General features: G+C 47.5%; 3 protein-coding genes across 3 annotated transcripts in view; all 3 read left to right on the forward strand.

The window, feature by feature from the left end:
• Window positions 1-9,179: 9,179 nt before the first annotated feature.
• FBXO42 (F-box protein 42) lies at window positions 9,180-105,786 on the forward strand. The gene is made up of 10 exons (XM_024206409.2): window positions 9,180-9,343; window positions 46,637-46,903; window positions 56,413-56,529; window positions 70,731-70,865; window positions 99,296-99,449; window positions 101,465-101,575; window positions 102,464-102,560; window positions 103,590-103,646; window positions 104,178-104,294; window positions 104,535-105,786. The coding sequence occupies exons 2-10, from the start codon at window positions 46,654-46,656 to the stop codon at window positions 105,648-105,650; spliced, it is 2,154 nt and encodes a 717-aa protein (XP_024062177.1). The 5' UTR covers window positions 9,180-9,343; window positions 46,637-46,653; the 3' UTR covers window positions 105,651-105,786.
• Window positions 105,787-113,247: 7,461 nt separating this feature from the next.
• CPLANE2 (ciliogenesis and planar polarity effector 2) lies at window positions 113,248-123,995 on the forward strand. The gene is made up of 6 exons (XM_024206428.3): window positions 113,248-113,298; window positions 115,666-115,827; window positions 119,041-119,193; window positions 120,904-121,028; window positions 121,471-121,607; window positions 123,557-123,995. The coding sequence occupies exons 2-6, from the start codon at window positions 115,722-115,724 to the stop codon at window positions 123,816-123,818; spliced, it is 783 nt and encodes a 260-aa protein (XP_024062196.2). The 5' UTR covers window positions 113,248-113,298; window positions 115,666-115,721; the 3' UTR covers window positions 123,819-123,995.
• Window positions 123,996-132,108: 8,113 nt separating this feature from the next.
• Window positions 132,109-142,167, forward strand: part of LOC112111132 (anoctamin-7) — a 25,297-nt gene continuing 15,238 nt past the window's right edge. Inside the window, exons 1-9 of the mRNA XM_026659926.2 lie at window positions 132,109-132,240; window positions 134,679-134,778; window positions 135,717-135,901; window positions 136,987-137,094; window positions 137,426-137,562; window positions 139,737-139,794; window positions 140,422-140,532; window positions 141,024-141,189; window positions 141,850-141,940. Of these exons, the coding sequence (XP_026515711.1) occupies window positions 132,109-132,240; window positions 134,679-134,778; window positions 135,717-135,901; window positions 136,987-137,094; window positions 137,426-137,562; window positions 139,737-139,794; window positions 140,422-140,532; window positions 141,024-141,189; window positions 141,850-141,940 (1,088 nt within the window). The remainder of the gene's footprint in view (window positions 132,241-134,678; window positions 134,779-135,716; window positions 135,902-136,986; window positions 137,095-137,425; window positions 137,563-139,736; window positions 139,795-140,421; window positions 140,533-141,023; window positions 141,190-141,849; window positions 141,941-142,167) is intronic.

The raw sequence follows: 142,167 nt of genomic DNA on the forward strand, positions 1-142,167 counted from the left end.
CCCCCCCCCCCCCCCCCCCCCCAAGCCACAGGGAGCCAGCCAATGGACACACTTGTCCCCCTGCTAGCCACAAGCGGCTGGCCCCATGAACACCCCTGTCCCCCCTCACCTCCCCAGCCACAGGCAACCGGCCTATGAACCCACCTGTCCCCCCACTAGCCACAGGGAGCTGGCCCCAGAATACACCTGTCCCCCCACTAGCCACAGGGAGCTGGCCCCAGAATACACCTGTCACCATGTGGGGAGGGGAGATAAATCTGACAAGGACCTGGGGAGTGGGAGGAGAACTGGGACTGGCTGGGCAAAGAGATGGAACAAGGAACCAGTGGGGATGGAGACTTTGCGTGGGGTGGTGGGTGAAAAGAGGGCTGTGAGGGGAGGGAGATAGATTGGACAAAGAGCCAGGCAGGGGGGAAGTGGGACAGGCTGGGCAAGGAGAGTGGAGACAGGGAACCGAAGGTGTGAGCAACTGGAAATGGCTGGGGAAGGAGACTGGGACTGGGAGCCGGGCATAGATGGGGGCTGGGTGTGAGGGAGAGGAGGATGGGGAGTAAGACTAGGACTTTCCAGGCAAGAGGTCTGGGAATAGGATGAAAAGCCTGAGGAGTGGAGACTGGGACTGGGACCAGGCACTAGGGGTGGGGAGGAGACAGGACAGGGACAGGTTGAAGGGGATGGGGCAGAAGAGTCTGTGTCCACTAGAGTGCACTCCTCTCTAGAGCCTAGAATGGAACCCAAGATTCTGGAGTCTCACCCTCCCTCTGCTGTCAGCAACTACCTGAGAGACTCACTGGCAAATTGTTCCATCTCCCTCTAGTGCCGGTCCCCATAGAAGATGACAACCTACTTCTGCTAACAGTTACGCCATTAGCTCAAGTGGCAAAGGAGTGTGCAGTGACCCTGCCTGCTATAGGAAACAAGAAGAACAAAACTGGATGGAGCCCACAGAGACCATTGTAAAGTCTACATGAGCAGATTATCTCCAGACTCCGTTGGTGTTAACCTTAGCCAACAAATTGCTCTTATGTGAATCATGCCTCCAGCAGCTGCTGCTTTCTTGAGAGCACTGCAACATATTGCAAAGACCTTCTTTGTCTCACGCTCTAATATAGGTGTTACCGGCGCTGGGAATGACAGAAACCTTTGGTTTGCCAGTAGTCATACCACCCTATCCTGGGGTACCCGTCGCCTCTCACAATGGAGGTAGGTTTGGGCTCGGCCAATACTTGGATAAGAGGCATCCAAGAAGCACGTTGGTGCTGCAAAATGGGACTGACAATTTAATAGATGGCAGGCACCGGTCCTGTGTGTTAATGGAGAACTAGTGCCCCAGGGTATTCCTAAGAGATGCTGTGGTACTATTGGATGAGATGTAACTCCACAGTCCTGGCTCCTTGTGGCTGTTGAATTTGCCATGGCATTTTGTAAGAGCAGAGGTGGCCAAACTCCAATCTGCCTCCCTAAATTCCCTGGTTTGCACTCTCGGGCAAAACTTCAGCAATGGTAAAGCACAATAGCTTCCTAAGTGCATGCACAGTGGCACTGACGGCTGTGCTGATCTGTGGATAGAAGGGATATAAAAGCATATGAAGTCACTGTTAAGGTTTTGTGTCACAGGGAGCTGGCGGATGTGTTGCTTTTGGGTATCTGTTGGTGATGGACAGGAAAGCCTGATGGAGCGCTGGAGTATGTTATTGATAGCATTGTACTCAATGTGAAAGTGGGCACAAGTCTTTCCTCTTCACTCACTTCCATTCTTTCAAGGTGTTGGGCTAATCCCTTGGGACTGCCCCTTGATGCGGTGGGTGGGCTTGTGTGTTCCAATGACGCTCAGAACTATGCCAGCGGGAGTTTGAATTCCTGGCAGGACTCCCCATGCCAGAGAAGTCAAAGGACAGCGAGCAGACGAAAAGCAGCCCAAGTTGGGTTTCAGTGGTGGGCTAACAACGTATCCTCACAAACCAGGGAAGTTATAGAAACACAACAAGGTCAGTACTTACGTGGAGCCTGGTTCGTGGGCTAAGTGACATTTGATGGCACGGAAAGGATTCTGTTGCAGAAAGTTTTGAGTGGATGGAGCGTGTCCTACTGCAACCTTGACTTCTGCTAATCCCAGCATTTGTTTGCTAGTAGTAACCCTTAGAGAGGCAAGGTGGGGGCTGTCACGTCTTTTATTGGACCAGCTTTAAAAGCTGTGACCTCCCCCACCTTATCTCTCTAATATCCTGGGACTGACTCGGCTACAACTACACTGCATACAATAGGAATCCCTGTTAGTTATCTAATTCCTTTTAGTGTCCACACAAGGACCCTGCCCTGGTCTCTAAAGCCCAGATTTTGAATGGTATTAGGCATATACGAAATCTGGGCCTATACGCCTTGGTCAACAGTTAATTAGCCATATCAAAAAGATCGAACTGGCAGCTGCTCCTCACCTCAAACCCAAAAAATTGTTAACTGAAGATTAAATCAATCCAATCAATCCTGCCTGGGATGGAGCTTACCCCGCCCCATCACCTGCAAGGTAAGGGATACAACTCCAGTTAATGAAGTGCTGCACCTGATTAACTAATGGCCTCCTAGCCAGAAGAGACAGATAGGCCTGAGGGAGCTCAGGTGAAGTGAGTTTGTTCCTCTTCTCTGAGGAAGGTCTGGGAGAGGTAGACTAAGCAAAGCTATAGGGCTAGGACTGGCCACTGGAAAAAAAGGGGTGAGATCTAGGGGAGACTGCAGAAAGGGCAGGACTCTCCTATGGAGGGAAGCTCATAGGGGGCAAAGCAGGCCCATGTGGGAGGGAGCCCTGAGATAAGGTTTGTAAGTGGATAAGAAACAGGGCAGAACAATTATTCAGTTTTGATTGGACTTGTTTCCGGTAGGGGCCTGAACTTGGGTGAAGGTCTGGGACCGGAGGCTGGTGGCCTGCAGGAGGTGCTGGAGCTGAAGATAGAGGCAACATCCTGCCCTGACCCATGGGGGAGAATAACCACACCCCTCTTGCCACAAATTGCTAGCTTCTATCCCCTCCCCAAAAGACTGGATAAAGACGGGCCTTGCAACCTTCCCTGAAGGTTAACATAGTCTAGCTACTTCTTGCCAAGGGAGGGCCGGCTCCAGGCACCAGCCTTCCAAGCAGGTGCTTGGGGCAGCAATCTGCAAGGGGCGGCAGTCCGTGTGTTTTTGCCCCCAAGCAGCACACCGAATTGCCACCGCAGACGGCGGGGGCAGTCCGTGTGCCGTTAGGGCTGCATGTTCAACTGCCCGCGGCGGCAATTCGGCAGCAGCTTCTGTCTTCCGGCTGAAGACAGAAGCTGCCGCCGAATTGCTGCCGCCACGGAAACGCGCATGCCGCCCTAACGGCACACACGGACTGCCCCCACGGTCCGCGGCGGAAATTCGGCGTGCTGCTTGGGGTGGCAAAAACAGTAGAGCCGGCCCTGGCCAAGGGTGAAGGCTCCTCTTGGAAAATGCCCTGCTCTCTTATACCGAGGAGGCTGCACCTTTGCTGATCCCAACTACAGCAGTACATGGGGAGAGATTTCACCCCCTTTAATCTGAAAGAGCCAGATCTCAGGCCAGATGGTGTTCAGAGGGCAATATGTTTCCTATCCACAGTGATAAATAGCCAGTCAGTACAGCCCTCTTCAAACATCAGGTGATAACCAAGCACATGGCACTCTCTCTACAGGAGCATAATTGAAGCAAATGGAGAGACTCCCAAAGCTCTCATTGACTTCAGGATCAGGTTCTTTACTGCTTATCTGCCTTGCAGGGGTGTTGTGAAGCTTAATTACATTTGTACAATACTTTGAGGCCTTTGCTGTGATTTGACTGGAGTTTGGAGGATCCGCTCTCCTTTGAGTTTGAACAACAGCCAAAATTCTGGAGCAAAAATGGGGGGAGGAGAAAGAGGCTTATATCACTTGTTGAGACACCACTTTTTAAGCCACAAGGGCCTGATTCTCTGCCCCTGCTATAGGATAGGCATAATTCTCATTGATTTCAGTGGCAGCCTCTGCTGTTCTTTGCTGGGAGAATACAGATTACATTACCCCAGTGCCACACAGTTATGCAGTATCTTGAAAATGGTGGTGTAACTCCCTGGCGAGTATGTGTTACAGGGATTATATGGTGAAGTTGCCTGTGATGACCCAGGAGGTCCATTTCAGCCTGATGATCTTGGTCCTCCTCTGTGCTGATCCACACACACAATGTGAATTGTCACAGTCCTCAGCTACAGAGCTTTAAATCCAGCTATTGTAGCTCGTGCTTTGAACTCTAGAGGCTGGTCTGCGGTTCAATCCCACCGGGTCAGCCAAGAGGGCAGGTGTCACACTGTAACATTCTACGAACCATTAATCCTTCAGTTTCCTGGACAGATAACCTATAAAAGCCAGGGAATTTATATTTACTTTGCTTCCCTCTGACAATGCTTAGTGGTGGCAAGGTTTCAAATGAGCCCTTTGAACAGTGGTTTAAAATTAACTAATTCAAACAGTGGTAACAAACCCGAACTCTACAAGTGCTTGGGATACGTCACTGGGTTAGGGTGTGGGGAGTGAAGGCGTTTAGGGCCTAGCCTCATCTTGTCAAGGGGCTGAATGTCTTCAGCTCCCGGTGAAGTCGAAGGGGAATTGGTCACTCAGCCCCTCCCAGCACTGGGTTCTCAGTGATGCTCTGAGAAGGCTGGTGTAGTGTTCCGTAGAGCGTAGAGTTCATCTGCTGTAAGTGCAGGGGACAGGACCCAATTTGAAGGCCCTTCTGTGCCTCCTGCTTGTTATTTCATGGGATTAACCTGAACTTCTGGTATGCAGATTAGACATAATGGGCTGAAAAAATCTCTAATGCAACTCCCCTTAAATCAGTCACGTTACACTAGGGATGAACTTGGCCCATTACCTTTCGCAGGAGCTCCCAAAAGTAAATGCCATGCACTTTTCCTAGCTGTATTTGTTACTGTGGACTGTAACTGCAGAGCAACTCATTAGCTTTATTTTCAATGTATTTATTTAGATTTACATCATAAAAAGACTCCTATGCAAGGACTCTAGGGCCCCCAACACTTAAATGTACAACATAATAATGCCCCCAGCAGCATTACAAAGCAAACATTCTTACCGGAACAATACCTCAACTTGGCCATCTACAAAAAGCTCCTTTTTACCTCCATCATTCTGGGAACATCTCCCCAGCTCTCCCCAAAATCCGATGAAAGGCGACTGAATGCAATTACTGCCATGTACCAGCAGATGGCGACTGGCATCCTACAAACTCCACCTAAAAGCCTCCTGAACATGGTTCTGTTCTACAGTTGTCCAACACCCCCTTTCAGCAGCCCCCACCCCAGGCAGCTAAAGCAGTCCCACTCTCTCTGCGTGCGCTCAGAGCTGGTCAGTACAGTCATCTTCTCCTCTGGAAGGCTACGCCAGCAAAACATCCAGCCTGTGGGAGGAAAAGATCTTGCAGTGCAAAACCTCTGCATCTTTTGGGCAGAATCTAATGGAAATATAGTGGGGCTGATGTTGCCATGCGTTGAAGCAAAGCCTTCCGTGAGCCACAGCAGGACTGAGAAAGGCTGTGAATACCTTCCAGCTGTCCATACGCCTATTTGTATATAAAGGTCAGCCTGACTCAGTTGCCTCTAGGACAGAAAGCATGGGCAATGCATTGCATGCAGTTGGGGGGAAGCATTCGTAGAGGTGCTGATCTCCAAGTGCAACATTAGGCTGCTTCTGTGTCTTTCCAGAAGGAACTGAAACGTCCCAAGGCATGTTTTAAAAAAAGAATCCAGAACGGATGTGTGTGTCCTGGGCAATAAAACAGGTGAGAATGTCCGTGGGAGCTGCTCTGTTCGCCTGCATACAGGCTGAGATTTAGGACCTCAGCGGCTTCCACCAGTGTTATCTTGGAGGGGCCCCCGAGCCCCAGCCCTCCTTTTTGCCTTTGCATCCCCCCGGTCCCTTAGGAGGGATGGAGGAGGGGAGCATCCCTATGCAATGCCTATGTCTAGCACATACAGTCAAATGTATTCTAGTGACTGAGGGTAAAATGTTCAAAGGCACCTAAGTGACTTAGGCACTGGGAAAATGGGACCCAGGCGCCCAAGTCACTTAGATGCTTTGAAATGTTTTACTCTAAGACTCGTCCCCATAATATTTTATGTGCTGAAGTCTATGCACATAAATATTTGGGGATAAAGTGTATTTATACCCGCAGGCAAGTCCTGGCCCTCACCTCTGCAGGCGTGTGCCTCAGTAGAGGCAGTGAATGGAAACTTGCTTTGAATGAGGGGGCAGAATGGTGGTGCTGTGCATGGGGAGTAGGGGGAGGCTGGGGCTGAGGGGAGGTTGGGGTGTCACACAGAGGAGGAGGAGGAGGAGTGGGATGGGTGCTCTGCAGGGGGAGCGAGGGGAACAATTGAGACTTGGCAGAGGGGGCAACAAAATAACAATAACAATTAATGGAGATATCCCATCTCCTAGAACTGGAAGGGACCTTGAAAGGTCATTGAGTCCAGCCCCCTGCCTTCACTAGCAGGACCAAGTACTGATTTTGCCCCAGATCCCCAAGTGGCCCCCTCAAGGATTGAACTCATTTAGCAGGCCAATGCTCAAACAACTGAGCTATCCCTCCCCTCCAGCCTGATCCTGTGTGCCGTGGTGGATGATCCAGCCCCCCCGGGTCCCACTTTTACCACTGCCCCTCCCCCACCACCTGCACACAGCTGACAGGGAATGACACCAGGGGTGGAAACACAGATCAGCCCCACTATATTTCCATTGCAGGGCGCTAGCCCCCCAGTCCCATTCTGCCACTTCTGTGCCTCAGTATTGCAGAGCCCAGGGCCACAGGGTTCCTCTGAGCAACCGCCCGTAAGGGCTATGTCGGTGGGTCAAGGACAGGATCAGGTGCTCTGCTGCTGTACGTGTTGTTCAGTCCTTCCGCCACACTAATGGCCGGAACAGTCTCAGTGGAGGGGTATCACTGTCATGTCGAGGGCTTGGGAGCAGAATTCTTTCCCCACTAGGGATCTCGTCGCTGCCCAGCTGTGATACTTGGCCTGGGTGTGGAGGAGTGGTTACATTTTCTGTTATATTTGTATGAATCCTCTGCATGCCTCAGTTCCCCACTGTGCTTTGCATTGCTACCCAGTGGATGTGAAAGGATGAACACAAGTGCTGGAATAGTGCGGGGGGGCATGAGGTGTGTGTGTGTCCCCTATCCTAGCTGTCTGGGTGGAATGACTGGGTCACTACAGAGCTGGTTGAGAACAACGCAGATCAATAGAGGATCCAGAGATAATGAGCCCCCCCCCCCCAATGACTGAACAATCGACACAAGAAACCCTAGGAGGTGGGACATGTGACCTCAGCTGGAGAACAGACGGGCAAAAGTGTCAGGCAGCTGGAGTAAGGGCTGTCCTTTGGAGGCACCCAGCAGTTCACACCTGGGACTAAGGCCAAAGAGCCAGATGGAGCTGATAGCAGCCTTCATTGCACTGGCTTGGCCAGGATGGACTATATTGAACCTTTGCCTCTCTGTGATAACCTAAGGACTGTCAGCTTCTGCAGCCAGGTCACGAATACATTCTTACCTTGTTTTGGAAAGGCTGCCACTGCCAATTCACACTGAGAGCATTGTGCCCTGAAGGGGCCCAGGACAAGCCTCAGCTGGATTCACTGCAGGGAGCCAGAGGGAGAAACAGGGTTTGCTGGGGCCTGAAGGCCCAGTCTTGGTGGCCATGGGCCTGCCCCTGCAGAAACATCTGTGTCCCTGAGATCCGGCACACTAAAGGGGTCATTCGCAAGGTACTGGTTACTGACTGGGGCATAGACCAGACCCTGTGAATCCACAACACTTGGCCTGGGTGCTGGGTTTTGGCCCTTGATAATTCTGTATAATAATTCTAATTTTAAAGAAAAAGAAATTCACACACCAAAAACTTTGTGAACAATAGGTTAAGGATGCTGCATAACGTTGCCCATTACAGATACTACATATCATGAAAGCTGCCATTAATAAAATCTAAGGGTTAAAGTATAGAAATGAGAAACGCTGTATATACCCTTACGGGAAATATATGGGCATTAGGAAAAAATGTATGAAGATCCACCTTCGACATTTCAAGAACAATCTTAACACTCTCCCTCCCTCCCATGTCAGAGCAGACGTGGCAGTGACTGCTGTAATTTAGGTGGCTCGAATGTTTCCAGTCTCACCTATTTTCACTTGCTCAGGATCCTGTCCAGTCTCTGGCCCTTTGGGCGGTTTCCCAGGTGTGGTCTCTGCCTGAAGCGGACTCCTTGTTAGCAACGGTCCCTGGGGCGTTTGTGGATAGAGGCGGCTGGAGCAAACCTCACACCTTTTCTTTGTGGAAAACCCTCTTTTACCTGCTCTGCACCCGGGAGGGTGGGAGGGGGGTGATCTGGGGGGAACGGGCCTGCATGCTTCTTGGGGACAGGGTCTCTATGCAGGATGCGGCTGAGCTGGTCAAGGGCCCGGCTAAACGATGCACCCAGGGTAGGGTGCAAAGGGCTGGGGGACAGGGCCTGCAATGGCACGTTCCCTAGTCTGCAAATGACCTTCCAAACATGGCGCCCAGCATTGGCACTCTCCCTCCATAACTGCCCTTTTCAACATGGCGCCCACCCCTTCCACGCCCCGCTTCGATTGCCCTTCCCAATATGGTGGCCGCATTCGTACTCTTCAGTGACCTTTCCAATATGGCGCCCTTCCTTGCCCTCATGCTCGACCAACATTTGCCTTTCTCAACATGACAGCAACACCCTTTCCTGTGCGAAAACTGCCCTTCCAAATATGGCGCTCAGCCTGCCCTTGTTTCTTTGACCTTCCAATCATGGCGCCTGTCCTTTTTCATTTGTGTCCCTGCTGGGACTGCCCTTTATGGCTACTCGTTTTCTCCCTGCCGCTGCCCTTCCCAATATGGTGCCAGGTTTGGTTAAACCTTCCTACAGGCCTGTTTCCCAGCGGTGTAACCTCCCCAATATGGCCCCCAGACTGGTCCCCTTTTGCGTGACCTTCTCAGTATGGCGCCTTTTCCGTCCCTCTTCTCACGTGACCTTCTGAACCCGAGTTCCGCCGCTCCCGTGTCACGTGACCTGGCCGGCGCGCGCCTGCGCGCTGCGCTCCCCCTCCCGGCTGGACTGGAGCGGTGGCGGCTGCGCTGCTGCCGAGCGGAGTGAAGATGGCGGCGGCCGAGGGCGGCTCGGGCTCCCGGTGCCCGCTGCTCTGAGGGGGGTTGGGCAGCGCGGCTGCGGAGCAGGGGGACGGGCCCCGGCTCCCGCCTTTACCCGGGCCCTGCAGAGAGCGAGGCGGCGGCGGGGAGGTGAGTCCCGCCGGGGGGGGCGGAGCGCCGGCCCGGGACGTGGGGGAGGGGGCCCGGCCGGGGGCGACTGGCGGGGCCCGAGAGCCAGTGCGGGAGGGAGGTGCCCCCGGGGCTGCGGATGGGGGGGGGTAGGGTCCCCACGACGGTGAACCCCCCAACTGTGTGGTGGGGGAGGGGATAGGCTCTCTAGAGCGGGGGACCCCCATGTGTGTCAGGGGGGCTGGGAAGGGAGATAATTCCTAAACTTGGGGTGGGGGGAAGGGAAGGAAGAGAAGCTCTGCTTGGGGGGGCTGGGGTGGGAAGAACCCCTAAGCTCCCGGCCCCCAAACCAGGCTCTGATTTAGGGGAGTGGAAACCTGGAGCAGACGTGTCCTCTCCGCGCCTGGGGGGTGGGGAGGGGTCTGAGGCCTTTATGTGCCTCCTCCTGCCCCCAGGTCGGGGGGGGGTAGAGGGGGCTTGCAGCCTCTCAGCAGGGCTCAGAGCGAGGAGGTGATTGTGGAAGCACCTGCAATGGTCTCTGGTGTTTCCCAAAGAGGAACTAGCTCTGGGGTGTGTTCAGGAAAGACCTGTTCTGCTCTGGTGTGAAGGTGCCTGCTTTTAGGGAGGGAGGTCGGGAAGGGGGGATTAAACAGCAAATCCGGGGACAAGAGTTGGAGACACTGCTCATCCCATTTGTTAGAGAAGAGTTTGAGTTCTCTGTGTCTGACGAAAGCTGTTTATTTTTGCTGTCTTTGATACAATGCTGATGACGGAGTTACACTCCAGATTACACACCGCAGCTCCTGCCAAAACCTGGTCAGTCAAGAGTAGTCTACATATAAGGCATGATTCTTTAAGTTTCTATTTTGATTGCTATGCTGAAGGGGAGGATGGTTCTGCTCCAGCATAGCATAGTGCTTGTGTGAGGAACAATTGCGCTAAGATTCCCATTTGCTTTCTTTTTATTATATTACTCACTAAACACTAACTTCTGAGAGGATGTCGCAACTTCACCATTTTAGGAATAAGGAAAAAGCTTGTTCCTCTTCTCAGTATATTCATTGTCTGGGATATCGTTAGCAAAAGCACATTCTGAGAACAGGGATTTCTTCCAATACATTCTGTTTGTGTGAAGGGCATTAAACCCTGATTGTACTAATGTCTTGGGACAGCCAAAGCTGTCATAAAATTGGGATTTCATTAAAAAACACAAACTTCAGCAATGCAGCACTAAGCATGAATTTCAGGTAACACAGATCCAGACTATCAGGATTGAGAACTTGTGCTCACTTGTAATCTTTTTCATAACAAGGCTGGTGTTATAATGAAGCCGCCAGTAGAAATGGCATTTTATATGTATAAAAATAAAGATGAGTCCAAAGAAAATATTTCGGATCCCTGGAGAACTTGGTGTGAATTCAGAATCTAAACTAGGCTCTGCATTTTGTGCCTTGGGTCTCTGTGGTAATATATATGTTGGATTTAGGAAACTTACATTGTGTTAATGCTAGTGGTGAACTGACACCAAGTTGCGGGGAGGGAAGGAGGGTGTAATGCAACTCCCATCTTTTCATGTACTGTGTATTTATACCTGCCTACTGTATTTTCCACTCCATGCATCTGATGAAGTGGGTTTTAGCCCACAAAAGCTTATGCCCAAATAAATTCCTTGTCTCTAAGGTGCCCCAAGGACTCTTCATTGTTTTTGCTGATACAGACTAACCCGGCAACCCCTCTGAAACCTATAACGTAAACAGCAAGCGATGGTAGCATAGGTATTACTTTACATTATCTACCTTCTCTGGCTTACTTCTGGGAGTCTGGTTCGCTGGTGATATTAGTGAAGAAGGGCTTTTTGTTAGAACGATGAACTGAATAGTATTACTTCAGTGGAATTGTCTCAAAATGCATAGCTCTTACGAGGGTTAGTTACATTGTATTGCTGTAAGCAAGATGGAACCAAGCCTCTCTGCCTGATGTATTTTGCACAGTGGAATTTAAGTTTGAAAACCTAACATATTCCATCTCTGAGAGCAGATGTCTTTTTTTCATGGCCTCCGAGGCTGAGTGTGGAACCTTGGCACCTTGCATTCCTGATTTTGTGATCCGATCTCTGCTGTTGGAGGTGTTGGGAAAAGAATGAAAGGCATAGGAAGCCTGACTGTATTGAAATGTGTGTGTCTGTAGTATATGGTATCCGTTTGTTGTAACTATTTCCTGCTTATAAACTAACCCAATTGTGGGACTTCTGTTGTGAGGCTTGCTTAATGCCTATTGGTGGGCATATCATTTGCATTAAAATGGTTTCAGTTATAGTGAGAATTGTTTACACTGCAGGCCAATAAATGGTGGAACCTTGCAAAAGAAACACTGTTTATTTGGCTAGAGAAAAAACAGATTTGATCTGGGCATGGTCCTTTCTAAAGGAGTGGTTGATTGCACTTGAGATACCAGTACTAACCTAAATTCTAAACCGAAGAGTAGCAGTATTCAGCCTTTAAGAGCCGCCTTGCCAGCTAATGGCACCACAGAGCTGGAAAGAATCAGTGTACGATGCCCCAGTATTGTGTGCATTATGAAGTCACATCTATATGATGACATTGCATTGTCATGACAAACTGAGGCAACATCACAATACAATGATTATAATCAGGGCATGAAAAACTTATCTGACGTGCTAATCAGAAGACTAAACCTGCTAGCTAGATGCCATGGTTCAGGGACAGTACTTTGATGAGAAGTGATATCCTAACCCAGCTTCTGGGGAGGGAAGGATGCTGGGATTCTTTCCAGGGTTTTGTCCCTGGACCTTACTTGGGGAAGGGTAGGGACCTCTTTCTTAATAAGAGATTACATTGTAGCATACAATAGTGATCGTTTTCAGTGCTGTGTGCGCCGTTTCTCTCTCATACGCTCTAACAGCAGCAGGTATAATGGTAAAACAAACTGAGCTTTCTCTCGTCCGCCTTTACTGTCTCTCGATAAATAAACTCTCTTGCCAGCACTCACATTGTCAACTTCAATAATGGATTTTTCCATTCTCAGAATTCAAGAAAGTTGTAAAAGAACCTTTTTAAAGAATGAGGCTCATGCGCAAAGTGGACACACACATTGTAGCTGTGGTTAAAATACAATATCTCAGATCATTCATTGGTAGTAAGGAGCCTGGATTAAATGTTACTTGGAGGATTTTTGGTAATTGGTATTAGAGGATACTACTTCCACTATTTTTGTTTGAATTGGGGCATTTGTTTGTTTTTTGTTGGTGAGGTGCATTTGGCAGTCCTTTCGTTAGAATATTAAAACAGTCTGGCTCTGTATTTAGTTTGAGTTTCTTTCCATATGTTTAATGGAAAGAGTGACACGAACTGTAGTTGGCAGGGGACAAGGTACACATTTCGTGTGGAGAGAGGAGGCTTATTATCAGCTCATGCCCAGAATATGAATGTTTTTTTAAATGTGTGTGTTCAAAACTTCAATAAACTTAAATTGTACTTTAGTCAGCTGAGGTAATTGCCAATTTTTGCTGCTTCCACAGCTTGTGACCTAGGGTTGCTTACCAAGGTTACCAGTCTATATAAACACACCTTTGTGGCAGTGTGAAGTTTTCCCCCCTGTATTTGGTTATTAGAGAAATTTGTCAGAAGATAGGTTTCAAAGTAGCAGCCGTGTTAGTCTGTATCCGCAAAAAGAGCAGGAGTACTTGTGGCACCTTAGAGACTAACATTTATTTCAGCATAAGCTTTCGTGGGCTACAGCTCACTTCTTCAGAAGATATTGATTCATGTCTCTAACAAATTTATAAAAAGAACAGGAGTACTTTTTGCGGATACAGACTAACACGGCTGCTACTCTGAAACCTAACAAATTTATGACATTAATAAACACTGATGAATTTCATAGTCCCATTGGCTTTTAAAAGACACATCTTTCTGATATTGGACATGGGCTTAAGAAAACAAAGTTTGGCATATTGTCTCAAATAGTTGAATTTTAAATTTCCTTTCCAAAATACTTACATATAGCCCAGTGAGACATCTGTATTGTTGTTAAAGTGGCAATACTGGGCTTGGTATCGTGCAAGATGCAGAAAATATTGTCGCTGCCCATAGGCGTTTACAATCTAAAGTGCCATGAATGTCCTAGAGCTTCAGTTCATTCCCATTAGATTGTTTTGTGGTATGTCCTCTTCCCTAGTTTGCTAGAAACCATTGATATATGTGTGTTCCTCTAGCATGGAGATGGACACCACCCAAATGCCTGTAAATACAAATTTGAATTTACCTCCCATCTAATGTGAATTGAAGTATGATTTATACTCCAACAGTCTGTATTGCTTCACATGACTTGGATGCATTTTAAAATGTTTGTCTGGTTTTTGTCCTGTGAAGTTCCTGAGTTCCATAGTGGACTGGGCATTCATTGGTTTTAGGTGGGTTCTTAGTGTTACCTGAATTAATTTTTGCTTGCTTGTGCTATGTTTGTAACTGTACCCCCTCTGGCCGTGATCTTGTCAGATCTAATAAGATCAGTAGTGTTAATCTGGTCATTACTTTGACGAGGGGCTTCTAAGGACAGCCCAGAGTTCTGCAGGAAATCGTGTTGGACTCAGAGAGGAAGGTGTTACTTAGTGAGTCAGTACTGAACCAGTGCCATAGCATGATGTGTGGAGGTACTATGCTGATTGTGTACTGGAAGAGATGTAAAAGCAAGGTTTTGCAGTGAAAGTCATTTTTCACAGTGGTAAGGATATACACCCTGATGTCTTGGCAAAATTCAAATTTGGTAGGTGTACATTCTGCCTAATTAAAATACCCTCTGTGGGTTGAAAAAATATTAATTTTGCTGGCACAGAAGGGATATACTGTCTTAGGCCTGGTCCACACTAACCCCCCACTTCGGACTAAGGTACGCAAATTCAGCTACGTTAATAACGTAGCTGAATTCGAAGTACCTTAGTCCGAACTCACCGCGTCCAGACGCTGCAGGCAGGCTCCCCCGTCGATGCCGCGTACTCCTCTCGCTGAGCTGGAGTCCCGGCGTCGACGGCAAGCACTTCCGGGATCGATCCCAGAAGATCGATCGCTTACATCCGGACCAGGAAGTAAGTATAGACGTACCCTTAGAGGTGGATGCATTTCATTACATATGTTCACCCACCTACTAGTATTCAAAGTGATTTGGGATCCTTCAGGATAAAAGCCACTGCATAAGCATAAAGTTTCTCTATGAAAGGTAGGGACTCTTTATTCAATATGACTGAATGTGAAAAAGCAGCAAATCCATCTTTCTGTGTACTGATCAGAAAAACATGTACTGGATTCAGGTGCCAAATTTTGTAAGTGCTTAAACAGTGATATTTTGTTTGCCGGGGGGCCTGGTACTGCCCATTTCTAAACTTTTATCACACTGGAATTGAGACTAGGCACCATGAAAGAGGTGTTTTATAATGTGTCCAAAGTCCTCAAACTGCTCCTGTTTTAAATCATAACAAATTCTTACACACTTCTAGTGTACAGGGGGAACTATGATAATACAGGTGTTTCATTTGTTTTTATAAATTTTTGTGAATACCCTTGGACTGAAATTTTCAATTCTTTTCTCTGTGAACTCCCAGTCACAAAGAAAGGGGCTGTTTGCATTTGGAAGATGAACCTTCTTTGAAAGGCTTAATTCTTTAGAAATAAGCTATATTTTTAGAAGGCCATTGGTTTACTCCTCTGACTGATGATCTGTGTGATCTGACACAAATTCTAACAAGGCTTTTGCTTGTGAGAGTTATGGTGGTAATCTTTTTTTTTTTTTTAGACAAGTGGATGGAAAATCACTAGTCTTTGTGTCTCTTGGTTGCTTTGTCAGTTAAATTTCTTTTTTTAGAAAAGGAAGGTGTCTGTGTTACATTTGAGTAAATACATTTACAGACAAGTGGCAGTGGCTTTTTTACCCTTTTTACATGTTCCAGTCTATGGAGTCAAGTATATGAGCTAAAATTATGTAGATTAAAGGTAGCAGTTCAAGGGATAAGTGGGAAGTTAAATTTTCTGTCTTGGTGAATTTGTACTGTACCCCTTCCCCACTCTTAGACCCCCCCCAATCTGCTTCACTCTGGGGTAGCTCGATGAGTGTAGTAACAAACTATTATGAATTTGTAACTGTAGACGCCCACTTGAGTGTGATGATTCTGGGCCAAGCATTAGCCTGTTCCAGGAGTACCAGAAAGTGTAACTCCGAGACCTATAAACTGTGTAACAGGTGTGCGGGCTGTCTCCTGTCACTGATGCCTGTTTCAGAGAACATCTTGGACTACAAACTTTTTAGATCAGGTGCTGTTGTGTGCTATTAGACATCGTCCTGTTTCGTCCCAGTAGTTGATGAAATGATCCCACATATATAGGTCATTTTGATTGTAGCCTCCTGATCACCCTGCCTTTCTAACAATGGGGAGCTAGGAGTCAGGAGATCTAGTTTCTAGTTCTCCGTGCACCCTGGTTTGCCTCAGTTGAGCACTCTGTAAAATGGGGATACTTTGTGAACTCTTGAAAGATCTTTGGATGAAAAGTGCTAAATAAATGCAATAGAAGACCAAAAGTTAATTATTGAATTTGCCAATGGCCTGAGTAATTTATTTCTAGTATTCTTAAAAAAAAAAAAAAAAGTTTCTCAGTGTGTTGCCTTTATAGGACATTTTGCTAAAATGTTATAAAAATAATCTAAACAAAAACAATTCTGAAAATAGTTGAGACAGGAGAGAGAGAGAGAGAAGCAATATATACTTGTCCAACTTGTTTGCTACATCTTTCCTCTTTTGACAAATCTAATTAGAGAAAACGAGCTGTTGTAAAACTCAGAATCCGTAAATTACTAATGAGAACTAGTGACCTGAAGAATAGCTCTGAGTGGCTCAGAAGTTTGTCTTTCTCCCACCATCAGAAGTGGATCCAATAAAAGATAGCTCACCTACCCTGTCTCGCTCAACAATCTAACTAGAAATTTAATCTGTGAATTGTCTCTAGTATTGTACTGAAGCTGGATGTTTGTACTTAACTTTAATTTCACATTTTTGTAGATTTGGATTGTGTTGTTCTATTAACGGGCCAGTCATCTCTTGACCTGTCTTAGTCACTGGGCTGCTTGTATTTTTCTCATTGTCCTGTCCTCCTCCCTCTTACGTGTGTAAAGATCTGATATAAACCTTAATGTCAGATCTGTCCATGCATGTGCCTGATCACAGAGGAATCCAGAAAAAATTACCACCTCATAATGCGGAATAGCCATTGTATCTCTATAACTCACCACCCTTAGGGCCAATTTGTTGTACTCTTCATCTTTGTATGATGTTTGGCTGGCTAGTGAGCTAACGGGGGTGGTACTTACCCTTCTATTCCCCATCTACATTACGTCCTTAAGAATCCAAATGAATCACTTCTGACTTGCCTAAAGTATATCAACACTCCAAATGAAACCAGTGTTCCTTCTGAATCCTGTTTACAGAGCTGCTTTTCCTCCTGCATGCATGTGTAGAAATACCATTGCTAGTCATGTAAGAAACATCATTTTTTAGCAGCCTTAAACTTCTAGCACTAGAAGTTTTAGCTCTTCCAACTTCTATCGCTAGTGCAGAGTTTATTGATGGTTAGCATAAGGGATTCCAGACTGCCAGCTACAGAGTTAATGGTAGCTTGGCAGGATTTTGATATGTAAGTAGAAATGTTGCCTTACAAGTCAGTCCAATATTTGTTAAATTGTAGTTTGACTGTTGTAGGGACACATGGTGCAGTCATAATTACATGCATCCAATGTCCCTGCAACAATGTACTTGCCTAGTGCATATAGACCCCAATGAAGAGATGCAAAATATCTTCCCTTCTGAATTGCAGTATACTAAATACGTGTAATTTTTTATTTACAGATTAGCGATCCAAGTATTTATTGCTTCTTTGCGCTCCTTGGTCATATCATGAATGAGAATGCCAGTGACACATGCTGACACATTTGAATTTACATGTTAAACCCCTTTGCTCAACGGGAAGGCAAACATTTGAGTTCTCTGCAGAGTTCTGTACTTACCTTTCTCATATTGGAATCCACCAACCTTTCAGATTTTGCTTATTGTGTTTTTGTTTTTAGTTTAGTCCTAACTGTTCTCAGCTAACTGTCAGAAATATCAAACGAGCGCTCACAAATAGTGGAGTATTCATTTTAATATTTAGAGAGGCAGTGTCGTAGTTTATTAAGCACAGGTTCGGGAGCCAGAAATCTCTGAAATTCTAATCCCAACTCTGTCAGCAACTTGCTGTGAGACTTGGCTTCCTCAGGTTCCTTATCTATAAAATGGAGTTAGTTACCACAGTGAAATGTACAGAGTTAGGCAGTGGAGTACCCACTGTCTGAATGCTGTTGGAATTTATAATAAAAATATTATTTATGAACGAACTTACGTTAACTTTTTTTTGTAATTGAACAGCAGGTTTATACATACAAAATGCTGTCTTTGAATGCAGTGTGGTTTTTTAATAACACACTTTTGGTGTCATAAATTTTTTTCGAATTAGAAACTGAAAATTCTACATGCTAGTGGTTTGTTGCATTAGTTTTGTCAGCTAAAGGAAGTAGTGCTTTTAAAAAAAAGCCTTGTGTGTAGAAAACCCCCGAGGTGGTGATTCCATCCTCCTTTATCCTGGTCAATATGAAATTGAATGTTAGTAGGTGGTTAACATTGTACTAACTGATTTTTGTCGTCCTTTCCTTTGTAGCATGAAAGCTGAATGTGGCTCTCAACCTTTCCAGACCTACTGTACCCCTTTCAGGAGTCTGATTTGTCTTGCGTACTCCCAAGTTTCACCTCACTTAAAAGCCATTGGCTTACAAAATCAGACATAAATATATGTCACAGCACACTATTACTGAAAAATTGCTTACTTTCTCATTTTTACCATATAATTCTACATCCATTGGAATATAAACATTGTACTTATATTGAACAATGTAAGCAAGTCGTATGAAATGTTAGTTTGTACTGACTTCTCTAATGCTTTTTATGTAGACTTGTAAAACTAGGCAAATATCTAAATGAGTTGATGTACTTCTGCATATCCCCAGGGGTATGGATACTCATGATTGAGAACCAGTGACCTAGTTCATATAACGTGATTCATGGGATCTATGTGGTTATGATTAACCAAGTGGATGTCATGAAGCATCTTTTTAGGACAAGCTTGGTTAGTGGGTAAGGCTACCATATGTCCGGATTTCCCCGGACATGTCCGGCTTTTCGGTCTATAAATAGCCGTCCGGGGGGGATTTAAAAAAATCTAAAAATGTCCGGGATTTCCCCCCGGTTGGCTATTTATAGACAGAAAAGCGGCGGCCAAGCACTGCTGGGCACCCAAAGCCCCTTCTCGGCTCCCCCCATCCCCTGCAGCCTTACCACGCTGTCCAGCCCCGTAGCTGTCTTCCCCCTCCTCCACTCCCCTGAACGCTCCGCCCACCTGCTCCTCCCCCTCCCCTGCTTCCCGCGAATCAGATCTTCTTGGGAAGTCTGAAAAGAAGCAGAGGCAAGCGGGAGGCAGCAGCAGGTAAGCTGGGGTGGGGGGGCGCGAGGAGGAGAGCTCCGGGGAGGCGCGGCCCTGGCCCCGGTTCCGGCCGAGCACCCCTGGCCTGGCCCGGCTCGGGCCCCAGCAGCGCCGGCCCCAAGCCCCGCAACCCCGGCCAGAGTGCAGCCTGATTCCTGGGCTCTTTAAAGCCGGCCCTGGTCAGGGGACAGGGAGGGGGGGTTGGATGGGTCGGGAGTTTGGGGGGAGGCTGTCGGGGGGCAGGGGTGTGGAGAGGGGTTGGGACAGTCAGGGACAGGGAGCAGGGGAGGTTAGATAGGTCTGGGGTTCTGGGGGAGCTGTCGGGGGGAGAGGGGTATGGAGAGGGTTCGAGGCAGGCAGGTAGCAGAGGGGGTTGGATGGGTCAGGAGTTCTGGGGGTCCTGTCAGGGGGCGGGGAGCAGTTGGATAGGGCATGGGAGTCCCCGGGGGTCTGTCTGGGGGCGGGGGTGTGAATATGGGGTGGGGGTGTGGATAAGGTTCGGGGCAGTCAGGGGACAGGTAGGGTCGTAGGGGGTTCTCAGGAGGGGGCAATCGGGACAAGAAGCAGGGCAGCTTAGGGGGTGGAGTCCTAGGGGGCAGTTAGTGGCAGGGGTCCCGGGGGGGCAGTCAGGAGACAAGGAGCGGGGGGGGTTGGGGATTTTGAGGGGGGCAATCGGGGTGGGAAGTGGGAGGGAGTGGATGGGGGCGGGGCTAGAGCGGAGCTCCTCCCCCCCGTGTCCTCTTTTTTGCTTGTGGAAATATGGTAACCCTATTAGTGGGTCACAGTTCTTAATGGTATATAGTATAGAATAAACCATTAATCTAAGTGGATATGGATCGTATACAGAGGAGAATATCTTATGCAGGTGCTAAAATGGTATTGTCCATGACAAACTAGCATTACCTAGATTTTTATGCCATAGCTGCTAAGCAGAAAGATCATTGCCATAGCCAACTCTTCAAAGCAGTGCATTCAAACAGCTTTAGAGATTGATTAAATGCTGAACCTTTCCTTTGCTTTTTCAGCAACTGTTCTTTTTGATGGTAAGTGACATGGCATTCCAGATACTCTTCCTACCTTCAAATTAAATGTCTCAAGGCTCCTTGTCACGTGAATTTCTTAATCAACATTGCAAGGTGGGTAATGGGGCATCATGGTTCTTAAGATTAGGATGCAGTATAATTTTGCTTTGTTGTAAATACAGAACTTGCATCTCTACAAACATCCTTCGTTAAGTGTATGCATGCTTATTCAGAGACTAGTAGAACTAGAAACGGAAGATTTGGGCGTGGAGTGAAGCAGCATATACTGCTCTGCCAGTAACCCTAACTTTGGCCTGGAGTTTGTGCTGAAAACTACTTTTATTGAGGATTTGAACTGGTTCTCAGAGGCTAGGCATGAATCTGGTGGATACTTGTCAGAAATCTGAACTTTATCGACGTCTCAGTCATACCAGTAAACTTACTTGAAGCTGCAATTAATTGCTTGACTTTGAGCATTAAAAAAGTGTACAAATATTAATTACTAATTACTTTTCTTCTCTCAAACCTCCATCATCCTTCTAGACAAATCTATATCCGCCTCCATACTCCATTTACTGTCCAAAGTCAGATGACAGTTTGTCTTAATTTCTCTCTCATTTCGTTTTTATTGAATGACTGTGTCCCTAAGGTTACTCTGTGGAACTCAGGCGCTCTCAGCTGTTACTGGAACTCAGCATTAGGCCGGTATTTATCTCTCTGAAATTAAGGTTTTGAGGCACAGGCCTTGATGGCAGGAACTGGGGGCAAATTTCCAATATACAAAAGGAAACCGTTATTTTTTTTTAAAGTATTCCTGTACGTTTTTCATGTATATAATTCCTGACTTAATGTTCCCAACTATAAAAGCTGTTTTTGGTGTTAGGGGTGCAGTACCCAGATGGTCAGTGTTTTCCTTTTGTGTTTGTTTTGTTTCCTTGTGGCCTGTTGAAATTTCATGAAGCAGGTGCAATCTAGCAGGATCTTTCCAGTCCCAGAATGCTGCCAACTGTATGGAATTGTCACTCAGGATGGGCTGCTGCTTTACTGTCAGAACAAGTGTAATTGACACGTGGTTATCTCCCTGACCTTGTGTGACAATGCAGTCGTCTTGCACTCTTTTCACTTGGTGTTTTGCAGCATTAACCCCTTTCTTTCATTGTCATTAATTTAAACACGGATGTCCTGCCGCTGAATTAATGCTGTCATGCAAATAACTAGTCTTTTTTTCAACTTGGAAATTCTTGTATTACTGCTGTGACCGGACGTAATATACCAGTTGTATATTTTCTCAGACAACTCTTCTCCTTTGCTTCTGTCCTCATTTTTTCCTTGCATGTGGCTCTCAAATCTTACCTTCTATAATCTTTTTTTGTCCTGCTCATTACATGCGTCATGATTATTTCAGTGCTTGCTTAACTTGACCCCATTATTGGCAATTCCTATGACTGTTGTTTTCTTGGTTCCCTTTCATCTGTCCCATGTGCATGGTCAACTCTGTTTGGTTAATGCCATCTGATGCTCCTTGTTAGTCTGGTTTTTCACTTTGATCTATCCAAATACATAGTTATTCAGATTTACCACCTGTCCATTTGGACTACACAGGTTCACTTTTACACCACTCAAAAATATTCTTTTGGCAGTTTAAAAAAGGAGAAATTGTGTTTGCCCTCCATTTTCCAGGTCTGCGTCAGTCCTTTTTAAAAAAAATCTGATTTATACAGCAAATAAAGTTTTCAAAATTAGGATTAAATCCAAAAACATTTATCAAAATAAATAAATAATTCCCATGTGGCCAGTTGCCATTTTACCTGTGCTGTGTATTTGGTGGTTGGCTAGCTTAAATATAAACAGTCTTCAGATGACCATTTGAGGATCAGATAGTATTTCCACGTATTAAAAAAATTAGGGAAGATCCTAAATTAACAGTATGGCTCATGTGTTGTGTTGCTCCTGCATGAGATCTCTCAAGTAGCACGTGTGTGTGTTTGATTAGCTCCTTGAAGAAACTATCACCTTTTGCATAAAATCCCCAAATGCGGTCGTTCACCTGATTTGTTAAACCCGAATTCCAAAAAGTAAACCTTGAAAATGAACGTCTTTGCTTATTGAGAATTTTTACTGTCATCTCCCATCCCTTGCTGATGTTCATTGTCAATTAGTCTATGCTCTCCTTGATGCACAATTTGGCTTTGTGCATCTGGGGGTTGGAGTTGCGGGGGAGGGACGCTGAAGAGTAATGTACTGGCTACAGGGGTAGGACAGAAGTCTATCAAACCTAGGGGTCAGTCATGTGAGTACCTGTTTCATAGTTTGTATTGGAAACAGCGGTTCATATTGATCAGGTGGTGGTAGTACAGGAAAAAAATCCTTTATTATAGTGAAAAAAAAAAATATTAATATGCTACAAGTGGCTGTCTACTGCAATGTAGCTGGAAAAAGCAGCCTCGAACATACCTGGGTTGCTTTAAATCAACTCCACAGTTCCTGTTTTTCCTCAGCAAAAACATTTTCAGAGTAATTATCCCTGCAAAAAGTATATTAATTAGTCAAATATAGGGATATTGTATTTTAAGACAACACTGAACCAATTAGTCTAATAAAAATTTGCAAACATAGCCTCTGTTTTATGACTCTTATTAGTACTACACACAAAGCTCTCTCGGTTCTAGAAGTGTAGCATATGTCTCCCTAATGGCATAACTGTAGGCTTGATTTTATGCATCTAAAACCTACACGCAAGTTGATCAGGTTTAGTGGTCTTTGTAGGTTAAAAAATAATTTGACACCACAAAGAGGAACAATCCTGCATAGTAACCTTGAGAGTTGACCTCTAAACAGTGGATTTAATTTTAATTTACTAGTACAACTTCACATGTGCTGCAATCCAATATCCTGAGAAAGGAGTTGAGCTCTATTTATTTAAAATATCTAACTGTGACATGTCTTGTAGCCTTTCTCAAATGTGAACTGGGTTCTTGGTAATGATTCATTTTAGGCACTTTTGGAAAGACACCCACATTCTTGCTGACGTTCCACAATTTGTTCTGTACAAACTCTGTACCACCATCAAAATAAAAGCATTGTACTCTGTCCTCTACTTATATTCGGATTGGAAAAAAGTCTACTTATCTTCTTAAATCTTCCAATACATTCTGAAGCCTGAAAGCCATCTCTTTGCTAACTTGTATCCTTCCCCCCTTTTTCATTTGGCGAGCATGCACTTCCCCTTTTATTTCTGATGGAGCTGAAATCAACCAACTTTTTTTTTTTTTTGCCCTAGGAAAGCACAGCTCTCAAAGTAGTTTTAGTTAACAGCTGATTCAGAGCCAGCAGAGGGAGCAGGGGAGCAAAAACATTTCCTGTGTGCTTTCCACTAGAATAACAGTGTCTGCTCAGTCTCCTCAAGAGCAATGCATTTAAAAAACAAATCCAGATACTTAGGTCTTGTCTGCACATGGAGTTGTTCCTGATTAACTTTCAAAGTGGTTGAAGTTAAACAGGAGCAAGGCACTTATTCCAGAATAAGTGTTCACATATGGCGTTAATCTGCAGCATGTGCCCACAAAAGACTCCAGAGAATTGGTCCACTAGAGTTGAACCATTTCAAAATAGGGTCAAATTTGTATCTAAATTACTTGAATGTCCTTTTTTAAATTCAGATTACACAGTTTGTGCCAATTCCAAGCTTCATTTATATTTGGCTCAGTCAGCCTGGATAGAATATCTTTGAGTGGTTTAATCAGATTTGATAGCTGGAACTGTGGAATACACTCTTGATCTCGGTCAAGATTTTAGTCCTGTAGTTAGGTGGGCCACCCAGTGGGAATCCTGCCCAGCACACAGATTACTGACCCAGCTTTGTAACTATTTGACCTGCAGGCAAATGTATTTAATGCAGAGTGTGATTGATCCAAAGCTTGTTGGGCTAACAATATGCATTGCGAACTTCAGCAATACCTAATTACATGCCATAGAACAATTCCTTTAGTGCTGTTGTTGTCTATTATGACAGCTATTCTAGGAGAGTTTTCTCCACTTGATTTTAAATAGGTTTAAAGAATAAAACTAGCATGCAAGCAACTTCAAGTAGTGATAAGGCTATGAAACAAAACCAAAAAATCCATCAAATTTATTTGTGAAAGATATTTTATAGTGTGCCTAGGTATTAAAGGTCTAAATTAATTTTATGCAGCATGCTGTATATGCAAAAATATGTGGAGAGGGGCTAGGACTGAATGTCCGCTGTGGATGTAAAAGCTTTTGTTTTTTAGCTTTTTGCCTGAGTTTTTGCAGTAATATTTTACCAACTTTTGTTTTAAAGATTCTGGTATCTGACTGTGTTTTCAGTTTGTCACCAGAATTTGGTGATGGAATCAATTTTAATATGTACAGTTGGGTTATGCTCAATATCTTCAATGATTTAGATCAGCGGTTCTCAAACTTCATTGCCCCAAGACCCCCTTCTGACAACAAATTACTACACAATCCCAGGAGGAAGAACCAAAGCCTGAGCCCATTCGAGCCCTGCCGCCCTGGGCGGGGGGCCAAAGCCATAGCCCACTGGCTTCAGCTTTGGGAGGGGCGCCTGTAACCTGAGCCTCATTGCCCAGCGTGAAGCCCTCGGTCTTCAGCATCAGCCCAGGGCGGTGAGGCTCGGGCTTCAACTTCATCCCCAGGTGGCGAGCTTGGGTTTAGGCTTTGGACCCAGGCCCCAGCAAGTCTAACGCCAGCCCTGGCAACCCCATTAACCCCACTTTGGGCTCCCAACCCACAGTATGAGAACCGCTGATTTAGATAATGGCATAGAGAGTACACTTATAAAGTTTGTGGATGATACCAAGCAGGGAGGGGTTGCAAGTGCTTTGGAGGATAGGATTCAAATTCAAAATGATCTGGACAAACTGGAGAAATGGTCTGAAGTAAATAGGATGAAATTCAATAAGGACAAATGCAAAGTACTCCACTTAGGCAGGAACAATCAGTTGCACACATACACAATGGGAAATGACTGCCTAGGAAGGAGTACTGTAGAAAGGGATCTGAGGGTCATGGTGGATCACAAGCTTAATATGAGTCAACAGTGTAACAGTGCTGCAAAACAAAGCAATCCTCATTCAGGAGTGTTGCAGGCAAGACACAAGAAGCGATTCTTCCACTCTACTCCGCGCTGATTAGGCCTCAACTGGAGTATTGTGTCCAGTTCTGGATGCCACTTTTCAGGAAAGATGTGGACAAACTGGAGAAAGTCTGGAGAAGAGCAGCAAAAATGATTAAAGGTCTAGAAAACATGACCTATGAGGGAAGATTGGAAAAAAAATGGGTTTGTTTAGTCTAGAGAAGAGAAGACTGAGTGGGGACATAAGTTTTCAAATACATAAAAGGTTTTTACAAAAAGGCATGAGAAAAATTGCTCCTGTTAACCTCTGAGGATAGGACAAGAAGCAATGGGCTTAATTACAGCAAGGGTGGTTTAGATTGGACATTAGGAAAAACTTCCTAACTATCAGAGTGGTTAAGCACTGGAATAAATTGCCTAGGGAGGTTGTGGAATTTCCATCATTGGAGATTTTTAAAAGCAGGTAAGACAAACACCTGTCAGGGATGGTCTAGAATCTATAATACTTAGGCCTGGTCTACACTGGGGGGGGATTGATCTAAGATAAGCAACTTCAGCTACGAGAATAGCGTAGCTGAAGTTGACGTATCTTAGATAGACTTACCTCCCGTCCTCACGGTGCGGAATCGATGGCTGTGGCTCCCCCGTCAACTCCGCTTCCGCCTCTTGCCCTGGTGGAGTTCGGGAGTCGACGGGGAGCGCGTTTGGGGATCGATTTATCGTGTCTAGACGAGACGCGATAAATCGATCCCCAATAGATCGATCGCTACTCGCTGATCCGGCGGGTAGTGTGGTAGTACCTTAGTCCTGCCTTGAGTGCAGGGGACTGGACTAGATGACCTCTTGAAGTCCCTTCCAGTCCTATGGTTCTTTGATTTATAGCAACACACAGTACAGGACACTGTATAATTGAAATAGGTTTTTACAGGCTTGTATCTGGTGTCCTTTATGTATAGTAATACTGTACTTGTTTTAAAATGTTCAACAGGAAAGAACTACTTATGGAAAACAATTGCTGTTGCATGCATTTGAGTTTTACACCTGTGAAACAGCAGGAATCTACACAAACGTTTATTTCATTCTCAAGGTTGTAGATTCCCTTCTTTGGGTATCCTTTTGAAAAGCAGTTGGGGGAAAAGCTCAACTTCAAACCTCACTCCCAAGGACTCTTGACTGTCCTCTTAGCGCTGGTGGCAATGAGAGAAAGCTTATTTAAAAACGTCTCCCCAAGCCTCAGTCTGACTCAATCCTATGCAGCCATTTTATGTCTCTGCAGACAAGGGATGTTGCACATCATTCTGTTCCCCAAAGCTCATCACCCCAATGCACATTTTTTAGTCTCGGTGTTCCAGTGCTTGAGCGTTGCAGAAAAATGTCAGATTTGCTAGGTACAGTAGTGTAATGCTCAAATCCCTCTTCCTTTTTCCCACTCTGCTGCTGGACTAAGGTGCTGGAACAGAATCCTACCCTTTTCCTGACAAGTGATATCAGGTGTTTCTTAACATGTTACTGACATTTACTTTAATCACAGTTGTAGTGCTACTCTTCCCTTGTGAATTACCTGGATTTTGCAAAAGAATTCTAGACTCTCCCCAAGGGAAGTGGTTTTCCTTTATTGAGCGCCAGCAATTCAAGGATTGATTTAAATTTTTACACACACATTACAGGATCTCTTCCCTACCTCTCCATCTACCCCAAGATCCCTGACACTCTTAAATATCTATTCTCTCCCTGCTATTCTTCCACCTGTCACTTAGTGCTTAAAACAGTCTCTTAGAATTGTGAACTTATTCCTTGAGTTATATGGCGATATACCTATCTCATAGAGCTGGAAGGGACCCTGAAAGGTCATTGAGTCCAGCCCCCTACCTTCACTAGCAGGACCAAGTACTGATTTTGCCCCAGATCCCTAGGTGATCCCCTCAAGGATTGAACTCTCAACCCTGGGTTTAGCAGGCCAATACTCAAACCACTGAGCTATCCCTCTCCCCATCCCTCTGTCATGTGTGTTCAGTGCTCTTCACCTGACTCCAGTGGACTTGACAGTCTGTACAATCTGTTTTTGTAAATAGCTTTTCTAGCATATTTTTTACTGAGGAAATAGGATTTGCCCGTTTTAGCACTAAGACAGACAAGTGAAGCTTGGATACCTCCTGTGGTTTTTGGGGTATTGGTGGTGCTAGTGGCACAGGGATAGAATAGGTGAGGGTTGATTATCTTGCTTTGTTATATTCCTAGGCATTTTTCCTTCAGTTCAGTGCTACAGCATTTTGTTTGCTACATAGTATGAGATTATGGTGTGATCTTCCAGGGGGTTGGTTCAAAGAAAAAATAGTACTTGTAGTGCAGGGCAGAAGCCCTTAATGTGTGACCTGTCCAGTAACTGGTCGTCATCACCTGCATTGTCCCTGCACCACAGCTTGAGCATTCCCACTCTGCTCTGTGATCTTTGGAAGGACATGGCTAAGTACAGAGAAGCCAGCCATTTTTATTTACCTACCCATTGCATTTTTTTCCATTTGGCAAACATTCATTTTCCACTCTTGCCTCTTAATGGAACTGAAATTACTCCCGTCGTTCTTGTTTCCACCAGCATCCTTGGTAGTGCAGCTGTGGGCAGATAGCATTAGCTGTTAGTGCATGAAACAATCTGCAAATCCAACAAAAACCGTCACTTGAGAATTTTCTCTTCTGTTAGAGGTGATTTCTTTAAGGGGAAAAAACAAAACAAAATCAACTCTCAAGAACTTAGAATCTGAAGAACCCCTCCCGTTTGATAAGTGGTTTTAAGGTAGGTTGACAATTGTAAACTACTTGAGTGTCTCATTAAATGCTGACGGAGGTCATGTCTACGCTACTGGGATGGCAGTGGCACAGCTATGGTTCCATAGCTAGGGTGGCATAACCCCATGGTGTAGATGCAGTCTGAAGTGATGGAAGTTTTTCCCTTCACTGTAGGACAGTGGTCTCTCACCTTTTTACGCCCACTTTTTGACTCTAAGGGCAACCCAGGATCTACCCTGCCCCTTCCCTTCCCCAAAGACCTGCCCCGCTCACTCCATCCCCCCTCTCTCTGTCGCTTGCTCTCCCCCACCCTCACTCACTTTCACCGGGCTGGGGCAGGGGGTTGGGGTTCGGGAGGGGGTGCGGGCTCTGGGCTGTGGTTGAGGTGTTCGCAGTGTGGGAAGAGGCTCTGGGCTGAGCCTGGGGCAGGGAGTTTGAGTGCAGGAGGGGGCTCTGGGCTGGGGCAGAGTGTTGGGGTGTGGGAGGCGGTGCAGGATGTGGGCTCTGGGAGGGGGGGTGAGGGCAGGGGCTTGGGGTGCAGGAGGAGGTATGTGGTGCTGGCTCTGGGAGGGGGCTCAGGGTGGAGCAGAGTGTTGGCTCTGGGAAGTGGGTCAGGGCTGGGGCTTGGGGTGCAGGAGGTTTTGGGTGCAGAAAGGGGCATGGGGTCCTGGATCCATCAGAGGGCTCAGGGCTGGGGGTTGGGTGAAGGAGGGGGTGTGGGGTGCTGGCTCCAGGAGGGGGATCAGGGCTGGGGGTTGGGGTGCTAGCTGTGGGAGGGGGCTCAGGGTGGAGTTTGGGAGCCTGCCTTAGCTGCAGCCACACTGCGCTGCAGGAGATCGTGGTAGACTGGGAGATCCTCTAGGATCGATCGCAATCGACCGGTTGGTGACCAGTGCTGTAGGAACACCACCTCCCTGAGTGGTGGCGGCTAGGTTGATGGAAACATTCTTCCGTGGCTCTAGCTGTGTCTATGCTAGGGAGTAGGTTGGCATAGCTACGGGTGGCTCTGCGGCGTGGATTTATTTTACACCCCTGAGTGATATAGCTACGCTGACCTAAATTTTAAATGTAGACCCAGACCTAAAGCCTGGCCTATACTACAGCGTTAGGTTGAGGTAAGGGAGCTTACATCAACTTAACTCTGTAAGTGTCTGATACAATTTTGCTCCCACTGATCTAAGTCGCCCACTACACCAACCTAATAACTCCACAGTGTTCGTGTAGATTGAGCCCCCCAGGGCTGACAGCCCAGAGCCCCACAATGCCCTACGCTGCCAGTTAAATGATGAAGTGCTCCTGGTGAGGACGTGCACTGCCCACTGAAGGAGCGTAGTGTGGACATGAAAAAATGATTCAGTTACTGTGGTGGTGGCTGTATGTCAGCATAACTTAAGTTGACTTAATTTTGTAATGTAGATTTGCCAGTGAATACGTTGGGCCTGCCTTTGCTTTGAGGGAAATGCTAAGCTTTAGGTAAGACGTGTAGGCCTTTTGTCTTAACCCTCTCTCTGAATGCTGCATTCCTGTAGATAGATAAATACCTTGTTTTGAAGAAGCTGTACTGTAGTGGTTCCCAAACTTTTTGCTAAGGTGACCCACCTACTCCATTGTGTCCTTTTTGGGTACCCACCTTGCTCCTCATCCTCTCCCTCTCCCCAGTTTCACTCCTCCCGGCTCCATTGCTTTTGCTCTCTCAGCCCTACCCCCTCAGAGTCCTGCAGCCCCAGCTGGCCCTTCTCTCCCTATGGATGGGTTGTGATTGCTGCAAGACTGCCGACTGTCTGCTTGCTGGCTCTGGCCATTTCCTCTGCATTGCTACAGCTACCCATCTCCTGCTTCCAGTTCCCATTGCGTGGGGAGTGCACTCCAGGCGGCAGCAGCGTGAAGAAAGCAGTAAGGGCCAGTGAGTGGACAGTCAGCAGCCGGTGTGTGGCTTGGAGGCACTTCCTCCCCGCGGCTGCTGCCCAGATCCTGCTCCCTCTGCTTCCTGCCCAGGGGAAGTGAGTGTTTGGGGAGGTGCGGGGAAGCTCTGCTGGACTGAGTCACTGCATATTGCAGGATGCCACCCTAGCGAGGTAAAGGCTTGAGGCCGAAGACCTGGAAGGGCGTGCTCGCCAGAGATTGGCTAGGGATACTGGGTAACTGTGACAGGAATGCTTTAATATTTATGTATAAGCAATGTAACAGTCTATGATGGGTCTTATCAGATTTCAAGACAAGCCTAAGATCAAAACAGTAAATTTTTTTTTTTTTTGCTTTCATCTACTTTCCCCACTGTTTTTGTTACACTGCAGTGAATGGTCACTTCAGCAGATTCCTAAAACAAGCAAGTTCTATTTTAAATGTATCTGGGAAGGGAGGGGAGGAAAAAATGAAATCCTACGAGAAAAGTAGTTCTAAAATGTGTTGCCAGTTGCAATGACACAGCTTTTGGCGACAATCAGATACATTTGATCAGCACTAGCCTGATTTGAATTTTATTACATGAATTTGTTCAGTATCAGGAGGTAGCCGTGTTAGTCTGTATCCACAAAAACAACAAGGAGTCCAGTGGCACCTTAAAGACTAACAGATTTATTTGGGCATAAGCTTTTGTGGGTAAAAAACCCACTTCTTCAGCTGCATGGAGTGAAAATTACAGATGCAGGCATTATATATTATAATATATATTCATGTCATTATATAATGCCTGCATCTGTAATTTTCACTCCATGCAGCTGAAGAAGTGAGGTTTTTTTACCCACGAAAGCTTATGCCCAAATACACCTCTACCCCGATATAACGCGACTCGATATAACACAAATTCGGATATAACGCGGTAAAGCAGTGCTCCGGGGGGGGCGGGACTGTGCACTCTGGCGGATCAAAGCAAGTTCGTTATACCACGGTTTCACCTATAATGCGGTAACTTTGGCTCCCGAGGACAGTGTTCTATCGGGGTAGAGGTGTAAATCTGTTAGTCTTTAAGGTGCCACCGGACTCCTTGTTTTTATGAACTTGTTCATTGATCTATTGTTTAAGTGGTTTGGATTTTCTTTTTGGTGGGGTTTTGGAGCTAGTTGGTAAATGTTTTGAAATGTTCATGCTGCTTTGGAATAAAAACACTTCTCTCAGAAAATGAAATAGGAGAATATACATCCGGTGACAAATTAAAGGAAGCTTTAGAGCAGTCCTATTGATGTGATCATAAGTTAGAGTAAAACTGGGCTCCACTCTGTCTACATGTTGGGGGTAATTGAAGACTTGTCTGTATTTTTGATGTGATGCCATCATATAACTTCAATATAGATGCACTCTTGATCTTGAGTATTAATGCTGCACGAATTAATATTTACAGCTTACCTAAACTGAAGCCTACTTTATAAAGTAAATAGCGGACACTCAAAGTGCTAGATTTTCTGATCAATGATGTCTGGTAGCAAGTCCTCCATTATCCAGGAAGTCCTTTTTTTTTTTTTTCCTGTGTAGCTGAGTGGACTGTTGGGAAACTTAAGTTCAAAAGAAAACAAGAATCGTATTGAATAATTCCATAAGGGGAAGAAGGCAAGAATGCCCTGATCTGTTCTTTATTAACTCAGTGGTAGAAATACTTCCTTACCTAATAGTACTCTCATCTGCAGATGTCAAGTGCTTTATGAAGGTAGGCATCACTATTGCATTTTAGAGGTGAGGAAGTTGATGCACAGATAGGTGATCTGACTTGCCCAAAGTCATCTAGCAATTTAGTGGCAGTGTCACTGGCCTGGGACACTGGTGCTGTTTTCCAGAATCCTTTTTCCCTGAATAACAGGTTCTTATTTCTAGTTTTGTTTCTCTGTAATAAATCTTCTGGAGTGGGATCATAACAATTTTTTTTTCTAAGGTAGGTGGAATGGACTGTAATCCTACAACAATCTTATGGTAGCCACTCCCTGCCCACTGTAAAACACTGCTTCTGAACACAGGTTTTTCTGACAGTAACAAAGCAAGTTGTGTAGAACTATTTGTGTGCAGATTTTTGTGGAGTTGGAGTGTATTACTAATTTTGGGGGGGTTATATGAGAAAAATAACAGTGGAAAGGCTTGGAGGAATATTATTTGTGAAACTAAAATGTTTAGAAAACCATGAACTAGCAAAGTGGAATGAATCCAACTATTTCTAATGTGTCATTACTTTATACAGCAGGCTCTAATGCATCCCTGGCTGGGGTTGTTAGGTTCATTTCTTTGATTTCTGCTTGGAGAGCAAATAGGAATTTCATTGTTTCCATGTTTGAATCCTGTTGAGTGCTGTAATACCAGTGCCCCACCAATTTCAACTTCCTTTCAGTCCACTTCCTGTGATTTTTTTTCCATAAAGAATTTCAAGATTACACAGATGACAATTAGTGTTAAATAGAAATGTTCATGGGGTGCATTCACTGGAACTTGGTGCTTTGTAGCCAAACTAGTTAGAAGCACTTTCTACTGTGCTAGTCAATATCATACAGTGCATCTTTATATACTGTACACCTGGGGTCGGCAACCTTTCAGAAGTGCTGTGCCGAGTCTTCATTTATTCACTCTAATTTAAGGTTTCGCGTGCCAGTAATACATTTTAACGTTTTTAGAAGGTCTCTTTCTATAAGTCTATAATATATAATAAACTATTGTTCTATGTAAAGTAAATAAGGTTTTTAAAATGCTTAAGAAGCTTCATTTAAAATTAAATTAAAATGCAGAGCCCCCCGGACCGGTGGCCAGGACCCGGGCAGTGTGAGTGCCACTGAAAATTGGCTCATGTGCCGCCTTCGGCACACGTGCTATAGGTTGCCTACCCCTGCTGTACGCTGTCTTCATACAGTACGAGGGCGCTCTTTACGTAGTCAAGTGTAAACTAAATTGTGAAGATTTTAGTATTAGAACGGATTAACTGGTTCATTTGGGGAAAAGGGGTGCAGGAAATGAGAACGGAACCAGTGGAGCTGCTGACACTTGAACAAGGCTAACCCAGATGCTGATCACTCAGGCTAACCCTGCAGTGCTGACATGCTCTAAATGTCTGGACAACTAGCTTTTAGTTTCTCCACCCTGCTATTGGCAACTATTTTTCTGGCCTGTGCCAAAGACTGAACTTGCTGACTGCGCTTGCTCCCTGTTTGGAAAGTTTTGCTAGGATTATACTTCCTGAGTTTTTAGCCTATATAGAGAGGGCATCAGAATACTTGTTTAGGGGAAATGGAGTGCCTCGCTGCAGCCTGATAGACATTATAGGCAGACATGAGACAGATAATGGAGTGGGGGAGAACATTATTGTTGTACAGAGGACTAGAGTAGCTGGTTGTAGGTGGACAGGAAGTCAGACTGGGCACCAGATGTGTTTCATATAACAGCTGAAAAGGAGAGAAAAGGATAGTGAGATACATACCGAAAGTGGACTAAGGGCTTGTCTACACCATGCAGCTTTTAGTGACAAGGCTGTATCTAGCGGTGTAAGTTTTGTCGGCAGGCGAGCGCTCCTGCCAACAAAGGCACGTTCACACTGCCACTTGCATCAGCAAAACTTTTGTCTTTCGCGGGGGGGCTTTTTTAAGTACAGTGTAGACAAGCCCTAAATAGTGAAATATATTATGTCACTTTTGGTTCATGAATTTTAAAATTATATACATATGAAAATGGTGACAACGTTGGACTAATTACTGAAAACCTGGTAATCTGAAATGGATACTCTCTTTGTAACCATGCCCAATGTAAAGAAAGATTCTTTGAATAGAACCTGGCTGAAAATGTGTATGGCAGAGATTTTAAGAACTAATTGCAATGTGGGTGGGATCCTTAAATAGAGAAGCAGATTTGTGCAGAATGTTATAAATGTGACACCAAGAGCTCTGTGCCCTCTGGATAGGATGATGATGCAAGAAACTGAGAGCAGGATAAACTACATACCTTTCTCAGTGGTGCAGTGTACCTAACTAGAGTCCTGTCCACACTAGCAATTGAGTGTCAGAAGTGCTCAGACCTTGCTACGGTTCCTGATAGGGTTTGCTTCAAACAGTGTTAGTGCTGCTGCAGTTGGATGTTGGTCACAAAACGGCAGTTTGGATAACTTAAACTAGTGTGGAAGGGTTTTAAATGGACCAGTCATCTGATCTGTTACGACAAATATTGTGATAAAACATGGACTGGTATTAGCTAATGGTCTATGGGCTCCAGTGCCTTCCTCACTTCTACTAGGAGTAGTTTGTGTGAACACACAGCACTTTGACTCTGTTTCTGAAGCACCCTTCATGGTATCTAGGCACTGTATATAAATAGACAACAGGGATCCCTCCAGACAGGACAGGCATTTCTCTGTCCTGCTCTCCCACTGGATCATTGATTGCTTTTTTTAGAACACAATGGTGGATGTTTTATATCTTTGTATTTTTGGATAATGCTTTATGAAAGAGGTAAATTATGCAGCTTGATGGGAAGATGGCAAGGACTCTTCCTGATCCCCTTGGGCAGGTTATTCCATAGTCTTGGTCCAGCTATTTAGTTTCTTCCCCTTGAGTTTAGACTTGGGTTCTGTTAGCCATAGTGCACTAGGTAACTGTTGCAGTGGGTCCTAGAAGGAGAAGTGAACCTTCATTTAGCATGGTCCTCTCTCAGCAACTAAAAATGTTTTACCATACGTCTACTAGCCAGAAATAGACACGAAGGACAAAGGTAGATATCTGAGAAACATGAATACCCATGAGTACTCCATTACTGTTAATTTCTAGGTTTGCATTTGTTAAATTTTGGAGGCAGGTGTAAATGTTTTTATCTGTTCCTGTCTAAGTAGCATACAGTTTGCTGATAGTAGCAGCAGTTATGTCAAATCATTCTGGTTCCAGGCATTCTTTGTCATAACATTGGCTGTATTAGGGAGTAAAGACGCTAGAAGATTTTGAGAGCGTCAGATGATGTGATAACTGTATCTCTTAGCAATCTGTAAATTTGATTATATATTTTTAACTTTATTTCAAAGATTTTGACAGCCCATCTAATTTAGACTAGCTCTCCTAGAATTTTACTTAGGTTCTTTCCTGAATTTCTGATAGACAAAACCAACAAAAGTAGAGCAGTTCTGTTTAAAATTTACAATCCGTGCATGTTCCTAAAAGTTATACAGAACTTTTCTTATCTACTTCTAGTCATGGGACAAGTTCCATGGTTCCTTTATTGGTTCTGTTTCTATGCAAGTTTATTGGTAAAAATAAGCTGCTATTTCATGCTTAACAATGAAAATTACTCTTCTTTGATCACCTGGCAACACTCATCATGCACGTGTAGGAGAATGTGTTGTATGAAATTACTGAACTTTGAAAGATGACATGCATGTATACAAATGATGTAAGCGAGACACACACATTGGTCACCTGCAATGATTGTATTAGTTAATTGCAGAATGGACCAGCTATCCCATTTTTCACTTCATTGATTCCAGGAGCGAATTCTGTGGGGGTTGAATTCTTCCATGCTTTGTTTCAGCAACGGATGTTTTTTTTTAAATATTGATCTACGTGGGTACAGTCATTCTGAACTAAATAGGTGAAAAATACACTATTTCTGATTCCCATCCCCAGTCGTTTTTCTCTCTCACTCACGAAATGGCTGTACTTTCCCTCTTTTTGTGAAATCGAGGAACATCAGTATTCGTCCAAAATAGTCAGTCGTCATTATTGCAAGTCACTAACTCTAAATGACATTAATATTTTATATAGATAAGACAACCGACATCAAAATAGCTGTAACTTCATTTTTAATGTAATCTAAATATATATCAAAAGAACATAAAGGTTGCAAACAGGGCTTTGGAGCTGTGCTCCAGCTCCAGGCAAAAACCTGCAGCTCCACTGCTCCAGAGCTGCTCCGTGCTCCAGCTCCGGGCTCCGCTCCAAAGCCCTGGTTGCAAAGTTGAGCACTCAGGTCAGGTAACGCCCAAATTAAAGTTGCCCAGGCAGTCTTCATTTAGTCCTCTTGTGCCATGTACATTATGATTGATTTCCACTTATGCTGATGTATTTATATCTTTAAGTTAAAACACCTTCCATACTCCTGTAATTCTCAGTCTGGCCTTGTTCTAGCTAGCAGGATTAATGTGTTCCCCAGTTTCCAGCTGTAGGAAAGTTATCATCTAACTTTTAAAGAAACAACAACCCTTTTTATTAAGTTACAATAACTTAATTACAATAAAATGTTATCATACATCGTACATTACTTATTCAGGATCCGGTGACTGTTCAAAGAACTTGGCTAAGGATTCCAGCTTACTGGTGGGGGAGCCCTCCTCTTCTGAATACATGAAAAAGGATGACCAAATTTCAAGATACCTATCCTCTTTTTGGCACTCTTCTTGTGTACGTACTTGGTGTGAAAGCTTTTCCATTACAAGGACAGTCCATATTTTATAATACCACCATTCCATAGGAGGAGGAATCACATTTTTCCAATAAGGTGCAATACAAAGTCTAGTTGTTAAAGATAAAAATAAACCTTGTCACATTGTTTAAAATGCAGATCCTTTACTGGAGCATTAAGTAAGCAGATTGGGGAATGCTGGCAACCCAGCATTTTGTCAGATGATGTATCTCTTTAATAATTTCCTCCAAAAACTGTTTAATTCCTGGATGTAATCACCACATGTACAAGTATGTTCCTATATCCCCGAAAACCCTCCAACGGATAGCCTCCATAGTACCAAAAATATGATGGCTCTTAACTGGAGTCCAATGCCATGTACACAGTAATTTATACATTTTCCTTGAGCTACCCAAATTGAGGATGTATATCCCCTTTCCCATATAGAGACCCACTTTTCCATATAATTTGTCCAAATCCCTCTCCGATCTTTTCATCTGCTTTTCTTATCAACCTATTTTTCAATCAGAATTGTATGTATTTTAGAAATTTTGTTCCAACTTGTTCCTGGGTCAACTCCTCAAATGTGGTTAAAGGTCTAGATAGAGCTGCCTTGTAGCCAGATTTCACAATAAAATGTTTGATTTTAGCAATACTGAAAATACAAGATTTTTATATAGTTTATATTATTACATCTCTTGATATGATTTCAAATCAGGGCCCACGAGCAGCTGTCCAAATTGCGTAATCTCAGTTCTTACCTGCAACAAATAAGCACTTTAAATACCAGGAATTTATTTTTAGGCAAGATCAATGAAAGGCCCTTGGTTGACAAGAATTTAAAAAAAACTGTCCAAAGCCATCAACGTGGCGTAAATGAGTGGGTGATTTTTTTTTTAATTTTTAATCTAAATTTCTTTTTAACCTAATAATTACAAATAGCCATATTTGGGCTCCTGTCCTGTTTGAGTTTTACCCAGTGTTTGGGTGGTCTGTCGTTAACCCCGCTGATCACGTTTTAATCGTGATGCATAATCAATCAAATTAGGGAAAGCTTACTTTTTATGTTATACAGAACTTTCAAACTCACCCTGTGTCTTTTATGTTTCCGTACGAATGTTGATAGCACATCCTGCCATGTTTTTAATGTCCTGTCAGGGGTGCACTGAAACAAAAATAATAACTTTGAGAGGACACTCAACCGTAACCAAGGCTATTCTGCCTAATCAAGAAATATCACATTCAATTTCTCCAAGCCTTTTATTATTTATTCCACAGGGGAGGGTAATTTGCCTTAAAACTTTTGTTTCTCCACAGTGTGTATTTCTAAATACTTTAAAGATTCCTTTTCCCATTTAAATCCATGGAGCTGACAACAGTTTGTTTTGACCTTTTTGGAAATATTAATTCCTAAAATTTCAGATTTATCATCATTTTGAAACCTGATACCTGCCCAAATTTCAAAGTCAATTGTTCTGTAATTTTTAATTGAGTCTTCTAGATCCTGAAAATATAAGACAACATCATCAGCAAACAGAGCTATTTTGTGTTCTAATCCAGCAGGCAGTTTGATACCCTTTACCAAGGGGCTGTTTTTCACATTTATTGCGAATGGCTCTATTGCCAAAACAAACAGGGGCAACCCTGTCCCGTACTGCCAGACAAATTAAAAGGAGGGGATTAATGACCATTCACCATAGCAGAAACTCAAGGATGAGTATATAGGGCTGATATGTCCCTATACAACTTATTTCCAAATCAAACCGTACCAAAATCTGCCTGAGGTATTCCCATTCTAGTCACTCAAAGGCTTTCTCAGCGTCCAAAGGAAGCAGCACTCAGGAAGATTACTAGAATTAACATTACAGATGAAATTCAGAGTTCATCTGATATTGCCAGATAAATGCCTGCCTCAAATTGGTCAGGGTGAACACATTTGGACAAGATGATTTGCAATCTGCTTGTTAAGTTCTTGGCATAAATTTTAACATCCACGTTAATCAGAAATAGGTCTGTATGTTGCACAATTGGTAAGATCTCTTCCTTCAGGAGTGACCACGCTTTTTGCCTCTTTCTAGGAATCTGGAATCTTGTTTCCTTGCAATATACCAATGAACAATTCAGTTATAACAGGGACCAGCACTTGCTTTAGAGCTCTGTAATACTCCCCAGAAAACCCATCGGGACCTGGCACTTTATTGGATTTTAAATTCTCAATTACAACTACAACTTCAACTTCCTTTGCAGTAATTTACCTATCAAGACCTTCCTGTGAGAGCTAAAGTAGTTTCACACTTCTCAAATATCTATACGTTTAGGGTTTGGATGTTCTGAAGTGTACAAAGATTGGAAAAAGTTTCAGAGATCTGTTTAATGCCTTTTTATTTCTAACCAGGATGGATGGCTGATTATTTGTTAATTTTCTGGCTAAAAACATATCTTTATTGTCCTTTTCATAATTTGTTTAATATATCTGTTTGCTCAGTCTTGCGTATTTGTAACAGGTGAATCTTCCCTCTCATCATATTTATTTTCTATACACTCCTTTAGTACCTGTAGATTCATGTCTACCTTCCAAAAACAGAAAGTTCTTTAACCAAACTCTTTAAGAGCTCTCATCCTTTTGAGATATAATGCTTCAATTATAAGGTTCCTCCTCATTACTGCTTTTCCAGCACCCCAGAGAACATTTTTATTGATCTCTTCCATATAATTTCTGAAAATCTTCCTCCAACTTTTGAATTCTGAGGGAGTCGTATAACAAAGCTATTTCAACCACCAGGCCCTTTTGTTTTTTCACTCCGTCTCAGACCATATCTACACTACAAAATTAAGTCGACCGAACTTTCATCAGCATACAGCCACCGCAGTAATTACATCGCTTATGTGTCTCTACACTTCACATCTTGTGTCAGCGGTGCACGTACTCGCCAGGAGCGCTTGTATTGATTGTACTGTCAGTGTGGGGACATTGTGGGACAGCTCCTGAAAGCCAGTAACCCTCAACATAAGCAACAGTGTCTACACTGACACACTGTAGACCTAACTACATCAACCTTGGCTTTATCCTGCTCGTGAAGATGGAGTTATACCAAGTCAGCCTAGCAGGGCAGTTATGTCAGTGGGAACAAAATTTTAGTGTAGACACATCCACAATTAGGTCAATGTAAGCTGCCTTGCATTGATTTAACTGTGTGGCGTAGAGCAGGCCTCAGTCTTTTAATCTGATGTATGCAGGGACTTGTCAGACCAAGTAATAACTTCCAGATCAGCTTTTTTGACCAAATTAGCCAAGGTCCTAGAAACAAAAATCACATCCATCCTGGAATAAGATCCGTGAGCAGAAGAATAATGTGTAGACCCTGACATCTGGATTCATTTCCCACCGGATGCCCATCAGATCCTCATTGATGCAACAAATTTGCTCTTGCCCCTCCTGATCACCTGCTGTGTCCATTATTTGAGCCAGAGTGGGATTAAGCATCTCATTAAAATCCTCCCCTAGAATAATATCTCTTTCCCTAAAACTTCTTAAGACCCTAAAAAAGAAAAAGAGAAGCTGCCCCTGATTGCGAGCATATACACATTGGCTAACGTGATACGTTTACCTTTCAAGGAGCCCTTAATTAAAATATATCTGCCCTCTGTCTCTAAGTTCTGCAGAAACAACAAAAGGGAAGTGTTTAGCAGAGAGTATTGCCACCTCTCCTCTGTTAGATTGCCCTGGAGAGAAAGACAGTGTCTGTGTCCAAGAAGTGTCTTCAAGTGTTTCCTGTAGATACTGGGGAAATCCTTTTTCAGTGAGCAGAATACCCTTTTCCTTTTTGTTGGATTGTTCACCCCTTTAACAGTAACAGTCATGACATTAATAAACTCACCCATGAATTCAACTCTGATCTCGCCCATTATATTACCATTGGTTAAAAGCAATGAACCCCTTAGCCAGGCCTCCATTACGTTCGTGCCTCTTTAAACATGACATTTTAGATAGTTCCCATCATACAGTAATTTTAAAACTCCAACATATATTGCTTTCCCTTTTTTACACATCTATGTTGCTGTACCTGATCCTGAGTCTGATTTATTTTAAATTTTTTAATTGAGCCCTGACATTTTTATTAATCTTTCTATTAAAACATAACAATATTTAATGCCTGTTTGTTCTCTTATCCTGTTTCCCTCCCTATCTATGCATTTCCCATTGTCGTCTGGTCCCCTCTGATTGTGGGAGTCTGGGTTATACTTCCTCTATGGGCATTTTAATTCCCTGCTGGAGGGGGGTTTCGCTTGAGAACCAATCTGTATCCAATCTTATCAAACATCTTTATAATATTGGGTGTTATGATATTATTTATACCATCTTTGAGTTCACCCTTCTCCAATTAACATAAATGTTGGAATGTTTGTGATCATTCTAACTTCAAACTTTCTTCAGTAGGGGGATCTGGGTCTCCTGCTATTTTGTTATTAACTTTGTTAATTTGATGTTGTGATTTATATTATAAACTAAATTTTATACCTATTAAGTATATTTTACCCACAGAGTTAAATATCCTGTCAGTTAAAGTTTTAATCTTTAAGCTCATTGTTTAGAAAAGGTACTTTACCGGTTGATTTTACCTGGCTCTTCCAGCCAGTGATCTCTCCCCTTCCATATTACATTCTGTATTAATCAGATATTAGATCAAGAGTCTTTATTTGAGAAGAATGACTATGTTCTGGCAACTGGAAAATGGTTCCCTAGCCCTCAACAGAACAAATACACCTCTACCTCGATATAACGCTTTCCTCAGGAGCCAAAAAATCTTACCGCGTTATAGGTGAAACCGCGTTATATCGAACGTGCTTTGATCCACCGGAGTGCGCAGCCCCGCCCCGCAGAGCGCAGCTTTACCGCGTTATAGCCGAATTTGTGTTATATCGGGTCGCATTATATCGGGGTAGAGGTGTAGTTGTTCAAAGTTTCTCTTCTCATTGGGTCCCTTTGTTAATGCTATTCTAGGTTGTTAGCTTCCTGAGCAAGTCAAGACCACTTGACTTTGGAGTTTCTCCTTCATTGAGGGAGAAGGCTTGGAGAGGCTTGTTAGCAGGCAGCTACCAAGTGTATGCGCCCAAGTCCATCTCACGTTGTAAATTGGACTCCTTCATGCTCTAGTCACATTACTGTCAGACTACTCCCTCGAGTGGCTACATAAAGATAATAGTCTCCTAACTTACTGCTTGCTATGTTAACGTATGATGGAAAGATCAGATCTGGGGAGAAAACAAACCGCTAGTTGTTCCCCTTCAGATTCTCTTCCCATTCCCAGGCTGCGTCGTCCCATCCCAGTCTTTCTTGAATCTGTGCAAGAGGGTAGCAGTGTTCTGAATGGGTTATACTTCCTGACTAAAACCCATGATTTGTTAGTCTCTAAGGTGCCACAAGTACTCCTGTTCTTTTAGTGTTCTGAATGACTGTCTAATTCCTGGCTCTAGGAGCCATCAGATGTGCCTTGATAATCCAGCAAAGTTGTCTTAAGCTGATCAATTTGTTGGAAACGCTGAAAAAGATTGATGCACTTTGTATCACCTGCAAATCAACATTTATAATTTAGCACATTGTTTAAAATATATCTATACATAAAAGGAAATTTGTTGCTTAAATTAAAAAAAAAAAAAAACCCTCCCCTGGGAGCATGGAGAGAGATTGCTCTTCATTACGGTATCATTGGCATGAACATTAAAAGCTGGTTTGAACTAGCAATGAGCATGTAATTATGGAGCAGCTGCAGCACAACCCATCCCACTGATGCCTTAGCCTGGCAGCTGTGTGTGTGTGTAAACTCAAATTACCACAACTCTTCCACTAAAACGGGATTAGTCATTCTCCTGGGAAATGGGGTTTGATGTTTTTAAAATGACTAGGATGGTCTTAATGAAGACAGAAACCTGTGTACCACATTGGTTGGCAGAATTGCCTGCAGCGATTGGTTTAAGACAGCAAGCACTTCCTAGTCTAGCACTATTGTTATTGTATTATCCTATTACTTTTAGTCATATCTAAATAGCTGGAGATACTGACAAAGGCCTGAAGGGCCATAAACCCCTACTTTGCCTGCTGTTTTCTTCTCCGTACCTGCTGTGGATAGACAGCTGGACACAGGTGGTATTCAAATAACCTTTTACTTATTTCTTATTTGTTTAAACTATAGCGACTTACTTGTAAGCCATCTAAGTAAATTATCAAGTAAGTACTTTTCTATCTAAAACTCTGCAGTTAATGTAACAAGTAGATTAAGTGATGACTTGCCTCCTATTCTACGAACTGGATCTCTATTTTTGTCAAATATGAGACTCCATTGTTCTAGCATACGCAAGAGAATTGTTCATGTGGCTATCGGTGTAGTAAAAGCTAACACAGTTAGAGCTATATTCAAATTAATGTTAATTCTACTGCAGGATAAGCTAATAAAATGTTTCAGAAATCTGTATCAGGAGCAAACTCCTCCTACTTCTAAACATATTTTAAAGCCAATCTTTATTTACACAACTGACCTCTAAATGAAGCTTTTGATTTGTATTTGTGATGGGAGTTAGGAACTGTACAAATTAATGATGGACAATAATGGAAATGATGACCGGCTGAAAGACCTTCACTAATAGAAAGTTTTTTCTTTTAATTTCTGGCACTATTTGGGCAAATTGAGGATGGTATCTTCTGTCATGAAAATCAAATGGTTTATAAGGACACCATGTTCTTTATCTGATTATATAGATAAAGGGGACTATTTCATTAAAAAGGCCTTGCCAGCTAGTTTTGGCTCCAAATTTAGGTTCTGTTTCATGTTTTTATTTAAAAAAAGCTTTCACACTTTATAAATATAAATAAGTTATTTATTTGGGTTTCAAACTAGGAAACATTTAAACCCAAACATTAGAGCACAGGGATAAGAAAAGTGACTTGACTATTACTGTTTTTATTGTTCAAACTGAGTGAAGTGAAGAAAATGCGTAGGTGACAGCAATTCGTGCTTTCAGCTTCACTAATCTGTGGTGGCACAGGTAACCATTTGTCATTAACAATTACTTTTAAGCAGCCATGACCTCTGAATACTTTAGACTGGCTGTGTTTCATTGACATGCACAGCTTATTAAACCCTTCCCTTGGCCATAAACACAAGCAATGGAGGTTGAGGCAATTGCTTGAGGCCTCACTAAGGGTACGTCTACACTTACCGGAGGGTCCGACGGCAGGCAATTGATGTTCTGGGATCGATTTATCGCGTCTGGTTTAGACGCGATAAATCGATCCCGGATCGATCCCGGAAGTGCTCGCCGTCGACGCCGGTACTCCAGCTCGGCGAGAGGAGTACGCGGCATCGACGGGGGAGCCTTCCTGCCGCGTCTGGACCCGCGGTAAGTTCGGACTAAGGTACTTCGAATTCAGCTACGTTATTAACGTAGCTGAATTTGCGTACCTTAGTCCGAAGTGGGGGGGGTAGTGTGGACCAGGCCTTAGCTCCATGATCCAGTCTCCTCCTTTGCTTTCAGCAGCAGGCAACTCCCAGTTCAAGTTTTAATTTCCCCTTTCTTTCCTTCTAGACCCCTGTCCCAAAGGGGGGGGGGCCTAGAGGAGAAGACCCTACCATTGTTGGGGCCCTGTGGTGAGTTCCTTGCTTGGGGGATTGCAAACCCATTCTTGATTACATTAACAGATGATATGGGATTGAATTTCTTCATTGTGGTAATCTCTAGATCTATACCTGGAGAGAACCATTAAAATGAACATGGGACATCTTGTCAGCCTTAAAACCTTAACTTTTAGTAGCAGTAAATTTCTTTAAAGGCTTTTTAACATTAATGAGCCTCTCCAGTCTGAAATCACCAATTTTCTGTTTTTCCCCCTTATCAATAAAACTTAAGCTTGGGGTCACAGCCCCAGATAAGATGGAACATTGTCGCTACAAGTGGTATATTGGCTGAGATCCACATTAGAAATTGATCCCACGATCATGGTAATAGACTTTGTAATATTGTGCATAAATTAAATACACTTAAAATTACCCATAAGAAGAAACTCTGAAACAGTTTTTCACCCTGGTTTTATTAAAACTCCCCTTCCCCCTAAACAATCATTCTGTTTCTGGTGACCACTGGTGGTGATGGCCTCCAGCGTAAGGCTGGTTCCACTGATTACTTTGTGCATCTTGCTCACTTAAAGTAGGCCGCTTGTGTCGTTGTCATGCATTATCACTGCCACGCGTGATGCTGACCACATGCCTAGGCAGTAGCTCCTTTAGCTTGTTTCTGTCATGTTGTGAGTTGTTTGGGAGGGCTAATCGTAACACAGCAATCCATATCCATGCTACAGCTAAACTAAGGGCAGGTCTTCACTACCCGCTGGATCGGTGGGTAGGGATCGATCTATCGAGGATCGATTTATCCGCGTCTAGACGAGACACGATAAATCGATCCCCGAACGCGCTCCCCGTCGACTCTGGAACTCCAGCTCACGAGAGGCGGAAGTGGAGTCAATGGGGGAGTGGCAGCAGTCGACTCGCCGCCATCCTCACGGCCAGGTAAGTCGACCTAAGATCACCCCCCCCCCCCAAGTGTAGACCAGGGCTAAGTTAAGAGAGCTTTTGTTGTAGGGTTTAAACATGATTCTTTAACACTGTTGTGAAATCCTGTAGACACGTGTGTAGTGGTTCCAGACTGTTTACCAGCTTTAGGCAGCGTTCTCTCTATTGCTGTCACAGCATGGACAAGGCTACAGGCCTCTGAGCACAAACGAAAGAGCAGGCAGTGGAGCAGAGGGGGCTGCCAAAGGGGAGTGTTGGACAAAACCCCCTCCTATTCTTCCACCTCTCTCACATTCCCTGAAAAGTTATCACAGCCTGGAAGGAAAGTTGCCTGACTGGCAAAACACTGGGTTAGCAAAGAGGAGCAGTGAAAGGAATGAGAGTCAAAGGCTATCCTTTCTCTTGTTGCTTTTGAAGCTCCGAGGATCCCTGTCCACCTTGCCTTCCTGCCCGTGCTCTCCCTCTCCAACGTTCTGTGTGGCTGCCAGCCCTCCAGCCAAGAAAAACTGGATAGCTCCCTCCCTTGGGAGCCCAGCAGTGAAGAACATTAGTTACCTAGAGCAGTGGTTTTTAAACTTCTTTTCTGGGGACCCAGTTGAAGAAAATTGTTGATGCCCGTGAGCCAGTGGAGCTGGGGATGAGGGGTTTGGGGTGTGGGAGGGGTTCAGGGCTGGGGTAGGGGGTTGGGGTGCGGAAGGGGGTCAGGGCTCTGGGCTGGGGCCAGGGATGAGGGGTTTGGAGTGCAGGAAGGGGTTCCGGGTTTGGGGAGGGCTCAGGGCTCGGGCAGGTGACTGGGGTAGCGGGTTGGGGTGCGGACTTACCGCCAGCGGCTCCCGGTCAGCACCGCAGCCGGGGTGCAGAGGCAGCATTCCCGCCTGTCCTGGCCCCGTGAACCACACCGTGTCCCAGAAGCGGCCAGCAGCAGGTCCAGCTCCTAGGCGGAGGCGCGCAAGTGGCTCCGCGCGGCTCTCGCCTGCAGGTACTACCCCTGCCTCAGCTCCCATTGGCTGGGAACTGGCCAATGGGAGTGTTGAGCCAGTGCTCAGGATGGGGGCAGCACGCGGAGCCCCGTGGCCCCCTTGCCTAGAAGCCGGACCCACTGCTGGCTGTTTCCGGGGCACAGCGCGGTGTTGGAACAGGTAGGCACTAGCCTGCCTTAGCTGGGCGGCACCACTGACGGGACTTTTAACGTGCCGGTCGGCGATGCTGACCAGAGCAACCCAGTGCCTTACATGCCACGACCCAGTACTGGGTCATGACCCGAACTTTGAAAAATACTCACCTAGAGGAGTTACTGTAGAGCAGTGATACTCGGACCTCACTGATTTGGGAGCCAGATTAGCAATCATTACCCCAAAGAGCCACAGTCGTGTGAATTCATTGTTTCATTTACCAGTAATATATATTCCTATGACGGGAAATATTTTGTGAGTGCGCACGCATATATAAGAGCACTGCTCTTTGAGTAGTTTCTCAGGCTGTTGAGCGAGAGGAGAGTTGCATTAGGGTTTTTTTAAGTACTATTTTCAGGTTTGCCATTTTAGCTGTAATGGGGATCTCTGGGATAAAGAACAAGTCTCTAAAAGCGCACGCCAGTAAAGGAAGGAGGTGGCTTACTCACTTTCCAAACATAGACAAACTTTTTGCTTCGATGATGGCAGTACTTAAGCATTCGTTTTGTACGGCGAAGAGACGTTTGCACATTTGACCCTAAATATACATGACCTTTGCCCAGAGCCAGACTTTGGGCATCACAGTTCAGAGGACTGAAATATCAAAATATTTTGCCTTGCAGTTTATTGAAGCAGAACTTGGTGTAGATCTGATGTCTAAATCCATGATTGAGGCTTTTCTAAGCACACTATTTCTATATAATGTTAATGTGATTTCCCCCCCTCCCCCCCTTCTTCTTGAAGCTGTGGAGTGGAATGCCATGGCCAGTTCCTCGGACAGTGAAGATGACAGTTTCATGGCTGTGGACCCAGAAGAAGCAGTGGTGGAAGGACCAATGGAGCAAGACGATGAGCCACATGCTGAGCTGGAGGTTGAGGAGACCAGGCATAACCGATCGATGTTGGAGCTGCCAGAAGAGGTTTTAGAATACATCCTGTCCTTCCTCTCACCATACCAGGAGCACAAAACCGCTGCCCTTGTCTGCAAACTGTGGTATCGCCTCATCAAAGGTACAAACGGCAGCAGTGAGGTCTTTTTATCCTTTCATTTGAGGAAAGATCTATTAGTTTTCCTGTCCAATCTTTTTGCAGTGTTTTTAAAATTCAGCTGTCACTGTTGCTTGCCCTTCCCTCCACACGTTAATCTGGATGCTCCAGAGTCTTGTTGTGCTTACTGAATTAATGCCAGAAGAATAACTAAAGCTGTTTGCTTCATTCTGTGCAGATAGGACTAGCAGCAAAGCACCTCATAGTGAAGTCTCTTATCTACTATAAACACGTGGGGTATTGTGTTTGCTTATTGGTCCCACACCAACCTGGCAGACTCGATGTACTGTGCTTGTCAAAAATGTCAAGATAAAACTAGCCAGGTGACTACTTCCGTAGTACCCCCAGGTATTGGTGTATGCGTTGTTGCCCGCCTTGCATTCACATCCCTCATCTCCATTCACTGTAGCACGGTATTCATTCCAGGGCTCACTGTCTAATGTGGCTGCACATATTGCTGCATAACTGTGGTCCGGAATCTAAGCCTTCATGTGAAAACATAATTAAGTCACTGGCTTTTGTGGTTTAGAAGATAAACTTCATAATATGAACTACATGTAAACTGATGTAGTAATATCTGCCGGTGTCTGCAGATACCCTAGGGCTAATGTTCCAGGCTATGAGCTACTCCTGTTTACCTCAATGTAATACTAATTTTGAAGCATAATACGGATGTTTTAAATATCAGCCAGGGCCGCCCAGAGGATTCAGGGGGCCTGGGGTCTTCGGCGGCGGGTCCCGGAACGAGTGAAGGACCTGCCGCTGAATTGCTGCCGAAAACTCTCATGGGGGGCCCTGAAAACTCTCGTGGGGGCCCCTGCGGGGCCTGGGGCAAATTGCCCCACTTGCGCCCCCCCCCCCCCCCCCGGGCGGCCCTGATATCAGCATTCTTTCAGTGTTGCTCATTGTAGCAGAAGCATCCAGCAAAAGTGCTTTATCGTTCTTGGATGTACAGGCAGATATTGGATAAGGTATAGTGGGAAAGCTAGATACTCTGAGTTTGCTGGGATGATGATAATGAGGAATCCAAATGCAGAGGATGGATGGTCTAAGGATTAGGTTGCTAACCTGGGTTCAGTCCCCTGCTCTGCCACATGCTTCCTGTGTGACCTTATGCAAGGCATTTAGTCTCTCTGGGCCTTAGCTCCCGCTCTGTAAAATGTGAATAACAGCACTGACCTGGTTGACAAGGGTGTTGGGAGGAGAAATACTCTAAAGATAGAGGCATTCAGATGCTGTAGCAATAGGTGCCCTATAAAGTACAGTGAATTAGGTAGACCCTCTCCCAAATTTAAATTCATCTCTGTCTGCCCAAAACGAAGGAGAGAGGATGCTTCCCCTCCCCAGCAGCTGATGTCTCAACCAATGTCTTGTTTCTAAGAAACAAAATGCTTCCATGTCCCCGACCACTACCTGTATTTCCTGTCACAAGATGCTCAGATAGTAGAATGATGAGGACTGGCCAGGAGTGGATAAAAATCAATTAGTTTAAAAAAAAATGATTTTTTTAATTTAAATACAGGTTTATTATTAAAAACAAACCTATTTAAAATTAAATTTGAAATTTACAACCTAAATTAAGGCTTAATCTTACTATAATCTGATTTAAAAGTAATTTAAATAAAAAAGTAGTACATATTTGCTGTGCAAGTTTTAAAGACAGACTACTGAACTGGTGGAAGTCACTGACTAAGCACCTGTAACCAGAGTTTGTCAAAGTGCTAAAACCGCTTTTGACAACAGTAGCCTCTTTTGCTGGTGCAGAGAGAATATTTTCTTCATTTAGTTTATTCAGCCAGTTCAGTTCAATGAGCAGTTGTTTCAAAGTAAAACTAATTGGGAGCTGTAAAAGCAGGAAAACTACATGTGAGGTTGAGATCCGTTAGTTCTAAAATCCCAAAGGATATGGTGACCAGAAACAATCAGTTCAGTTCACTAACTACAGATAATACTGCCTTTGTTTAATAAATTAGTTTTAAATTCAAAACGTGTTCTGATAAACTTTTTTCTTATGTATCCAGCACATTTGAGGTAGTTTTTTTTTTACTTTTAAAAAACAAAACAAAACCCTAAATGCTGTTTTTGTGCATTTTTAATTCTCAAATTTTCATCCAAACGGAGCCTGACACAAGAAAAAATATTCATCTAGTAAATAAGAAATGTAGCATTCACTTCAATTTCTAATATAATAAGATAAGACTCTGAATAAGTGTAGGTTAAGCTACAAATTACTTTAATAAATCATATAGATATAGCGTATCTGTCTGGTTAGTGAAAAGAAGCACCAAATTTAGTGCAAAGACTGTAATTGAAAAATCAGTGTGTTTTAATAGTTATCAGCTAGTGAGACTCGGCCTTTCTTTAGGAAAATAACTAAAAAGTACAAATGCAAAACAAGATGAAAATCAATTATTTAGATCAAGGTTTCCTGCTTGATATTTAAATTGCCTTGATTTGCCCCAGGGTGGACTGGATAAATGCACAGAATCCTACAGGGCAGTATAGTAGCATAGTAAGTTGAGGGCAGTGCAAAATACATGGGAATTAATATCAAACAGTAAATACTGTACTGATGGAATTGGATTTGATTAGGGCTGAGAGCTGTCAGGGGAGAAAGGCCTGAATTATAAAAGGCAAACTTGCCTTATAAGACACAGGGTATTTTTATTTTCATTGCATTTTTTCCCCTGGTCACACCTGTGGGATGTGTCTTAGGCCTGCAGTTGCCGTCGGTGTCCCGTTCGTTAAATGACCTGTGCTGCATTCTCTGAGCAGGGAGTTCTGCACCTTCTCCCACATTATCTGCCAGTTTGAAAATGTCACCTGCTTGGTCTCCTGGAGGTGAGGGCCACTGAAATGCAGAGGTTTTCTCTCTCTGCCTGGAAGCTGTTGTCACCACCTGGTATTTCTGTAAAATACCTAACTTGCAGGTAAAGCACAAATCCCCATCTCTCTGTTTAAAAGATTTGGAGTGGATGGGGAGGACACATTGCTGCGATTCTCCCTCAGCTTACTTCTACCCCCTTAAAAAACCACCACAACAAAAATAACTGTGCTGATTCATCCCGATACTCATTAGCTTGTTTTATTGCTGTCCCAAACCCTTCATCTGTGTCTTTTTTTTTTTTAGGCTGTGTCTACACTGCCACTTTCAGCGCTAAAACTTGTGTCGTTCAGGAGTGTGAAAAAAAACACCCCCCCCCCGAGCGACAAAAGTTTTAGCGCTGAAAAGTGCCAGTATAGACAGCGCTTTATTGCTGGCGTTTAAAGCTACCACCGCTCGTTCGGGGTGGTTATTTTTTATCGCTGTGAGAGCTCTCCCCCGGCGATAAAGCGTGCCTACACTGCCCATGTCATAGTGCTGCTGCGGCCGCGCTGTAACATGAGCAGTGTAGACATGCCCTTAGATTAAGCCCTCTGGGGCAGGGGTTTTCTCTGTCTCTGGAGCTCTGTGTGCTGGCCGTTGTAGTATGCAGGTTGGAGCTTAACAGCAATGTGCAAAACTTACTGCTGGTTCTTTGCTGGCAGGAAAAGTGAAGTAGATAGGTGTACCTGAGTTTCTAGTCTTGGCTCTGTGGGGAGCCTGGAAGTCACCTTGTGCGATCTTCTTTTGTAAAATGGGGTTGGTACTTACCTACCTCATGGGAAGGTCGAGAATGGATGTTTGCTGAGTTCTTTGAACATGTAAAGCTCTGTATCGCTTCTGAGTATTCTGTCCCCTGCTCTGAGTTTGACAGGTCATAGTTCAGATGGAGCCCTTCTGGAAGTGAGCAATGCAAAATTCTTTCAGCACATCAAGTTATGGGAGGTAACAAACCCTTCTCCAGCACTCCTAAAGCAGCACAGCGTTCAGCCCCTCATCTGAAACTCTCACCCTCTGCTGCTATGTGATGTGCAGTCACCTGCTTGTTTGTTCTTGCAGTTACCATGGCTTAAAGGTATAAAGGAGAAGCTTGGAATGAAGTAGAAGTTAGTGATTCACCCGGAAAAAGAATGTGGGAGAGGCGTACTGTGTACAACAGGGATGAGTGTCTTTAGGCATCATGGATTTGAGTGACTAGTTAGTCTTTAATACTGGGAGTGTGGTGGGGGGAGTTGTTGTTTAGCAGGCATGTCAATTTAGCAGCTACTATAGACTATAGCAGAAGCAGTTGCTCACCTGTACCCTACAGTGCAGAGAGGGTCACTTGAGGTAAATGCTTTATTTGTTTTCTAATGCTTAATTTTTCCTTTTTGTCAGGATATCTCTGCTTTGAAATCATATAATTCAGGTTACATTTCCGATGTGGCCTCCTGGGGACCAACTGTCCAGGGATCTAGGGCTTTAGTTTGACATTTTCCTGCCACAAATCCCCGAGTATGATACTTAGGGGTTTTTTGTTTTGTTTTTTTGTTTTTCACCAGCACAGGGCTTTCAGTAAGAATTTTGGGGAAAATCTCTTGTCAAGTTCTAGAATCTCCACTGTCCTAGATTTCAAGGCCAGAAGGGACCATTGTCTAGTCTGACCTCCAGAGAGCTTTCCCCAAAAAATTTCTAGAGCAGATCTTTTAGAAGAATATTCAGTCTTGATTTAAAAATTCTGTGATGGAGAATCCACTACAACCCTTGGTAGATTGTTCCAGTGGTTAAAAAATTACACCTTATTTCCAATCTGAATTTGTCTAACTTCAGCTTCCAGCCATTGGATCGTGTTATACATTTCTCTGCTAGATTGAAGAGCCCATTATCAAATATTTGTTCCCCATTTAGGGGATTATAGATGGTAAGTCAGTTACCCCTTAACCTTCTCTTTAAGATTGAGCTCCTTGAGTCTATCTATCTATCACAGAGGGCATGTTTTTTCCTATCCTTTAATCAATCTTGTGGCTCTTCTCTGAATTCTCCAATTTTTCAACATCTTTCTGGACACCAGAACAGGACTCAGTATTCCAGCATAGGTTGCACAAGTGTCAAATACAGAGGTAAAATAACCTCTCTGCTCCTACTCAAAGTTCCCCTGTTTATGCATCCAAGGATCTCATTAGGCCTTTTGGCCACAGTATTGCACTGGGACCTGATGTTGAGCTGATTATTTACCATGTCCATCAAATCTTTTTCAGACTCACTGCTTCCCAGGATAGAGTCCCCCATCCTGTAAATATGGCCTATGTTCTTTGTTCCTAGATGTATACCTTTAGCTGTGTTAATACTTGCATGGCTTGCTTATGATCCAGGTCACATTGTATCAGTGACCTGTCCTCTTCATTATTTACCATTTCCGCCAATTCTTGTGTCATCCTCAAACTGTATCAGCAATTTTGTTTTCTTCCAGGTCATTGAGAAAAATATTAAATAGTGTAGGGCCAAGAACTGATCCCCGTGGGACCCCCATTAGCAACCATACCCACTTATTTCCCTGTTTACGTTTACATTTTGAGACCTATCAGTTAGCCAGTTTTTAATCAATTTAATATGTGCCATGTTAATTTTATATTCTAGGTTTTTAATCAAAATGTCATGTGGTACCAAGTCAAATGCCTTATAGAAATCTAAGTATATTACATCAATGCTACCTTTATCAACCAAACTTGTAATCAAGTTAGTTTGAGCTCTGTTTTCCATATACTTGAAAGAAATCCTTCTTATTGTCTTTAATTCTCCTGGCTATAGATTTCTCCTAGTGTTTCTTTACTTCCGGTATCAATTTTCTACAATTCCTGTGCTATGGGCAGTATGGAAAAACTGTTCAATAAGTTGAAGAATCCTCCTATTTTGTCTGGAGATGTGGACCAAGGACAGCTCTCAGGGGCAAGGTTCTAATATCAGGCATATCCTATATCTCTAAATTGCTGCTGCCTAAATGCAGGAGATAGAGGGTTGTGACAAAGTGAAAATTTTCTGAAATATCTTTTAATCCTATGTGTGCCTCAGTTTCCACTATATTTTGCATGGCTACCTAGTAGGGGGAGAAAGGACTAAGGGCTTGTCTTCACATACAGCGCTATAGTGGCGTAGCTGCACCCGTGCAGCTGACGAGAGCTTCTTCCATCGGCATAATCTTCCATAGAATACCAGGGTTGGAAGGGACCTCAGGAGATCATCCAGTCCAACCCTGCTCAAAGCAGGACCAATCCCCAGACAGATTTTTGCCCCAGATCCCTAAATGGCCCCCTCAAGGATTGAACTCACAACCCTGGGTTTAGCAGGCCAATGCTCAAACCACTGAGCTATCCCCCAAGAGGCGGTAGCTGTGTTGATGGGAGAAGCTGTCCCTTCGACATAGTGCTGTCTACACGGGTGGGATGGGGTGAGGTTAGGTCGGTATAACTACATCTCTCGGGGGTGGATTTTTCACATCCCTGAGTGATGTTGTTATACCAGTATAGATCTGTAGTGTAAACCTGGCCTACACTTGCTCTCAGGGCAGGCTAAGAGATGGTGTCTGTCTGTCTGTCTGTCGCCCCTAGCTGTCGTAGCCTGAATGGGTCTTTACAAAGGACTGGCTGAGGCCGGTCCCCTATCAGTGGAAAACCCAGTCATCAGGACATTGACATCTAGCAACCAATGACCCAGCGGGAGATGGGCTGAACCAAGGCCCCAAACTGAGACCAAAGAGAGGTGGGGGATAAAGTGTTGGCTTTTGGAGGAAGCCCGTGGGGCTCTCACCTGGAAACTGAGCCCTGGTCTACACTACAAACTTGCGTCGGTATAACTACTTTAAAATCTACACCCCTGAGTGACGCAGTTATACTGACCTAACTCCCGGTGTAGACAGCGCTATGGCAACGGGAAGGTGGAGTACCTATGCTGACGGTAGAAGCTCTCCCGTAGGCGTAGGTTGTGTCTTCGCTAAGCGCTACAGTGTCGCAGCTGTGTCGTTGCAGTGCTGTAAGTGTAGACAAGCCCTGGCTAAGGAGGTCAGACTGAGAGAGACAGAGCCTGAACATGGGGTTTGCTGCAGCTTGGCTGGGCCTCTGGGCTAACCAAGATGGACTGTGCTTTAACCGTTATTTCTGTAGCCTAAGGACTTTCAGATCGTGTGCCAGGTGACTAATAAATGGTTACCTTGTTTAGAAAAGACTGGCTGTGTCACTGTAAATACTCCCTGGGCATGTCTACACTGCAATTAAAAACCTGAGTCTGGCGTGAGCCAGCTTACTTGGGCTCGTGGGGCTCAGGCTGTGGGTTTGTTTAACTGTGGTGTAGACTTCCAGGCTTGGGCTCTAGGACCCTGCAAAGTGGGAGGGGCCTCAAATCTCTGACTGCACGCCCTGCGAACCCGTCAGCGGATGTCTAATTGCAGTGTAGACATACCCCCTGAGAGCATTGTGCCCTGAAAGGTCACAGTACAAGCCTCCAGCCGGAGTCTGGCTTGGCTGGATTTGCCGCACGGAGCCATGAAGAGAGATTGGGAATGCTGGTGCCGCCAGCCCAACCTTGGAGGCCACAGGCCTGCCCCTGTTGAACAGTGTAGGTCCTTGGGGCCTGGCAAATTGAAGGGGTCACTCCCAGGAGACAGTCTGGGGCATAGACCAGTCTCCATGACAGCAGTGCATAACTGAAGCTAGAATCCAGCTCTCAGTGAGCTATTCCCTTGGTAGGCAAATCTGGTATTTGTTTGCTAATGTTAAGATTCTCGAAGAGCTAAATCCTCTCCTCTTGTATCTGGCTTAAGTATTGTGGCTTGGTACAGGAGGTTTTGTGAATGCTGGCAGGAGCGGATGTTTCCAGGCCTTGGACTGTCTGCCAGGCTGCTCTGTGACAGCTACTGCAGCCCTGAGGCTTTAGCAGACACTTCTCCTTCCACTGGGGGCAATGTCTGGTGGATCCCCAGAGCCCCATCCCAAATCCCTCAGCATAAATCTGCACCCCACATACAGAACCAGCAGCTCTGGTTCTGGTCCTGCTCTGCATGGGGGCCTTTGTGGCCACAAGCGAAGAGGCTAAATTTCCCCTTTAGTAATGTGAGAAATGAACCGATTTTAATTAAGGTATGTTCTAATAGGAATGTTTAATTGTAAATTGATTTTAAAATCATGTTGCCGATAGCAGCCAACATGTTCGGAGAACTTCATTATAATGTATTGTGACTCCTCAAAGGTTCATTTCAACAAACAGGCAGATGCTCATCTGGCAAAGAAGCAGTTGTGCACAGACAATATGCGCGGTGATTAGGACACAACAGACTTGCGTGGCAGCATAGAACACCGGCATTGTTTATCTTAAAACACCTACACCTCTACCCCGATATAACATGAATTTGGCTATAACACAGTAAAGCAGTGCTCCGGGGGGGCGGGGCTGCGCACTCCGGCAGATCAAAGCAAGTTCGATATAACGCGGTTTCGCCTATAACGCGGTAAGATTTTTTTTGGCTCCTGAGGACAGCGTTATATTGAGGTAGAGGTGTATTTTCTAATGCCCCAAAGTGTACTAAGCCCCTATTCACCACCAATGCAAAAAGATATTTATAGACACCAGACATCTCTGACATCCATCTCTCACCTGGTCTCTCCAGCATCTGGCTCCTGCTGGCAGATGAAGTGGTGTTGCATTGTGCTTTGAGGGAGGTTCATTGGGCCTGCCACTGTTACACTTTGCTTCTTTGTCAATACATTTGTCTCTCACCAGCCTGTATATTCCCCCATGTTTCGCCTCTGCAGAGACCCTCCTTAACTGTAGTCCAGGCGGTTTAGCACACTGCCTATAATCCCCCAAACCTCCAAATTCTCACTGTCTTCAGCTGTTGAGCCCTCTAAACTATTTCTGACTCTAATTTAAGCACTTGCCTCTGAATCAGACTCCTCTAGAACATGGTAATCTTAAAGTGCTGGTAATTTACCCTAACTAGCTGCAGGTTTTGGACAGGAGAGGCTAACTGATACAGACAATGTGTACGTGATTAGATTGCACAAAAGGTTTGTTCTGTCATCAACCTGTTGAAGTCTTAAAAACAGAAAAATTGTGCAGATCATTTATAACCAGTTACCACCTTTGGGCCCACTCACTGGCTTTGAATTGTCTGTCCTCTCCGCTCTTGAATCCTCTGGGGGCCTGCACTGGAGCAGTTATAGTCCTTTTGTCAGAATGCAAGGACTTACCTTCTGATCCCTAACCACCTCTTACACCTTCCATGCTGCTCCTCCATTACCAGCCTTATGACCTCCATTAATTAAACTGCAATTATTAACCTTTTTATCATTTTCTTCCCCGACCTGGAATTGCAAAAAGAAGTCAAGTATGCATGGCTTCTAGGAGAAATGGATACACTGTCATTTATTCCTGTTGCTCCCTTAGCATTTGCCATACTGAGTTGGACTATTTGTTCATCAAGACAAGTGACTTAACCCATGCCTAATATAGGAGTATTATGGGTTTTGTTTTCCTCTGGGAATTGTGCAATGCTGATCACGGAGGAACAACTCCTTCCTAGTCTTGTGACAATAAGTTTGTGCCAGAAGCAGACTAAAGTATTGTTTTCTCCCTTTTCTAGGTGTGGCACATCAGTGTTATCATGGCTTTATCAAGGCGGTCCAAGAAGGAAATATTCAATGGGAGAGTCGCACGTATCCCTATCCTGGAACCCCAATCACACAGCGCTTCTCACACAGTAAGTACACATTTAGAAAGGAAATATGAACTCTGCTAATCCAGTAATTCAGTGTGTTCCACCCCTAGCAGCTACTGTCATGTTTGCAGAGAATTTATAATAGAAGGTGTTTGTACTTTGACCCAAGATGTAGCAGTAGTGCGCATCCCTATAATTGGGTAAAAGGTAAATGTATGTGTAATATGCTGTTCTGACAACATAAACAGTATACAAGTAAATGAATAAAATAAAATTTTAATTAATTAATTTATTTTTATTTTATTTTTATTTATTTTATTTACAAGTATAGATACATGATAAACCATTTGTTGTTAACACTCTGATGCTAAGTTAAGAGGAAAAGTGACTGAGTGACTTAGGAGCACAACTCCTATTGAAAGTCAGTGGGATGTGTGCTCCTAAGGCATTTGGGCACTTTTAAAAACCCCACCCTTAGACTTAACTAATTTTCTTCTTAAATATTCAGTCCCTCTTAGCTTTCTGCAGTCAAAATGACCGAAGCTTCACTCTAATGACTTCGGTGCAGTGACATGGGTAGAGCTAATGAATTGGAGCCTATACATGGCAGCTAGATTGGCATCTGCGGGTTGCTGCAGTAGATAATGTTTACATATTTCTGCATTATTTGGAGGAGGCTAGGCTATATTTTACTTCATATAAAGCATGCAGGATTGCAGATTAGAGGTACTGAAGCAATCACATTTTTGATATTGATATGACTTGTTCATAGAAGCCAATGACTCAACTGATGCTGCTTAGTTTAGGAGTGAATCTTTGCTTTCTACCTCTACATTTCTCTAACAAAATTGAAAAATGTTCACATGCGGGGACGTAAATCAAATGACAACTCATTTGTATTCCCGTAGCTCCTAGAGGTTCTAGTCATATTGTGCTAGGCAATTACAAACAAATAACAAAAATTCAGTCCCTATCCGTCTACATCTCTGGTTCTGGCCCCTCTGGGAGATGGCTCTCGGGAACAGGATTTCATTTTAAAAAGGTAAATATAAAGTGAGTGGTAGGATTCTGAGCGTCGTCAGTCACAACATTTTCATATTCCCAAGTAATAATGTATTAAGTGAGTGATGCACAGAATATGGAATTTGTATGGACCCACGCACACCCCCACACCCCTCAGGTTTAAGTACCAGTGCTAGTAAACCACCTGAAGATGACTTGCACGCTGTTCTATTTACTAACTGCCTTTAGTAGAAAGGCTAAGAGGGCAGCCAGGGAATTCGATACAGATTTCCAGGTTTGGGTGAAACTCGTCAAACCCAGTAAAACCCCCTGCCAGAGCAAAAATTTGAGAATATTTTACTAAAAATAAGCTGTGAAAATCCCCACAAGTTCCTCTTTTTCGGTGCTGAAAATTGTAGAGGTGTCTGTTCTGGTATATTTGGGGTGTAGACACACACTGTGGCATCCTTCATCTAGGAAGTAAATGGATAGCGAGTTTGCTTCATGAAAAGGGGTCTCAGCCAGGCTTGGTTGAAAACACTGGAGAGAACTTTGGGGGAGAGAAGCTTTGTTAGTCAGGAGGATAACTTGGTAGTTAAGTTTAGGCTTTAGAATGCGGGTTGTGACATTTTATACATAACCAATAGTTCCCATCTCTCTCTCTCCCTGCTTTTTATTTGAATCTCTATTCTTTCTTAAATTCCTTTGTTATGTAACTGAACTCAAGTGCTGTGCATAATACAGGAATGATGGTCTAAGGTAGAACTGGTAAACTGGTACACTGTTCCTTTGGGAGCAGAGGATCTGGGATTTCTGTGGGGATCCAGTGATCAGGGGCTGGATACTCCAGGGGGACACTTTGTAGGGACATGGGGACTGGGGCGCATCTGTTGTCAACCTGCCAGGCAAAGACGGCTGGTGTAGCCCAGAGGAGAATGTGTGGGTGGCCGACATGCTGGTTGTGCCTAGCTGATTAGGCAAGAGTCCCTCATGTAGGAGGCAGGTGGTAATAAAGTGACTCTCAGCCCTGGGTGCCCCAAGAAGTGTCTCAGTAGTATCTGTTTAAACTCACATCCCACACACCAATCTAACCTTCAGTGAGTTCAGAGGGTTTTTTAAATGATGTTTTGTATTCAGAAAAACTGTTTCAAATTAAGTTGTTTGGTTCTGTCCTTGGTCAGATTTTTGGACAGTGTCTGTGTGGTGAAGAGACCTCTGATTCTTGACTTCCAGGTAATCAATTGTTCCATATTTTTGAAGATTCCTACATTAAAGCCTGGAGGGAAAAAATGCATGGATTTTTTTTTTTATTAAAGATTGTGTAGGTCTGACTTTTGCCAGGTGTATTACAAAACTCAAGCAATCTTTAGTCATACTGCTTTTGTCTTGATCAGAATAAATAAGAACCTATTATACAAATGTAGTACAATCTAAAAATATACAATTACAATAGAGCAGTGACTCATCTAGTAAAACACAAGTGGCTGATGCGGTCTCATAGCTACATCAAAAGGTCATGGCAAACAGCAAAGGAATGTAATACGTTATGCCAGAAAAATTGATCCCTCAATGGAATACTTGGTTCTGCAGTGACTTATAAATGCCGAATCTTTTTTCTCAGTAGTAAAGCATGTTACCAGAATACTGGCTAATAAAGTTATATTAATCGGGAAAATTCTGAATAGCTGTCGGCAGTCCAGATGGTATGTTCATCCCTGGGTATGTTCACACCTGTACAAGGGCACGGGGAGAGAAAAACTCAGAAAAACATACCTATAGTGGTGCTTGCTTCAAGAGCGGTCAGATTGGCTTTCACCCATATGGCGACTTACTATAATAGGAACAAGACCAGCTATGTCTTTTTCTTTGTACGTAACATTATTAAATATGCTTCTGCCTGTTGGCTTTCAGTTGTGGTGAAAGCTTGGACTGAAGATAGCAGGCAAATACAGTTTTAATATATAAAGTAAAAGCATGGGAATTTTTTCACTGCAGACATTGGGGCTGGGGGGGCCAAAGCAGAGGTATGCAGGATTTAGTTTCTTACGGTCTGGAGCAATAGTCTAAACTGGCACTGACATATCATCAGTTTAAATCTATTCCTGCTTTTGATGTAAGTAATCTAAACAGTTATTGTAGGTCCAGTGGAACATACGGTTTAATTTGCAGTCTTACCACCCGTTGCTGTGGTGCTGTCAGCTCTCTTAAGCTAAGCAAGGTCAGGCATGGATAAGAGAGCTCTAAGAACCCCCCAGGTGTTGGAGGGAATGGTGCTGGTTATTTAGTGGATAGCATTATTTCCTCTGAGTCAATACTGAATCACTGCTGTAGTGTGTTAGGAGTTCAGTATACTATTGGGAAGGCAGCCTTTCACGAGAGATGGAAACTGATTTTGATAACTTAGGGTCATGGAAAAACCCAGAGATGGTTTCATAAGAGTAGGGGTTTAGGCCTGGTGACTTCACTAAATTCTGACTCTAGTAACTGTGTTTTGCTTCCCTAAATTTGTGGTGGTGGTGGTATTCATTTCCTGTCCTAAACGGCAATGCCATGTCTGTGTACTGTTAAATAGCTGCTGTATTGCACCTCAGCAATTGCAGCACTGCAAGGGTGAGTGAAGGGATCTGTATAGATAACATATACCAGTTTGTTGTTGTGCTTTGGGACCCTTCACTAAGGAAACCATTGTATATAAAGGTCCTTACACGCCAATAGTCAGGTCCACTAAGGAGACTTCACAAAGAATTTGCAATAATATTTTCATTGGGAAGGTGGTGGGGAAATGCAAGTTGGATATAAATAGAGCCCATTTCTTTTCCTTCCTCTTAAGGTGAGACAGATAAACTTTCTTTGCTTCTGACCTTTAAGGTAACTGCTGTACGCATACTCAGAGTTTTGATGCTCTTTGTTGTATTTAGTAAAGTTAATGAGTTGACCACTTTCCTTGCTCTGAAGGGATTTCTGTATTGAATCCAGCCTTCTCAGTTATAGTCCGCTGATCTTATGCTGGCTGTCTCAGACTACTGTATAAGAAGCTGTGATATAGCATAGAAGTAATAGACAAAATTTAGAGAACACAAATGTGTTTAAAATAAGATAACTTTGAAATCAGTGCTGTTGATCGTCTCTCTAGGTATTCAAATATAATGGAGTGTTTTACAGTGTTTGATTTATTTATGGTGATAGTGGTGATGGATTTTAGGAGCACAAATCCTCTTGACTTTCAGTGGGACTTATGCTCCTAAATCTTAGTTGCTTTTGAAAAATCTACCCTTAGTTCTCAAATTCTCATGCCATCTGCCCAGCAAAAAGCTCTAAGCACAACTACTTCTAATGGACCTCATCTTCAATCCTACTTGGTGGATTGATGCTGGCCCTTTAAATATGTACAACTGGAATTTTCAGTTGTACTGTCATTTTTGCATAAATTGAGCTGCCTTCCTTTTCCAGAAGCTTTAAATGGTTTGCTAAAGAGAGTCAGGAAAGCGCAGTTTAAATTATTTTGGTCTATGATTAAAATACATACTGTGCGGACGTCATGGTGCCTGTCTGGCTAGCTTGTTTTTAAAACCAAATAGAGGAGAAGAATGCTGCCACCTCCCTTCAAAAAATAATAAATTGGCTGCACTATGATGCTGCTTGAAAGCAGCAGTTGCCAAGAGTTTGGATTGGGGTGGAGGAAAGCGTTTCAATAACTCTTAACCTGCCACTATTAGCAAATGATTGGTTTGCAGTTTGGTGGGGAATCCATCAGGCAGCCTCTAATGCTTTTGTATTTTCCCATTATCTCTTTGTATGTGAACAAGGTGAAGTTAAACTTGTACGTGCATCTAATTGATTTAAATTCCACAAGCTATGGGAGGCTAGAAATTGATCTAGTGGGCTAGTACCCTGGCCTTTCACCTGTAGAGACTGGGGTTTGAATATACATTGAGCCACTATTGTGAAAATGAAATGTGGTGGTAGCCTAGTCCTTATCAGACATGTGCCTGCATCACAAAACCACTGCAAAACTTGGCAGTCTCTGCTTAGGGAGAGGCCCAGGACTGTAGAGCAAGCAGTGCTGCCGCTCAGCATCAAGGTGAACTGCCAGAGCTTGGGAAATGGTTACAGACACACTATAATGCAAGGATGTTGCATCATATCATCCACCCTAAAATCTGTTCCAATACTAGTTCTGTTATTGGTAATTTAGGTTTGCGTGGGTGTGGTAGATGTTAAGCCCTTCTGTTATGTAGCAATGGTATTCTGAGTAGGAGAAATAGGAAAATATTTGATTATACTCACTGCCTTTGAACACGCTGTAAGCATGTATATGCATATAGGTATGTGTGTGCCAAATGATCATGCTCTGTGTAAGATGTTGACTTGGACCATTGTCCTTCCGTGCTCTGTATCTGCAAATCCCCAGTTCCTGCTGTGTGGTCAGCTCATACACTGGACTTTTCTGTGAAAGCCAAGGGCATTCGAGCTATTGGCCTTTCTGGGGGCTTTGAATAGAGGAAGCAGGTGATCTGCATGACAAGTCACAGGTCAGACAATGAGGCATTTCTGAAAGGAGGAGATGGGTTTCATTGCTTCCCCTGCTGAGAGAAGTTGTCAGTGGTTGAATGTACTGTTTTATTACATCTAATTCATTCAGACCTCGTGGCTCTCTTTGGTGGGATGAATATGACTGGTGTGCCTATGGGTGGGCTGTGTTAAAAAAGGGTCATTGACACTACAAATATATCACTGAGTTAAAGAATTATGGCAGGGGCATTTGATCAGTAAAATCCAGGGACATCCTTACCCTTTTACTAGTACTGAATAAACTGACTTTGAGTTCAGAATAAACCCTGTGAACAGTGACCTTTGGTAACAGCGACCTACCCTAAAGTATTTCCCCTGGGCCACCAGAGTTTGAGCACCACTCCACTTGCTCCCTTTAGTCCACATTTTCCTTTATTTTCTGTCACTGATATTTTGACTCCAGTTACTTCCATAACTTGTGATTTAGAGGATGGGAAGGGCTGGTGCAGTTTCCAAATACACTGTGTCCTCCTTCAGTTTTACGTCAAAGGAGAGCAAATATCAGGGTTCATCAAAGCTGCAAAGACGGAGCTCTAATATTGTAAAAGGTGCAGCTCCAGTGAACTCTGACAACCTCAAATTTTCTTTTCTTTTCAGCCTTCTTTCCTTCCTGGTGAGATTACCACCCTCCTATCTGCTATTGCTCATATAGCTTTGCTTCACTTGTCTTGCAGGTTATTTATGATGGTGCTTGGTCTTGAACTTCCACATCTGTTGCTGAGGTTTTGTTTGCATAATTAGAGCTACTCCTCCACTTCTGTGTTAGATCATTAGCCACAGGCTGGTCTACACCATAGGCTCATTGGCTGAACGTTGACATTCTCATTTGTTCTTCTCCTGGTCTATCCCCGTCCCTGACAAGGACAGTGATCAGTGCTCTCTGCAAACCCCAGCTGATGCCCTTTAGTTTTCCCAAGGCTTAGAACACTTCACTCTTGCTGTACATACATCTCTTTTTGTGGGGGTGCGTGATTTACAACTTGCTCTTTTCTGCTAGGTTTTATTTTCCCTTAGAGATTCCTTGAACTAAAATAAAGATACATTCCTGTAAGCTCCACCTCAGGGGGACAGTTCTGTTTTATGTTTATACATTTAATATTAGTATTAGCATTGCTATCACTTTGTTCAGTGCAGTTCTGCAGAACTTTGGATTTTCTTAATGGTTGGAAGTATCAGTACTAATATGTATTCAATCAGTGAATCCTGATTGAAACTTAAGTGCCAGTTCTCAATGCCCTCTGTTTTGGAGAGGGATGGTTTTGCTTTTTGAAATGGTGTGTCCAAAATGTAATCAAGCTTTGGAACAGCAGACGGGCATGCCAAGCCTTTACTGACATTACAGGCCATCTTCGTGGGCTGATGTTTCAGCGGAGAACAGAGCTAAAGAGAGGATACTTTATTAATCCTAGATTCCAAGGCCACAATGGACCATTGTGATCATCTAGTCCGACCACCTATATAACACAGGCCATAGAACTTCCCCAAATGAACTCCTAGAGCAGATCTTTTAGAAAAACATCCAATCTTGAGTTTAAAATTGTCAATGATGGAGAATCCACCATGACCCTTGGTAAGTTGTTTCCATAGGTAATTACCCTCATTGTTAAAAATTTACACCTTATTTCCTGTCTGAATTATCTAGCTTCAACTTCTGGCCATGGGATCGTGTTATGCCTTTCTCTGCTAGATTGAAGAGCCCGTTATTAAATATTTGTTCCCCATGTAGATACTTATAGACTGTAATCAAGTCATCCCTTAACCTTCTCATTGTTAAGCTAAACCGATGGCGCTCCTTAAGTCTATCACTATAAGGCATGTTTCAGGAGTGCTGGAACCATTTATATAGTTCAGGTGCTCAGAGCCATTGAACCAAACTGTAAACTCAGTATGTGATGGAAACCATTTGAAGGCAGGGGTGTGGCATGTTTACTAATCCTTTAATCGTTCTCGTGGCTCTTCTCTGAACCCTCTCCAATTTATTGCAGAACTCCAAGTACTTGTACAATATTAAAAATACACAATCAAATGCAGTACCCTGTCTAGCCAGGCCCTCAATCACAATATAGATTAAATATCAGGAAATAAACTTCTCCCCCACCTCCAGCCATGCCATGTGCCTCTTGCCAAAGCTCCGAGAAAATAGATGAACTTTGCAGCATACCTTGCAGGTTAAAATTTTGGAGCTATTTCAGATCAAGGCTGGATTGAATTCCTGGGTGGAGGACCATTCATGGAGGACATCCCTCCCTTTCAGACCAGGGGACTGACAGCTTGATTGCGGTTGTCAGAATTGTTCATCGTGAGATGCAGTCTCTCTCCATAGATCACAAACCACTTATAGCTTTATAGTCAAAACCAACTCCTTACATTTCACCCAGAAACTAATAAGCAGCCAATGCGGATCATGGAGTGCTGGTATAACGTGCTCTCTGCTTGAAACGTAATGTAAGCAGGCAGCTGAATTCTGTACTTTGTACGTTTCTGAATAGTCTTTTGGTGTAGCCCCATGTAGAGTGTATTACAGTAGACTCCTCTTTAGGGGACAAAGGCATGGGTAACTAGCAACGTTGCATCCCAGAGAAGAGAGAAACCTCCCCAAGCACAGACTGGAAACAGTCTTGCAGTTGACCTGATCATCTGGAATAGTTGTCGTGAATTTAAAATCTCTGTCCCCGCTCTTTCCTTTCGCCAGTTTGCAAGCTCAAGTGACAAACAGCAGATGCTCAGCCTCAGTCAAGGAGGCTTATGAAAGCTCAGCTAATGCTTCCAGTTGCTTTCCCCAGCCTGCCTCTCCCTGACCTTTGTCTTGTCTGGGTGATGCTGTGCCAGCTAGCTGTCTGTCATTCATGTCCCAGTCGCTGACACTGGCTTAGATGAGAGACATGCCACACTGAACGATGAAGTAACTGTTACAGGACTCATGAACATACGAGGGAAAGCGCTCATTATAGTAAGAGAACAAGGAAACCCAAGACTTTGAGGGGAAATACTCAAATAAGGAAGTTCATCTTGTATCACGTTGGCCTCTTTCGCTAGTCAGGATAGTTTAGTAGTCTGAACTTCAGAGAGCGTATATCCAGAATTCCTGTAGCCCCATGTTCAAACCCTGGAAGGAACAAGTCGCTGTCATTCTTTTAGGGCAGATAGGACCTATTTATAGTTTCTGTTCGGTATGTTCTTGTTTACTCTTGTGGAAGCTGCTCTGATCCCATAGTGTTGGTACCATGGGATAAAAACCTAGATGGGTAAATGTAGGCATTATAGATCCATGTCTTAGTGTAAGAATCTGGGTTTTCTTCAGTCTTAGCCAAAATTTCCCCTTTTTACCCTCTTGTCACTTTTATGTAGCTTGCTGTGCATCAGCTGCTGCTAGCTCCACCCAAAAGTGAGCTGCCTTCTGGCAGCTTGCGAAGTGTTCTGTGCTGCTTCAGGACAAAAAGTTCTTTGTAGATGTAAAATATTATGTTACTTAAAATCTTCCTCTATCTGCGTATACTTGGGCTATGTGCTGTACACCGTAGTCCTGTTAATTTGGAGGATTCTGTGCACCATAGGCGCCGACTCCGTGGGTGCTCCAGGGCTGGAGCACCCATGGGGAAAAATTAGTGGGTACTCTGCACCCGCCGGCAGCCAAGCTCCCATCCCCGCCTCCCCTCCCCATGTCACCTTGCTTCCGCCTCCTCCCCTGAGCGCTCCACGTCCCCGCTCCTCCATCTACCTCTCAGCGCTTGCCACCGCCAAACAGCAAGCTCCGAGATGGAGGAGGGAGAAGCGGGAACGTGGCACATTCAGGGGAGGAGGCGGGGTCAGGGCGGGGATTTAGGGAAGGATTTGGAATTAGGGGCAGGGAGGGGGCGGAGTTGGGGCAGGGACTTCGGGGAAGGGGTTGGAATGGAGGTGGGGCGGGGGGCAGAGAGGGGTCAAGTACCCAACCAGCACGAATAGAAGTCGGTGCCTATGAAGGGCACGTCTACGCTTGCAAACTTACAGCGCCGGCAGTTACAGCGCCCCTCAGAGAGCACTGAAGGGAAACCACTGTTTGTTCACACTGTCAGCTGCCTGTGCAATAGCGTATTCACATTTGCAGTGGTATTCAGAGCGGTGCACTCTGGGCAGCTATGCCACAGAGCGCCTCATTTTCTTTTGCCGCTAAGACTTGTGGGAAGGCGGAGGGGGTCGCGGGGCATCCTGGGTCCAGTCCCAGTGCCCCGTGATGCATTGCTTCGCATCCCAGCAATCCCTGTGCTTCTGTCTGCATTTGGAGCCATCTTTCAGCGGTTTGTGTACTGCACACGCTGCCTCTTTTGGGCTGCAGAAATGGATCCCGAACTGCTGACCAGAATGCTGCTCACTCTGACCAACACGTCACGAGTGGCAGTGGAGTTATTCCTTAAACTACAAAGGCGAGGCGTGCAACATTGATTTCTCCACACGTAGTAGCTCTGACACGAGATTGCTTGTGGCATTCACGGAGGTGCTGACCACAGTGGAACGCTGCTTTTGGGCTCGGGAAACAAGCACTGAGTGGTGGGATTGCATCAAGATGCATGTCTGGGATGACAAGCAGCGGCTGCAGAACTTTCGCATGAGGAAAACCACATTCATGGGACTGTGTGATGAGCTTGCCCCAGCCCTGCGGCACAGACACAAGAATGAGAGCTGCCCTGTCACTGGAGAAGCGCGTGGCGATTGCACTGTGGAAGCTGGCTACTCCAGACTGCTACCGATCGGTTGTTAACCAGTTTGGAGTGGGAAAGTCGACCGTTGAAGTCATGTTGATGGAAGTGTGCAGGGCCATAATCACATCCTGCTCCGAAAGACCGTGACTCTGGACAACGTGCGTGACATTGTGGATGGCTTTGCACAAATGGGCTGTCAAACACAATTCTTTTATTAAAAGGCAACAACCGGAGGGGAGAGTCAAACGAAAAAATTCAGCAGGGAGGGAGCATGGGGGAAGGAAAAGTCTCAAGAGGAGGAGGAGTCCCGGAATGGCTACCGATTTGTGTATGTCCAGGAATCCTACCCAACCTTCTCCTTTGGAGTACAATGCAGTGGGTGCTGTACTTCAGCAGGGCCAAACTGCAGAGGGACGGATGTTGAGTGCAGTGGGTAGTGGGAGTCCACGCTGCTGGACTGCGAGGAGGGAGGAGTGGAATGCTGTGGGTAGAGAGTGGAGCTAGGAGGTTGGCGGTGTGTGTGGGGTGCATGGGAAAGAGTTTTGCGACAATGGCTGCAGGGGAGGGTGGGCGCGGAGCTGCTCGGTTTGAAGAGCTAGTATTGCCTGGAGCGTGTCCACATGGCGCTTCGTAATTGTTAGGAGCCGCTCTGTGGCTTCTTTCTGGCGTGCCACGTTCTCCTTTCGGTCCTCCATCTTGCTATCCTGTCACTCTTTCAATTCCTGTTTCTCGGCGGCCAAGTGCATCATAACCTCACACAGAAAGTCCTCCTTAGTTCTTCTTGGACGCTTTCTAATTTTGCGCAGCCGTTTTGCTGCCGATAAGGGAGGCTGGCCTCCCAAGGTCATCTCTGTGAAGTTTAAATGCAACATTTTACAGAAGCAGTATTGTTTGCAACACAGACAACACTGATTCAGTGTTTTAAAACACAGCCAGTACTCACGCCTGTCACTAACTGGCTGACCCCAGGCAAGCACACATGAGCCACAGGACCCCCAAAATGGTGAGTAGCCGCAGGGGCAGGGTAAATCACTCTTCCCAGACCCTGCTGTACACTTGGCATGTGGCTCTTGGGGACAGCCAGCACTGTAGGGTGGGCCTGATAATCATTCCTGTCCCCACACTTTCCACAGGAGGTGATATGGAAGCTATCTCGCTGCTGAGGGTGAGCAGGGAATCAAGGGAGGGTCTTCTCCAAGCCTGCGGCTAGCCTGTATGCAGCAATGGTCCCGTCTCTCTCCTCCCCCCACACACCTGGAAAGATGCGCTGAGACCACTGCACGCCTCACCGAGCAAACAGGAAGGGGACTTTCAAATTTGCAAAGGAATGTATGGGGTTGGGATGACGGTTGGTCACCTGAGGGCAGGGCAGTAGAGTTCAAACCGATGACCAGAGGCGAGAACAGGCATTGGGGGACACCTCCTGGAGGCCAATCGCAGCGCTGTAATTGCCACGGTGTCTACATTGGCACCTCAGCACTGTAGCCCCAGCGCAGTTGGGGTGGGTTTGTTTATAGCGCTGCAACTGCGCACTAAGTGGCTTGGCAGCTTGCACACCTCAGGAGTTATAGCGCTCAAAGCTGCTTTAGTGCGCAGAAACTTGCCAGTGTAGACGGGGCCTAAGTCTATTGAGAGACCTGGGGAGAATGTTAATATAAAATATGATGCATTTTAGCAGTTCTGGCTAGGTAGCAGTTCTGCAGAAAAGGACCTAGGGGTCACAGTGAATGAGAAGCTGGATATGAGCTGACAGTGTGCTCTTGTTGCCAAGAAGGCTAACGGCATTTTGGGCTGTATAAGTAGGGGCATTGCCAGCAGATCGAGGAACATGATCGTTCCCCTTTATTCGACATTGGTGAGGCCTCATCTGGAGTACTGTGTCCAGGTTTGGGCCCCACACTACAAGGAGGATGTGGAAAAATTGGAAAGAGTCCAGCGGAGGGCAACAAAAATGATTAGGGGTCTGGAGCACATGACTTATGAGGAGAGGCTGAGGGAACTGGGATTGTTTAGTCTCCAGAAGAGAAGAATGAGGGGGGATTTGATAGCTGCTTTCAACTATCTGAAGGGGGATTCCAAAGAGGATGGAGCTTGGCTGTTCTCAGTGGTGGCAGATGACAGAAGAAGGAGCAATGGTCTCAAGTTGCAGTGGGGGAGGTCTAGGTTGGATATTAGGAAACACTATTTCACTAGGAGAGTGGTGAAGCACTGGAATGGGTTCCCTAGGGAGGTGGTGGAATCTCCTTCCTTGGAGGTTTTTAAGGCCAGGCTTGACAAAGCCCTGGCTGGGATGATTTAGTTGGGAATTGGTCCTGCTTTGAGCAGGGGGTTGGACTAGATGACCTCCTGAGGTCCCTTCCAACCCTGATATTCTATGATTCTATGATTAAGGGGATGTTTTTGTTTGACAAGATAATTAAGGAACAGTGCTCTCCATCTTGGAAAATAAGGGCATAGCTACCTGGCTTTGGTACCTAGGACAGCTGGGTTATGTAGTAAAAAATTCACACAGGAAAGTGATGAAAGACAAAAACACCCTCTCATCTGTGGGTGAACACTTTTCACAAAACGATCACTTTATCTGACCTATCAGTCCTTATTCTCAAAGGAACTCGAGCCTGGGAGCTTAAATTCATAACTTTGCCAGACACTAAAAATCACGGACTGAATACAGAGATACTGGATTTATGGCTTATTACAGGGGTGGCCAAACTGCAGTTTTACAGTTAAAGTGCGGCTTGCGGACTCCCCCCGGACTCTCTCTCCCCCCCCCAATTCTCCACCTATCAGACTGGGGGAAGCTAGGGGGTTCTGCCCTGCAGCCGGAGGGTGGGGCTACAGGTTTCTGCCAGAGACAATGGGTGCCTGCTGAGAGTGGGGTGGGGGTGGGGCACAATTTAAAGGTCCCCCCCCCAACAGCTTGAGTCTCGCCTCCCCAGGCACGCCCCTCCCACCCTCAGTGGCCCCTCCCTGCAGCTCCCAGATGTTAGCTCCAGGTGAAGAGGCAGTGGCAAACAGCTGGAAACTGCAAGGAGGGGCTACTGTTTTAGCTCTGCAAGGAGAGGCAGCAGCAAAAGCAGCAGCGCTCCCTGCAGCTCCCAGCTGTTTGCTGCTGTCTCTCCCCACTGCTGCAACTCCCAGCTTGCTGGCTCCAGCATCTGCTGTGCAGGGACGGGGCCCGGCAGCACCCCGTGACTGAGCAGGGCCAGCAAACCCTGGCAAAAATCTGGGCAGGGGCACATGACCCCATATGCCCCTCCCCCACATCACCTCTGGCTTCTGCTCGGCGTGGAGGGGTTCTTGGGACTTCAGCCACGTGGGGCACGCCTGCTGGGATTCAGGGCTTCAGCTGGAGAGAGGCTGAAGCCCCAAGCCCTGGCAGGCGCACCCTGGCTCTCGAACTTCTGAAGATTGTCATATGCAGCTCGGAGGGTCAGTAAGTTTGGCCACCCTGGCTTACTACAACAATCTGTAGCCCGCTAGCAACCCCCCCGCCTACCCTTCTTTTCCCCCCTATAACTGGAGGGGGGTTGAAATGTGTGTTAACTACTTATGCTAAACAATCTTTTGCCGACAAAATACTTCCAGCCCCGTGAGTGGCGTTAGCTTTGTCGGCAGGAGAGTGCTCCTGCAGACAAAGCTGCATTCACTTGCTTCTGCAAAACTTTTGTCTTTCGTGGGGTGGGGGTAAAGTACCCGTGAAAGACAGAAGTTTTGTCGACAGTGTTGCAGTGTGGACCAGCCCCAACTGAGCTTTGAGGTGAGAGGTTTTTTAAACTTTCAGGAACAGGTCCACTTGACTGGATAATCATTTTACAAAGTTGCTGTCGGTTTACTTTGGTCCGTGATACTTCTAGACTACTCAGTGTTTATTTAAAGGACTGTAACAAGTATTTTCTCTACTGTGAGAAAATTCCCTAATTTTATCAAAAATGTGGGGGAGATAATTTTAACGGATTGTGTTTGTTTTTTTTGTCTCCTCCTTTTTAGGTGCATGTTACTATGATGCTAATCAGTCAATGTATGTGTTTGGTGGCTGCACCCAGAGCAGTTGCAATGCTGCATTCAATGACCTCTGGAGACTTGACCTCAATAGCAAAGAGTGGATCCGGCCTCTGGCATCAGGTGAGAGATGACAGATGGTAAAGACCTTTGGTTGCTCTTATTCTTATTCTTTACAGTAAACTACCCGAAGTTGGCCCTAAGTGTCTTCCCTATAGAGCCACACAGCTTGATACTTAGCGTGCCCATTCCTATCCTCATTAGCTTCTCTAGCTGAATGCTTTTTAGGTTGTATCTGTTGGTAAATGCAGAGTATTTTGGTGTCCTTCCATCCAGAGAACTGTACTGTGGCGCAAGTTGAATGCCTTTTCTGTGGTCTAGCAAACTGTTAAATGCTACTTTGTGCTATTTATAATTAGTGACACTTAGGTGAAGTTGAGAGCCTGGGTTGATAGAAGTCATTGTCCCAGTGCTGAGAGCTTTGAATAACTTTGGCGGTTGCCAGTTCAGGTATTTGGAGGAGTGGATAAAACATGTCTCAGCTGGTTACCCACGGCAACCAGGAGCGTGGGAAACAGGTACACTCATGCAATCCCCATCGTGTGAGCTAGAGCAGAAAAGGGCTAAAAGTTATTTCCCACAGTGGTTTTAAACATTAAAAATCTGTTTAAACATGTTTTTTTTCCATATAACTCCAATTTAATGCAAAAGTGTAACAACTGTAGAAGTAGAGGCAGCTCTTTGAAATGTGAGGTGCCCTGCTATATAACAAGGGAAGCCAATGGGAGAACAGTGTTATCACTACTTATTTGTGTTATCTTAGTGCCTAGGACTGCCCTAGTCATGGATCAGAACTCCATTGTGCTAGGCTCTGTACAGACAGAAGAAAGATGGCCCCTACCTTTAGTATCTTTCATGCTCACTCTGGAGAGTTAGGTGCAGATGACATTAACTGTGTTTTTAATCAGAAAATCCAATGCCTTGTATCTAAGGGTTAAAAATAAGCAGGTAGTGAGTGCTTAGACTTGAACTCAAAGTGACCAATATAAGTTTCACTGACAAAAGTGCCACGTGGACAGCTCTCCTGCCGACATAGCTACCACTGTTCATTGGGGGTGGTTTCATTATGCCGACAGAAGAGCAACTACACAGGAGATCTTACAGCGGCACAATTCTCACAATTAAAAAGGGGGAGCTGATGAAGATGACAAGATTGTTTTTGAGGCTCAAATTGCTGATTTAAGAAGTTATTGTATTTGAAGATCTGTCTGATAACTAATCCTTGCAGGTGCTCAGATGGTGATGGGCAACATAATCAAAACTCATAGTTTTTAAAATCTTCTTACAATGCAATAACTTAATATGTGTATGATCAGACTGACTTATTTTCTTCTTCCTCTCCTGTTGTTGCAATGCTGTCCCATCCCGAATGTATTTAATCTGGTGAGGGGTGGGGAAGACGATGTAACTGGCAGTGGTTCTTCATTGAGGCTGAATGTAGTATATGGCCTGCAGTTTGTTTTTATTTAAAAAATGTTCTTATTGTGTTTAATGAATCCAGATACTAGCACCCAGATCTGCATCTAGATCCCTCTGTCCATAATGTGTACAGAAAAATTCCCACTGTCTTAACAAATAGCACTTTTAAAGAGCAAGTCCTGTGGGAATATGTCAGAGTTAAGTCCCATGGGAAGATCCCCTGAGGAAATATTCCTGCATGCTGTCATCAGCACATGTGCCCAGATCAGATCGCAACTGAAACTTCAGACAAGGAGTCTAGCGGAACAGAGCACTTTTCTCCATCTGTCTTCAGATGAGATGACTCACCCATGCTAGTGCTTCTGGTGGTTGTTGCACATAGCAATTGCTTTTTGATGTCCTTGCCACAGCGTTCTCACTGCCTGGTGGGAAAAAGACTAGGAAATTAGAGGGGCAAAAGCAGAAAAACCGAGTAAGGACATTAAATTCAAACAAGTCCTTGAACAAGTAAAAGGAAGCGACATTTAAGGCACATGTGGAATTCACTGCATCTTGAGGCAGAGGTAAAGGAAGCAGGTGGGCTTTAAAAGGAGAGCTAATTTTATTAACACTTCATTCTGCACAGGGAAATTAAATCTCATGCTTCAGTGTAAACTATCTGCCTATAGGGGATAGGGAGGAATCCCAACTCCCTGCCTTTCAGCTCCAGTATTACACATTTAACTCTCGACACATTATGGGGTGAGATTTAATCTAGAGGCAGGGCCTCTGCAGGAGGCCAGATACTAGATTTGGCAAAGGCTTTGATCTGATATGGCAAATTCGTGTGCTTGTTTAGAATGAATGTCTCTTGGGTAGTGAGAAACTGCTTATGTCTTGAAGAAATTTTGGTACTGTACAATTGATGGCTAAGTGGACAATAAGAACAGGAGTACTTGTGGCACCTTAGAGACTAACAAATTTATTGACAGTGAGTGACACAGTCTCTCAGCATAGTCTGTGTGATATGTAGATTGTAATGGATTTTTTACCTTTAGTCCTTTTGGTATGATGTCCATCTGCTTGCAATGGACAATGGAATTGCTTCCAGAGGTAGTTCAAAGTACACCTTTCATTATCATATATTAAGATCCAGCTGATCCTTAAGGAAGACGCATGACAGATATTTAGTTTAGTGTCTATGGAATCTGTTTTTCCATTTGGAGGAAGAACAAGGAGCTATTTTAATCCCATTCTATAGGCTCAGGAATCAGTTCTTTGATACTTCCCATATTCCATCTTATCTCTGCCTCTTGGACGGCTGGTTTGTTGAGAGAGCGAGGAAGACCTTTAAGCAAGCTGAAGTGTGTTGACTGAGGGCCAGGCTGAATGCTTTGGCAGCTGCCCAATCTAAGGATTTTAAAATGAGCTGAGAAAGGTCTTAATGCCGGTCACATCCCTACTGCCAGAATTCCATAAATGGATCACACTGGCTGCAGGTGAAGGGCTTACTTCGTTTCAGTTCAGACCTGTTGTCTTCGTTTTGTTTTTGTCCTTTGGGGGAATTAAACTAAATGACAACACGGTTGGGTACAGCATCTCCCAACTGAGATTGTGCTTCAGCGAGCAGTAAATATTTAGCTTTCAAAGAAAAAATTGGCCAATGCTTGCTTTCTCTCAAAGACATAGGGAGGAGTGAAATAATGCCTTCTGGTTTAAAGGAAACCCCCTCGCCCCCATTGTTGAGATTTCAAAATACTCTGTTTATATCTGTAACCAAGGCAGTGGCTTTCTTTTTAAATGAACAATGTAGTTAACATTAATAGAGCTAAAAATATTAATACCCTGTACCAGGTTTTGAAACAGAGCAAAGGGGAGCCTCTCTAACCTTTACTCCCTTGCACTCTTCTGGCCACATCCTTATTCCAGCAATCTGCAGTTTCCACTTCTCCATGCAAATCTGTGTTGGGCAGATGGGAGTGTGTATAGAGGTGATTGATAGCCAGGGTCATTGGGAGGCTTGCATGCAAGCTCACCACCAACTGGAGGGGAGAGAGCCAGGGCCATAGAGGGAGACAAATGCATGCGGTAGCATGCAACAGCTGCAGTGGAAGGGAGTTCAGAAAGGACACCTGGAGGTTTGGTTTAAGGAGGAAAATAGGTCAGTCAGGCTGGGAGGATTTACCAGGATTCAGGGCTGAGGTCAGGCTGGGCTGGGCTCCCTAGTTGAGGCTGTAGGCATTAATGTTGTATGTGGGATCTCTGGAATATATAGAATGTGCCTGGCCAGTGTGAAATGCACTAAATAGGATTCTTTCCTTCCGGGTGCCTAGAAACCACGACAGAACGCAGGTGCTGGGAGCATGAATCGGCTGTTAGTACATTGGGTTGAAGAAGGCTGCAGGCCTTGTGAAATGCTCTGGTGGGCTGTAGGTTGGGCACCCCTGGTTTACATTAATCAGTCCACCCGAGTGTAGTAATAGATCATTGTTGGATAAATAGGCATAAGAGTGTATCCCCAAAGAGTCGTCATTCTGGTTAATCTTTGCCAAAGGAACTCCTCGATCATCTACATTTTTCTCTGGTCTCTTTTCCCATTCAGTTCATAGGTTTATATTCCGCTGGAGCCCTGCACTTGGTTCCTGTGTGCTTAGGCCTTGTGTCAAACCTGAAAATACGCTTTCTGACTGAGTAGAGGAAGCCCTACGGCACAGTCCACAGTAGATTGTCAGGAGGCCCCTGTTCACTAGTGGGGGGGGGGGGGGTTGAGGGAGGACAGAGGGATCAGATGTTAGAACCCAGGTGTTTATCTTAGCATCACAACCATGACAACATACCAACTGGTTCCCCAAAGTGATGAAATCCCAGGAATAACCATGACACAACAGTAGTTGAAGGCCAAATGCTGTTCAAGTAGATGAGGCTCTTCAGAGCCTGCCTGCATTCCCCATTGGTTCTGCCTCATCAGATCATTCTTAGCTAAGCAGCCACCACCTCCTTCCTTGGTGCTGTCTTCCCAACAGCTACCTGGGGAGGGTACAGTTCCCAAACTCCTCCCTTTCCTCAGCTTGCTATGCCATGAAAAGTGCCCACCAGGCAATGGCCTTCCCTTCCCCCTCTGATATCAGAAGGGTTCAGTAGACTCATGGCTTACATCTTCCTGTTTGCTGTGAACATGCATACTAAGACCCTTCCAGTCAGAGCAGAGGGTAAAACTTTCCAGAACCTGCTTCCTGGTGCTTTCCTGTCCCTATACCAGGCCATCCCAGCCTCCTATCACTGGGGAAGTGGGAGCCTTCTCTTCCTTGGCTCACAGATTCACTCTTGGGGCCCTAACAAAACATAAACAAGGGAAAACTAATTCTAGGTTTTTAAAAGCACTGACCCCTTCCTTATTCTCCAGAGACAGCTTGTCTTGTCACAGGATCCTTTTTATAGGTCCAACTCCTTTGGGAAAGAACGTTCCTACCCTGGTTGTAATTCTTTAGCCAAAAATGTGATGAGCAGAAAGTTTTCACTTTAAAAGCTTTATCTAGAATATTCTGGGTGGTATATATTTTTCTTAAGTAACACAGTGCTTATATCGGATGATTGCTCCAGCAGCTGGCTTTGTTAACCTTATTTCTTATGTCTGTGACTCTCTCCTTCCCTTGATTACTCTGGGGGGAATTTTGTTTCACTGCGCGTGCACAGAATTCATGGCCCCCGCAGATTTCTTTGCTTCCCCGCAGAAAAATAACTTCTGATGGGGAAGCAAAGGGAAACTGCAAGAGGGGTCATGTGCCTCTCCCCAGCAGTGCAGGCAGGTCAGTTTGGGCGCCTGGAGCAGCTGGTAGAGAGACAAATCACCGGTGGGACGGGAGGCTGGGCATTCATGTGTGTGAGAGAAAGAGACACTCTGTCTCTCTCGCTCGCTGTTGCGGCACACTCTGTGTGGAGGGGCAGGGTTTTGCGGTGTTTCTGGGGAGGCAGGCATGGGGCAGGCTCTGTCCCCTGGGGCAGAACAGAATGTAGTCGCTTGCCTGCTTAGTGAATTGTTCCCATCGTTCTTAGGCTACATCTACACTACAGGGGGGAGTCGATTTAAGATACGCAAATTCAGCTACGTGAATAGCGTAGCTGAATTCGACGTATCACAGCCGACTTACCCCGTTGTGAGGACGGCGGCAAAATCGACTTCTGCGGCTTTTTGTCGGCGGCGCTTACTACCACCTCCCCTGGTGGAGTTAGAGCTCCGATTCGGGGATCGATTGTCGGGACGCGATAAATCGATCCCCGAGAGGTCGATTTCTACCCGCCGATTCAGGCGGGTAGTATAGACCAGACCTTAGTGAATTTCCCCCAGGAGTATAAAACAGGTGTAAAAATGATAAGGCTCCTTTACATTGCCAGAGTGGTGTAAAGGACAGTGTGGCCGTATAAATGCATATGGTGCTTTAGTGATTAGAACTGGTCTAAATTTTTGGACTGAAAACATTTCCTATCAGAATGTGCTCCATGACCTGTTTGCTACTGACCTTCCTGGAGATGGTCAGTAGCCAATATAAATTGAGTTTGAGTTCCCAGCCCTCACTCGCTCTTCAGTTGGCTATGATCTAACACTGAGCATATGGCTGCATATATTTTTTGACTAATAACCAGAAGTAAAGGGTCAATACCAGCTACATTACCGAGGGGGTTGGGGATTTCCTTTGATGCTTCCCCACCCCCATTCTTCATCCATTATATTGTCGTTTAAATAAATTACCAAAATAATTGAAACCAGCGTGATTATATTGCATTATTTTAACAAATAAAATATGCAGAATTTTAAAATATTGTGCGCAGAATTTTTAATTTTTGGCACAGAATTCCCCCAGGAGTCCTTGACGCATGTTTTCCATCCCCAGCCTCTACACAGTGTCTGCTCCTGTGTGTGTGTGTCGGGGGGTGGTGATAAGAGCATAGATGTTGTCACAATGAATGCTGAATGCGCTTATTTAGGTGAATGTTCTACTGATCAGTAGGATGCTGAGCATTCTCACCCAATGGCAAGCGCGGGGTTCACCAAACCTTAGTCACTTGAGTTTTAGGATCACAATTCCCCTCTTTAACTGAAGTGGGAAGATGCACTTGATGTTGATTCAGTAAAGCTAAAAGACTGTGAATGAGCTAGGATAGATGCTCTTGTCATCTGTCCAACATTCTGCTATTAGATGCAGCCTTTCTGGTGTTGGAAGGCTGCATTGGCTGCGGCATGATAGAGCAAGAAAGTTGGCCTTCGGTCATTTTTGTACTGTCATTGGCCTTTGAATTCTGTAGTGTAACCTTGACAAAGCAGCCCAAAAGACTCAGGCCGAGCAAAAGTTCTGCTTTTGTAGCGCTCATGAAACAGTGAGAGATGTTGCTAAGAGATGGTAGTGAGTTTTTGTAGCAGCAGCACCTGATTAAATCTGGCAAGATTCGAACATGAGCTTCCTTGTTCAGGGTTCTGTCACAGATGGTTGTCCCTTCTGTAGCTGGGGATGAGGCATAATCCAATTGAAAGAAATGGTCTATTCCGGAAACCTTTGGGTGCTAACACAAATCAGTGATGGACCTGAACTGCAGTGCACTAGAGACTGCAGGCATTAAAAGCGGAAACCTGGAATCTATTAACTTTTATCACATTATGGATATAAAGTAATGGACAACAAAATCTTCCTCAAATCGTGATATACATGAGCACCACTTATGTGACTGCTATGGGCCCACTCTTGGCTTCAGAAGGGCTCTGAGGTAGCTGTAACGTTATAGCATGGCCTGTGTGTTGGGCAATTGCAATGATGATGGTAGTTGGCTGGTTTGATTTCAGATCCTAACACGTGATGATGATAGGGTGGAAGGGGCAGTCAAATAATTATAAGTCCTTGTTTTCAGATCACTTTAAAGTACAGCTTCAGCACGCTTTCTGAGCCCTATGGGAGAGGAACTCTGTGTGTACGTACAGTATCCAGCACATGTTGGCATTAATGCAACATATATAATAGTAACATGTGTTTGGTATTCAGGAAATGATTCCATTCCTGTTGGTCTAGTGCTCTCTCCAGTTGAATAATTGCTCTATCATTGGTGTTTCTGTGGCTAGAAAATATTCCGAAACGCACTTATTTTTCAGGTGATTATTGCATTCATCGAGGCCAAGTGACTTTGCCTGCCTATAAAGTGCAGTTATAAACTGCTCATATATAAGCCTGAAGTTTAATAATTGTTAGAGCCCTGTGTGGATACAAAACATGGTTCACGGCTATCCATGAATGCGCATGTCCATGGATATAAAGTGGATACCTGCCGATTTGTGGGGCTCTAATCATTGTTGGTGTTTACGTGGCTCCCGCTACCTCAGACTGGTCATGTTGTCATGTCAAGGACTTAGAGAAGCAATTTTTGACACTTGTTTGTTTCTTGGAATAGCTAGTTCTAGTGTATGTAAGAGGCTGCTTTAGCCTCATAAGTAGCAGAGGAGTTGATACAAGAAGCTATTTGAGCCACTAGGTAAGAGCAATCGTATAATTAAGTTCAACAGTCTAGCAGGAGGGATTATTTTGTGTGTATATATAGTGTCACTGTGTGTGTGTGTGTGTGTGTGTGTGTATACACACTAGCACAGTGACACTAAACTTTAGAAAGTGAGATTTAGAAGTGGGGAAGTTGGTTGAAAATGGTAGATAATGTAATAGCGACAACTGCAAGGGTAAATCAAATTATTTCTTCCAGTTACACATTTTTGGTTCTAAATTAACTATAATCACACAGGAAAAAAGCAGGGGAGATCATTGTGGACAGCTCAACGAAAATATCTGCTTGATAGTCCGCAGCATTTAAAAAAAGCCAGCAATGCTAGAATGCATAAAGAATGGAATAGAAAATACTGAAACTGTCATTAAATTTTTAGTATACCCTGTGCTGGACTACCGTGTTCAGTTCTGGTCACCCTATCTCAAAAAAATATACCAGAGGCACATGGGATCCAGAGAAGGGCAATGAAAGTAATGGGAGGAATGGAAAAGTTTCCATATGAGAAGAGACTAAAAACATCAGGATAGTTTAATTTAGTCAGGGTAGGGTAGGGGATGTGATAGAAGTATGTAAAATAATGCTGCTTAGGCACATGCAATTGACTTTTGCTGTATCTACTTTCTCCCGATATAGAACAAGGGGGCATTCCCAAAGACAACAGATTAAAGGAGATACTGTTTTACACAATGTATAAGGCTAAATCTACAGAGTTTTCCTGACATAGCTATGTTGGTTAGAAGTATTGGGGAAAAAAAATCACATCTCTGACCAACATAGCTATGGCTCTCTGTGTGGGCATAACTTATACTGGCAGGAGTTCTTTTGCTAATAAGGCTCACGTCATTTATGGAAGTGGTTTAACTATACAGGCAGAAGAATTCCTTTTGCCAATATAGCAAAGCCTCTGTAGTGTAGACTAGCCCTAAACTTGTGGGACTTGTTGCCACAAGACAGTCCAAGAATTTAGTAAGATACAAAAAGAGAAAATGTGTATGGATGTTGGAAATATTTACAGTTGCATTAGGATTAACCCCTGCTCCTCCCATGTTTGAGTATAAACCAGCCACTATCTGCCTGAGGTTAGTGTATTTAAAAAAAGTGGTTCCATAATGATCTCTTGTAAATTGCACTGAAGCGTTTGGTACTGGCCCCTGTGGAGGCGACACTAAACTAGACAGACACTTGTCTGACCTTGTATTGCAATTCCTAAGTTCCTATTATGAAAGACTTTTATGCATTAAAATAGGGAACACTGTAATATGTGCCCCTGCACTGAACAGAATAGGTCCTGGTCTGGGCACACCAGTAATCAGTTGTCTAAAGCAGTGGTTCTCAACCAGGGGTCCGGGGCCTTGAGGGCCTCCAAGCCAGGGCCAGCATTAGACTCGCTGAGGCCCAGGGTAGAAAGCTGAAGCCGCACCGCATGGGGCTGAAGCCCAGGTCCCTGAGCCCTGAGCAATGCAGCTTTCTGGGGGTCCCTGTTGCATGGGGTCCCAGGCAATTGCCGTGATTGCTCCCCCGAACGCCGCCCTGGCTTTTATATGCAGAAAACCAGTGACTGTGGCACAGGTGGGCCGTGGAGTTTTTATAGCGTGTTGGGGGGGCCTCAGAAAGAGGTTGAGAATCTCTGGTCTAAAGTACTCTAAAGCCATGCCATAGCAGGAGGCATGCAAGGAGCACAAGGAAGTAAGCCCCGATATCTGGTATGGAGCACACAGAAGAAGCTGACTGTGCCGGTCAACACCTAGGAAGGATCACTGAGTAGTCATTTTAGTTTTGCCCTCGGCTGCTATCTTTAGCCATCAAACAGTTCAGTATAGAATGTTTTAAAATGAAACGCAGCTGGAATTTTCGGTGCTGAGTAGTATTTATTCTGGATGTAAACGTTTTACTGTAGAAAACCAGGATTAAAGTCAGACCTGAATTACAGTGCAGCGTTTTAAAAAAAACAACTTAGCAAGAGAGAGGAGAAGACTGCTCTTAGATTTGAGTTGGTAACACTTCCCTCCTCAGACATAAAGACACTGAACATACTCTGGAAAAGGGCACTAGGACTGCAGGATCTGTTGGTATTTTTGCCCAACCTGTTTGTTCGGAGTTAGTTTTTCTGCTCTTTTCCCTCCATTTATTAGTTGTGTAGAACATGAATCATGCATTCACTATTGAGGCACTTGTAGAGCAACATTACATAACTTCCCTTTCCAGCGACTGTTTCAGCATTTGGCCCTGTGGTTACTAGATCTCATTTGAACCCATATCTGTTCTTAGTAGGCTGATATACTACCAACTGTGTCACTATGGCTGAATTAATACACGTATCTGATTATTGTATGCCCGAGGTAAATCCAGTCTCTTAGTATAATTCTTTCTTATGTCTAGGTCTGGCTTTTTCTTCCCATAGTAGTTCAGTGATTCTCAACCCCTGGTGGTACACAGAAGTCTTCCAGGGGGTACATCAGCTCTAGATATTTGCCTAGTTTTACAACAGGCTACATAAAAAGTACTAGGGAAGACCGTACAAATTAAAATTTCATACAATGACTTGTTTATAATGCTTTATAGACGATACACTGAAATGCAAGTACAACATTTATATTCCAATTGATTTATTTTAGAATTATATGGTAAAAATGAGAACAATTTTTCAGTAATAGTGTGCTGTGACACTTTTATATTTTTATGCCTGATTTTGTAAGCAAGTCGTATTTAAATGAGCTGTAATTTGGGGGTACGTAAGACAAATCAGACTCCTGAAAAGGGATACAGTAGTCTGGAAAGGTTGAGAGAGACTGCTATAGTTGATCTTTCATGCTGCCTGCCTTCTGACACGTCACCACATTATAGCCTTTAATACATAGTATTTCTGACATGAGTTTTGCCCTTGAAATTAAATGTTTTGGGCACGTCTCATTGTCTACCACTTTCAACAAACTCAAACGGATTGTAAAAAGATTCTTCAGTGGCACTGCAGTGGTCCTCTTCTGTGCCATAGTGGGCTGTGCAGGAAAAAAGACCTTTAAAAATGATAGGCTGCATTGGGAAAACCATGGGAATGGGTATGAGCGAAAGCATCTCTGAAGAGGGTTTCTGGTGACTAGAGAAATATGGTTATAATTTTACATTTATTATAGCATTTCATCCTGGGAGGATCCCAAAGCAATGTTATAAATAACAGCATCACTGAAATTCCACCACATCTCTGGTACAGGGCAGCAACTGACTGCCCAGCAGTAGTGGGGAGTAAAAATTTGGGCCAAGGACATGAGATCTTTGCTGTCCAAATAGAACAGACAGAAGCTTGGTCATAGCCTCCAAATGTAGCAAACTGCAAGATACTTGGGCGTTTTTGAAAATTGTACCCCGAGTCCCATTTTTAGAAGGCACTTAAGAGCCTAAATCTCATTGAAAGTCACTGGGACATAGGAGCCTAAGTCACTTGTATATTTGACTTGAATTCCTAAGCCACTTTGCTTTTGAAAATGTAACCCTTAATTGATGTGCTTCAGGAGAATAAAGGCCTGGATTGACCCTGCAAGACTCAGGTCTGTGGTTCCATGAAGTTCAGGTATTCTGAACCAGATGCACATAGACCCCCTTGGCTAGTCCATCCTTGGCAGGTTGGCAGTTAGTTTGCTCTCTCCATTTGTGCAGTTGTGGAAAATGTCTTTAATGGAATTTTTTTGATTAAATTATGGAAAATTTCAAGGCTGAGGGATGGGAAATCGGCACTTGCAAGTTTGCTAGAACTGCTACTTCTCATGTTCCAAATGAATTCATCCATGCAGTGCCTGTGTGTGCAGGAGCAGAGGGAGAGCCCCTGGGAGGTTAATCAATCACTATATTTGTGTTTAGAAGGGGTGAGCCATATTGGAGATTAGACACTTAATCTAAGGGCAGGTCTACACTACAGCGAGGATCATTGCTCTGAGATCGATCCACCAGCAGTCAATTTAGCGGGTCTAGTAAAGACCCATCAAATCGACTGCAGATTGCTCTCCAGTCGACCCCTGTACTCTACCCCCGGATGAGAAGAGTAAGGTAAATCGACGGGAGATTTTCTCCCGTCAACCCCCCACGGTGTAGACCCCGTGGTAACTTGACCTAAGGTATGTCGACTCCAGCTATGGTATTCACGTAACTGGAGTTGCATAGCATAGGTCTACTTACCATGGTAGTGTAGACCTAGCCAAAGTGTTTTGTTTCACAACACAGATCTGTCCTCTCTTGACTTGCAAATCCTTCTCCATTTCCCTACTATGGCCTTCTCTTTGTTTGCAGTTAGCCTGTGAAAGATTTAGTTTTTCTCTGACTCATGAATGAAAAGAGAGCAATTAGCGCTACTTTTCAACCCAGATGAAAGAGCTAACTACTTCGTCTGAGGATGAATTCTCCATCGTGCCTATCCAGACAAGGTCCTGGGAATACCTATATTCTGATAGAGTACCATTCCCTTTTGGAAGGCAATGAATATGGCATTCCATAAGGCCATGTTGGGAAGTGAACTGCTTCCTCTGAGGCCAACAGAGGTCATATGTGCTGCAGTCCCTAATATTATTGTGTGAGTGGTCATGGTAATAAAGGGATGAACGATGGAAAAATTGTGCCAAAGTAGGGAATGTGTTCCCTGCCCCCACAGGTTTACAGTTTGCAGGCATAAGCCCAGCATGAGTTCTATAACCATCTGTTTAGGGATCTAGAGACCTGTGCTGTCGAACTGTCAGGCCAATTATGACTATATCTTCACTGCAAAAACAGGTGTGTGCTTACACTGAGGCAAGCCAGGCACAGGTAGTTTTTTACCTTAATGTAGCTTGTCAATGTCAACCTCATGTCCCCAGTATGGGGGATAGTTTTTTATCTCAGTGGAGCTAGTCAAGGTATCCCCCATGCTGAGGACATGGGGGTGACACTGACAAGCTACATTAAGGTAAAAAACTATCTGTGCCTTGTCTCCGCTGGGATTTGACATAGAGCTCTCTATCTCGATGTGAAAACCCGCTGCTTTTGTAATGAAGACATAATCTTAACTCTGTTAATTTTTAATCTGATATAATTGTTTCTTCCTGACAGCAGCTTTATTTAATGCCCTGAAATGACTTTCCCGTATGAAAAGGATTGTGGCTCTTGAAGTTGCTTCCTCTCTTTGGGGGAACCTTAAAAACACTGACGTCTTTCAGAGAGAAATTGACTTCTCTGCTTCTGTCACAGTGCCAGCTTCTCTCCCCACCCACCCACCCCCCAATCCTCCCACTCTGCTCATGCCTGGCTGCAGTGTGCCCTTTGGCCCAGCCTGCATTGTTTGAATTCTCCTTATCAGTGCCTCTGAGCAGGTTTCCAGAGCACTCCAAATCATTTCAGTTACAGGAATAACGGAACTGACATTTGTAGGCCCTGTGTGAGCTTGTCATAGAGTACATGAAGTCACTCTATGGTTTTCATTTTGTTCTCTCCTTGACCCTTATGACTTCAGAGTGGGGAGAGTGTTTAGAATGCTGTCAGCCTTAAAAAAGAAAATGCACCTCTGGTCCTCACTTCTTTCTTCTGCTCCATCCATTGAGCTGAAGTGCACATGGTACTTCATGCCTGAAGTGCAAGATGAAGGAAGAAATCCCTTCTCTGAATAGGTTAGTCTTTGCAAATAAGAACAGGACAGAACAATTAATGGCTAACCGTCTTTATAGCTGGAGTGCCATTGCTGCATGCAGAGGGCTCCCTCCTCCAGCTCTTTAGCTGAGAGTTGAGCTCCCTCATTACTGGTGAAGCTGATTGGGATGAGCTCTGATCTCATTCCTGTTTTGCCACAGTGCCAAATACTCATTCATCTGGTGCATCTCCTTCATCAGCTGCCCGCTCTGCACTGGCTGTGTGGCGTCAGTAGAGAAACAGATCAATTTCTGCTCCCACTGCCCCTCTTTGCTGCTTTTGAGGAGATGGTCTCTTTAGGCTATGCTTTCTTGTGACCACCAAGAAGGGGTGTTGGTAAATGGAACGGGCATTCCATCTTTTATTCCTCAACATGGAGCATCGATTCCATAATGTGCTGAACTCCAACCATATACAACAGTCTCTGCTCTAAGCAGCTTAGACCTTCATACAGATCACTACCTGCTTTTACCAACAAGCACACTGTAAGGGCATGCAACAGCACAGGCTTCATATAGTGTGGACTGTGGCGTTAGGGAAATAGCATTCACTTCACAGTTCTGATGTGTGCTAGTTCTTGGCGCTCCTTGCCACTGGCAGTGTAGCCTTATGTGGTAGGAATGTTTGTTGCTTTGTTTAGCAGGACTTGCCCAGATGAAAAGAAAATGTGACAGCAACCAGAGGAAACGAGGAGGGAAATTGTTCAAAAGGAATCAAACGTTTTAAGCAGTCTTCTGTTTTTCCTGGTGGTGTTGTGGGATTTCAAGGTTTTCTCCAAACCACAAGCATGCAGAGGGGGAATCAAAGTGGTCAGTGCATTGGGACAGGTTCAAGTCCCTGTAGAGCTGATTTAGCCCTTCATCCGAGAGTAGACACATTGAGTTTCATGCGGTGTACTTGGGTAGCTCTTTCAGATGAGATCTCAAAAACGGGGAGCCTGTCTGCCCTGTGGACGTTGGATCCCAGGACACTTTTTGTAAGACGAGGGACTCTTAATGTGGGTGGGGGAAATTCTCCTTCCGTCCATTGGACAGTGTGGTTTGCACTGATTTGCACGCTACACCCCAGAGGAGGCTGCATATACATATGTGCATATGTATATAATGTAAGGTGCTGCTTTTCCTTTAGGATGAAAATTCCTGTGTAAATATTGTATAATATATGTTGGGAGACTTCAACCTAAACACCCCAGCGCTTTTGTGTCAATAGTCTTAATCACTGTGATAGCTTACAGATTCTATATTTTTCCATAGGGTCTTTTCACTTGTGCCCCTCACATCAGATCACCCTTTACTCTTAGCTGCTCTCCCCTCGTATCTCTTCCCTTACAGAAAGGGTGCTGAGTGCACACAGGTAACTGATTGGATTTTAACAAAGGAAAATATTAGAAGCTGGAAGACGCTTCCTACCTGTTGGCAACAATTGTAAGGACTAGCAAATGTGTGTGACTGGGAATGGGGTGGCTTAAGCATACCAAAGAATACTTTCCTGGTTAGGGACAACACTTAGCAGTTAGTCTTTAATCAGTATTTGAAATTTAATTTTTCAAAAGAAATACTTCAATGCTCAAATCAGTGCCAGCACCGCTTCAGTATCAAACAAGCATGCTCGTTCCATGGGGAAAGGCCGTTTTGATAAGGAGAAGGATTCTGGGTTACAATCTCGTGGATAAGTGTTAATGAGAATTTCAAAAATACATTTGTTTTAAGTGTTCAGCAAAATACACCTACACTGTTTATCCCAGTGGAAACTAGCATTCTTGTGCCTTTTTGTAAGAGTCCTTTCAGTTCATCCTGTGCACAGGCAGAGGCTAATTTTCATGAGAAACTGCATTCACCTACCTGCATGTCCTCAGCTAATGAAATTGTAGAAGCAAAGAAACAGGACTCCTCAAACTCCTTTGACTGCCAGAATTATTCATGTTCCTGGAAGGTGGTTACATTACCTGAAACCCTCAGCGTGAATTTTCAAGCAGCTGACCCCGTAGAGCTGCTGATTCCCTTCCCCAGCGTTCATTTAGTGCCGCAAAAGTAATTTTGGAAATCTCTCCTTGTATTCAGCATCTTATCTTTGTTTCTGGAACAGTCTTTGCTTTTATTTCCTTAGAAACGTATACAAAAAACCAGACAGCCCCTCCATAAGACTTTATCAATGTGGTTGTAGTAGGAAGGAATGAAAAATAACTTGTTGCTTTAACCTTCTCAGATTTAGATTCTGACAGACAAGGTCCCTGGGCACGAATCCCTCCTGAGAGTAATATAAGAATTTTTCCCACTATTCCCTTTACAGGCCTTCTTGTCAGAAAGAAAATGGTGTAAGGAATGTTTCACTACTCCTTTCTTCCCCGTTTTCTCCAAGTTAGCATGTAAAGATCGCCGTGAACAGGAAAAGGAGGGTGACTGTTAGGGGTTTTTGGAGCTTTGTGTAATACGTGCTCACTGAAAACATGACCTCAGGTTACATGAAAATATTGCTGACAGGCATTTTATACCAAAATTGGGGAAAACTATTTGTGTTCATGTTAGTAAATAATAGGACCAAGCTATTCAAAAATAGGTACCTAAAGTTAGGTTCCTAAGTCCTTATTTAGACACCTAAACACATGGCCTTATTTTTAACAGTGCTGAGCACCCAGTAGCTGCTATTGACTTCCCTGGGAACTTCTACGTGCTCAGCACTTCTGAAAATCAGCCACTTGGGAGCCCACCTTTGGGCACCTGTTTTTGGAGATCATGGCCAAGGCCTCTACACTAAACTGCTACATTATGCCCCTCTTGGAACACTTTGCTTTTTGTTGGTCTCAAAGTCAGTTACCTTAATCCTTCTTGATTTAGAAGAATAAATTTAAAAAAGTCTTACATGCAACCCTTCCATGTTTATATGTGCCATCTGTCTCTCAATTCAGTGGGCTGCTATTCGTTATAGCTATAATGGATTGCCCTGGGAAGAAGGCAGATCAACCTAGCAGATCAGACCAGTGTCCCAGCATGGTGTTAGGATCAGTATACTCAAGGAAGGTGTCTTTCAGGTGAAAAATGAAGCTCAGGCCTTGACCAATGTGGCATTTTTAACTGGATTAGAAGCATTATCCCTGGATTCTTGGCCAGATTCTCACCCTGATAAACTGACTAAATTCCCCAGGCAATTTTATTTGCATACTGTGTTCGTTTCCTCTTCTAAACTGTTACATGGTGTTATTTTTAGATACCTTTATCCCACCCCAGAGGTGGCTGTGCTTCACTGTGGGAATGAAGTGATACCAATATGTCTCATGCCTATAGTACAGATGTTTGGTTGAGAATTAATTTGCCAACATTTGTAAAGCATATGGAGATCGTCCGGTGAAAGGGATTAAAGAATTGCAGCATGTTGTATGCAACATAGCGAGGCCCTTCTAAAATTTTATGGCCTAATGTTTACTGTGGACTGCAGAGACACCTATTGGTAGGAGGAGAATAGCTCATTTAAAATAATCATACTGCTAAATGTGCTTTACTATTGTCTGATTTTGCTCCAGGAAGTTAAAGCCCTTATCATGCCTCTGTATTAGTGGTACTCCCTAATGTTGGTTGAATATGTACATTTTTTCTATTCTCATGTGTGTATTAATGTTTTTTTGAGGGGGGTGCCCTTTGGAATGAAATTTCTTATGCCAAAGACTATTGTTGTCCCAGTGTATTATAGAAAAGTCACATTATGATCATGATGAAATTGGCAAAATTAACAAATGCTCATGGGTCACATGCAAAGAAAAATACCCTTTTTCAATAAAAGTAGTTAAGATTAATTATACTAGTATGCCTTTAACCAGTGTAAAAAATTAAATGCTAATAAGTGGTACTGTTTTCAAATTAAAAATATATTTACAGATCAGTGTTATACCTTTAAAGAAATATAAAGTACTGTTCTGTACTTTCGGTCACTAGAAGGGGTCTGTTTAAATTGTTTGAATTTTTTCATCCTTAGTTATTTTAGTTACTTTAAAAGCATTTCCGTTTTTAACTTGTCCATCATCAAACTTAGAAAAAAATCATTAGATCTGATGCATCCAGAATGAAAAAGCACTAGCCTAAATCAGGCCTGTCTGCAGCCCAAAAGTGAATTTTTGCATATGGAAAAATTCAAAGGGCTTTATCTTCAGCAGTTTACCAGAATAGGGAGAAAAGTGCATTTCATGTTTTAAGAGAACTTAAAGCAAAAAAAAAGCATTTAGCAATTAATTTTTTTTTGCTAAAAGATGTGTGGCCACCCACGACATTGTTTAAGGGACAGGGCAATTTGGTTTTAACAGTAAGATTTACAGATGTGAACCAAATGTAAAAATTGTATCCAGGCTTGGATCCTGCAAGTCCCACACTCCAGCACGTAGTGTTAGTTTTTGGAGCTTTTTGCTAGGGTCTGTCTCCAGGTACATCTGACCTGTACATGCTGTGATTCCCACTTTCTTGCATCCCTCCCCCTAACACTTATTTTCATCCATTCTAATGAAAGTGCAGAGCGCCAGATCCAGAAACACATGAGCATCTGTATATTTGGAGTCCTCCAGGTTCAAATAAACAGCTATTTGTTTCAATGACAAGAAGTTGAAAGAAACATAGTGTCCTTCTTCTTCTTTAGCATCATGCTATGGGTAGTTACTGAACAAGCTTATTTGAATATGCAGTCAAACAAGATGTTCTTAAGGAAATACAATGTGATGGTTGAGATGCTCACACGGTACAAAGCCATGAAATTTAATTTCATTGGTTCCCACTGCATCTATAACTCAGCTACATTGCACATAAATGATTCCCTGTAACTTCTCTGATTTTATTGACATGGACTGAAAGAGCCAAGAGATTTTGCTCATTGCTGTAAAATGCACTCAAGTCAACAATCCCTGTACAGAGGGCTTTAAACGTCCTGCATCATGCCAGGGATTGTACAGCTCATGCAGCCTATGCAATCATGTTTATGCAGGAAAATCCAACTATGCATGTAGAGCCATTGCTCTCCCCTGCTCAGTTTTTGGTTTAAGTATATGTATATGTGCTGCGGAAAGGCGCTTCACTTAGTGTAAAAATGTAAACCGCAATATTTTGTTGTCAGGTATTTTGTGTGTAATATTTCTCTTCCTCCCAAAAGGAAATGTTCCTTTTGACATGGGGAATAAAACAGAGCTGCTAACTAGCAATGCTGTTTAATGGGATGCCTGCAGAGCAGAGAACAGATTGACTGCACTCATCGGCTCAGCCATACACACCCAGCCCCCTTCCCACCAATTATTTTTATATGAGCACTTCGTAGTATAATAAAGCAATTTCCATTTTTTCCATGTGCATCCTTAAGGGAAGATGAGCAGCAGGAGCTGCTCAGCCTCCCCCCGCCCCCCCAGATCAGAAAGCTCTTTAATTAGCCCCAGCATTGCTTTGTGTCGTGTTTTCACTGTTACTCAAATCACTTGAATTCTGTAGAGTACAATATTGGGCAGAAAAAACATGGCAATTAAGCAGAGCATTGCAGTAAAGGGTGGTTTTCTGGCTGGCTTTCTGCTTCTACACGTGAGTTAAAAGAGCTTAAAACGATACTGATCTCAGGGAATTAAATTCATGCTTTAGCTATTAGCTGTCAAGTTGCTTGTGTTTATATGGAATATTTGGTGACAGCTTATTCAGTGCTCTGTTGGAATGATATTACTGACAAGGGGCAAAGCGACAAGCGAGTTACGTTACGGTGCTCATCCCAGACTAGTGCTGAAAAAGCCTTTTCCCCACATCATCACACATTCTGTGTATGCTGCATGTTACAGAACTAGTTTACGTCTGCCTTAGATGACAGATTGGGGGGGGGGGGGGAATCCGGGGTCCTGTTTACACTAGCGCTCTCTTGCTGTCACTGCCCCCAAATGATATTGCAACAGTGGGAACATTCCTGACAAATGTTAGTGTAACAAAGCTCATGAATCCAATTATACACGGCTCAGAGGGAGTCAGTCAGAACCTCTGGTAACGACTGTCAGTAGTTTTCTGTTCCCACGGGACAGTAAAATTGTGACTCTCTTGAGATCTTCCGGGACAGAAGCAAGTGCTGTCAGTCTCACTGGAAAGCTTGGGAATCTCCCCTTTCCAGTGGGATAGAACCCATGTTCCTAGTTCTGCACGTAGGGTGGCAAGATATCAGACCGTAAATCCTTCACTGGAGAAGGTCTGAATATTCCTGGGCCTTGGGCCAGGGTAACTTTTTCGCGGGGGTGGGATGGGAATGCCACACTTGAATGAATGAGAGAGAGAGAGAGAGGAAACCTTTCTCTGAATAAGCAGCTGTTTTTTAATATTGAGAGGTGTGCTGCATATTTATTTAGTAAGATCTTTTTGGGTGCCTCAGTTTGCTTTGTAGCAAATGACCATTTAGGAGCTTGGGAAAGGTTTTATCTTTTGCTCTTGTACTATACAGATACTTGGGATTTCATATACTGCTAGTTGTGTGCCAGGTGCCTTAGACGCATTAGACAGGGTCCCTGCCCTGAAAAGCTTATGGTTGAAATGGATTTTGACTATATTGTGAAGTCACAATTCAGGACTTGTTTAATTCTTTCTATATTAAACTAAATTCCCATGTGAGACGCTCCAGAGGGCACATCTCTCTCCTTTTATCTACAGTGGGAAGCCTGGGAGCAGGAGGAGCAAATTAATGGGTTTTTTTCCCCCCCCTAAACCCAGATTACAAGGGACATTGAAAGAGGGTGGCCCTACAAAGGAGAAACTGAACAATGCTTTCTTGATTCTTCCTTTAGGGTCTTTGTGTTGAGAAGGCCCAGTCTAGGCTAGTAGTAAATTCATGTCTTTTGGGACCGCTCAGAATCTCAATGTTTGCCTAGTTTTTAATGTCTCAGGACAGAAACAGGAAGGGTGATTATCAGGCACTGGTACAAGGGAGCTGAATATTTTGTATTACAGTATTTCCCAGACCTTGTAGTTTAAGACTGAGTTGGAACTGTGGTTTATCAGTACCCTCAAGGAACATCATGGAGATTTCCTCTTGACTTTCCTTCTCCTAGCACTTGCCCCGTATTATTTCCTAATTCTGATGCATATGTTGTGATCACCAGGAAACCTTGTTCCCTGCCAGCCACTTTGCTTTCTGACCTCTGAACTGCTGCTATCCAAGGCTCGGACACCTCATGTTGTCAGTTAGAGCTCCACTCAGCAAACTGCTTGGGAAAGGCTTTTGAAGAGCAAAATGTGGGTTGGATCACAAAGGCAAGGAGTTTCCTTTTCCTTAATCCTTTGGTAGGATTTATGGATATCAAACTGCTGAAGTCCTCATGATGTAGTGAATTATGTTGAATGCAGCACACCTGTCCTTGGGACCAAGCTATGCCCCATATGGCAAAGATGAATGAAGTTCCATGTGCTAGGGTCTAAGATCTGGCTTATTAAGTATTGTCACTGCGCACCCAGCAGTCAGTATAATAAACATGGACTTGAACATCAGACCAGCTGTTATAGATCATTCAGAATTAGTGCAATGGATTTCTTTGTTTGACAAGTAGTATTGGAGAACAGGAGTTCTGAATTCTTTGTTTTCCAGGGAATGTGCATTATTTAAGCAGTAACTTGACAGTTGATGCTTTCTTTGGGGAATTACTTGGGGCGGTGTTTTAAGAGGTTAAAGGCAGTAATTTCAGCCATGCAAGTACAACAATCTCCATCAATGCGCACAGCTTGTTAAATCTCATATCTGTTATAAAGTCGATTGACAGCCACTCAATTCGCAGGTTTTCCTGGGAGGAGTTGCTGTAGGGTCTGGATGTTAGTTATGAGACGAATTGCACAGAATCAGTCCTAAGAAATGAGCTTTTCAGACTTGTTGCACATTTGTAGCAAACTTACTGTAAAAACACAGGAGAATTTTGATTAATTACATTCCATTGCAGTTGCTCATATATTACCTTTGGCTGATTTCACAGAGGGCCAAAAAGCTTGGGAAACATCTGCACCGATTAACAATGGCACAGAATATTGCTTCATGTATCTGTTTATCCAGATTTCACCATCAGTCCTCATTGGTTTATATCCTTTCTTTGGGGTAGAGGGCAAGGAAGTTTAGTTACATTTGTTCCAGTGACTTTGTGTCTGATAAGATTAAGTGCGTGCAGGATTATCGTGAAATCCATGTGGATACCCGTGCCTGTTCAGAGTTTCTCCCATGGAAATCTGGCTTCAAGACAGGAAGTTGGCCTTATTTTCTGCAATTTCACTGCTTTGTTTGTACTGTCTTTATTTTATGCTCCAAGGTTTACCAGTACTGATGTGCATTTACCAAAACGGCAGTGTCCGCATGTATTGAAAAGTCACCACTCCTCTGGTCCTTCAATCTCTGACACTCCCAGTATCCCTGAATTTTAGGGGGTTATTTTGCTGTCTTTCTAAGGCCCAGCAGCATGTCAGCGGCTTCTCTGCAAACGCTTCTCCGCCCTTACAATTAGCTTAATAAAAGGTAGAGGTAAAGTAAAGCCCATTTCTCTGCCAAGGCAGGTGTCACGTTATTGATTTGAACTGGAACCATATAGAACATGGTTGCAACCAAAGTCCTGTAGTGGCACCACAGCTTGTATAAAGGGGGTCAAATGAGGTGTCTAAGACAAGGTTATGGTTTGCTGGTTATGATTATTTTGTCTATATGTGTGTATCAATTTTGTAGTTGAAGTTATGAATATTGGCTCTATACTATCTGTATTTCAAACTTATGCTATGCTTCTGGGAAACCTCCCAGACAAGTTGGTGTTAGCTCTGCCTAGCCTGCTTGATAGCCCATTAAGGACCATCAGCTATACAATTGACCCATTGAGGGAAGGCAGATATGCCTTGTAACTCAGCAAAGTATGCAGGGACATGCCCAGGTGACTCCAGACTCCATCTCGCTGTGATTGTCCACAGTAAGAACAAAGGGGTGTTCTTACACCTGGAAAAGACTAAAAAAGGCTGCCTGATCTCCATCTTGTCTTCAATCCTGCTTCTTACCTCTGGAGGGACTTTGCTACTAACTGAAGCTCTAAACAAAGGACTGAGGACCCATCCCAGCTGGGGATGTATTCCAGAGACTTGATTTGAACCTGCAGTTTATTCTATCGCTGCTGCAAGCCTGAATCAAGAACTTTGCCATTACTGTATGTAATTGATTCCATTTAACCAATTCTAGCTCTCATCTATATCTTTTTCCTTTATGAATAAACCTTTAGATTTTAGATTCTAAAGGATTGGCAACAGCGTGATTTGTGGATAAAATCTGATTTGTATATTGACCTGGTCTAGGGCTTGGTCCTGTGGGATCAGGAGAACCTTTTTTCTTTTACTGAGGTATTGGTTTTCATAACCATTTATCCCCATAACGAGTGGCCCTGGTGGTGATACTGGGAAACTGGAGTGTCTAAGGGAATTGCTTGTGTGACTTGTGGTTAGCCAGTGGGGTGAGACCAAAGTCCTCTTAGTCTGGCTGGTTTGGTTTGCCTTAGAGGTGAAAAAAACCCAGCCTTGGGCTGTAACTGCCCTGTTTTAGCAATTTGTCCTAAATTGGCACTCTCAGTTGGGTCCCGCCAGAACCAGCCTCGTTACAGCAGGATTGTTGCTTTTCTAGTGTCTTGTCCAGTTTTGTTTTCAATGTTCCTTTTTAAAGGCTGCTGGCAGCATGAACTTTCCTTTCCAGAGAAGGTGAGAGTGGGTGTCTATGTCGCATCTGGGAGCGAGCCTGCCAGTGTGGGTCCGCTGACGTGTGGTAATACACCAGCACACTTAATAGAACTGGATAGACAGTGCTTTGATGTTGCAGCTTGCGCTCGGAAGGCCACCCCCCGCCCAGTTTCAGAGCCCAGGCTCCAGCCCAAAAGCCACATCTACAGTTACTTTTAGCGCATCAGTGAGAGTCTGTGACCCAGACTGAGAGGCTCACTCCCACACGCGGTGTAGACATATTGGGACATGCCCGGATGTTTCTAAAGCCGTTAAATGAACTGTAGGGATTTGGGAAAGTGGGAACCTGTGAGGTCCTGCTGTTTTTCCGGAAAATTGTCAGCCTCTGCTGTGAGTTGCTGTTCTCAAACAGGTGGCATGACCAATAGCGCTGGAGAGGGGAGTTGCTAGAGCGCCAGTTGCCATGCATGCTCCAACCATTAAACAAAGCTCTTTCCAAATATGAAATCATAGTGTAGACTTGGAACCTCCCTAGATAGAAAGTCCACAAAGTCTCCCCTTAGAACGTTCTTATTTTCTCTTATTTCATTTGTCATCATGAAGGCCCCACTTCATGGTGATTATTCTGCGGCCTGAGGAGCTTCTCTGCTGGCCCTTCTGGAGTCATACAGGTAAAAGGACAGAGCTAGTTTTGAACTTTGCACATCACATGCTACCACGGTGTAGTTCTGTGAGACTACTAGACTGTCCATACCCCAGATGGACTACGGTACGTATATTTTAAACATTTAAAATACTTGCAGTATAAGCTTCTGTCTTAAATAGATAGTTTCTGATGGGACTATGTCTTCACTAGAATCGCTATAGCTGCGCTGCTGTAGCACTTCAGCATAGATGCTCACTGCAGTGACAGAAGCAGTTCTCCCATTGCTGTAGTTAATCCACCTCCTCAAGAGGCGGTAGCGAGGTCGGCAGAAGAATTCTTCCATCAACCTAGCACTGTCTATACTGGAGGTTAGGTCGGCTTAACTATGTCGCCATGGGGTGAGGATTTGTCACATCCCTGAGCAATGTAGCTGGGTCGACATCTAACTTTTCAGTGTAGACCTGGCCTGAGGGAGGCTGGGGGTGGGTGGGGGATACTTTTCAAAGCATCCCTGGAGGCTGGAGAGTGCCTCTTTGAAAGATTCATGTCTGCTTTGTGAGTTGGCAGATTCATCAGTTGAAAATTAAGTAACCAGAAGCCTGGCAGAAGCATCTCGCCTAGCAAAATGGGCGCGGCCATGAAGGTGCAGTGCCTTGTGTCCTTGAAATGTTTAGTCATTGCTAGGCCCTCTGCATGCTGAAATCTTTACCCTCAAGGAACAGGATCCAAGAATTGTGCTTCCCATAAAGACTCTTTACATCTACATCATCATCATCATCATCATCAGTGGTGAGCAGGGTTTTGAAGCAGGAAGTATCCAGAGGTCAGCATAGTCAGCTGATGCATGTAGCTAGTAATTTATTCTAAAACAGAGCCCACTAGATCTTAGTCTGTGGTTGACAACTCACCTTGTAGTGCAGCGTTTCTCAAACTGGGGTCCACGGACCCATGGGGGTCCATGAGGGTACTCCAGGGGGTCTGCAGGCCCCGCAGATCAACTCCTCCCCTTCCCTCCCAGTGCCTCCTGCACACCTTGGAACAGGAGGCGCTGGGAGGGAGGGAGAGGAGTGGGGATGGGGCGCACTCGGGGGAGGTGGAGCAGGGCCTTGGGGGGGGGGGGGGAGGGGGGACGGGGCGGGGGGGAGGGGGGGGGGGGGGGGGGGTCCAGAAAAAAATTGAAATCAAAATGGGGGTCCTCAGGTTGCTAAAGTTTGAGAACCGTTGAATGTCACTCTGCTTCTAACAGACAATTAGTCATAAAGAGAAATAAGCCCACCTGTGTTGAAGAACTTGCTTTTTGCCTTTGAAATGCTGTTAAGCAAATTTTATAAAGCTGTTTGAAGGAGTCATTTTGCAGCTCCAAGTAGTTGAGCCCTGTCCCTGTGACGTTTTTGATGGCATACTTCCTCTGTGCATTATGCACACTTGAGACTTGGGAAGTCAGGAAGACTGCCTGTCAGTTCCCTTCTTTGGAGTGCACAGTCAGAACTCTTGTTTCACATTCTTCTCCAAGAAGCTCTTGACCTTTTCAAATGCCTGGATATGCAAAGTGACTTGGGGAGTCAGTAGACCGCCAGCCAAGGAGATTGTGTTCAGTTCATGGTGGGTTTAGCATGTTGAGATGAAGTCATTTTCAGATTGGCTTCTGTCACAGTGGTTTCTCAGTTGCAAAAGTCCCCAGTTCAGAAAAGCGTCTGCTGCTGCCACCACAAGGTGCAATGTGGTTATTCCATTGCTCAGAACAGAAACAACCTTCTGTCACTCCCTTGCTTGATCACAACTTGATCAGTGTGGTGGATGTGTATTCTTGTGTACTTGTTTTTCACAGCTATTCTCTGTTTGATGTTTCCATCTTCACATGAAACTATGTAGAAATGTCTCACATTTATATGGTTTCTTAAAGCTTTAACTCTTCCGAAAGTACTTTCGTGGCTTACCAAATTGTGATTTCTCCTTCATGTCAGAATAAAACCCCACTCCCGTAATGCACCTGTTCACCATCTGTTAGTAGACCAAACATCTCAATCAGGGCCAAATTCTGCCCCCGTGGACAGGTGAACAACTCCTGTTGACATGGTTGGGGGTTGTGTGTGTATCTGAGTCAGGAATTTGACCTTCAGGTCCTAGCAGTGACAAGATTTGTCACTTTACCCGAATACATGACTATACAGTACAGTCAGTCTGTGTTATATTTTTGTAGTGATTTCTTCCCGGGTTCCAGCTCTTAGCACGCTTTTTTTTGTTTAAAACTAATTTCTGACCCATTTTAAGAACTGATCAGAATGCATCTTTAGCTTTGGAGTTGGTACCAGCATATTAATTGCAGGCTTACAAACTGATCAACCTTTATTTAATACAGAGTAATGTTCTATTTTAGTCTTATTCTCCAATAGAAAAGAAAGATGCATTTGCCTTTCAAGTGGGAGATGAACTTTTGCTAAATCTATTCTTATCACTAAGATAGGGGATTAAGCATACACCATATTTTAAATCTTTCTGTGATGGGAATCCATCAATTCTGCGTTCACCTGGCACCAGTGGTGTAAGAAGACAATCTCCTTGGCTAGTTCCTTAAGACTGGTGGGTTCTCGGAGCTCTTCATGCAAAACAGTTGCGTTGGGAAAATTTAATTTCATGCGGCCAAGTAATTAGCTATGAAAAGCGGATATTGTTAAGAATTTGATCAGTGACATAGAGCAATCAAATCTGAACCACTTCATTTTAGTCATTAGGGAAACGAAATATTTTTGGAGCTACTGTAAATATATTTTAGTGTGTGAATTACCAGTTGGGCTGTGTTTCCCCCCCCCCCCTTTGCCCACTAGTCACCCATCTGACAGCAACAGCAAAACGTGCTCACACCGTGGGGCTCAGGGGACAGTCTGTCATCTTGGTTTGTGTTGGGGGATGCTTTCCTGTAGGTTTCTAACTTCCCGTCACCTGGGATTCAGGCTTGGACTAATGACTTTGCACAGCTGTAGCACCTTCTATCCAAAGCTCAAAGTCTTTTACAGACATTGAGAGAAGTTTCACAAGTCCCCTGTAAGGCAGGAATGTTTAAATAGCTGTTTTGACTTCTCAAAAATAGTCTTGGTTCTGTCTCTCGTTACCTACTGAAATATGCCTCTGTATAAACTGCTCTATTAGGACTGTAAACTAATTAGCTTGGGTCCGTTAGCTCAGCATTTTAGATGGTAATAGAACGTTTTCGGCCAAATGCATGGCCTTGCCTAGAACTGCACATCAGTTCCTGCAGTCAGGGTTGCTTAAGTGTGCATTTCTAATTTCTTTTTCTAATTGTGGGCACAGTTGGGTTTTTATCCTTGCTTTGTGTGGTGTGTCTCCTTACAGATGATGTCATTATGACCTTGCTACAGGGTACTGTGGTGAGAAGGTGCTAGAAAGCTTCTCTGCAAAGTACAGGGAATCACTTCAGATCTGGTGATGGACGTGGGAGTATTTTGTGGGAGAAGCATCACTGTGTTGTTCTGTCTGGGAGAATTTTAATATTTGACTGGGAAGTAATCCAGAATGTCTTAATCCTCAGATTGTTTATTCAGCAAGGTCACGGTGCAGCACCTCGGTCTGTTAGCACAGGGGAGGTTTGTGCTTTCTCAGTGAATTGTGGCAGGTTCCCTGATAGTTCAAAGGGATGTGATCCTTTTCTAACTGGTCTTGAGAGAGGACTTTCTCTGCCCTGGAGCAAACTCTCTCTGGCCAGTTCAAAAATAGCCATGTTAAGAACCAATTCTGAGTAGTATAACTAATTACAAAGGCAAGGTGTTTTTAAAAAAATAAAAAGTCAAGATTATAAACAGTTCAGTAATGTACTGGCGACACGGAGTGTGAGGTGGGATCAGTGCTCTTTGTCTGGTTTAGTAAAATAGAAAATAAAAGCCATTTGATCTTGGGTAATATATTGCAACAGATTTCAAGCCCAGGGCTACAGCCACCTTTCCCTCTGTTTATGTGCACCAGCAGTACAGCCCAGAATGCCTCATCTGAGCTATGTAACCAAGACTGGGACCAGTAAGCCCTTAGAACTTTAAATGGAACAAATCGAAGATAACTTACTTATTAGAGAAGGTGCTTCGTATTGTAAGAATTCTCTCTTGCCATCTGTAACCTACCACCGCTCCAGATTCTGAGATGTGACTGTTATTCCCTGCTGGGAATATGTAGGGTTAATTTTGCATCTTCCCAGTTCCGTAAAATGAGATTCAGAATATGCTGTGGCTTGTAAGTACCCAGTAGATCTTCCTTGGGGAAAAGTTACTAGATATTTGGAGGTAATTATTGCTTTTATTCAGCACTAAAGCAATAATTTAAAGTGATATGTTAGAAAGCTAGTAATTTCCTGTCACTGACTGACAGATGTTTTGCCATACGTGAGAGGTGCTTTCAGGCTTGTACTAATTATGATGGCACAAATTGGCAGTAGCTTTCTTCCCATGCTCCCTACTCTAATTTTGTCATCTTTTCCTCTCTGCCTTTTAGAGGGGAGTTTCCATCTTGTCACAGTTCAGTAAGATCTGTGCACAGCTTGGCTGCTGGTTTGAAATGCCGTTTGCTAACTTTTTCCTTTCTCTGCTCCCCTCCAGGTTCTTATCCGTCACCTAAGGCTGGGGCTACTTTAGTGGTGTATAAGGACTTGCTTGTGCTGTTTGGTGGGTGGACGCGGCCAAGCCCCTACCCTCTGCACCAGCCGGAGAGGTTCTTTGATGAAATACATACCTACTCGCCTTCCAAAAATTGGTAAGAGAACATCCTGATAGTCCGGATTGGAAACATGCCTTTTACCTTGAAAGTGTATCCATACACCCTGTACATTCAGAGCTGCTCTTTAAAGCTTGGCTGAATCCCTCTGTGACCGACTTTGCTTATGGAGACGTAGGTGGAAGGAGAAATGAACGTTCTCTGATCCTGGGTGAGATGTCCTGAAGCTGTTGTGACCCCGGGTAAAATATCTAGCGAAGCAATGTCCAGAGACCTGAAGAGCCGAGAGTCCTCCTATCTGAGCTCCCCCGATGGCCATAGCTTATTTTCTTAAAATAGTAACTAAAATGGAACTAATCCATTTTTTTCTTAACTCCTTCCTGCTGGGGCTATATAGGTGCACAGTTTGAGAGTGGAAGTAGATATTTGGAACACATAGTTCATTTGGTCATTCATTTTGATTCTTTATTATGTCTTAAAAAAAATAAAATAAAGCCAAATAGAGAGAATATTTAACACCTAGGGATTTTACTTAAAGTAAAAAATTGGAGGGGAATAAGATGAGGTAGAAATGGGACACATGGAACGGAAGAGGAGGAACAGACGAAGTCTCACATCCCAGGTGGTATTTCGGATTTAGCTGGTGGAGGTGGGGGTGTCATCTGTGTCCCTTACTCTGGCCCCGTCGGGTCAGGACATATCTCAGGATTAGGATGGAGGAGGTCTAGGGTCACAGGAGATGATGGGGGCTCTAGCCGTGGTGGCGAAGCTTGCTCCAATAGCCAATCCAGGCAGGCAGACCTCCTATTTCTAAATTGCCGTCTGCTCTGTCAGCCTTTAAAATTATCTAGGAACATCAGAAAAGTATATTAAAGATGGTAGCAAAACTCTTTCTAGCCACCCCCTTCCCAGAATAAGTGCTCACTTACATCAGTTCTGAATGGAAATATGTTATATGTGAGCTAATGCCATAATAAAGTAATGATGAATCTTACCTCTGTTTCATATGGGCATTTAATCACCAAAAGGCCCAGTTCTCTATTGCAGTTGTGGGCAGTGTCTTTAGTGTGCTGTAGTTAAACAGTTAATGATAATAGTTGAGGACAGATGTTACTGAAAATACCAGTACTACCAATTTAAGATCCTCTTTCCGTGTCATGTTAAACAGTTTACAGCAGGCTAACATTTTCAAATATTAAATTTAGTCATATTTGGGCTCTGTAGAAGTTGTTCCATGAGGTTTTCTTCTCTGTAATAAAATGTCTTTTAAAATCCTGCTGTTTCTTGTGGTATTATTTAGACTTGAGCTAATTCTTCTGAGTTGCTGATCTCTCTGCTCTTCAGATTGCATAAAGGGTCTTTCCTTTGTGTTTGCCTGTAAAGTGCTATGCCCACCTAAGGAGCTAGAAACCTGTTTCCTCCCCAAACGGATTTATGTGGTACAGATCTAGAGCCAGCAAAGTCAATGTATTTTCTTTTCCACATTGCTAGCGTGTTCTCTGACAACTGACTTCCCCAGCTCAACTACACTCCAGTATGAGCTGACGTGCCTTGGCTGTTCTTTAGTTTGAAAACAGTACTATTATTATTAACTTCAGACCTGTTTTGGTTCCAAACTAAACTTTGTCTGCCCTCCGTTCAAATCGCGGTGCTGGGTCTGATACCAGGGCATTTAGTCAAAATGCTCTATCTCAGATTTATCCTTTTTCTGTCTCTTCGTTGTTTGCGTCATCACCTTGTTTTATTTCATGTTCATTTACATTTTATAAATCCGTTTTCCACCCTCTTGGTGGCCTCTGTGGGATTTGGTATGTAACAGATGCTACGGTGCCCCCCTTTTCAATAACCAGCGTTTAGATCTCGGGGGCTAGAGATTGCAGCACTAGAAAGTCATGAGCCAGTGCACTTTCTCAGGAGGCAGTTTTCCATTTAAGGGTGTAAGACTGTCTAAAAAAATTGCCCATCTGCCTTTTTCATCTCTGGAGGGGAAATCTGAGGGGAATTTGTAACCTCATAATTCACAAATTTTAATGTATCCTCACCTGTTTCCTTAGGTGGAACTGCATAGTGACAACGCACGGCCCCCCTCCCATGGCAGGCCATTCCTCTTGTGTAATAGACGACAAAATGATTGTCTTCGGAGGTTCCCTAGGATCTCGACAAATGTAAGTCTGTCACTTTTTCCCCTCAGAGATGTTACTGGGAATCCTGTGAACATGAAAGTGAGGAACAAACTTTGGGTAGGGTCAGGTACGGCGTGGGCAGACTTGATGCAAGCTTTCCACCCAGAGCTGTGACGGTGCACCATGGTCCTAACCTCCCTCTCTGCTGGGCCAGTCCTGGCTCCGCTCTTGAGCTGAGCTTGTTCATTGTGCTGATTCATACCACGTTGTGAAGTTAAGCACCGCTGAGTGAAACCACTGAGCCCACATGGACCTCCAGTGAAGTCAGTGAGGCTGTGCGCTGTGGTCCACCCACATGGAGCCCTAGACTTCCACCTGGGAGGATTCGAGTTCAGAATGGCTCTTAAAATGAAAGTGAATTTAGCGGTCTCAGCTAAGGGCTGTTTATCCACTTGGCGGTGCGCTGCATCAGCAAGCTCAGTTCAAGAAACCCTGGACTGGAATAACGGAGGGGAAGTCAGGTCCCTGGTGCACGGCTCTGGGTGGGAAAGCTGGTATTGATGAAAATACTAAATTCTGGTGTGTCTATGAAGCCTTGGGCCTGCTGCTCCCCACTTCCCTGTTGCTGCCCCATCTTGGAACAAAGCTTAATCAGTACTTGATGCATGCTCCTGATTGGCCGCTGGCCCATTACTGGTTCCCTTCTCTGTGGTAACCCATGTGAAGCACCAATGCACACATCCCCTGCTTGTGGGAGGAGCATGTAATCCTGAATCAGTAGTTTAACTCCCCTAACATGCCCCGTGGTTTCAGCACTACTGTCTGTAATGAGAACAGTGCTGCTGTCTTCCTAACTGATGCTTATTTGAGATCCCCAGGGAACTGTGTCTCTGTACCTCTGATTCCATGTTTGTCGTCTTGTCCTTGCAGGAGTAATGACGTCTGGGTTCTGGATCTCGAGCAGTGGGCTTGGTCCAAGCCAAACATCTCTGGGCCTACCCCTCACCCACGTGGCGGCCAATCTCAGGTGACTGTCTCCTGCAGTTATTCGGCAAACATTGCAGTACCTTGCGGTGAGCTCTACAAGGAGCTCTAGCCACCGGCACGAAGTGTCAAGGATAAGTTAGAGAAGCAAAATCCCATCGCTCACTTTGTGGTCAGCTTCCCACCCTCACCCGAGGGGCTTCTAAAAAGTAATTCCCCCTTTCTAAGCCATCTTTGCAGTCTCGGCATGCCAGGCTTTTGCCCCCTTTCCACCCATTTCTCCACTTTGAGAGGATGCATTTTTAAAACCTCTTGATGTTGAGCCAGTTTGTAAATATCTCCCTGTGTTTTGTGCATGCGCCAAGACTTGTGATTAACACTTCTGAAAACCAAACCTTCCCATTTTAACATTTTGAGCAAAATACTGCAGTCTGTCTCAAAATAAAGATCCATTTGTGTTTGCCCTGTGGGGGATCCCATGGATTACCAGACTCACCAGATTTCAACTGACATGGACAGTTCCCAGTAAGATCATTAGTTCTCTGGAGCCCATCTTGACACCCTGCGTAGAGCCCTACAGCATGCATGCCAGAGCGCCGCCCCAGAGTCCCCATCTCCTGTCCTGTCTGACTTTGGTACCAGCAGGATAGTGACCCTGTTCTCCTCACCGTAGCACTTGGATAGCACAGTAATGGGGGCCATATAAATACAGACTGTGGGCGTTTGAGTGCCAAATGAACAGAGTTAAGTTCCCCTACTAGTTCCCTCCACTTGGCAAGCTGCATTTTGACTCCACCTCCTGGATTCATTGTCCACGTATATTAGGTGGAGTCGCAAAGGGGGCAGAGTTTCAGGCAGGCTGATGAAAGAGAGGAGAGGTTGCTCCAGCCTTTAAAGGAGGTTCTGCGAGTAGGCTGGGGCAGGAAGGATGTGATGGGTACATTGAAGGAACTGGATGGGGATGTTGCTTTGCTTAGGGTCCGCACAGCTTCATGACAAAGCAATGATGGTCTTGCTTAAAATAGTGTTGTATTCTCCCAAATCTGTAATACTTTTCTTTGCCCGTTTTTAGATCATAATAGATGATGAAACCATTTTAATCCTTGGTGGTTGTGGCGGCCCAAATGCAGTAAGTATATAACGTGTGCAAATACGAACACAGAATGTGCCTCTTCCTCGTATGATACAAGCTTCTGTATACGGCCGCAGGAGCCCCCCAGTGGTTGTAGTTGCGCATTATCACAATAGCAGCTCCATAGGTCAGCTTCTTGGTGTGCTGCAGAGCAATCTTGACTGGTGGGCTTGGCAACTGAATTGTAGATCTCACGTACTTGTCACCCGTGCTATAGTTGCCCATAAATAACTCATCATAAAATGCATTCCAGGTCTCTAGCACCCAGGCAGGGATCTCAGAACAGTTTACAAACATCCCTTCTGCGATAGGCCAGAATTATCCCTGATTGCATGAGAAACTTAAGGCACAGAGAGGTGACTTGCCCTTAAAATCCCATAGTGGTAATCAGGGATAGAACCCGGAATACCCATCCTGTGCTCTCACTTCCAGGCCAGAATTCCTTGCCATCTATAGGAAGATGGTTTCTGGGGGAGATCTCTCTGCATTAAGCCTAAGTTTCTGGTTTTGTCCCACTTTTCTTTGCAGCTGTTTAAGGATGCCTGGCTACTGCACATGCGCACCAACCCCTGGACCTGGCAGCCATTGAGAGTGGAAAACGAAGACCATGGAGCCCCTGAACTATGGTGTCATCCCGCGTGCAGGGTAAGGGGGTCGGAAATGGGGCCGGGTGGTATTCCGAAGAGGAATTTGAGTCAGATCTCCTGGATCGTTAACATGATATGGTCTCTGCTAGGGTGTTCTCCTGTGGAATATCCCGTGACTGCCGGTTCATTGCATGTTTGGTTTCCAGCATACGTTTTTCCCCAACGCACTAACACAGCCGTAGGGGTTGAGGAACATCTCTGCAGCCGTTTAACAGTGCGCTCGTTTTTCGTCTTTTAGGTGGGACAGTGTGTGGTGGTCTTCAGCCAGGCTCCCAGCGGGAGAGCTCCACTTAGCCCCAGCTTGAACTCTCGCCCATCTCCTATCAGTGCCACACCGCCAGCCCTGGTTCCGGAAACACGGGAATACCGCTCTCAGTCGCCAGTCAGGAACGCCGACGAAGCTCCTTGTGTGAATGGCCGCTGGGGCACCCTGAGACCCAGAGCACAAAGACAGACCCCCTCAGGCTCCCGGGAAGGGAGCCTGTCCCCATCCAGAGGAGATGGGTCACCTGTACTGAACGGTGGGAGTTTATCCCCTGGAGCCGCCGCAGTGGGGGGTGCCTCATTGGACAGTCCTGTACAGGCCATATCGCCCAGCACGCCTTCTGCTGCTGAAGGATATGACCTGAAAGTTGGACTTTCCCTGGCGCCGAGACGAGGATCGCTACCAGATCAGAAAGATCTACGCTTAGGGTCTGTCGATTTGAATTGGGATCAGAAACCAGGTTCTGTTAGCTGTCAAATGGATGCTGTGGACAATAGGACAGTTGGTGGAAGCATGAGAAATCCCCCAGAGCAGACAAATGGAATCCATACCCCACCTCATGTCACCAGTTCCCTTCCAGGGGCGGTGTCGCCAGGTGCACTCCGAAGAAGCCTGGAGGCTGTCAAGGCCCTGTCTTCCAAAGGTGCATCTGGTTCAGCAGCATTAAGTCCTCCTTTGGTGTCTTCACCAGGATCCCCGGGTAGCCAGAGCGGGAGCAGTGCCGAGGTGGCACCAGCACCACGCCCAGGCTCTGCCCAAGGGGACGGCCACTCCTTACCTCCGATCGCTCGTCGCTTGGGCCACCATCCACCGCAGTCTCTGAATGTCGGCAAGCCTTTGTATCAAAGCATGAACTGCAAACCCATGCAGATGTATGTGCTGGACATTAAAGACACCAAGGAGAAAGGGCAAGTCAAATGGAAAGTGTTTAACAGCAGTTCCGTGGTGGGGCCACCAGAGACCAGCCTACACACCGTAGTGCAAGGCAGGGGGGAACTGATCATATTCGGTGGCTTAATGGACAAAAAACAGAACGTGAAGTACTATCCCAAAACCAATGCCTTGTACTTTGTGCGAGCAAAAAGATAATGTGGCAAAAGCTGTTCGACCCCTTCCTGCCCCACCCCCTTTCCATGGCTTTCTTTTTTAACCCTTCCTCTGTCACGCAGGCATTTAAACTGTGAACTAGGGAACGACAAACCAATAAAATCCAAACACCATTTCAGCGCTGCCCTCCAGTTTCCAGTCTATGATCCTGGCTCTGGGCTTGGTTCAGAAAGTCCTATTTTAAAAAAAAAAAAAAGAGAGAGAGAAAATTCTGTTTACAAATGGGGAGAAATCTCCATTCCAATGGGATGAATTGTTGCTGTGTTCTAGCAGGAGTTTCACTGCGCCTTATTTTTTGCTGGTAACTAGACCAAGAATTTGGGGTGAGTGGGTGGGAAAACTTCTAGGATCCAATAACTTCTTTAGAATTTTTCAGGAGTATAGAGGGACCCTCCTCTCTCGCTATAATTGCAGTCCCTACAGGGATGCTGATAAGAATGGTCTTGGAAGAACATATTGAATACCTGCAGGCAGGAGGCTGTATGCACTGATAAATACCCATGCTTATCTGTTGAATGTGGCTGCATAAGGAAAATAGCATTTTTTTTACATCTACCAATACTGCAGCCATTACTGTAAATCCTTAATCAGCAAAATGACACAGATGCCTTTTTTCCTAAACGCTTTGGCCTGATAGTACCATTCTTGTCCTATACAATGGGAGAGTTAGAAGGGAGAAAGGACAGTTTGGCATTGAAATGCCAGGATCATCCAGAATTAAATTATTTATACAGCCCACTTTAGTGTCCCACTGAATAAAGTCCTGCACTAGATCAAACCAACAGGTTGGATTGATGACTTTGGAACCCTTGACAGTCTTGAGTTGCAAGCTCCCAAAATAGTGCATACATCATTGACATTTGAAAATACTAAATAACGGAAGTTACAATTTTAGAATGATTTGTACATGCATGGTTAGGATGTTCATAAGAATCAGTGGCTATGTGCATCCTTAAGGCTTGACTTCTAAGTTTTTCCCCCCTAAGATTTTGTTCTGGATCCTTTTGTTATCTTAAGACTGCTCCACTCTGTACTTGTATATGTGCAGACAACTGTCCTGGGAGCACTGGGATGTTTTAAGTCATCTTTGCTTATCGAACAGAAAGAACATGTGCGTAAGGCTCAGATTACTCAAAGTACTTAAGCACATGCCGAAGTCCCGTTGACATTCAGCATGTACTTAAGTGCGTTGCTAAACTGTAGCCACACATCATCTTGGATTCTTTCATAGCTTGTTTGAGCTAACAATTTACGCAGTTACAACAGTTCAGATTCCCTGGTTCATGCTTACATTAAAGTTATCCTGCTGGATAATGCATCAGAAAATAACATTAATCCAAAGTAACATTACAATTATAATATCAACCAACCAAAGCACGGGAAATTCAGATGTAAAGCTGCTACTCCATCCTTTACTATAGATTACATTTTATCAGTTTGCTACTCCTTTAGTCTTTCTCCAGAGTGCTTTGTATTCAATTACTTGGAATTTTTTATAGCTTTCTTTGAGTGTACAAGACATTTTGGCAATCACTGAAATGGCAAATTTTTAGTCTGGAAGGGATTTTTTTCAGCCAAGTTACAAATACCTGCAAAGTAGGGTTTGAAGTGGAATGCTGGCCCAGCATTAACAGCCTCCATGGTAATCACTGATGCTGAGAATTCACTTACCTAAATCAACAAAGACTTCAAAAGGAATCAAAATTGATTTGAACTAATGTACACTTTGGATGAATTCTCTTTCCTTCCCTCTGCAGCTTGGAAGCATTGCAATAGAGACCGGCTGATCCACAGAGGGGCATCAGTTTGCCATAGGTTTAACTTTCACTAGCCTGTGATCCTGGCTGCTTCTGAAGCCTGCAATTTTCATGTGACCTTGTGGGTGGTTAAATCTGTTGGCCCCTGTTCTACAATAGGCTGCACCCACACAGAGCCCTGTTGTAGTCGCTGGGGCTCCACACAGTGCAGGATTCAAGGTTTATTATTTTTACGTCTAGTTCTAAAGCAAAAACTACTTGTTGCTAACACCAGTAAAAGTTCAGCAGGTTTAGAAAGTTGGTGATGCTGTTTTTGTTTTTTAAAAGGGGGGGAGGGGGGACTGACAAGCGAGGCTGCATAGTGTCTCATTAGACAATAATGAACTAGAAAATACACTTTGAAGCCAATACCCAGACCTGCCTGACAGTGATCTGCCCCTGCAGTACACCACATTGTGGTGTTAATACTGTCATTGAAGCACAAAGCTCAGCTTTCCCCATCTCACTATATCACGATAGTCTCCAGCTTTGCCTTGGCCAGAGATGTTGAGAGCTCTTCCAGGTGCACTGTAGGGCTGTTCCAAGAGAGGAGCATTTAGTTTACTACTGAGTGCACACAGTCCTGCAGCGGTGTTTGAGCGCTGAGAAAATGTTCAGAAACTCCCTGCATTCCTTGATCAGACTAATCACAAAATAAATCTTAATACATATGTGGCATCAAAGTAGGAAATCCTTTCCTAATCACAGTGATCTGCGATAGTGGTCAGTGCATTGGATGTACCATGAAGTGGCTCCTTTAAGATTTCCAATATGATTTTGTTTGGACTTTTAACTGTCTCCACTGGGCCACTGAGTTTTGCTGGACCTTTGGTGGTCACTTAAGACAGTTTTTTCTAAATCTAGACTCACAAGCCTTTTTAAAGGGAAAATCCCTTCTCTAACTCCAATATTCTTTCCCATTCTGTCCCCAGTGAGAAGGTCTTTGCTTGTTCAACAAGCCCCAAATGGTTTATTTGAACCTGATGGTTAAAAATGAAAGAAACCCAACCACAGTCTTTTATATTTATTTCCAGGCCTCCAGTAAAACCTGCCTCCTTTAGACTGAAAGGCACTGAAGGTACCTCTTTGTACACTGCATTTTAGCCCACAGACTGCTTCAATTTCTGTGCTCATCTTGAATGCAAAAATCCGTTTTGTAAAATGCAAAGGTTGTGGTGCGGTGGCTTGAAATCCTTTTACGGGAAGAAACAAATTCAATCACTGTTGGTTTGTTAATGCTGGACTGGGTTTAATAAAAACCTGGTCTGTCTCCCAGATCCTCCAGTGTCACTTGAACCTTGAAAAATTGATTTGAGGGTGTGGGCTATATTTGAATGCACCTTTAAATGCTGGTCTATAGAACCTTTAAGTCCAGCTCTGATTATATTTAACATGTAAGCCAGTTTTGTCTTAATTAAATGAGACATCCCCTCCCCCACAGTATCTTTATCAATATTTAAAACATTCTTCTTGAAGCTTTAACCCCTTCCATGGCTGCAGAGATGCCTTTCATGATGATGGCATTGGGTTGACTGCTGTTGCTTCACGTAGCAAAGGTGGGTAGCCAGTGTTTGATTTCTCCCCCCACCTCCTCTGCCCCAGCTTGATCAGAATTCCAGTGGGATTTCCCTATATAGGATGAGATTGACGTGTTTCATTTACATGTCTGTTTTTCACCCAGGGTTGTTTGAGAGCAAAAACTGAAGGTTTTAAAAAGCCAACTGCTAGTGAATTTACACTGATGTCCGTCACTATAGGGTTTATACCCTTCCCCCCACACACACGTCATGCCCCAGCCCTCATGTGCTTGAAGTTCACTGCAGAAGATAAAACTGTACAAAGTGACAAAGGAAGGGTCTGGGTAATTCTATAGGCAATGATCATGATAGCTTCATACCAGGTTGCAAGCCACATGGAAACTGTAAGGGGGTCTTCCCTGTCTTGCTTGAGGCATTTCCCAATTCATATTTCCATCTGTTCTAGTCCGTGTGGTGATCCTGGCATGATGATGTTTCACTGCTTTGCTTCATTTGTGGCCTCTTTACCAACACATTCATGTTCTGCTAAGTCAGCAGACTGGAGCGGAAGGACCCAGGAACAGAAAAATCAGCCCCGTTGCCTTTCCCTCCTCTGCCCTGTGTGTGTTGCAGAAGGCATGTTCTGCATGGTTTCAACATGGCTCCCAAAGTGGTCTCTCTGAATGACAGAAACGTGGGTCTTCATATCCTCCATCCTGTCCCCAGACAAACAGGTTTCATGTAATACGCACAACGTGTGATCCAATGTAGCTGGTGCCGTGACGCAGGCGTACAGGATGACTTTTGCCCTACTAGTCATTTTAGGCTCATCCAAGTGTAGGAATGAAAAGTGGATTTCATTGATATTTAAATCTGTGTAAATTTCATTTTTGTTAATGTTTTTCCCCCCAATGAATTTTTAGCAATTTAACAAATAAATAATAATAAAAAGCTGGCTGGCAAGTGTTTTTAAATGATTGGATTTTAAATCTGGCTTTCATGTAAACTCTGTATATTGGTTTTCTTCCCACATATTGCTCCCTCTGCCCTTCCCCCCCCCCCCGTCCTAAAAGCTTATTGCTACGAGTTTGACAGACATCAAACAAGCCTTAAGGGTTAAGTTTTGAGATTTAAATTGAGACGGGGAGGAGTTTCTCTATTGTTTCAGTTAAATGTATGTGTTTTGTTGCACTGCCTTCCCTTACAAGAGGACAATTCGATTCCTTTGAGTAAGTGTGCCGGAGTCGGGGAATTCCCACTATGAAATCCTCTTCGCCCTTTGGTTGGCTCTGTACCTTGCTCCTCTCTGATCCTATGCCTTGTGAGGCCTCTGGAGGGGCTGTGCCCTCACACCATGAGTTCTCTTTTTAGAATTTTTCAGGTGCCCCTTAATAAAGGGCTTAACACAACTTTGAAATCACTAAAATGACAGAGGCTGGTGATTTTCAAAGGAGCCAAAGGGATTTGGGCACTCAATTCCCATTGTAATTCAGTGGGAGTTGGGGCCCAGTGATCTCTGTGGTGAAGCTCCTATTGACTTCACCGGTGCAAGATCAGGATCCAACTTGCTTAGCCGCTCTAAAATCTCACCTACAATCTTGCACAGGGGCACCATGTCCAAATACAGTGAAAACTTGAGATCAACTTTATCAGGCACCCCTTTGTCTCACAGGGTACCGGGGGTCTGATTTTTCCGATGTCCTGAGCCCCCACAGTGATGTGCTGAGCCCCATTCACTTCAGGCTGTCTCAGAAACAGGCCTGGAGTGCAAATTTTTCCTCCCTTTTCAGGACCATATAGTAACCAATTCAGACCTTTCAGAAGGCACCATGGCAGATTTTTGTGGTATATCCAAGATTGGGATCTGAAGGGAGGGGGAATTATGCCCCTAATATACAATTAAATGTCTAACAATAAACAGTGATGCAGCACATCACTCTGCAATGTGGGAAGATTTTGTTTTTGCCTCTGAAAATTACCCCATGGGTCTTTGCTTTTTACCCACTGAAACAATTCTTTAGGGCAAGGGCTTAACTAAACTGAGGGCATGTCTTCACTACCCGCCGATCTGGCGGGTAGCAATCGGTCTATCGGGGATCGACTTACTGCGTCTAGTGAAGACGTGGTAAAATCGATCCCTGATCGCTCTGCCGTCGACTCCGGAAATCCACCTCGGCAAGAGGCGGCAGCGGAGTCGGCGGCAGCGCGGCAGCGGTCGACTTTCCCGCGTCCTCACCGCCAGGTAAGCCGACCTAAAATACGCAACTTCAGCTACCGTATTCACGCAGCTGAAGTTGCGTATCTTAGGTCGGAACCCCGCTGTAGTGTAGACCCAGCCTAAGATGCATGTTGATGTGGTGGGTCATGTTGTGTGGTGCGAGAGGAGCAACTGTCTGATGGATAGTCACTGATACAGGCTTTTCTTCTGCTCTAGGGTAAGGGAAATGTTCACAAAACGGCTTTGAAGCATAAGGGTTGAGCCATTGTTTTTCTATCAGATGTGACCATGGGAAATGTTACTGTATGCAGTTTGTAATGGGAACCCCTTTACGTAAGAGGAAAAAGAGGGAATGTTATCTATCACAAGCCTGCCTTTGAAACTCCCGCTGTTTGTGTACCTCTATCATCAGCCTCTTGCTTATTGGAGTGTTGCTTTAGGGGTTCATGGGGGAGTGGGTGGGCCTCAAGCGGTGCTGACCGGAGCCACCAGGGTCCCGTTTCGACCAGGTGTTCCGGTTGAAAACGGGACACCTGGCAACCCTACTTTTAAAACTGCTAACTGAGATAAATAGCATGTGATATTACTAATGCTAGTGCCTGCAGAGTTTTTGTTTGTCTACAGTGGGTGAGGTTCTGTGGCTTGCAGTGTGCAGGAGGTCAGATGAGGTGACCTTAGTCTGAGTGTGAGCTCTTTGGAGATGGACTCTTTTGTACAGCACCTTCCACGCTGGGCTCTCAGTCCAGAGTGGGATCCCTAGGCCCTACTGTAATACAAACAGGAAAATGTGCTGAATGTGTCAAGGAAGGGGACAGAGGCATTGGGTGGAGATAGGGTGCACACTAGTGATTTATCACCCTCATAGTCATAGGGTCTGAGAACAGCGAAAGGCAAAGCTCTGGCTTCCTAGGACAGTGCGTGGAGATCACCTCCGTCACCCAGTCAAAAAAGCAAACAGGATGTTAAGAATCATTAAAAAAGGGATAGAGAATAAGACTGAGAATATCTTATTGCCCTTTATAAATCCATGGTACACCCACATCTTGAATACTGCGTACAGATGTGGTCTCATCTCAAAAAAGATATAGTGGCACTAGAAAAGGTTCAGAGAAGGGCAACTAAAATGATTAGGGGTTTGGAATGGGTCCCAGCTGCGGAGAGATTAAAGAGGCTAGGACTTTTCAGCTTGGAAAAGAGATGGGGGGGGGAATGATAGGATAGAGGTATATAAAATCATCAGTGGTGTGGAGAAAGTGAATAAGGAAAAGTTATTTACTTGTTCCTATAATATAAGAACTAGGGGCCACCAAATGAAATGAATGGGCAGCAGGCTTAAAACAAATAAAAGGAAGTTCTTCTTTACACAGTCAACCTGTGGAACTCCTTGCACGAGGAGGTGGTGAAGGCTAGGACTATAACAGGGTTTAAAAGAGAACCTCCATGAATTTATCTAGTTATGTCCATTCATGGCTATTAGCCGGGATGGGTAAGGAATGGTGTCCTTAGCCTCTGTTTGTCAGAGGGTGGAGATGGATGGCAGGAGAGAGATCACTGTTAAGTTCACTCCCTTTGGGGCACCTGGCATTGGCCACTGTTGGCAGACAGGATAGGGGGCTGGGTGGACCTTTGCTCTGACCCAGTACGGCTGTTCTTAGGTTATGCCCGGCTGTCGCTGCCGAGTAATGTTCTGTGGCCGGTACAGGCAGCAGCTCACGCCCCTTGAAATGGTCTCACTTAAACTAAGCCCGGGGAGGGCTAATAGCCAGTGCTAATGGGGTGAGTTTCTTTGCACAGCTGTCAGCTGCACCTAGCGCTAGAGGCCCGTTCGCCCGCTGGGGCAGGAGCTGGGAGCGCCCGGCGCCAGGCTCTGGCCGTCAGTGCCCTAGGGGTGCAGGCCGGTGCAGACCCAGGCAGCTCCCCGGCAGGGGCGGGGCTGCCCTGCGCGCGGGGGCTCCCCTCGTCGCCCGGCCCCACGTGCTCCAAGCCGGGGCTGGAGCAGCCCTCGCGCATGCGCCGCTGGGCGTGGGGCGCGCGCTCAGGGGGCGGGGCGAGGCCGTGCGCGCTGAGGTCACACGCAGGCGAGGCGGAAGTGCCTGCAGGTGAGAGCGGGGGACCGGGGTCCCCTTAAAGCGGCAGGCACCGGGCGCGCTGTGGCAGCCCCCTCCCCCTCCCCCCCGGACGCCAGGGGCGGGGCTGGCGCGGGGAACTAGGAGCCGCGGGGGGCGGGGGGCTGCGCTTGCCGGGCCGGGTGCCCCCCTGGGTGGGGGCGGGAGTGAGGGTGGGGGCCTGTCTCACACGTCATACTTGCTCCCCTCCCCCACCCCAAGACCTGCCCCAGTTTCTCTGCCACTGACTTGCTGTGTGACCCTGGGCCCCGCCTTTCCCTGCTCCGTGACTCAGTTTCCCCATCTGCACCATGGGGCCTGGCAACGCTGACCACCCCCTCCCCTTTGCAAACCGCCACCAGCTCCCCAGCAGAAGGCTGCTGTGTAACTGGGGGGGGGGGGGGGGTGGCACTGATAAGTTACCAAGGGGGCCCTGAGCTTTCCTCTGCCCCTGAGACCGGCGGGGAAAGCGAACAGAGCCTGAGACGCACCCACAGCAGCTGCATGGAGTTTCCTCCCAGAGGGAGGAGGGATGAGTAACGTTGCGGTAGTAAGAACTTTTATACAGCATGAGCCAGAGATGATACCGGTGGGAAAATGATCGTCACATCAGTGGGTTAAGAACAGGTCGTGTGTTTCAGCCTGAGGAGTCCGAGGCACTTTACATGGAGGGGAGAAACACTTCACCTACCACTGAAATGCATCCACTTCTGGGGTGCAACGTGGCAGCTGTTTAACAGTGCACAGTAACGCTGCACGGTAGTAGAGGATTGAATGTGGTGGTGGGACTAATGTGTGGTGTGAGGGGGAGGCCGGCATTCAGTCTGTGCATGAAGAAGAATAGACCCCACACATCAGCAGGTCTAGGCCTGACTGTTTGCCATCGACTCTGTTGAATGTCTAGTCCAGCAGCTGGCAGAGGAATAATTTATGCAGCTAACACATCTGTTCCCAGCTTGTTAGCTTCTTTGCTTTGATCAATTGCCTTTTTCCTTAAGAAGGGGATCAAAGCTATTCAGACTTCCCCCCTCCTTTTGAGAGGTGCACGTGAGGTTGGGTATACAGCCGATGTGACTGCTGTGCTAGTACCAGGAGTGCTTGCAAAACCCTAGGCAGGGCCCCCAACGAACAATCGCATTTATTCATTGTTATGGCCTTCAGCAATACCACCTTGTGTTGTGAAATTCCATCCCCACGTCAGGCCAAGGCGGTGTCTGGATGGGAGAGCTTCCAGGAACACCCAGGAGCAGTAGGTAGTGGTGCTAGCGATTCACTAGGTGGCATTATTCCCTGGGAATCGGTATGGAATCGGGGCTTTGGCATAGCGTTCTGCTCCTGGAGTAGCAGTACACAGCGCGGTCCTGAGCGCATGCCACCATGAAGGATCCCCTGGCACTTTCCAGGAGTTACTCTCATTGTCCTGGCCAGATTCCAGCTAGGCTACAAGTAACTACGTGCTGCTCATCAAAATTCCCCCAGCTTTCAACTGGGCATGGCCATTTGTCTTCATTTCTTGTCGGAAGCTGTTCTCTTGAGATGTGTGCTGCTAAAGAGCCAGGGGCTAGCTAGAGAACTCATCTCTTCCAAGCGGTCAGTCTAGCCCCGGACACCAATGCTAAATGCACCAAAAGAAAGATCATCTGTAAAACTGGGTGATTCCAGGATTTCCCAGACCTTGAGTCCTGTTTGTGATAGAGCCAGTGTTTTTATGTATCCGTATTTAAATAAACACAAACAAAAGAATGGCCTAGACCGCCTTGCCATCAGTCACAGATATATAACAAACGCCAGGCATCATCTCTCCTTTGGAAGCCTGGGGTCTGGAGAAATAATAATTATCCTGAGCTCTTACATAACACGTGCTATGAGTAGAGCTCAACTCGTGTCACAAAGGAGATCAGTATCATTATCCCCATTTTATGGAACGGGAAACTGAGGCACAGAACGGCAAAGGGACTCGCCCAAGGTTGTCTGGTGGGAGAGCTGGGAATACAATTCCATTCTCCTGAATGCCAGTCCAGTGTCTGTCCACCAGGCTACTCTAACTCCCTTAGAGTAGCTGCCAGTTCTCTCTTAAATTAACCCCATTATTATTATTGTCTATATTCCAGTAGCCTCTAAAGGTCCCCATTGAGATCAGGGCCCCTTTCTGCTAGGAGCTACACAGACACATAGTGAGAGACAGTCCCTGCCTCCAAAGAGCTTCTAGCCTAGACAAAGGGTGGGAGGGGAAACTGAGGCACAGAGACAGAAATAATTTGCCCCGCGGTCATAAATCAGAGTAAACCTATTGTATTTTTGTTTGGTAGTAAATTTATTATCCACAGATTTAATTCCCTTCCCTTCTCTCTTTTTACACAGATTTTTTGACAGTGGTCCAGTAGCCGACACTGACTCTCGCAGCCACCTGTCCAGAGATGGCAGTTTCCCCTGGAGCTGTGATCGTCCCAGACTGGCACAAGTCCCCAGAGGGCAAAGAGTACCTGGCCACCATCCTGCGGAAAAACAAGCGGAAATTCTTCGGTGAGTCCTCTCTGCCCCTGCCACCGCTGCGGGCCCTAGAGGCCGCTGGTGAGAAGAGACGACTCTATGGGACAAGCTTAAGCGGCAGTAATGGAGGAAAGTGATGGGAATCAGGCTGCTGACTGCCTTTGCCCCCCAGTGAGGCTTTCATTGGCCCCCTATTTTTGGTACCACTGGGGAAATAAAACTGCAGATTCAACAACAGATCATTTATAGACGTTGTTGAATGGGCCTGGGGAGCAGGAGTTCTAGGCTGTGGGCTTCAATTTCCTCCTCGGTAAACTGGGGATAATAAGGGTTAATTCAGTACTGTTTGCAGTGTGCTTTGAGATCCTTAAATGGAAGGGCAAAGCGTTACTTGCTGTGTGCTGGTTAAGACCCATGGCATCTGTGTCATAAGATGTCATGGGAAAGGAGGGAAGGTCCTCTCATGGATCAGTAACTGGTTAGAAGATAGGAAACAAAGAGTAGGAATAAATAGCCAGTTTTCACAATGGAGAGAGGTAAATAGTGGGGCCCCCCAGGGGTCTGTACTGGGACCGGTGCTGTTCAACATATTCACAAATGATCCGGGAAAAGGGGTAATCAGTGAGGTGGCAAAATTTGCAGATGATACAAATTACTCAAGATAGTTAAGTCCAAAGCAAACTGCGAAGAGTTACAAAGAGACATCACTAGACTGGGTGACAAAATGGCAGATGAAATTCAGTGTTGATAAATGCAAAGTAATGCACATTGGAAAACATCATTCCAACTATACATACAAAATGATGGGGTCTAAATTAGCTGTGTGCTTTTCTCCCAGAGTGGTCGTGGCTGACCTCGGACCGATGGGTCCTCAGCACCATCTCCCGGGGCTACACCCTCCAATTTACCTCTACCCCGCCCAACCACCCTCTGCCCCCATCCCTCCTGGGGGACCCCTCTCACAAGGCCCTGCTCGAGCAGGAGGTGGGGCAGTTCCTGGGCCTAGGAGCAGTGGAAGTGGTGCCAGCAGAGTTCAAAGGCAAGGGGTACTACTACTGCTATTTCCTTATCCCGAAGGCCAAAGAGAGGCCTGAACCAGTACATGGTGAAGCTCAAGTTCTGCATGGTCTCCCTGGCCTCCATCATCCCCTCCCTGGATCCCAGGGACTGGTTCGCCGCCCTCTATCTGCAGGACGCGTACTTCCACATCCATATATTCGAGGGACACAGGCGCTTCCTCCGTTTCACGGTTGGACAGGAACGCTACCAATTTACGGTCCTCCCGTTTGGCCTGTCCACTGCCCCCAGGGTATTCACGAAATGTATGTCGGTGGGGGCGGCCTACCTCAGGCACCGGGGGGGGGGGGTCCAGATCTTCCCCTGTCTGGACGACTGGCTGGTCAAGGGCAGCTCCCGGTCGCAGGTGCGGGATCACGCGGCGCTCCTCCTGTGTACGTGCGCCACCCTGGCTTGGGGCAGAGGACCGGCAGGAAAATGTCCTGACCCATGTGATAGGCGGAGACCACCTCCGGGAGGAACGAAGGATGTGGGCGGAGCTGGACCTTATCCTTATGGAACACCGTGTATGGGGGCTCGGAGGTCAGGGCCCTGAGTTCCGAGACCCGCCTAGCCGACGTGATCGCCACCAGGAAGGCTGCCCTCCGCCGTCAATTGTGAGGGCAAACCCGACTCAGGCACAGGCCTCGTTGGCTCCCTTTTTAGCCCATTCAGGACATTTGCACATGGTCTTCAGTTCATGTGTTCACCTCGCCTTATGCGATCGTCTGGTTCGGCAGGGCTGTGCTCCGTCCCGAGAGTTTGTGAACTCCTTCCCACCCCCAACAGATATAGCTTGGGAATCACCTACTGTGGAATACACATGAGCAATCACTCGACGAAGAAAAGACAGTGACCTTTTCCGTAACTGGTGTTCTTCGAGATGTGTTGCTCATGTCCATTCCACATCCCGCCCTCCTTCCCCTCGGTCGGAGTTGTCTGACAAGAAGAAACTGAGGGTGGGCGGAGCGCGCAGCACCCTTATACCGCACCATGGAGGCGCCACTCCAGGGGTCGCTAGGGGTGCTCCCCTCCGGGTACTGCTAGGGGCAAAAACTTCCAATACCGGTGCATGTGGCAAGCACGCACACCTATTGTAGAATAGACATGAGCAACACATCTCAAAGAACTCCAGTTGCATCTGAAGAAGTGAGGTTCTTACCCACGAAAGCTTATGCTCCCAATACTTCTGTTAGTCTTAAAGGTGCCACAGGACCCTCTGTTGCTTTTTACAGATTCAGACTAACACGGCTACCCCTCTGATACTTGTCTTTTCCTGGAGGATAGGTCCATCAATGGCTATTAGCCAGGATGGGCCGGGATGGTGTCCCTAGCCTCTGTTTGCCAGAAGCTGGGAATGGGCAACAGGGGATGGATCACTGGATGATTCCCTGTTCTGTTCATTCCCTTTGGGGCACCTGGCATTGGCCGCTGTCGGAAGACAGGATACTGGGCTAGATGGACCATTGGTGTGACCCAGTAGGGCCCTTCTTATGTTGTGCTCTTATGTGTGAGGACATCGTTATCCTTATCCCCACTTAACAGACGGCGAAAGTGAGGCCCAGGGAGGGGAAGTGACCTGTTGAAGCCCAGTCAGTAGGTCAATAGCAGAGCCAGGGATAGAGCCCACCATTGGGACTCAGTGTCCCTTGTTGCCTCCATGCACGCTGTGTCCCCCGACGCTTTACGTAGTTACATACGAGACGGGGTGTGGTATATCCAGGGGCTGGAAGCTAACTAAAAATACGGTGCAGTTTTGTAACAGAGAGGAGGGTCACTAACCATTGGCAGAACATACATAGGGACGGGGTGCAGTCTCCATCCCTTGGTAGGCCTGTAAATTCCACCTGGGTGTCTTTCGGAAAGATACGCTCCAGCTCAAGCAGAAGTTCTGGGCTTGATGCAGGACTCGTTGGGTGAAATTCTCTGGCCTGCATCATATAGGAACTCAGACTAGATGATCATAATGGGCCCTTCTGGACTTTACTTCTGTGGATCTATAAAGGACAGAAAACGGGTCATTCTGAGATAAATGAGTTAAAACCCGGCCAACTTGGGCTGCGTGGAGAGATTGATCCCTTAACCGGGGACTGGGAGAGCCGGGATCTCAAAACAAAACTGCTTCCTGTGCAAGTTGGGTGGGGAATGTAGGGCCGAGGGACACTGACAAGTTCTGTTGTTTCATTCCAGGGCTGATTGAAAGGCCGGTGCTCCCCCCACAGATGGCCGCCGACACTGCCAGCTATAAGATTTTTGTCTCTGGGAAAAGCGGCGTGGGTAAAACCGCAATGGTGGCCAAGCTGGCTGGCCTGGAGGTGCCCAGTGCGCATCATGAAACAACAGGTGATTGATTGGAGGGCGGCAAAGGGCCACTGACAGGGAGTGAGACTGTCCCTCAACCTTCCCAGCACGGGGGAGAAGCAAGACAGGATGGGGGTTGTTTCTTTGGGAGGCGGCGCTTTCCTGGGAACGGCTGGTGAGATCACTAGCAGCAGGACATCTTGCTCTAAGCCAAGAGATGACATAAAGGCATAGAGGAGAGGGAGCCAGAAGGGAGTTCCTTATCCATGCCGGGTTAGCCCCATGCTGGTCTGCTATGGGCCACGGCCCCGCTGTCAATGACCTGCCTGTCTACGGCATTGCAGTGTATGGGTGTATTGGGTGGTGTCCCTTTAACTTGCTTGGGAGCCCTCCCTGTCGTCTATTGCAGAAGCCACCAGAACCTAACAGAGCCCCAGTGAATCTATGGAGCTCGGGTTGCGTGTGTATCTAGCTCCTTAACACGGTTTTTTGAAACCCAGCTGGTTTCCTCCTGTTTCTGCTTTTGTGTCCAGCACACAGACACAACGGGGGTGGGTGAGGAGGACGGGTCTCCCTCCGTCTCAGCAGGTGGCTGGCACCGAGCAGCGGCTTGGAGCTCAGGGAAGAAAACCTTCAAGCAAGGGAGCAGGAAGGCGTTCTTCCCAGTGCAAGGGACTGGCCCGTGGGATAACCCCACTGCAAGTGAGAACTCCAGGGAGCCTGGAACTGGCTGCAGGTGGTAATAGGGCCAACTTCAGGGGTCAGGCTGGATGTCCAGATGCTCTTTTCTGGCCTCATTGTCCTCTCCCTCCTATTCCCCAGTACAGACACAATGCGTCCTGTTAAGCATCCAGTCCTGTGTGCAGTGGTTTCCCCCAGAAGCTCACAGCACACAGGTATTATGTGGACAGGGCAACTTCTGTAGAATAACATCACAAGCCAGACCCAGGGGTTGGTGTTTTGTGGCTAGAGGAGAGTTGGGGCTTCAAGACTCTGGCTTCTGTTCAGGACTCTGCCACCACGTGACATTGGACAAATCGTCTTATTTGTCCTGAGCCTTCATTTCCCCGTCTGTAAAACAGAAATCCTAATCTTTTCCTGGCGGGAAGGTGAGGGCCGCGATGAGGTGGGTAGAACAGCAGCTGTTTGCTGGGTGTATACGTGCAGCGCTGTTGTTCTTCGGACATCTGCGTGAGCGTGTCGTTATTCATTGCGCTGTGTTGTTCTCCTGTCTCAGCCGCGGACTCTCTTCCTGGAAACTTTGTTCTTAAACATCCTTTAAAGGCCGGTGACTTTGGCCAGCGGTGGGATGTTCCTCGGGTTACAGGTGGGGAAACTGAGGCACAGGATGAGGCTGGGACTTGCCCAAGGACACGCAGCAAACTAATGGCATGGAGAGGAATAGAACCCAGGTCTCGTGACTCCCAGCTCAGAGTTCTGTCCATGGCCTACGCTGCTGCCTTAGCATGGATGGCGTGCCTGCTATTCAAAGAGCGTAGCAGGCATCACTTGATAAAACCTCAAAATGTCCCTGGGAGGTTGGGATGTGTCAGATCCATTTTACAGATGGGGAGACAGGCCCAGAGACTATGAAGCCCAAGGTCACAAGGGGTCATTGGCAGAGTCCGGATTAGATGCCACGTCTCCTGTGCACTGGCCCCTGAATACGTGACTCCCTCCAAGCCCCGAGAAAGGGCTCTGGCAGGCCTCCGGGAGCTCGGAAGCTAAAAGCAGCGGGCGATCTCGTTGCAGGGATCCAGACGACGACGGTATATTGGCCGGCCAAGCTGAGGGACAGCGGCAGGGCGCTCATCTTCAGGTTCCACTTCTGGGACTGCGGAGAAGCAGCTCTGAGGAAATTTGATCACATCCTGCCGGTGAGTCAGCCCCGGGGTTGGGGAAGCTGCTGTCTCCCCGGGAGCTGAGACTGAGAAAGCACAGTCTGGATTTCAGCCCCCCGAAGCTTGGGGACTTTGTCTCCCTGAAGGGTGGGCCTGTATGACACACAGCCTGCCAGCTTGGCTCCAGAAGGAAATGCCTCTAAAACTCATTGGGCCTGATTTACATTTTATGCCCCTCTGGCCTCGCTGCTCATGTCAGACACACCTTGCTGGGCCAGTGCTAGCCAGGACTGATGCTGGTTGGCCTTTCCCACTTGGGGGAACTGCAGCCCGGCAGGAGGAAATGACTCGTTTCAGATCACACAGATGTCAGTGGCCGTCAGGAATGCAACACGGATGTGTCTGCCAATCCAGGGGTAAGGCTGCTAACCAGTCCCTCTCTGCACCCCATCTGATATGCAGTGTCGCTCCCTTCTAGGCCTGCAAGGAGAAGGCAGACGGCATCCTCTTCCTCTTTTCTTTCACCGACCGCTCGTCCTTCGATGACCTCCCCAGCCAGATCTCCCGCGTCACGGAGGGATCCGAAAACCTCGTCAAAATAGTGATTGGCTCCAAGTATCCTTGACTCGCTGGCTCCACTCCACCCTGTCGATTGCTTCTAGTGACACCGACAGCTGGGGTTTCCTAGCATGGCTCCCTCATGCGCCTCACCCAGCAGTGGAAGCTCCTGGCCTGCTTGGGGTGGGGGTTAGCTAGACACAGGCAGGGCTGTTTGCTTCCTGTGATGCTGCAGAGGAAGCTGGGAATTTTTAGTCCGTACACAATAGTTACGCCTTCAAATCCCTGTGCAGACAGGAACTGGTCCTAACAGGCACCTGTCAGGAGGTCAATATCATTAGCTCTGCTTCACAGGTGGGGAAACTGAGGCATGGAGCAGGGCAGGGACTGGCCCAAAGCTATACAGGGAGCCAGTGGCAGATCTGGGAATAGAAGCCAGGAGTTCCTGGTTCCCTCCTTATCAGAGATTGGTTGGAGGGCACTCACTGACATATCTCCTTCATTCTCACTGCGCTAGTCAGGCCAGGGCTCAGAAACAGGCAGTACGTACCCGCACCTCTCTGAAGCTGCTGTCTTGTTCTGCAGAATCTCTGCTTCCATTGGGGGGGAGGAGGGGAAGTGACATCACTAGGTTGTGATTAAAGCCTCAAAAACATGAGCGGAGCGTCACCGCTGCAGGTCTGAGTCTGCAGAGAGCCTGGGGCGGTCGCTCGGAGAGGTGTGAACTGTGCCGTTCATCTCACCAGTGCTAACGGGGGTAGATTCTGCTTGTTGGCAACCCCTCGGTTGCCGGCGAGAAGTTGCTATTGTCCAGCAGTGCTGACACGTGGAAGGCAGGTTTGCGAGGCTGCAGCCAGGGAAGGAAGAACTGGGAGGTGTCTGTCTGGCAGCAGTAGGGAGCAGGAGGCTGCAGCCCAGGTGCTGGGCATTTCTGCGGGAGCGGGGACACGGGGCCCATGGAGCTGCACGCCCGTACCTCTCCCTGAGCTCTCCAGGGGTTGGGGCTCAGCACATCCCCTTCCCGGGAGCTGCCTGAGGTAAGCGTTACCCGGAGCCTGCACTCCTCCCACACCCCAACCCCCTGCCCCAGCCCTGAGCCCCCTCCTGCACTCCGTACCCCTTGGCCCCAGCTCAGAGCCCCCTCCTGTACCCCAAACCCCACATCTCTGGCCCCACCCCGGAGCCCTCACCCCTTCCTGCACCCCAACTCCCTGCCCCAGCCCAGTGAAAATGAGTGAGTGAGCGATGGAGGGAGCGGGAGGCGGGGCCTTGGAGAAGGGGCGGGGCCTCTGGGCAGGAGCGGGGCAAGGATGTTCAGGTTTCTGCGATTAGAAAGTTGGCAGCCCTGTGCATAGCCCATGGGCATAATCAGATCTCCTAAGGGGGAGCCAAGCTCCAGGAGCCCAGCGGTGCCGGGGAACATGCATGATCCCGTGTGGAGCAACTGCCCCATCTTCTGTGGGTGGTGTCTCATCGGAGCCACTCACACGGGCGAGACTCATCTTGTGGGAGGAGCTTGGAAGAGCACCGCCATCTTTCCCCTCCTCGATGGGACCCCGCAGTCAGGCTGTTGGAGGATGACGGGGGTGGGTGTGACTGGGGTCCCATGGGGCACAGTCCCTGGTTCTGTCTCAGGGTTCCTGTAGCACCCATCATGCCAATCGCAGACCTGTAGAGCCCCACGCAGCTCTCATTCACTGCCTGGGCTTGAGCGGCACTCGGGTCGCTCTGCCCCGTGGCAAGCAGAGAGCTGGGCAAATGGGCCAGTGCTGCTAGGGGCCATTCCCCTTGTCCAAGCAGCCAGCGGGAAGGATGGCGAGAGAGGAAGGACTCATGTGCCACCACCTCCCATCAGGACTTGGTGGTGACCCCAGGCCGGAACGCAGCCCATCTGGGTGGAGCCGTGCAGTGGTTGTGGTGCGATGCCCTGGTGGTGCACCGTGCTGGTGCCCTGCTGCCATCCACCTGCCATGCTGAGTGCTGCCTCCTTGACGGCGCCTGCCCAGGTTCGATCAGTTCATGCACACCGACGTCACAGAGCGGGACCTGGCCGAGTTCCGGCGAGCCTGGCGCCTGCCCGTGCTGCGGATGAAGAGCGTGAACGGGCCCCGGCTGGCCGACGGGCGGACCCTGGACGGCCGCGCTGGGCTGGCGCATGTGGCGCACGTGCTGAACGGGCTGGCGGAGCACCTCTGGTACCAGGACCAAGTGATGGCCGGCCTCGTCCCAGCACCTCAGCCTGGCACAGAGGAGACATCCCGGTGCTGAAAATCAGCTTGCCTAAAACTCCGGGTGCTGCCGGCAGGTGGAGCCAGAGGCCTTTCAAAGGCTGCAGCCATGTAAGGACTAGCTCTAGCCTCCAGATCCGGGAGCCCCCTGCCCCCACTGGCGCTGGCATCACACAGAAGCGCCCTGCTCGGCACTGGCATCACGCAAACCTGCGGCCAAATTGATTGAACCTGGGCGATTTCCAGAGGAGCTAAACACCCCCAGCTGACACTGGCGTGACTCGGGATCAGAGCACCTCAGCCCCAAGCGTCTCTCGCCGGGTACCCAAAATCCCTGACCACTCCTGGCTTTAGCTTTGATCTGAGCCAGTCTAGAAAAGCTCCAGCCTGCATGCTCCTTCCTACGTCCCTGTAGCTAACCAGGACGGCAGCAGCTTCCCGGACGGCAGGGCACAGGAGCCATTGGAGGCTGGCACTAGAGGAAGCACTTTGCAGCGTTGTTTGGGGCTGGGGAGTTTTGCGGCTCTGGGGTAGTGAGTGCCAAGGCAACAAGACCAGCTAGGTGGATCGTAGCCCGCTGTGCATTCGGACGTGGCATTGCTGACGTATCGTTTGGCTGCAGGCACTTCTGAAGCTCCCATTACCTTAGTACCTGGGCTGGCTAAGGGCTCAGAGGAGCACGTTGATAGCGCCTGTCTGTGGATTGAATTGAATTTTATCCTCCGGGGGGAGGACAGCGTGGAGGTTTAGCCTGCGGCATGGAGGCGTCGGGTTGCAGTCCAGGTCCCGTGTGGGACTTGAAGTGACTCTCTGCCCCCTGCTTGTGCTGATCACAGGAGAGCTGGCATCATCGGGTGCCGTGGCCTGGCCACAAGACACTCTGCTTTAGGGGGCAAAATGGAGCCCTGCCCTCAGTGGAGCTGCGGGTAACTGTCAGGCCCTGAAAACTGAGGCTCACAAAATTAGTGGCTGGGTTTGACCACATGGGCCCATGTGCTAGCCAGGAGCCCGGCTCCCTGCAAAGCCAGGGCTGGTTGTGTTGTCCTGCAGGAATATCCCACCCTGTCCTCAGCAGCACCTCTCCACCCTGCAAGGGGGGGCGCGGGTTGGGTTCCACGGACCAACCATCGTATCCTAAAGGCACTTCAGGGGCAGCCGCTCGAGATCGACTCTTTCCTTGTCGCGCTGCCCCCCCCCGGCCTGCAACCCCCGTGCCTGAGCCGATGGAGGAGGAGGATTTTTATATTTGTATTTTGTATCATTTAAAATGAAGGATAAAGAATAATAATGTAGCATGTATTAAATGTATTGCTGTATGATTTGACCATATGCTGCCAGCCACCCTTTCTGAAAGCAGGAAGGAACGGCCTAATGGGCCATTGGTAAAGATGCATCAGCCAGAATCGGTATCTGGGCTGATTTCAAGGCAGTAACAGACCTTTTAGGGTCACCACTTTGCTGTAGGTTTAGTATTTTAAAATAAGTAAAAGGACGCCATGATTGTTTTCTCTTGCATTGCAATGTGCCGTTCCTGTTCAAATGCTCTGTGTAAATCAGTTCTGTGTTGTGTGTGAATGAGGAAGGGGTGTGTTAAGAGATGAGTGTGAAGGCCATCACTGGATCAGCTGTTCTAGGGAGGAACCGAAGAGGTTGCAACACGCCCCTATTGAGATGTCAGAGGAGGGCAGATTGACGACTCTAAAGGTGAGTCAGGCACCTATCAGTGAGGACAAGATAACTGGGATCAGAACCAGCCTGGGGTAACTCCCTGAGAGACTTGATGAAAGAACAAGATAAAGGATGAGAAAAACAATTTAAGGAAACAAGCGCTCGTCAAGCAACAATTGATTACAGCATAACGGTGAAAAACTCATTGGTCCCAATGAAGGAAAATCACTATGTAAACAGGGTGTCTTGCCATGAAACGTTGGGTTCGTCCTGCCGAGACTTCCCCGGAGTGTCATGTCGCAACCGACAGAACCCGGCACTTCCCTGCCCGTGATCGACCTAGCTGGCCTCTGGACTGGTAACTATAACATCGACTGGCAGGGGTGTGTGTGTGAGATTGAATGCGTAGGCTAATTGTTGTATCTCCAATAAATGCGGAGTATTGCCTTTTCCCCTGAAAAAGATCCCGTGTGCTGCTTATAAGCATAACACCAATACCTCAGTTTACAGGGCACCTTCTCCCCACCTCGTGGTTGTGCAGTCGGACAGCGCACACCGTGGCCAGCCAAGGGGGCAGCCTGCATCTCTCTCGTGTGGCACCTGACGGGTTCCTCCCATGGGTGAGGAGAGGCCTGTGAGGGAGGAGAGGTGACGTTAAGGGGGCAGAGTTAAGGTGACATCTGCTGCTCTTGCAACAACGCTGTTTGGCTGCGGAGTTCACCAACACCATGAGCGCTTGGGCAAAGGTGGTAAAGTCCCCCAGGCTCTGAGCGAGGGCTCGGAAATAGCAGATAAGGCTGGGGGAAGCATTTGGAAGTTACCGGAAATTGTTCAAAGCCCTAGACCTCACCTGAGGCTAGGGAATAAAACAGACTCTGCCTCTACCCCAAGCTACTTTAGAGAGACGGCTTCCCAGCTGAAGAGAGAGAGCTTTTCAGAGAGGGAAATGCACACTGGTTTCCAGTCCCAAATCTTAGAAACCTCATGTGATTAACCTCAAAATATTCACCCACCCCACCCCTCCGGCTAAGGATCATACGTGTGGCACTCCAGAGAAGAATGATTGTGGGGGAGGGGGGCCACAAAAATCTGTCTTGGAATGGAAAGCAAGTTACAACTTTAACTGTGGAATTGCGTGTGTGTGTGTGTGTGTGTCTCAGACTCCTGTGGGGGAGGGAATGAGAGTGGTGTGGAATTGGGTTTAAATGCTCCCTTGAATCGGACCCAGAGTTCCCTTCCAGGATTGCTCCAAATACAGACACCAGATGGCCCGAAAAGCGGGGGCGGCTTTCGCGGAATGTGTTGGGGATCACGATCTGCCGACTGTCACCCAAACTCGCAGATACGAGGCTGGCTCGTGCCAGGAAACATGCACTGTTCATTTCAGCTCCTGGCATCGGCGATGTCCAGGGGAACTGGAACAGTGTGTGTGGTGGGGGGTGAGAGCCACTGAACCAAACTGTAAACCCTGCATGTGATGGAGACCACTTCACGCTGGGGGGTGCGGCAGCTCCCCCAGTTCCAGTACCTATGGCGGTGTCCCGTGTGCGCCTGCCCCTGCCTCGCCCCTCTGATCACGTCCCTCTCCCGGGCGCAGACTTTCTAGCTCCCGGCAGAGGGGTCCAACAGCCAGGGGGCACTTCCAGGGGCGCTTTATTCAGCAAAGAGGATTTTAGGAGGTGAAGTGAGCTTGACAACCAACCCATCGGAGTCCTGTCTAGACGGTCTCGTCTACAGGGAGTGAGGGGAAAAGCCACTTAGCTTAGATCTACTGAATCCGCTGCATGGGTCCCCGGGGTTTTTATTTTAATATCCCTTGGAGGGCCCCATTGAACCCAGGTCTCCCGTGTGCAGGGCGCTGCACGGACACATGGTGAGACAGTCCCTGCCCCAAGGAGCTTACAGGCTAAATAGACAAGACAGACAAAGAGTGGGAGGGGAAACTGAGGCATGGAGCAGTGAAGTGATGTGGCCAAGCGTTCAATTCCCTGCTCTGTAGGACTTCAGGCAAATCACTTCGGCCCTGACCCTCAAAGGTATTTAGGTGCCTAACTCCCTTTGGAATCCCTTTGTGGCTCTGCCCTTAGCTTTCCTGGGCCTCAGCTCCCCGTCTGTATAGTGGGGATAACAGCCCTGCCCTGCCACATGGGTATGTGTGTGATATCCAGTTAAGGTTGTGGGGGCTCAGATGCTCCGGTGCTGGGGGGCTGCTAAGGACCTACAGAATGGTCCTAATTGTACAGATGGGCCCAGGGAGATTAAGTCTCACAGGAAATTGAGCACTTACCACTAGGCCATCTTCCCTCTCCTTGGACTAGGGGGTTTGATTCCCCCTCTTGTTCCTTCAGCTTGGCTGTGGGGGAAAAGGGGGCGCTCCACTCAGGGTGGATGAGGCAGAGCAGAGGAGTGGGGAGGCAGGTTGAACAGGCCAGTTTGAGGGGATGGGGAAAGCCCCAGAATGACCTTGCTCTGACGTCTGCCCCTCAGCCCCACCTCTGTACTCTGGGGTCACAGCCGCAGCCCCTTGGCGTGCAGCGCTGCGCTAGGATCCACAGAGACAGACGCACCCTATGGAAACTGCACAGGCAGTAACGCCCCCTGCCCCTCCACCCTCCCCGCCAGCCCTCCACTCCCCACAGCAGCTGGCAGGAGAGAATCAGTGCAGGCCCAGGGCCTCTATCTAAGAGAGAAACATGAGCATCTTTCTCTGCGTGTCTCCACCGGCCTGGAGATCTACGCCGTCCTGTACCGGAGACGGGCTGGGGCCTGTCACAGCATGGAGAGCGGAGAATGGAGGCCGAGACCTTCATTGTGTCCTGGTTTTCTGGGACCATGATGAGAGGCAGACAAGGAAGATCCCTCGACCCAGGAGTCTTTGCTGGGAGTTGGAGCCAAGCTCAAGCCAACCTCTCTCTAAAGGTTGGGAGCACTCAAATCAGTGGCCACCATCAAGCAGGTCTTTGATCTAAAGACCATCACAAGCCTGGTTAAAGCCGATGTGTGCACTAAATACCCTTCTCTCAGGCAAAATAGGAGGAGCAATTAAATGCCCTGTTATGGAGTGATAGTTAGAAGTAATAGGAGGCTACTGTCCAAGGCACTGGTCTGCGTGGCAAAGCCTGAGCAGGGTTAAGCCATGTGATCTGAGGGGCTTCCCTGAGCCTAGTAAGAACGCAGTTGCTGGGGCATTGCTTGGCAAGCTGTTTGCACGAGTAAGGTGAGAAATCCGGCAGACAGTAAGGGAAGCAGTCCTGAGTGTGGCCTGGAGAAGGAGCAGAGAGACAGCGCTCCTTGAGCACAGAACCGATTGAGGGCTCAGACTTGGGGATTTCCGAGCAAAGGTCCTGCCTGTGTCCAAGGGAGCAGGACTGTGTAAATAAACAGGATTTCACCAAAGCAATACCTGACCCATATCGTCCATTTCTCCTGCTAACAGAAACAGCAAGGCCCTGGATGTTCGCTACCATCCCCAGACTCCTGTTTTCTCAGATCCCTCTGTCCTGCCAGGTTGTGGCCAGCGCTGGTCGTAGCAGCCCCCTGGGCCCCCATTCCTCAAGAGAGACTCTTGGAGGAGGATTTCCAGCCCACGGAGCACACTGGAGAGATTTGGACGAGACACGTGGGGCCAGGCTGGCTTTGTAGTGAGACAGGGAGCCGGGGGCTCCTGGTTCTGTTCCCAGCTCTGCCACTGACTTGCTGTCTGAACGTGGGCGAGCCACTTCCCCGCTCTGTGCCTCAGTTTCCCCATCTGTGAACAGGGGCTGATGCTCTGTGCTTCCCAGGGGGGCGGGCGGCTCTGGCCAATCGTGTGTAAAGGGCTTTCTCTGAGCACTGGAGGGGCTGATCCGTGGGCAGCAGGATCCGAACTGAACCCACGCTCCGGATCCGCCACGCTCCGGATCCATCCCTCCCCATTACTCTGTCCCTCCCTAGTCAGGCCTGGCTCTGCAGCGCTTTCCCTTGCAGCCATGCTTCCTCTGCCCCCAGTCTCAATAGAGGGGAAGCTGGACTGGCACTGGGCCACCCTCCCTCCAGCCCAGGGGCCTTTCCTCCAGCCTTGGTGGCCTCTGCCAGGCTGGGACGCTCCGGAGTTGAATTTGGACCCTGCCCATGTGCTGGCACCTGCCTGCCAGCTTGGCCCACCCACCACTCCTGCGGATCCTTCCCAGGTGTTGGGGCACCCCAGGGATCATTCCCAGGGGGAGGAGCTGGGCATGCATCACAGGTGCTTTGCCCGCTGCGTGGCATCAGTGGGGAGCAGAGTAGCAGGAGGTGGCAGCTTGGGGGGGTAGGTTGTTCACTGGTACCGTATCTCGGCAGCCAGGGAAGCAGCAGTGATGAATACGGGTGACAGATCTGTCGGGTGTTGGACAGAGACGCAGGATGTGTCCCCAGTTAGCCGGCTGTGTGCGATCCCACCGAGACCTGCAGCCCTGGAGACGCGACGTGCGCAGGAACAGCTGGCTCAGAGCTGCCATGGCTTTGACTGGGACCTTTGTGCTCTGGCTGTGATCACAGCGATCAAAATCAGAGCCCTGCCCCTCGCCTTTGGCTGATGGAGCCCAGACACTGCCGATGCACCCAACCTGCAGCCACCCCCGCTGCCGTGCCAGTCCTGACCCCCCCCTGCTCTTCCAGTCCTGGACCCCTCGCCAGCTGTGCCAATGCACCTGAATCACAACCCAGAGCCCCACCAGCTGGTCCAGCCCGGGATCCCCACGCACAGCCCCTCAATCTCGGCCTGCTCCTGAGGCCAAGCCAGACCATGTGGAGGAGCCTTTTATCCAGACACTGCGGGGTGCGGCCCGAGCGCGGCCATCTCATTCTTCAGTTGGGCCCAAAGCCAGCTCAACCTGGCCACCAAACTGAGATCGTCAGCCTGGGTCGCTCGCAGCCAGCGGGTCGCTGCAGATCTCTGCGTCTCCCGGCCGTGTGCCGCCCCGGAGCCTTCCATTGCCTCCCCGTCACGTGGGCACGTCAGCTCCTTTGCTGTCGAGGAGAGCCCGGGCCGGGTGCCAAGCCTCGCGCATGGTGCCAGGGCCCAGAAGCGAACCCTGGTTCATGTCTTCTCCTCAAGGTGCAGGGGAGCGTCGGCACAGGGGACTGAGAATGCGGGAAGAGGAATAGATTCATTCATCCACTGTTGGGAGGCTAAAATTCCTCTGCTTCCCCTCCCTGGGTTTAGAAGTGGCTGCTTCTGCTCGGTTTCAGAGGCTTCTCTCTCTCTCTCTCTGTTTTTCATGGAGGCGTCTTTAATATTTAATGTCTCTTTCCACTGGGGACTAGGACTTTGCACAGACTTGAGAGGCCAGAGATGCTCGCAAGAACGGTAACTGACGTCATTCCACTAATAGCATCCTCTGCAGAGAGCCCCATTCCGCGCTGCCGTCTGACCGGGCTGGGCCCAAGCTTTGTAAGGGCCTGAGGATTACGGCTGCTGAGCCCCAAGGCGCATGGGCCGGGATTCCGATGGAGGCTGCGTTTCTAAAACACCGGCTCACGGACGGCGGCTCTGACCTGCCGCAGGAGAGCCTGGAAGCACCAGTGACGTGGCTACGGCCGAAACCGAATCCGACGCATCTCTTTTCCTTGCACAAAATGGCCAAAACCGTCAAGAAAGGGCAGAAACGCAGCAAAGTGAACTGGGGGGTTAAAATTCATTCCCTTGCTGTGGGGGAGAGGGGAATCTTATTTTTGGCTTCCCCTGGGCTTGTAGCTTAGTGGCCTTTCGGGCTAGTAACCAGCCCCCGGCTAGAGCGAGAGACATGTAGCCGTGCAATTAGAGCACTGGCCTGGGAATCAGGAGGTCAGAGTTCAATTCCTGCCATGAATGCGGGTGCCCGCTCTGTGCCTCGGTTTCCCCATCTGTGAAGCGGGGAGGATTCTGCCTCCCGGGGAGAGGGGTTGTGCGGCTTGATTCATCAAGCGTGTGCAGCGCTTTGGGATCCTGTGCGGACGGGGGGGACGACGCTGTTCCAAGCTGGTGCTGTTGTGGCACCAGGTAGTTGAGCGCAGCTCTAACCACGAGGTGCTGCTGCCTCCCACACGTAAAAGGGGGACAAGCCCTTAATCCTTTGGCTGTGTAATTCCCTTCCCGCCCTGCCGTGCAATTCACTGCCATTGACCCGCTGTGTCATGTGGGGCCCAGAGACACCTCAGCCCCACACCGGAGCAGGTCTGCATCCGCTGCTCTCTGCCTGGCATGGAAAAGCTGCATCCATCTACGCTCTCTCCTGCACACATCTCCCAGGACTCCAGTCTCCGCCTCCAGCAGCAGCGCCCACATCCTGCACTGATTGGAGCTCTATAATTACCAGCTACCGCCAGGCTGCTGCTGGACCCAGTTCCCCTGGCAGCTCCGTCGCGGGGGCGTGCACAGAGGGCGGAGGGGGGGGGATCCCATCGCAGCTGCTGGTTCACTAGGAATTACGATGCTGCCATCACCTCTCACCCACCTCCAGGCGCAGGGATGCTTTGAACAGGGGCTCCTGGAGTAGAGTCCGCACGGCCCCCCCACGCTGCTCAGTGCAGCCCTGGGGCTGGAGCCCAGGCCCCCGATGGCTCCCCTTTAGGGGTAGCAATCGCTGCTGGGTCCTATCGCTCTGGTCCCCCGGGGGGCCATGGCAGCAGGGTCCTGAGGTTGGCATCGCAGACTCAGCACCATGATCCGGAAGAAGGGGTCGGAGGCAGGCGCTCAGGACACCAGCCTGCTCATCGCCCTGGACAAGAGCCGCTCCCGCCTGTCCAGCGGCTCCTCCGGCACCGTCTACAACGGGGTGCCCTACGCCGGCTTCGTGAGTACGAGGGGGCACACGGGGGGAGCAGCTACCAGGGGCCGGCCGGGCTGCTGCAGAGAGAGGGGTCTGGGGTCTGCTCTTCCTGAGGCCCAGCGAATGCCGCAGACGTCAAGGGCGGGAGAGCAGAATTGGGCCCGGGCGTTCCTGGAGCTCAGCCACCCCGGCCTTGCCCTGGCAGCGTGGCTAGTGGTGGCGATTGGGGGTGTTTGCCAGGCTAGGGGGCTGGTTGTGATTGGGGGAGGGGTATTCTCAGGTGTTCCACGGCACGGAGAGGTGGGCAGTGCAGTTGGTTTCGTCCGTGTTTTAAAAAATCTTGCCTGCGCTCGTGAGAAAAACACCTGGTATCCGATGCCCACGCAGCCCAGCCCCCACGCCCCCCGGCGGAACACGGTCAGGTGTGGAGAAAACCGGGTGGATTTGCTTTGTGAAAATCCCCTGCTACTCCGGCTCTGTGCCCCCAACCCACCGCTCTGCCAACATCCCGCCGTCCCAGTCTGCAGCCCCGCCCCACCCCACCCACCCCGAGCTCTCCCAGTGCCAGGCGCCTCTGGCCAAAGCGTCTATCGTTTCCTGGCCGGAGCCCAACCCTGGCGAAAGACTAAGCTGAGACCGACAAACTCATTTCACTTGTGGCCCATGCAGGATTGCTGCCTTGCGGTCACTAGAGCCGACGGGTCACCCTGAGCGGTGCGTGCAATAGACGAGAGACCCTCTAGATCGCTGCTTGCTCTGATTCCCACGAGGGCCCCCAGCCCAGGATGTGGGGGGGCATTGCCAGCTCCCCCCTTGTCCCCAAAGGCCTCTGTGGGCCCGGGGTCTGAGCTGGGAGCGGTGAGCCCCCCAGTGCACATTCAGTTTGCAGACTCTACTCTTTTCACAGCGGATGGACAGACAGACAGACAGGCGTGTGCGGGGCTGGAGCGGGGATCCCTCTGTCCTCCCTGGCTCAGGGCACCCCTGGCCCCAAGGAGCCTCTGCTCCAGCTAAAGACTGGGAGCTCCAACAGAATCCGCTCACGCCCCGCAGTGCCCATCTGGAGGGCAGCGAAACGGCCCAGCCCGTGTTCCAGCCTCGCCCGGCCGGGACTCCCACGCCGCCGGCCTCCCCCCACACTGCAGTGCAGCAGCTGAGCCAGCTGTGGGGGCAGCCCCCAGGCTACCAGACGGGCTTCCCCGGGACATCTGCCACCCTGGCATCAGTCCCATCCTCCCTGCTTTTCCAGCGGGTTCTATTCCAGCCCTCCCGTCGTCCCCCCAAGTCCCCCTTTCCAGGGGCGACGCCCTTGGTGGTGCTGAGTTCTAGGGGGTGGGGTGGAGGGAGTTCGTCCCTTTCCCAAACTGTGGCTCTTCCCATGTCCCCGACCTCTGGGACCCGCCTTCATGAGAGAATCCTGTCAGGAGTTCGGGGGGCAGAGGGGAGCTGCCCAACCCCCCGTAATCCAACCCTCCCCTTCCCCTCCGTCGTTCCAGACGCAGAGACCCAGCCCGGCCGCTGGCCTGGTGCAGGTGGGTTTCTAGTCCCAGCTCGGGCCCCTCTCTAGGCCAGCGGTTCTCAGCCCCATCAGCACCAGCTGCAGCCCGGGTCCCATCCTCAGGGCGTACAGGTCGTGTCTGTGTTGGGTGGCTGCAGCCCACAACGGTTAATAGGCCAAGAACCGCGGCTCTGAGTCTAGGCCGAGTCTGCTGCTGCTCTGGGCGAGGCCTGTGCAAAGCTCCCGCGCTCAGTTACTGGGGCCGTTTCAGCCGCTGGCCTGGCTTAACGGGCAGGAGTGGGGGTTAGAGGAGGAGAGAGCTGGGGGGTCCTTGCAGCTCGTTCTGGGTCTGGTTTCTCCTGGAGCTAATGGAGTCGGGGGGGACGGGGGGGGGGGCTCGGAACAGGCCCAGAGCGGTAAGGGAGGCGAAGGTTTGGCCTTCAGGATAACTGGTGTTCTGTAGCACATCCGCAGAACCGTGGCCGCGGGGAGTCGGGGGCTGGGATAGCTGGGGGCTGCAGGTCAGGACTGAGGGGCACCAGCAGGGCTGGGGGGGGGGGGGGAGCCCAGGGCTGGGGTAGCGGGGGGCTGCGGGTCGGGGCTGAGGGGCACCGGCAGGGCTGTGGGGGAGCCCAGGGCTGGAATAGCGGGGGACTGCAGGTCAGGATTGAGGGGCACCAGCAGGGCTGTGTGTGTGTGAGCCCAGGGCTGGGATAGTGGGGGGCTGCGGGTTGGGACTGAGGGGCACCGGCAGGGCCGTGGGGTGAAGCAGCCCATCTGGCTCTAGGTTCCTCTTCTCAGTTTCCTGAGCACTGAAACCTTCCCCAGCTCCCCCACACGGACAAAACGAATCTGAGCTTGGGCACGGGGCCGAGGCTGGCCCGGGGTGCGGGAGCCGCATGGTTCTTCTCTGATCCCATCACGCCTCCCCTGCCCCTCTGTCTCGTTTGTTTCCTGGCCGCAGGATGAAGAGGAAGAGGACGATCCCGTCGACGTGTACGGTGACGAAGGCTACAGCCCCAACCTCAGGGGCAACTACTTCCGAGATGGGCAAACCAAGATCGGTGAGCGCCCCCTTGCCCTGGCCTGTACCTCGGCAGCTCCCCGGGCCCCCTGTCTGGGAGGAGCGCTCGCTGCCAGCCCAGGCTCTCCGAATAGCCCCGCAGGCATGGACCCACGCAGGGCCCTCTCTGGCTGTGTGAGCCGGGCCCGGTGCAGCCCAGGACAGGGACCCGGGTGTCTCTAAGCCATCCTACGTCATTGCCCTCTGCAATCTGCCCTAGAGCAGCCTTGGAGCTCTTTTGCATTGTGCCAACTGCCAATGGGCCTCCCGGGCAGTTCTGGGGGCTGGGCACAGAGATGCTCGTTGCCCCAGACAGAGGCACAAAGAGCAAGTGACTCTCCCAAGGACACCCAGGGGGTCAGTAGCGGAGCCAAGAAGTGACCCTCCATCTCCTGCATCCCAGCCCCATGACCCTCCTTGCTCTGCGAACATATGCTCCCTAAATCTCTTTTCCTCGGCAGCATCATGTGGCAGAGGGTTCCATTGGCTAACGGACATTGTCCAGAGCAGTCACGAAATGACCCAAAGCCCCTTGCTCGGCTCCGTTAATGATGCTCCCTCCCTCCCCAGTGCCCTGCTCACACCTGTGGGCTGCGGCTCCAGGGGCTTCATGTTCGCCAGCTCACACAGCCTGCGGGCGTCCTGCTGCAGAGCCCGGGGAATCTCCGCTGAGGCTAGCGGTGAGGCGCCCCAGCTGGTGGGCTGCATGTGCCAGAGCGGGGCTGATGTTCCCTCCAGCAGGGGGCGGTGGTGGCGTGTGTGGCCCCCCACCCACACTCTAGGGGCCCTAGGGCTGCTGTCCCTCCGTCTCCCTGTGCGTGGTCTGGGTGCTTTATTATCCCGGTGAGTTTCTCTGCTGCTCCCTGGCCCTGCGAGAGGCTCCCAGCCCCTGGACCACTGCAGGGCCGGACCGCAGCCCCCTCCCCTTTGCCCCCGCAGACTTTGTGCTGGTCTGGGAGGAGAAGAGCCGCCCCCCGAAGAAGAGGAGGGGGAAGCTGGCTTCCCACGAGGGCAGCAGGGAGGCAGCCCCTGAGGCCAGAGACGACCGGCCACGCGGGCACCACGAGCACTGGAAGAGGAAGTTCCTCAACAACCTGAGAAATGCTGGGCTGCTGATGGAGAAGGTGAGAGGAGAGACTTATACCGTGGGCCCCTGCCATGTGCCTCCCCCCTCTGGTCCCGCTGCATCCCTCCTCCCTCCTGGGCCCTGGGCCCCAGGTCCCCACCATGTCCCTCCCCCCAGGCCCCTTCCATGTCCCTCCCCCACCCCCCAGGTCCCTGCCACGTCGGGTTGCCAACTTTCTAATCACACAAAACCCAACATCCTTGCCCCTTCTCCGAGGCCCCACCCATGCCCCACCCCTTCTCCAAGGCCCCGCCCCCTCTCTCCATCCCCCCTCCCTCCATCATTCACTTTCACCGGGCTGGGGCAGGGGATTGGGGTGCGGGGGGGGGGAGTTGAGGACTCTGGCTGGGGGTGCAGGCTTTGGGCTGGGGATGAGGGGTTTGGGGTGCAGGAGGGGGCTCTGGGCTGGGGCAGGGGGTTGGGGTGCGGGCTGTGGGAGGGAGTTTGGGTGCGGGAGGGGGCTGCAGGGTTCATCGTGGTTCCCAGCCAATGGGAGCTGCAGAGCCAGCACTAGGGGCGGGGACAGCACGCGGAGCCTCCCTGGCCGCCCATGCGCCTAGGAGCCGCAGGGACCTGGCGGCCGTGTGTATTCTGGGCAGGCAGGGAGCCTGCCTTAGCCCCGGGCCCCTGCTGCGCCGCTGATTGGAGTCACCAGGGTCCCTTTGTGGCTGGGCGTTCCGCCTGGCAACTCAAGGCCCCTGGCATGTCCCTCCCCTCTCCAGGCCTGATCCCCCGCAGTGTCCCCCCCTCCGAGCCCCAGCCCCCCACTCCATCCCTCCCCCACTGGGTCCAGGTCCCTGCTGCATCCCATCCCCCCCAGACCCCCCACCACGTCCCTCCCGGCTCCAGCCAGGCCTGGCTGCGGCTGATTGGGGTGACGGTGCATTGGGAGGATCTCGAGGCCTTGCTGGCCCCAGGACGCAGCAGTCAGGGAGAAGGCGGCTGTCCCCTGCCTGCCCCCAGGGCTGTGTGTCCCATCCCTGCCCTATAGGCCCTGGCCTGGAGCTGCCCCTGGACGCTGGCACATGGCAGCTCTGCCCCTCGGGGGCTCCGTGTTCAGTCCCCTCCTGCTTCCCCCCCCAGGAGGAGACGCTGAGCGAGCGGAAGACCATCCACTACCTGAAGCTGAGCGCCCCGTGGGACGTGCTGGTGTACTACGCCGAGGAGCTGTGCATGCGAGCACCCCTGCAGGTCTGTGTGCCCCGGTGGGGCGGGGTCTCTCCCACCAGCCCCCCCATTGCCCTTTGCTGGGGGAGGGTGCCTCCCACCCAGCTCTGCCAGCCCCCCTCAATGCCAACCCGCAGCCCCCTGCTATCCCAGCTCTGGGCTCCCCCCAGCTCTGCCAGCGCCCCTCAACCCTGACCCGCAGCCCCCTGCTAGCCCAGCCCCCCTAGCTCTGCTAGGCCCCCCTGTGTGTAGGAAGTAGTGGGGGGACTGGCCCCGTCTCCGCCCGGAGGCGACTGTCGGTCTGGGAGGTTCCCCTGACCGCCCCCAGCCCTGACGCTCTCTCTGCCGACCGCAGGCCCAGCCCAACCCGGACCGGAACAGCTCCGCCGAGGTCCTGCAGTGGCTCTGCATCCCCAACGCCCTGCAGCAGCACGTCCCCAACAAGCCCGCCGACTATTACACCTGCGCCTTCCGCAGGTCCAAGCTGGACAAGTGAGTCTGGGCGGGGGAGGGGAGGGGGCAGCCGGAACACCCCCCGGTGCCCGCGAGTTCCTGTCCAGCAATGCGGTGCGGGTAACTCGCCAGGCACCTGCTGGTGGGTAAATGTGGTGTTCATACAATCGATAGCTCCCTCCACAACTGCTCTGCCGGTGCCCCTCAATCCCGACCCGCAGCCCCCCTGTGCCAGACCGATACCATTGTATAGTTATGTGCCGAGCCACATGGGCTCTGTCCTGCCCATCGGCCCCACCCCCGGTGCTGCCCCCCAGCTCTGCTGATGCACCTGAGCCCTGACCCGAGCGCTGACTGTCTGTCGTGCCGCAGTGGGATGGCGAGAACAATCCATCTCTGGTGCCCATCTCAGTGGAAGAGATTTTCCAGCCCTTGATGCAGTTGGGTTTGGAGTCAAGTAACCCAGGGGGTGGGCAGATCCCAGCCTGAATTTCAATGCGGGGGGGGGGGGGGGGGAAGCATGCCCGGGAAATAACTCCAGCTCTCCCCTCCTGGGCTGGTTGTGGAGGGAAGCCGCCAGAGAGGCTTTTAACCAGCTGACGCTGCCACTCGCGAAGGCGACTGGAAGGGCTGTCAGAGGCAGCGGCTGCCCCGTGCCGCCGCTTCCCCACCACTCAGCACGTGCTGGCCTGGTCCTGCCGTCTCATGCCCAGCTGCTCCCCTTGAGGTTCCTTTCCCTGCTGTGTGTCACCCTACGGGCTACCTGGGAGGGTCAGGAGCGGACTGTCCCATCGGGGGCTGGGTGACTCACAGGTTCTTGGCCCCGGGCCCATTACCACAGTATCTGAGCAGTTCCCTGTCTTGACTGGGTTCAGCCTCGTCCCCTGGGAGCCTGGCCGGAGTTGGCAGCCCTGTCGGGCCAGGAGCCCAGAGACACTGAGGGACATGCCCAGGATCACACAGGGAGTCTGTGGCAGAGCAGGGATTTGAACCCAGGCCTCCCGAGTCCCAGGCTGCTGCCCTGACCCCTGGGCCACCCTTCCGGCTACTCATGGCACCTCCCGCCCTCGGGAACATGCTGAGATACCCAGTGACGGGCCTAGAATAAACCCCTGCACGGATGAGACCGGGCGTTGCCACGTGACCCTCTCGAGGGCGCTGGAGCAAGGCCAACACCTCGCAGGGCCCCCTGAGTTCATGGCTCCCAGCTCGGCCCTGGCGCTGCTGGAGGCGTTGCTAATTTCTAATCCCTGAAAACCGAACACCCCTGCCCCGAGGCCCTGCCCCTGCCCCACCTCTTCCTTTGAGCCCCCCCCCCCCGTAGTGTGCCCCCCCCCGTCACTCGCTCTCCACCCCTGCCCCCATTGCTCGCTTCCCCATCCCCTGGGACTCAACTGCTGTCTGCAGAGCCGGGCTGGGAGGAGCTGAGGCGGAGCCAGCCCAATCGGGGCACAGCGGAGCGGGGAGGGGGGTCCCTGGAGTGAGGGGTTGGGGAAATGGAGGCACAGGGGGGCACAGCAGGGGTCAGTCCCCAGGGCAAGGGGTTGGAGTAGGGAAATGGGGGCACAGGGGGGCACAGCAGGGGTCAGTCCCCAGGGCAAGGGGCTGGAGTAGGGAAATGGGGGCACAGTGGGGCGGGGAGGGGGTCCCTGGGGTGAAGGGCTGGGGAAATGGGGGCACAGTGGAGCAGGGAGGGGGGTCCCTGGAGTGAGGGGCTGGGGAAATCGGGGCACGGCAGGGGTCAGTCCCCAGGGCAAGGGGCTGGAGTAGGGAAATGGGGGCACAGTGGGGCGGGGAGGGGGTCCCTGGGGTGAAGGGCTGCGGAAATGGGGGCACAGTGGGGTGTGTGGGGCAGAGAGGTTAACACCCCCCCACCCCGGACGGCGCTGGTGGTACCTGCTTTGGAGCCTGGTCTGGGAGCAGCCAGTTCTCGCTCCTCCAGGCTCCAGCAGCAGCTGCTGCTCTTCCCACCCCCCAGTGGCAGAGGCCGGTTACTGCAGGTAACTGGACTTTGAGTGCCCAGTCAGCTGTGCTGACCGGACGCTGCCAGTTTCCCTTTTCAACTGGACGTTCCCGTCGAAAACCGGACGCCTGGCAGGCCTTGGCGGCGGGGACCCCAGGCCCAGGGACCAAGCCCGCCAGGCAGCACCGTCCTTGCTCTCCCCTCCCCTGGCCCGACCGCAGCGGGTCTGTTTGTTGTTTATCCCCCACAGGTTCCTGGGCAGCGACTCCCGGGACTCCTACTTCAGCAACACGCAGAGACATCGCATCGTAAGTAGGGTGGGGGGAACCTGGGGACCTCAGGGGCCTGGCCCCCTCCCAGCACTGCTCTGCCCGAGCCATGCTCTGCCCGGGTCCATAATTAACCCCGTTGCCCTAGAGGCAGCTCCACGGACCCATCACGTGGCGGGAGGCCAGATCGAAATCCCCCAGCTCTCTAATGGGCTGATTTAACCCCCCAGATCCAGCCTCCCTGTGTGGAAACCCCAACTCAGATTCCCCCTTCATGGCTTCGGGCCCAGCTCTGTGCTTCAGCCTCCGCGGGCCCCACAGCTGGTGGGAAACGCTAGAACCAGCGATGTGTGTTCGAATCCAATCTCAGGCTCCAGGGCACGGCTGATTGCCTGGGGAAGGGTCAGGAAGGCTCCCTCTGCCCTGCATCTAGCACGGGCCAAGGGGAATGTGGGGGCATCAGAGCCACGGGCAGCTCCTGCCCTGGGGGCTGGGCCAGATAGGTCAATGCAAAGGCTCCCGTTAGTGTCCCAAGGCTCTGGTGCAAGGTCCAGGGGTGTGAGCTCCACAGGGCTGCGCCCAGCCGGGGCTTGCTGGGTTCCTGCTCCGCGCGAACCCCGGCGAGGGTGGACTTTGCTGACGGCGCCGCACCCCTCGGGTCGGCAGGTCTATGAGATCCTGGCTCGCACCATCTACGGGAAGCGGAAACGCGCCGAGATCGGGATCAACCGGCTGTTGAACGAGCGTGTGTACGCCGCTGCCTTCCCGCTGCACGAGGTAGGGGCCGTCGGGTGGGCTGTCCCTCCGGAGCTGGGATGGGGCAGGGGGGCCTGGGAGAGAGATGTCCCTCCGGAGCTGGGATGGGGGGAGGACCTGGGAGAGAGACATCTCTCCGGAGCTGGGATATGGGGGGGCCTGGGAGAGAGACGTCCCTCTGGAGCTGGGATGGGGGGGCCTGGGAGAGAGACGTTCCTCTGGAGCTGGGATGGGGGGGGGCCTGGGAGAGAGACATCTCTCCGGAACTGGGATATGGGGGGCCTGGGAGAGAAACGTCCCTCCGGAGCTGGTATATGGGGGGTACTGGGGGGCAGCTGCTGGCTCTGCAGGTCCTGGTTGGTCACAGCAGCCATTCAGCTGGCACTAGGCGGGGGTCCCAGACAGCCGTTGGCAGCCCTGCCCCTGGGCACCGCAGAGACCCTGCCCCATCCGCGGTCGCCCCTTGCTGTGCAGGTGGCCGACCCGTCTCCCTCTCTGTTGCCTTGACCCAGGGCCCCTTCGAGACGCCTGAGTCTGAGGTCCCCGATGAAGCCCTAAACCCTCGCCAAGTCCTCTACCGCTTCTGGGCCCAGTGGGGCTGCTGGTACCGGTACCAGCCACTGGATCACATCCGCCAGTACTTTGGGGAGAAGATTGCCATCTACTTCGCCTGGCTGGGTGAGAGCCCACCTCCTCCCTTCTGTCCGCCTCTGCCCAACCATATCCTGGCACCCCCGGTGCAATGTCCCGGGGGCCAGCTTGGGGCTGGGATGAGGATCCAGGGGATTCTTCCTGGACCCTGCTGGACACACGGAGCCCCAGGGGCTCCCCCAGCCTGTGCTGCCTGGTGGCCCCGCCCAGGGCTCTCCGTGTCCTGGCTGGCAGAGGCAGACTCCCAGCACCCTGCCTGGTACGGAAAGGGCCGTGGGGCAGGACCACGTGGGCAGGTCTCCTGGTTCTTTCCCTTGGTGCTGCCGCTAAGTGCCAGCAGTGCCATGTGGATGCTGCCCTGGTGCCCCGTGCTCCTGCTTCACAGGGAGGTGGGCGGGCGTGGGGTGGAAGAGGGCGAGTGAGGTGCCATGGGAAGGTCTGCGAGTGCCTTAGTCCTGCCCCCAGCCTGCCAGGTGGGGCGGGATCATTGTCCGCATTTTACAGCTAAGGAAACTGAGGCACGGACGAGGGAGGGACTTGCCCCAAGCCACACGGGGCATCAGCCCCAGGGGTAGAACCCAGGAGTCTTGGTGCCCCACCCTTGATGGAGAGGGGAGGGAGGGGGTCTCCTGTGCCCGGTGTCGCCCTCCTCCAGGGGCTGGTCTCACCTGCCCGTCCCCTCTGCAGGCTTCTACACAGCCTGGCTGCTCCCTGCTGCGGCCGTGGGTACCGTGGTCTTCCTCGCAGGCCTGGTTGCCATGGGAACCAACACGCCAGCGTGAGTCTGTGGGGCTGGGCTTGGGAGCGTGTGTGGGGGGGACACGTGGTGTGTGTGAGGAAGACAACTGCCATCCTACCCTTCCCCCCACCCCCAGAGGGGGTCCCCCCCCCACTGACATCCAGCCCTCAGATGCAGGAATTCACAGGCTGCCTCCAGCCGCCCTTACTGCAGTGTGCGGCCTGGAAGCTGCGAAGGCCCCGTGCTGCCTTCTTGCAGGGCCTGTG

The sequence above is a fragment of the Terrapene carolina genome, unplaced genomic scaffold, assembly GCF_002925995.2.
Source record: "Terrapene carolina triunguis isolate 2854851 unplaced genomic scaffold, T_m_triunguis-2.0 Scaffold714, whole genome shotgun sequence".
Classification (NCBI taxonomy): Eukaryota; Metazoa; Chordata; order Testudines; family Emydidae; genus Terrapene; species Terrapene triunguis.

Coding starts and splice junctions, on each gene's coding strand:
- FBXO42 (XM_024206409.2), top strand. CDS start 46,654: ATGGCCAGTTCCTCGGACAGTGAAGATGACAGTTTCATGGCTGTGGAC. Junction 46,904..56,412: donor GTGGTATCGCCTCATCAAAG/GTACAAACGGCA, acceptor TCCCTTTTCTAG/GTGTGGCACATCAGTGTTAT. Junction 56,530..70,730: donor CACACAGCGCTTCTCACACA/GTAAGTACACAT, acceptor CCTCCTTTTTAG/GTGCATGTTACTATGATGCT.
- CPLANE2 (XM_024206428.3), top strand. CDS start 115,722: ATGGCAGTTTCCCCTGGAGCTGTGATCGTCCCAGACTGGCACAAGTCC. Junction 115,828..119,040: donor AAACAAGCGGAAATTCTTCG/GTGAGTCCTCTC, acceptor GTTTCATTCCAG/GGCTGATTGAAAGGCCGGTG. Junction 121,029..121,470: donor AATTTGATCACATCCTGCCG/GTGAGTCAGCCC, acceptor GCTCCCTTCTAG/GCCTGCAAGGAGAAGGCAGA.